The sequence below is a fragment of the Pelobates fuscus genome, chromosome 10 (genome assembly GCF_036172605.1).
Source record: "Pelobates fuscus isolate aPelFus1 chromosome 10, aPelFus1.pri, whole genome shotgun sequence".
NCBI lineage: Eukaryota > Metazoa > Chordata > Amphibia > Anura > Pelobatidae > Pelobates > Pelobates fuscus.
The window spans coordinates 44,045,329-44,189,507 of NC_086326.1; the positions used below are offsets into that span (position 1 = coordinate 44,045,329).

A 144,179-nucleotide genomic window follows, 5' to 3' on the forward strand; every position below is an offset into this window, starting at 1 on the left:
CTGCTGAAGGGATCAATGGCACAAGGACACGAGCGCCTACAAAGGCCTGAGGCCGAAGGCTGGTGGCATCCGGACGCAGTACCGCCACAACACCGGGGAAATCTGGGGAAGAGCGACATCCAATCTGAGCCGCAACAGTACCCGGTGGAGTATAAAGACGAGCAGGGGGAAACTATCATGTAACCTGGACTTGGGCCAGAAACCTGTGCAACAACCGGATGCAACATCAATTCCTCCACGTTACAGCCGCAAAGCAAGGCGCCGCAAAGCAAGGAGCCGCAAAGCTGCACTCTACAGTAAACGGGGGGAGCTGAATCCCGGTCCAGAGGTGCCCCAGGGACAAACACCGCAGGCAAGAACCAGCCACTGCAAAGGGCTTAGGTTAGAGAGACTGCCTTTGTATCCCATGAGCGAGCATGTCCCAATGGGGACAGCCAGCAGCCACCTGTCTACCCTGACGACCCCCATCCTGATGGACTTATACTTGCCTTTCTGTTTTATAATTGCATACTGTAAACCACCTGTCCACTTTAGTAACCTGATACTGGCATGCTTAACAATGCAGTGCTCCCCATCTGTGTCTCTCCTCTGATTTTTCTTGCCTGTCAGGCTCCTCCTGATGCCTAACTAAAATGAGAATCTACACAGTAGTAGGCATGGTATAAATGTACCCAATGGCTCTAACACGTGATTATAGCACATTTTGGATAAACAGTCTGTTTAAATCACACGTACACTATTACCAGCTCATGCAACCACACTAGCCTGTTTCTGCTTCTAACATGTTATAATCACTTTTGCAAGCAGCTCATCACTTATTGTGTTCGCGTGTTCCTATTATTTGAGTTAAACTTCCACAACAGGGAAATATTGAACCTGCACATTTATTTTACACAAAGCTTGCGCACTTACTCCCTTACAACTAGCTAATGTTAAGCGAATTAAACTACATACTGACTAATCCTGATTACAAAAGCAACGTTAAACCATAATATATAAAAAAGAGGTATAAATATTAAGGAAATGTTAGATACCATTGTTATTGAATCCTATACTGTATCCTAAATGTACATTTCCCTCTCTCTATTCTGTATCCCCTCTAATATGCCTCAATAAAATACAGATTGACAAAAAAAAACAGTGAAATAACAAATACACTGAAAAAAAATCACAACTTACTGTTTAGTGAATAAAAATTCGTTGCTTAGCAAAAGTGTTAGTTATTAGTGTCAGTTCAGCTTTACCATTCCAGTGACGTATGACATAAAATGAATCATACTTATGCCTCATAATAATTATTATTGCGATATATAGTTATGGATGTTATCACCTCAAAAAAAAAAAAAGGCATTTTTTTTTCCCCATTGCAGTCAGTGTGGAAGGAACAAAGCAACGTGATTTGCTAAAACTCTTCCACTAATCAAACTGGCTCCTCAAAGATGACTTGTGTGTAAATCACCTGTGTTATGGAGAAATATGTCATTTTTCACACAGCAGTTGGGTTTTAAAGCTTTCTTTTTCTTTTTGCAGCCAAATATTTTTTCTAGTTGCTCTGAGCATGTCATTTAAAAAGTAAATGTTTAATCGTGGTGGGTGCCATCCTCAGTGGGCAGAAAATGCCAATGGGCATCTGTTGGCAATGTAGTAAATTGTTCAATTAGGAGGGGTAATATGACTGCTGGTGCCTTAAGAGCTGTACAACCACTAGCACATGACTTTGGTCACAGAAACAATAACGGTGCGACCGTGGTGGGTATCTACACAAAACTCTAAGGGGTAAAGGGAAGGAGTATTGGCATTGGGGACTGTTTTCTTTATGGGTGCTTGGGTACTGCATATTCCCCTGGCTCTTTACTTTTTGGGACATGGGTACATAATTTGGATAATATTAGAGTACTGTTGGTGGCTGGAAGTCTGCGCATGCCCTAGTACTAATTGTGCCAGAGGCATAGAAACCTAAGTAAATTGAGGTACCCAACATGACCAACTACCCAGACTCAATAGTAAGTAATCTACAAATTGGGATTTTGTGAATGACCTATATGCTATGCTTGTAAATCTGGTTGGCTGAGTTGTAGCTTTAGTTGATTTTAAAGGGGGACTGTAATTTGCCAAGAGTTTAACTGTTATGCTTACTTATTCCTATATTTAACAAATATGTAGTTGTAAATAGTGAAAAATTCACAACTCTTTATCCTGCAAGTGGGCACCGCCATCTTAGCTGCCTGTCAAACATTGTTATAGGCTCTGAATTTTGCACCTGGCAGTCAGTACAGAGAAATACAGGGAGTGCAGAATTATTAGGCAAGTTGTATTTTTGAGGATTCATTTTATTATTGAACAACAACCATGTTCTCAATGAACCCAAAAAACTCATTAATATCAAAGCTGAATATTTTTGGAAGTAGTTTTTAGTTTGTTTTTAGTTTTAGCTATTTTAGGGGGATATCTGTGTGTGCAGGTGACTATTACTGTGCATAATTATTAGGCAACTTAACAAAAAACAAATATATACCCATTTCAATTATTTATTTTACCAGTGAAACCAATATAACATCTCAACATTCACAAATATACATTTCTGACATTCAAAAACAAAACAAAAACAAATCAGTGACCAATATAGCCACCTTTCTTTGCAAGGACACTCAAAAGCCTGCCATCCATGGATTCTGTCAGTGTTTTGATCTGTTCACCATCAACATTGCGTGCAGAAGCAACCACAGCCTCCCAGACACTGTTCAGAGCGGTGTACTGTTTTCCCTCCTTGTAAAACTCACATTTGATGATGGACCACAGGTTCTCAATGGGGTTCAGTTCAGGTGAACAAGGAGGCCATGTAATTAGATTTTCTTCTTTTATACCCTTTCTTGCCAGCCACGCTGTGGAGTACTTGGACGCGTGTGATGGAGCATTGTCCTGCATGAAAATCATGTTTTTCTTGAAGGATGCAGACTTCTTCCTGTACCACTGCTTGAAGAAGGTGTCTTCCAGAAACTGGCAGTAGGACTGGGAGTTGAGCTTGACTCCATCCTCAACCCGAAAAGGCCCCACAAGCTCATCTTTGATGATACCAGCCAAAACCAGTACTCCACCTCCACCTTGCTGGCGTCTGAGTCGGACTGGAGCTCTCTGCCCTTTACCAATCCAACCACAGGCCCATCCATCTGGCCCATCAAGACTCATTCTCATTTCATCAGCCCATAAAACCTTAGAAAAATCAGTCTTGAGATATTTCTTGGCCCAGTCTTGACGTTTCAGCTTGTGTGTCTTGTTCAGTGGTGGTCGTCTTTCAGCCTTTCTTACCTTGGCCATGTCTCTGAGTATTGCACACCTTGTGCTTTTGGGCACTCCAGTGATGTTGCAGCTCTGAAATATGGCCAAACTGGTGGCAAGTGGCATCTTGGCAGCTGCACGCTTGACTTTTCTCAGTTCATGGGCAGTTATTTTGAGCCTTGGTTTTTCCACACGCTTCTTGCGACCCTGTTGACTATTTTGAATGAAACGCTTGATTGTTCGATGATCACGCTTCAGAAGCTTTGCAATTTTAAGAGTGCTGCATCCCTCTGCAAGATATCTCACTATTTTTGACTTTTCTGAGCCTGTCAAGTCCTTCTTTTGACCCATTTTGCCAAAGGAAAGGAAGTTGCCTAATAATTATGCACACCTGATATAGGGTGTTGATGTCATTAGACCACACCCCTTCTCATTACAGAGATGCACATCACCTAATATGCTTAATTGGTAGTAGGCTTTCGAGCCTATACAGCTTGGAGTAAGACAACATGCATAAAGAGGATGATGTGGTCAAAATACTCATTTGCCTAATAATTCTGCACTCCCTGTATACAAAGAAGAGTAGAAATGAAACAATGTTTCTATTTGGCTTTCTCAACTGTAATGATAAATTTTGAAGAAATCTTTTTTTCATGAAAACATTTTTTTTCATTGAAAAATTAGTAGCCCAATTTATAGGTGATTTATAAAGTTGTTGTCACGATTCGGGGAACCCAACACGCTAACACACACACACACACACACACACACACACACAGAAAAGGTGCAGTACCGGACCTTAGAGTGGCCGGGCTAAGCACACACAGAATAGTCAGGAGACAAGCCAAGTAAGGGGAACCAGAAGACAGGATAACGAGAAACAAGCCGAGGTCAAAGGGTAGGAGAAAGTCACAAAGTCAGATTAACAAGCCAGAGAGTACGTAACCAGAAAACACAAGTTCAGTATCAATACTAGCAAGCAAAGACCACAACAGGGCAGGGAGGAACAGGAAAGGTAAGTATTTAAACCATCAGGTTAATTCTGATTGGATAATTTCCAATCAGAATTAACAATCACACGTGGGAGATATCTAAACCTCCCACTGTGATTGAGGCACTGTGCCATTAACGCCGGGTCAGGTGACTGACCCCGGCGTGTCATATCTTGGGCGGTCTCCCAGCGTGCAGCGCCATGCATGCTGCCGCTGGGGGACTTGGAGGAAGACGCGGGTGGCATCCGAGGCTGGAGGGATGCCGCTCGCCGAGCCCACGTGGAGGAGGGGACCGCGGACGGCTGGAGGGTGAGTACTGCGAGCGGAGTGCAGCCTCCCCTCGCAGCCGCCCGCGGGATCCCGACAGTTGTATTCAATTGAATAAATTCAATTTTATTCAATAGTATAAAGTCTTCCCTTTAACTGAACAAGTCTAATGGAAAATTTGAATATTTCCTCCCAATGTGGCTCTTTCACTAAGGATTGGGCAAGTCAGTTCCAAAATTGCTCAACTCTAGGCACAGAGGCACGGATAAAATTTATTCAATTCTTCCCCCCTATCGAAGGAGTGCAGCAAATGTAAGTATTAGAAATACTTACCTCCACAACACTTCTGAGTTTGGAGACATCATCGGTATATGATGTCCTGGGTGTGCTCTTGTATGCTCACCATCTGCTTTGAAAGATCTATTGAGTTTGGTTCTAAGGATTAAGATGGGACAAATAGCAGAATGTTATAGAATGAAACACTAAAACAGTCATAGTTCCCAAGTGTCTTGTATCTGCTGAAAGAACATATTTCTGAATGAATAAAGGATACATCTCATGCGCCAAATAACTTCTGCTCATTAGATTCAGCATCAGATTCTATTTAAACATTGTGTTAGTGGGTTTTCTAGCAAATTAATAAATAAGGAGAAAAATCTATTTAAAAATAGTTTTTTTTTCTCTTAGCTGTCAATCAATGCTTCGACGTGCTGAGGCATTGACTAATAAGGGAGACAGATAAGATCTTCTATAGGAGGTCCCTCTGCTCTTCACCCATAACAACCACAGCGCGTACGCTGTGGTTGCTATGGAAACTTCCTAGCTAGCGCATCTAACGCCAACTAGGGAGAATAGGAATGGAGTGACATTACTTCACTCTATTCCGATGCTGACCATGAAGCCAATGTTTGCCAATGTCACTGAGGAGATTTGTCCTGCTTGGGGGTGCAGGAGGAGTGTAGGCAGAGCAGAGCACGGCCAGGAGGTGGTTGTTACACCAAGAGTAGCACCAACAAAGTCGGGCTAGAAGCGAGGTAAGGTGAATAAATCTCTATTTATACATTGAATACACCATGTATCTTTGTGATATATGATGAATTTAATGTGTAGGGGTGAGGGATATTTTTTATTCCAGGTTCACTTTAAGCCTACACATCTATTTGTCAGTCTCTCTCGTCCATCTGACCATCTCTCTATCTCTAGCTGCCCATCTTGCCAGCCCCATAACTTTCAGCTCCTCTCTCTCACTAATCACAAACTCGGGAAACCTCCCTCCTCAGGACTCCACTCTGCTCCTTCACTTCTTACTTGCAGGCATCAGAGTTTGCAGGAATCTATGATCTGCAAACTTTCTTTGTCTTAGGGATGAGCATAACCACCTAGCAAAGCTAGTGGGTATGCGGCAGCCTCCCGGAGTCAAATGCCAGAGCTGAAAAGGCTTGCGCTGTGCATCTGCACAGCAACAGCCTTTCAGCCAATCAGGTAATCAGGAGAGCCGTGCTGAGCGCGGGAATCCTGATTACCTCAGATTTTAAAAATTGGGAAACTGCAGATGGTTAGCACATCCTACGAAATACTAAGGATAAATATTTCCCACAGTGTACAGGAATATAATTAAACGTCTAAACACAAAATAAAACAATTCAAGATGCCAATAGTACAGGGGAACAAGAAAATATTTAATAAATCATGAAGACATACATACATACTTGAAACTTTGTATAAAACAGCTGAACTGAAAAACAAGGCAACAATGTATGCCAAAGGAAAGTATCAAATGAACACTGGAAACATTCAACATAAATTGCAACAAAATAAGTTCAATAAAAGAGAAAAGAAATGTTGAAACAAGTCCCAGCAAACATATTCTTTATGCAGGGAGTCCATGAGAATATTAAACCGACGAGACTACTTGCATCCAATCCTCCTACTTAGGTGGATCCTTGGTTTGTTGGTCTTGTCTTGGAGTACGGCTATAGTCTGTAAAAAACAAAACAGAGAACAGTTATCAAAAGGTTGAATAAGCACCAGATAACCTTATGTTTTAGAAAAACAAACTACCACCAGCAGGCAAAACCCTTAACTTGGAGGAGGGTGGGACGGGCGCTATTGCTAGGTGGTTATGCTCATCCCTAAGACAAAGAAAGTTTGCAGATCATAGATTCCTGCAAACTCTGATTTGTCCTCCGGGAGGCATAACCACCCAGTAAAGCTAGTGGGTAGAATAGCACACACCTGAAGGTGGTCCTAAGAAACTGAAGGCGTTCAACTTCTGATGGCCTCCAGTAAAATCTAACAAAGGTTTTACTGGACAACCATCTTGCAGCTTTTAAGATAGTAGGGAGAGGAAGGCCCTTTCCTGCTGCTTTAGTAGCCGAGGCTCCCCTAATTGAATGGCTTTTGAACACTGAAACATCAATTCCAGCCGTAGACATGCCGGAAAGTATCCAGCCTCTAATTGTATTAACCTTGGCTGGACGAAAGGGATTCCTTGATGTAATGAATAATTGACTGATATCATTTCTAACTACAGCAGAAAGTTGAAGGTACGATTGTAACAAACTGACTAAACATAAGCCTGGTTCGGAAGGATCTTGGACCAAGTCCAATTCTACTAGACCAGGAGAAAAATTGGATGTTTTTTGTCTGCCTTTTAGTATAATATGGAAACCTCCCGGGGTCCTTGACAACCAAGGTTCTGAAATATGGATTTGAGTTAACTCAGCTCCTCTAGCTGCCAGGGCCAAGGACAGCAGAGAAGCCAACTTAATAGCAGTCCATCTTAAATCCATTTTAGCATTATCCAAAGACTTTGGGAAATTTAATAAGACATCTACATCCCAAGTAGATGTGTAGCGTGGGGTATATGGGCGGCAGACGGCTAACCCTTTTAGTAATCTCAAATACAGGGCATCCTGAGTAAGGTTGGGGATCAGGAAGTTTAAGGCCGATCCGTAGGTCTTGATTGAACTGACAGATAAACCAGAATGGAACTTAAGGGTAAGAAATTCTAACGCCAAAGGAATGGTATCAGATCCTTGTGTGTTAGACAGAAAAGAAACCTCCCATTCTTTGAATTCCTCGATCATCTTTCTATATCTTACCCTAGTTCTACGTCTTAAAGATGAGTTAATAATATCCAAGACCTGATCCGATAAAAGGGGATGTGTTAACAGCCTACCAGGGCTGCGATCCACATCAGCTGCGGGAGCTTGAGCAGAAGATCGCTGGTTCCCTGAAAGCAGTCCACTGTCATACCTAATGGGATCTTGGTTCCCTTGACTAACTGATGGATCAAGGGATACCAGGGTCTGGAGGTCCATACTGGATAAACGAGAACTAAGCTCTGCACCCTGTCCCTGCGGATCTTCTCCAGCACTTTCATCAGTAAAGATGGAGGGGGGAAAGCATAAGGGGCTGGAACATCTGTCCATTGGAAAGACATTGCATCCATTTTCCAAGCTCCCTTTGTCCAGGTCCGGGAGACGAACCTGGGAGTTTGAGCAGATGTTTGGGATGCAAACAGATCTACCTGTCTCTGGCCAAAATTGCTTTCTATCCGTTGGAAAAGAGCAATCTTTAATTGAATCGTTGCCAGGGACAAACTTTGGCGAGAGAGAGAGTCTGCAAGCTCGTTCGCCTCTCCCGGAACATATTCTGCGAAAACCGGAACATTGCTTGCTAAGGCCCAGGACCAAAGATCTAGAGCCTCTAAGCAAAGACCCCTTGATCTTGTACCCCCTCTGTGGTTTATATAAGCCACCGCTGTCCTGTTGTCCAAATGAACTTTTACCAACGTCAGTGACTGGTTTAGAGGAACTAGGCCCTTGAGAGCTAATTTTATAGCTCATAACTCCAAAATGTTTATATGGAGGTGACTCTCTTGGTCTGACCAGATTCCTCTTATGGCGTTCTGGGTTGTAATCGCACCCCAACCATGACTTGAGGCATCTGACGTCAGAGTGACTGTCGCAGGCTGCTCTAACAGTGGACGAGGAAGTGGAATTTCTAACTCCAGAATGGACTTCAATTCTTCTCTGACCTTCTTGGGGAGAACAAATTTTGATTCCCAATGGCCACCCTGTCTTAGTCGGTTCCCTAAAAACAGCTGACTTCTTCTGCAAAGTAAGGGGGAATTGTTGTATGCTGGTGTTAAAGCTATTAATTTCCCGATAATCTTTGCTAGGTCTCTCAAGGACCAACTCTGGTGCTTGGGAGATGAGTTCAGATGTACCAGTAATTTGTCCCATTTGTCTTGAAGGATTCCAAGAGACATAGTCCTGGTGTTCAGTATGAAACCCAGAAAGAGGATGCTTTGAGTGGGAATTAGGACTGATTTCTGTAGATTTACTACAAATCCTAGGTCTTGTAAAAGGGAAGCAAGGTAATCCCTTTGAGAAGCAAGGGCTTCCCCATCTGGATGCATGAGCAGGATGTCGTCTAGATAGTATAGACACATGAAACCTTTTAGTCTGACATGAGCTATCACTGATAATTCTGGAGAATGTGTATGGTGCGTTGGATAGGCCAAACACCATAACGGTCCACTGCCACACTTTTCCTTTCCACTGAAACCTGAGAAAGCGCCTGTGTTTCTTGGCTATGGGGACTGAATGGAAGGCATCTTTTAGGTCTAACTTTATGCAGAAAAAGGCTTTCTGTACTAAGCCTGGAAGATCTGATAAACCCTCCATCCTGAACCTTTTCCTTTTGATGAAAGCGTACAGAGGCCTCACGTTTAGGACCGATCTCCAGGAACCGTCTGACTTTGGGATTGGGAACAATGGGCTGACCCATCCTGTAATAGACGTGTCTGCCAACTCTATTTTCCCTTGACTTAAAGCTAAGGAAAGGGAGGCATCTAGCACTGGGTTCACCTCTCTGTGGGGTGCAAATTTCTGGACTGGGAACCTTAAAAGGGGGATTTGTGCCCCGGAACGCCTCATAAAAGAAACCCAGACGCAAACAGCCTCCCAAGGCAAAACAATTGAAAATCTGACGGACAGGGTACACTTTCTGGAAGAGGGCCTAGAAGATTTAAATAACAGATCCCGCAGGCAAAATATCCGCATAAGGGGCCTACCAGAAACAGTCTTACCAGACGCAATACTGCCGACCGTTACTGCGGTATTCCACTCCCTATTACCGGATACCCCAGAGCAGGACATCTACATAGAGAGGGCACACCGGGCGCTGAGGCCACCGATGTTCAACACAAACATCCCCAGAGATATAATCGTGAAGCTCCTACACTTCCCGATAAAAGAAAAACTAATGAATGCGGCCAGAAGTCACCCACCACTATACCAAGGGCAACAGCTACACTTTTATCAAGACCTGGCACCCTCCACATTGCGGAAACGCCGAGAGCTGAAACCCCTCACCACCGCACTACTAGAAACTGGATGGCGCTACATGTGGGGGCACCCCTTTAGACTGACCGTAAAGAAAGGAGAACAAACCTTTACCCTCCATCAGGTCACGGACATGCAAGACTTCGCAGCACATCTGGGAATTCCCCTGCGATATCCTCCGACAGACCCCATCCGCCCTACCCCCGGAGATAACAGCCGTAAAGACAGATCCCGCATTACCGCGAACCGCACGCAAGCAAGGCGCAATCCGACACCTGCCTCACAGGACTCTACCCAAACGGACACTTGAACGGCTCCACAAGCAGCCGCCAGTACTACCCTGGCAGACCCACTCAAGGCGGACAGACCCACTCCGCGAACACGGTCCAAGGACACTGTTCCTCTGGTAGTATATTCTACGACAGGTTACACCCCAGTTAATGTTTTTGATTGTTATGATGGTTTATCACAAATGTTGTAGTTAACCGCCAGACCTTGGCACCTCAGGGCTCTATGCCCGCTCCTCACAAGGCCTAGGCCTGCTAAGCCCAAACCCCAAACATATAGCAAAACTTACGAGCGCAGGGGGCAATGCATAAATCCCACAAACCCCAGACCCTGACCGGGAAGGGAAGAGGCCTCCCAACCGCACTAACCACTCGCCTCGGGTCATAACAGGCCGCGAGGCTAAGTAGAAGGCCTCCCCGGTCTCCTTAAGTCCAATTACATCAACCCGACCCCTGCGCAACCCAAACCAGCACTTCGAGAGACGAATCACATTAAGGCCACAAACCGGTGCCACCGGACGGTCTCTCTTCCCCACTCCCAGCACTAAAAGCAGAAGGCTGAGGGCCCCCCCGGTCCCCTTCAGACCAACTTCATCAGACCGACCCATACGCAACCCAACCCGGTACACTAAGAATCGAGACACACTAAGATCACAAACCGGAGTCAATGGCCAGCTCCTCTCCCTCAGCCCCTGCTACCCTTCTCCCTTTATCTCCCTCTTGCAATAAACGGTTTGGGGGGGGACGGGGGGGGGGAAGGTATATACGGTAGAGGCCCACAGAATTCGCAAGGCCTCATAACCGGATCGAACCGGTCTGACACGATCACAGAGACCTAAGGGGAATCGCTGGTTCCCACACCCGGATGCTACTCTAAAAACGTTATGACTGTATTGTAAAATTTGTCTCACCCTGAAGCACTTCTTATGTATATATTTATGTTTGCAAAAGTCCAACATAATCTACTGTTTCTATTATGTATTGTATATATAGGAATGTTTTGAGTTATTCTGCACATGGGGGCACTACCAGTTGGCTCTATATATAGCACCCCACTGGATGACACACCACCCATTACCCCTTAGACAACATGGAGCCGCTCCACTTATGTTTATACATCTCTCAGAATGCGCCCCGACACCTGACATGAAGGCCTCCCTAACTCCGTTAGTATCACCCCCACCCGATGACACTACAACAACGACGCACCACTGCAAAACCCACCAGAGAATAACATGGGGTGAAGGGGGATAGACACAGAACACCACCCCCTAGTGCCTTGAGAATAGAACACAATTTGACACACCGGACCGGATTCCCATACGGGTTCATCGACCCACATAACCGCCCCACCGAGCTCATACAACCCCAGAGAAGCCAGTAATCCCCTGGAATCAACAAGCATCCCACCAATCCCATATGGACACCATATCCTGACTAACAGACAATTAGAGACATGCAACTGAGACTGTACACCCCGCCTCCACACGCACCCCTGCCCTCCAGCAAAACCATCCCTAACACCCGAACCGTTGAGATGAGACTGCAAGCCTTGCCTGAGCAACCAAGACTGCCCACTCAACGATAAGCAAACAATTACATACCTTGCACCCACTGAAACCCGCACGTATTCAGACCCATGAACCACAGCCACTATACCACCAAACTAACATCAACCCCTGCATCACCCTCCTAAGACACCGCGATAAGCACGCGCAACCAAGGAACCACTCCCACACCCAACTGGGAAAAGAACCACACACACCATAACCACGAAAAATACCCTCACAACCCCACCACTCACTAGACAAATATCAGCCACCCACAACCTCATAACACAACAACCGAACAGCTGAACCCCCAACATACCCACGCTCACGCAATACAAGACAAAACACTGGAACATTAGACACCCTCACTTAAACCACCTTACTCGAGATGCACCATTGGAACCAATACAAAAAACCCGGGGACAGAGAGGGAGAGGCGAAGCACCGACCCACCTCCTGCCTCAAAACCCCAACCAACCGTATACCACCGGAACCACCCGACCACTGAGCCACAACAAGAACACCCGAACCCTCCATAGCACACAACCGACAAATACCCACCCGCGCAAACCCAACCGCCCACACGACGCCTGGCAACTCGACAGTAAGACCAGGATTCAACAAACCCCCCTAGTCTCAGTCCCACCCGGGACACCCGACACCCACACCCCCCCCCCCCATACCGCCACCCCTCACCAATTCCCCCCCCCCGAACTCTCGCCCCCCCCCCAGTTTACCAAGAACCACGCACGTACCCATAACGCGAACAAAAGAAACCAGACAACACACACAACAAACACAACACAGCGACTCCCAGCATGCCAGCCACACTGACCTGCCTATCAATAAATTGCAAAGGGCTAAACAACCCGGCCAAACGACATCAACTAATGAGATGGGCAAACAGATCTAAGGCGGACGTCCTCCTCCTCCAGGAGACGCACTATACCGAAGCCAAACAGTTCCCTCTCCTAAGCCGACATTACCGAATCAATCATTTCGCCAGCTCCCCTCACGACAAACACAACGGAGTAGCTATCGTCATACGAAAATCGTGCCCACTCGCCATCCAACGCACAATAGCAGACCCACAAGGCCGATACCTCACAGTCACAGGCAAAATAGGCACACACTCGTATGCCTTCACCTCCGTATATGCCCCAAACATACCCTCTAGCTCATTCTGGCAAACGTTACAAGCGCACTTAGCCCTTTTTCCTTCCCACCACTCCATACTCGGCGGGGACTTCAACGCCACCCCATCACCCTCAGTAGACAGACACCGCACGCGCACGCACACCCAACACAAACAACCAACGGCCAAAGCCGACAAACTGCTCTCATCATTCATCTCACGCACCCACCTACTAGACGCTTGGAGATCACAACACCCAACATCTCTGGACTACACCTTCTTTTCACACCCACACCACTCATACTCCCGTATCGATCTCTTTCTCATCTCCCCAGCACTAGCACCGCAAGTCAACGCCACATCCATAGGCCCCATTACATGGTCCGACCACACAGAAATAACACTCACAATCAGCCTGCCATGCACAGTCAGACCGTGGTCTTGGAGACTAAATCCCCACCTGCTGCACAACCCACGAATCAGACAAGAGGTAGACAGAGCCCTCACAGAATACTTTCAATTAAACACAGACGCGGACACTTCGGAAGGGACACTATGGGCAGCCCATAAGGCAGTAATCAGGGGAGTCCTAATAAACCAGGCAACAATCCACAAAAAACAACAGATTGCACATCTAGAATGCGCACTCAAAACCCTCAGAACCCTCGAAGCAAAACACAAAATCGACCCAACGCAGGAGCTAACCGAACAAATTAAAAAATGCCAAATAGATATCAAAACACATATGGCAAAAGACTCCACAAAAGCCTTGCTCTGGTCAAAGCAACTCTTTTACGATAAAGCCAACAAAGCCGACACCCTACTCGCACGAAAACTCAAACAGAGATCCGAAAACAAACAGATACACAAGATACGCACCCCAGACGGGTCAGTCACAGAGGCCCCAAACGAAATCGCCAGCGTCTTTCAAAAATACTACGAGGCTCTATACGACCACTCACCAGAAGCACGCCACAACCCAACCCCTATCGAAACACTCACAGAACACTACCTCAACCACGTAACATTACCCACCCTTAATGGAGAAACAGCACAATCGCTGGCCAACCCCATATTGACAGTAGAAATTGCAAGGGCCATAAAAGCCCTGAAACCCAACAAGAGCCCGGGCCCAGACGGATTCACCGGGCTCTACTACAAAACGTACGCCCCCACCCTGATCCCACACCTATGCAACCTGTACAACGCTATATTAAACGGCGACCCCCTACCAAAAGACATGCTACAAGCCAACATATGCCTCCTCCCAAAACCCAACAAATCTCACCTAGAACCAGGACACTACCGACCGATCTCCCTCCTCAACGTTGACATAAAACTGTTCACCAAAATCCTCGCCGACCGACTGAATCCCCTCATACCCAAACTAATAAATCCAGACCAAGTAGGCTTCATACCGGCACGACAGGCCAGTGACAACACGAGACGGACATACGACCTCATCTGGACGGCACAAACTAGACACATACCGACCCTCTTTCTATCACTTGACGCAGAAAAAGCCTTTGACAGACTGTTATGGCCCTTCCTATTCGCTACCCTACTCAAATTCGGATTCCCACAAACATTCATAACCGCTCTACAAGTATTATACGCTACCCCGCAAGCCCATCTCCTACTACCATTAACACACCCCCCTTCCTTCACAATATATAACGGCACACGTCAGGGATGTCCTTTATCCCCACTCCTCTTTGCGCTCTCCCTAGAGCCACTCCTGCAATCACTTAGAACAGACGAAAACATACAAGGCCTGAGAATCCGCGATGAGGAATATAAAACGGCTGCATATGCAGACGACCTACTCATTACAATAACAGAACCAATAACATCCCTCCCACCGCTCCTTCAAGCCCTAGAGACCTACGCCAAAGTATCCGGATACAAACTAAACATCGACAAGACCGAAGTCCTTGCCATCCATATAGACACCCCCACTAAAACAGCCATACGCCTAACTTACCCCTTTGACTTCACACCCACATATATCAAATACCTAGGTATTGCCATACCAGCGGACCTCTCCCGCAGCTATGAACTAAACTACACCCCCACGATCCAAAAAATCAAACAAGACATAGACAAATGGCAAAACATGCCGATATCATGGCTGGGCAGGCTGACGTCGATTAAGATGAACGTCCTACCAAGACTTTTATACTTATTCCAAACCCTACCAATCCCGATCAATCACGCAGATTTCAAACAACTACAAACTACCATCGATAAATTCATCTGGGCTAACAGACGTACCAGGATCAAAAGACAGACCCTATACGTCCCCAACAAAGCAGGGGGTCTAGGCCTCCCACATCTCATCCATTATTATCAGGCAGCCCAGCTAACGCAAGCACAACACTGGCACGCCCCCAGCGGTACCAAGCGATGGGTAGACCTAGAGCACGATATCTTTGGTAGAGACTTCCCCTCACTGTATATTTGGCTCCCCAGAGCAGCGAGACCCCACCTACCCCAAACATCACCTGCAATCCTCAACACAATCAACATTTGGGACAAAGTAACCCCAAAAAGCGGCTTGACTTCGCAACCCTCACCACTAACGCCGATACTTCGCAACACACACTTCCCACCCGGCATGACACCGAAAGACTTCGCCCGCTTCGAAGAAAACGACCTCACACGACTACACCACTTCTACAGAAACCGACAACCGATACCATTCGCAGATCTTCCACAAACCACACCATTCCGCACCTTTGACATGTTCCGCCACCTACAACTTAGAAGCTTCCTAGAAACACCAACAATTACACAGGCCGGCACAAAACCACTCACGCCCTTTGAAAAACACTGCCTACAAAACCCAACGCATAAAGGACAAATCTCCCAGCTATACACCCACATAATCCAAAATGTTAAGGACGGTGCACTCACATACGTGTCGGCTTGGGAGAGGACCCATCAGACTGGGCAGACATATGGGAGGCCACGGCCTCCATATCCATATGTGTAAATCACAAGGAACAAGCGTACAAGACGTTATTGAGATGGTACGTCACCCCTCTAAAACTTAAACAGATGGGCAGGTCAAATACTGACCTATGCTGGAAAGGCTGTGGACACAGAGGCACTTACATACACATGTGGTGGGATTGTGTCCACACCACACAAGTATGGAACCAAATAGAAATGATGGTTTCACAGATTCTCCACACTGACATCCCACATGACCCATGGATATGGCTCCTATCCAAACCCATGGCCAACACACCAAGATCCCACAACAAACTGATAGCCAAAATCGCGCTCGCCACCAGAAGAGCCATCGCCGAAAAATGGGGTAGCCCAGACACACCCACACTGGACACAGTGAAGAGAAAAATTAAGGACACAATTAAAATGGACGAATTGTCCGCACTGATCCACGACACAACTAAACATTTCAAAAAAATTTGGGACCCGTGGTTCTATGCATTCCCATTAACAACCTAGCCACCAGTCAGCACCAACATAACACAACACCTCACAAACACAATAACCACACACACCCTAAGACCATAACCCTAACCCTCCCATCCCCCCTCCCCCCTGAACCTGAAGACCATCCACACACCCCCCCTAACCCTCCCCACACTCCCCCACTGCCCAAACCGCTGCGCGGACCAAAACCAAATGCCAACCCAAGGATAAAGGTCCCACATAACCAGGAGACAGCACCACATTGGACACCTAGGGCACACACGAACACCTACCAATGCTCAATTAAACACCAACACACCTGAGATACGCACTCCACACCACATTGCAAACAACACCGAAAGGTTACCCAAACTGCACCCAAACCGACGTCATATGACAGACAACGAACTGCATAGAGCACGAAGAACGTCTGACATAGACCAGAACGACACGGACAAACACCCACCCCGACCCCCCCTCACACTAGGGGAGCCCGAACCCCAACGAACCGACCCGACTACCTCAGTAAGCAAACACGAGGGGCACAACAGAACCCCCAAGAAACCATAACATAAAATGAAGCCTCTTCTCTGCCGCAAACCAGCAGCAGGACAGGGCATCCTCTCCCATACCCCTCAGTCTCAAATACGCTACCCAGACCACCAGAACAAGTTGCATCACATGAGACTTGAATATTTACTCGGACAAAATTGCCGACAACGAACAAAACTGAGCTACTGTCCATATGTATAAACCAACGAAATGCCTATATGTAAACGTATTGTATATCTTCTACTCCTATTTAACCAATCGCTTACCCCCCCGCTTCCATTCTGTACCCTTGAAACCCCATCAAAACACACAAAGCTGCTCAAAATGTACACCGAAATGATATATAGGTTTGCTCTGTTTGCATACTGTAAAAAACACTCGTTTGTTATGTGCAATGTGTATTTTAAACCTTGACCTCCCGTTTTCTTTTCTGTACCCCCACCCCATAAAACAAAAAATCTTTCAAAATAAAGAATTTATAAAAAAAAAAAAAGGGGGGGATTTGTAAACCCCTTTGAAAAATCTTTAGAACCCATTTGTCTGAGGAAATATCCTTCCAATTTAGTGGCATATGAGGAGGCACACTTACTTGAATGCATGGGTTTTCGTTTGGAAGCTAAACCGCCTCTGGAATGCGCTCCTCTGCCACCGCCTGGGAGCTTATGTCTTCCACTGTAGTGGCGGTACTGGGCCTGGTGAGAGGCTTCTCGGGATGCTCCTGCAGCCCTATAGGGGCGACCCTCTGTCCGAAAGGGCTTTTTGTAGCCAGGGACGGTCTTCTTGAGTTCTGAAAAGGATCTCCTTGCCTTGTAATGGCCTTTAACCTCCTGAATGAACGAGGGACCGAATAGGTAAGAATCCTCCAAATTTGGGAACTCATGCGATTTGGGGGCTAGGTCGGACAGACCAGCTGCATGGAGCCAGCGGGATCTGCGGATGTTTGATATATAATTAAAGGATTGGCCAATAATTAGCACTGCCCTGCCAGACGCTTTTAAAAGGGCCATCTTAGATGCTAACAGAGATGAAGTGGAAGGTTTCTGAGCATTGCATTCTTTTTCTGCCTTATCCAGCATCAGTAATAGTGGGCCCACAGCATCAGCAATTTTAAACTGTATATTGTGAAAAGTCTGGTCTGTGGGATCAGAGGATACGCTGCTCCCTGTGATGGATAACAGCGCAGGGTCTACCTCTGGGGCCATTAAAGCCTGAATGTCCGGGATACCGATGTGGTTCCTGAGGAGAAGGTTATCCTCCTTAACCAAGGGGGATCTGAAGGCTAGTTTAGCAAAATCTCTAACCTCAGAATCGTGCTCCATAGCCCATCTGGAGTGAAATAATTTTGATGGGAGAGTCTTTCCTAGGAGACTTACTCTGGCCATCTGAACATTGCTTAGCTTCCCTTGCTCAGTGGAAGCTGCTGAACGAACCACTTCCTCGGATTCCCAGTCTATTTCTGGAGAGCCGTATCTGGAACTGGGACGGCTTTGGGAGGAAGAGTGAGGAAACGCTCTAGAAGAGGAAGGAGAGGGACTATCTAACCTCCCACGAGATTTGCCCTTTTCCTCTGGAAGGTGTTTCTGGTGCTCAAACGATGGAAACACACTATTCCTTTTTTGGGGTCCTGTCCCCTTAAATTTTCGCTTACTCAAACGAGTATGAGGGGAAGGAGAAGCGGAGAAGTTTTCCTCAGACGAGGAACTGGCGGAAGAGACCAGCCGTCTTCCTTTAAGCTTTTTATTTAAAACTGGGACCAAATCCTCCTCAGATGATGAAGAGGATAAATCCCTGGCAAGCAAAGCTCTCTTATGGAGCTTTCTAACATTGATGGGGCTGCCTTTAAGAGAGGCATCCACTGAATCTGTGGCAGACACAGAAATAGAGTCCTCCATCAATGATGCCATTTTAAAAATCTGAGGTAATCAGGATTCTCGCGCTCTCCTGATTACCTGATTGGCTGAAAGGCTGTTGCTGTGCAGATGCACAGCGCGAGCCTTTTCAGCTCTGGCATTTGACTCCGGGAGGCTGCCGCATACCCACTAGCTTTGCTAGGTGGTTATGCCTCCCGGAGGACAAAGAATATTGTTCATGGTACGGAGAAAGAGGTGGATGTGGTGAATGTAAGCTCATTAAGCAGGGCCCTCCACCTCTCTGTTCCTGGACGTCCAATTGTCTGATTTAAAACTACATGTCTGTTAGTCCACCCAATGTACAGCGCTACGGAATGTGATGGCGCTATATAAATAATAAAATAATAATAATAATAATAATAATAATAATAATAATAATAATGTAGCAGGGATAGAAACAGCACAGGTATTTGCACAGTGCACAAATTCAGCTTTAAATTTATCATTTTAAAAGCAGACTGTCAACAAAAGTTTTGTTCCCCTGCATTCCTCTTCAATCCCATTCTCTGTTCTGCCTGCACAACATTTTAGAGCAAAAGTATGCAAGTAGCGTGAAAAAAAAAAAAAAAATCATATATATATATATATATATATTTTTTTTTTAAATGATTAAAGGCCTGTTTCATGAGCATGCTGTAGCCGAATGGAGAACTCAAAAATACTTTTATTCCCTTTTGTTCGGCTGTCCATATTCCCCCGTCCGTTTACCGAACCCCCTTGCTGTGTGGCCCCTTGTTCACACCTTCATAATCACCGACCGCCCCTGGCTGTTAACCACAATCTGGTTGATAGTTCAAGTGCTTTCCCTGTATGGCCGCCGTTCGTATAACCGAATGCACGTTTTCAAACAATTAGCAGACATTTTGTCTCCCGAACGATGGCAGCGGTACATGGTCATCAACGGGGTGGAACTATTTTCGGATACGCGTCCCTGCGAACTCCTGGAAAACTGGTACCGCTGCCCATCCAACTTCCCGAACAGTTAGGAGAATGGCGTATGGGAGGCATAAACTACTGAATGGGGGAGCATTCATACCCTAACAGCCAGGGGGAGCATTCATCGTATTCGTGCGAGAACCCCCCGAAAGATGGCCGGTCGTTGTCTTGTTCTCTCTGGAACTGTTTTGGGGCATCACCTCGGGGCCGGTCAAAATTTCATTTGAATGCCGTTCCCGAACCACCAAATGGATCTGAGTGATATTTTGGCAAAGTGTGCACTCAGATCCAAGCTATTCAGTGATGTGACTTTCATGGGGTTCTGAAATTCTTAAAATTGATTTTTGGGGTGTTTTAAAATATTGTAGATTTTTCTGTGCCTGAGAGATAATTAAGTTATAGCTTTTTCTCACACAATTATCTCTCAGGCACAGAGGATCCTGGGAAGAAAAGCCCTGTAATTGAGACTATAAACCCCAGGCAATGTATAAAAGCTGTGGGTGGCAGAAATAAGTGGGCTATTTACTTGGCTAATTCTTGTTCCTGAGTTCCTGAATTCCTGTTTATAGCAGAGAGAGAGTCCTGGTCAGGACTAAGGCTCAGCTTAACTTTGGTTATTTAGGTGATTATTTAATTGTGGGGAACTGGTCCTTATACAAATGACAAACCATGGGCAAACATTTTTTAAATGGAATAATGATCAAATCCTCCTATGTTTTCCAACTTGAACATACTGTGGTGAATTAGAAATTCTGTTTTCATGTTCCCACCAGGTTTATGGATAAATCTTGCCACTGTATCTTTTAAGGAAGCTGATGTGATAGACCAAGGAGAGAAAAATAGCGATGTTTTAAAACGCAGCTCCCTATTTTGTACAGCAGAGGGCGCCCAAACGCCTTTTACCAACATCACAAGCCCCACTAAAATGTACAAATTCATAGCTGTTATTTTTGATTTTTATGACTTATTTATGTAGTGCCTATATTTAACAATACTGTTAGCATTTGAAAATTCGTTTTAGAGAACAGATTTTGCTACATAGCATCCATAAAAATGTAAAGGACTGCTACACCCATACAGGAGTTATTTTTGTGGTTTGTTTTTAATATAATTCGTCTGTAAAACGAAGCATTTTGTTCCAGAGGAAGATTAAATATTGCAGACATTCTCATACTGTACAATGAAATGGAACAAGCATTTTAAAAAGGCGGCTGTCATTTTTTCTTTTTTTTTTTTCCTTCTTCCAAATAGTCAGAGAGACTTTAAAATACAATACGTTCAATAATAATCACATGCCACAAAAAAAAAAAAACGATTTATTCAGAAAAAAAATAACCATTTGTCAGGCTGAAATGATGCAGCTACCGTTTCTAATTCACAATCGCTTTGTCCTCTTAGATTTGCAGCGATAAATAATCTTGTCACAGGCGAAAGGGGATTTTTAACCCTCTCAGGAAAGATTCTGTTTTATTGATATGGTCACAAAATGCTGAATTCTCCCTGAAAGTTTAAACTGTGTGTGTATAGACGAGGATATCAGTACAAAAAACTGTCAGAGCATCATGGGACTTGATATATGTAAATGTACTCAAAATAAATCAAAATAAAATGTATGTATATTTATATCTACATATATATAACATACATATATATATACACAACACACACACACACACACACACACCACACACACACACACACACACACACATACATATATATATACACAACACACACACACACACACACACACCACACACACACACACACACACACATACATATATATATATACACAACACACACACACACACACACACACACCACACACACACACACACACACACACACACACATATTTATACTCAATACAGACAGATACATATTTGCAAAGGGGTTAATCTGTCCTAGTAACAATTACGTTTTTTTTTTTAATAATTTCTAAAAATGTCAAAATGATTAAGTAAGAAGTGCCCATAACACATGTCTTTTTTAGAAACGTGTCTGCTGTATATGTACTCTTTAGGATTTTGGGGTTCCCAATCCCAGTACCCTCATGCCCCCCCCCCCCTACATTGTCACTGCAGTGTAGCCCAGAAGGATACTATAACTGCAACATTGTGATATGAATATAGTGTTAGCATTAACCCTTTCCGTGCTGGGATAGGGAATATCTACATTGACTTACCTTGAAGGACGCTTTCATAACAGACCTGTTTGTTGGAGGCTATTGCTTAAAATTCCTGATTCTTCAAACGTTTCTCAGGAATACTAAGCAAACCGTGTATGTTCCAATTTTTGTACCTTTTTTTTTATATAATTAAAATATTTTATTGAATCTCTTTCACTTCAATTTAACGCAGGTCTCAAGCTGTAATGAATTGCATTCTGTTGGTTTATATTAGGCTGTTTCGTTGTTTTTTTTTTTGTTTTGTGTTTTTTATTTTTTTGCTCCCACGTACTTTGATTTTTATATTATTTAATTGTATTAAAGGACACAAGTCTTAAATCGTTTTGGGCCTCGGGTTCTAAAGTGCTTGTCTTGATGATCTCATTCTCATGAAAAATAATGAATTTTAATCCATTAAAATCCATTACAATTAAGATAAATACACAAATAAATAAATGTGAGGAATGGGATAGGAAGAGGAGAATTAAAGATTCAACATATCTAACATTGTATCTACTGTATAACTGCTGTTTAACAGTATTGGGGTCCCAGACCCCTGTTTCTGTTTTGGTTTTGGGGTGAGGGGGGCTACCGAGTTTAAATCATGAAATAAATGCTGACCCTCTCACCCCTCCCTCTATTTTATTTTATTTTTTGTATTTTTTGCAGGTAACAGGGGAACAGTATGTTCTAAGAGCACTTTCTCTGCCCCCTTTTTTATTGTTTGATAAGATTTGTGGCTGAGATATATTTCTCAGAAAACCTGACAATAGGTTAATCACTGAAAGGTCAGACTGAGCATTGCAATGAGCTACCAGTGTGTTCACTCAATACCAGGTCCACATCGAAAACAGACCCCAACCAAATATACCTTCCCTCTAATACAGGTAGACACTAGAAATAGCTCCCATCATAGAGACATGGAACTGGATAAAGGTGGGATCACTGCCATTCAAATCCACCATGTATGTGAGTTACAGAAAAAAATAAAAAATAAATAACATATGAAATGGAAATATCTTATTATCTATGCAAATCTATAGTATTACATATCACAGCTCTGGTGGGAAACAAACAGCAATTAGACTTATTACACAATGTAACATAGAATAACATTACCCTGACCTTTCTTAAATAAAGAGGGGGCTTCACGCCCTGTATCATTGAGGTAGAAATATGACGGATTTACTAAAAAGGTGAGAATATTTATTTACCAACTGGAGTTTTTTTTTTTTTTTTTAATAAGATCAAAATTATGAAAAATTACATTTCTAAATATAGACTGATTTAACTGAGTTTAAAAAAAAAGGCAATAACAATTCAGGTAGGTTTGGGTACATTTTTGAATGTGGAATTTCAATTAGCAGTAGATCATTATTCAGTGATTAAACTTTTATGGATTGAATGGATCATTGAGAGAGTAAATAGAAAGAGAGATGGATACATTGTATTCTTTGCTCATCACATCGATGAGAGGCTGGTTCTGTTTGGCTCTGTTTGGTACCGATTCTAAATATATTGCTATTATTTAATGACCCATCTTGTCACAGTGATTTGTTATAAAGTATTACAATCCGCTTGTTACAAGACAATTATAGAGATTTAAAGATCCAACCCATTCCCTCACACCCCTACCACTACCCTACTCCACTCACTCCCCTCCTCCCCCCCCCCCCCCCAAAAAAAATAAATATATATATTATTGCCAACTAATCTGGCTGCAATTTAACCCTTTTGCTCATGGCTCATGGCAAGCTTGCACACATTGTTTAGTGTTAGTCAAGTGAAAAGAAAATGTGTCAGTAAACATAAATAATAATAACCATTGTATAATAATCACCATGCAATATTTAGTGATTGATCTAATGACACTATTATAAGTACAGGTTCCCCTTTTAGTGGATGGAGTGAACTCAAAGCTGTGTGTTTTAATGATACTTTTTAGTATTAGTAAAAACTTAATTAAAAATGAGCTTTTTTTATGTTTTGTGTAATTTTTTTTCCACTTTTTTTTTCTATAAATGTTTCCCCCTGTTTCCTCTTCAGACCATGCTGTGGATGAAGGTTCTGAGCTGTACATTGTGTCCCTTGAGTTTTCAATGCTCCTTTTTGTTTAACCCTTTATCTCTTGGCTTCTCTCTGTCCCTCTTTTTAAATAATGATCCACCCCATCCCTGCCTGCTACAGAAAGCATTAGGGTCCCAGCTCACTGAGAACTGGCTGCACTTTGTGCCAATAGTCAGATCTGTGTCATTTGCTGCTGCACTTGTAGTTGTGCTAAGTAGAGCCAATATCCCTTTGTACTAATAGTCTTGTCCTCATTTGCTGCCTAATTGCACTATATAAAGCCAATAAGAGGCGAGGTCTTCTTGCCCAGAGCCAAAGCACAGAGTGTGGGAGTTGGGTCTGGTACTCAACCCTTCCTCCTCCTCCTCCCCCCCCCCCCTTTAGCTCCTCTCCCCTCTCTCCCTCCCCCCTCCTCTCTTTGGCTCTCCCTTCTCTTGTCTTTTTCCCAGTTTGCTGTCAGCTTTCCCAGTCTGCAGTTGTTGGTGGCTGCCCTGGATGTCTCTTTAGCTTTTTTTAGTTTGTCCTGGTATTTTATTTACATTTGTGGCCTTCTAGATGTTGCGCTGAGACTCCTAGCAAAGGTCGTCTTCTGTCTCCTTCCCACCACCTGCAATCTCCTGGATTTAAAGGGGACCCCCACACCCCCCTTTTTTGGGAAAGGTTTTTGGCTTCTTGATTTTTGGTGGATGGTCAGAACTCACCTAAACCATGCCTGAAAATGGACAAGAAACCAGCAGCACCCCTGCCAAGGAGTCACCATTCTCCATCAAAAGTCTCCTGACCTGCGAACCAACTAGGGCTGTCCGCCCCCCAAAGGCTCTATTCACCCCAATCAAGGGGACCCTGGAGGGGACGACCTTTGCCCTCTCCCCACTGACTGACCTCTCTTTCCCTCGATTAGAGATCCCAACCCAGAGATTCACCTTACCTGCTCATTACCTGGAGAGATCCCCAGCCTGGTGGTACTCCTACACCCTGACACATGGGGGCCACACACCCAGGACTGAAGGTACATGGTGCAACTTAACTGAGATCTCTCTTTTTTGGAGGGTGGGGTGATGTAAGGTAGAGGTGTAGAAGTAAAAAAAATACCATAGAGCACTTAAAAAAAAAGGTCATATTTTAAGCTATTTAAGAAGATATGTGTGGAATGACACAGAGTGTATAATCTAAACTGTACAAACTCCACTAATTCAGGATCTAAATATAGAAGCAAATATAATAAGACAGAAAGGGGGCCATTTCAATTAGCAAGTGCTGCTGTGAATAGTCCAATATCAATGCTACAAACAGGTGTATTCACAGGGAACTGGGGGCAGGCTTTGATGTGCTATGAAACAGGATCTGTGGCTGCAGTTAAATGAACAGTTTCATTGATGCAAAGGTACATAATTAGATACATAGATAGCACCAGTGAGTGAAATCTAGTCTGGCTATTCACATACCGTTTACTGCCCACCTTCATATTATTCTGAATTAAATCAGCTTGTGACAGTTTTTGACACATTTACAATAAAATGTGTTCAAACTAAGAGTAATACACATAGAAACAATAACAATACAATGTTGTCAGCATGTGCCTTATGGAAATTTGTCAACCTTTCTCTATGATATTTTTTATTGTTTTTGTTTAATATAACCCTCTATAGTCCAGGTATATTTTTGAGAGCAGGATACATTGTATATTGTTTTCTGCGTGTACTGGAATTCTTTGGTCATTTCAATGAGATACACAGAGGTTCTAAAGTGGTGATGTCATTGATCTGGTGTTGTGGCTTTGGGGACCATTGTCCTGATAATGTCTTTTTGATGAGACTGATGATGATGGTGGTAATGAGGAAAGTGATGCTTGATATTGTGACAGTGACTAACGACTCTTGTTTTGGGTTTCTTTTTTAGTGTCAGAGAAAAGCCTTCTTCTCGGCCCTTCCTCTCCTGTCTCTGGGGGTGAGAGGGACTCTCCAGAATCCATCAAACCAGACCTTGACGCCAAGGAGAGCGATTCAAAGAGTCCAGAAGAGATCATTTTGGAAGAGAGTGAGCCTGAGGATGGTAAGAAGGAGGAGAGTGGAGAGGACTGGAAGAAGCGAGAGGACAGTCCAGAAAAGAAGCCCTGCAGGAAGAAGAAGACCAGAACAGTGTTCTCCAGAAGCCAGGTCTTCCAGCTAGAGTCCACTTTTGACATGAAGAGATATCTGAGCAGCTCAGAAAGGGCAGGACTGGCAGCCTCTCTCCATCTGACAGAGACTCAGGTCAAGATCTGGTTCCAGAACAGGAGGAACAAGTGGAAGAGGCAACTGGCAGCAGAACTAGAAGCTGCCAACTTGAGCCATGCAGCTGCTCAGAGAATTGTGAGGGTCCCCATCTTGTACCACGAAAACTCCTCCAGCGCAGAAAGTGGCAACTCTGCGCCCAATGTGCCAGTCAGCCAACCCCTTCTGACTTTTCCTCACCCAGTGTATTATTCCCATCCTGTGGTCACATCAGTCCCCCTGCTCAGACCTATCTGAGAGTGCCCCATCCCCATGATCATTGCCACTGGGTCAAAAATGAACTTGATAGCCCTGATCCAGAGGAGAAGGGACAAAATGACCAAGTGACAAAGCTGCAGGACTCCTCCAAAGAGTATGTAAGTACTAAAGGTGGATGGACATGAGCCTCAAACAGCACACTCCGGGCAAGGAATCAGCATGGTTGTTTAAGAAAAACAAAAAGATTACAATAAAATACATTTTTAAAAATATATATATTGAAAAGGACTCCTGGCACATCAGATTCTAGGCTCACATTTGAAAAAGTGAACAACACCATACAAATCAGACTCGCTGATATTTGAGAATCTTTTTTTTATTTTTTTTTATTTTTTAGAGAAACCAATAAAATGAAATAAATAATATATATTATTATTTTTTTTTTTTTAAAAAGCAGACAGCCCCATTTGGTGACTTGTTCAATTTGCCAAAAATATCCAGTCCCAAAAGAACTTCTTTTAATACAAACCTCATCACTTCTCCTGCAAAAAGGGTAACTTTGAACACTGTAATTTATTTTTTAAATTAAAGTAAAAAAAAACACACAAAACGAACTATTTCTATACATATTTTATCCACAATTTTGTAACAGTTGTTTCTTGTTAGTTTTTTGTGCATTTTAACCATTTGCACCCTGTTATTTATTTATTTTAAATCCTTATCCATTCCTAATACCCAAGACTTATTTTCAAATACTCCTTTCCCATGAGATTGTTTAACTTGAAACTAACTGTTCAATTCTTTTTTTTTTTCAATCGTGTTTTTAATATTTCTGTTTTGTAATATAATTATTGGACTGTGCAATACGACATTGTTTAATTCTCTCTGAAATCTTTCACAGAAAAAAAAACAAAACAAAAATAACAAAAAAAAAAAAACAACAACTTTATTTTTGCTTATTCAATATTAAATGGAAAAAAAATAAAGGGAAGAGAATTAAAAAAAATGGAAGTGAAATAATGAAATATGTTTCTGCATCACCATAAAAAATAAAAAAAATAATAAAAAAAAATGGTGATATAATAAGCAAAAATGAATTAAGCTGAACCAGATAGGCTTGAAAACCGGTTGTGTATGAAGTGAAATGTAAATGAAAGCAGATGAATGTTTAAATATATTGGGTCTGCTGTGAGGAAGCTGGGCTTGGTAATAAGGGACAATCAATAATATAATTTAAGTTATTTTGTAAATGTAAAGTCTAGGAGAATTGAAGAGACTCTTGTAGCTATGAGTCCATGAATTCTTTTTCAGTCACTTGTTGGAAAAGATAGTTATATGGACAGAGGCAGGGCATATTCCCCAATCTGTATCCTGAACATGCTACTGTCTTTTTTTTTTTTTTTTTATTAATAAAATATATTTGTTAAATGAATGTTTGTTGTGAAAATTAAATAAAAAAAATACACTTTCCTTAACCTGTCTTTGTGTCGTTTGCCTTAACACCTGAACATCGTTCTTTGTTTTTTTCAAATGCGTAATTATCAGACCAGAGTTTTTTTAGGGGGGGTGAGAAAAAATAGCCATTTAATATTTTTCTTTTTATAACTGTAATTGCAAGCAGATACGTCTAAAATTATCACGATCATGCCATTATTTGTTATTTCATTATTTTTTTATTAGGTCAGTCATTCTGCAAGTTTTATCTTCAACAGATAGGACAAATAGAAATATTTGTGTGCGTACAGAAGAAAAATAAAAACAAAAACTAAATTAGTTTTAAATATGTGAGAGAGATGGATTCTGTTGATTCTATTTTCTATTTTGTGTGTGTTTTTTAACCGTGTAGAATTTCTGAGAATATTACATTTTCTCTTTATATTACCTGTCTTTGGACCATTGTCTAAGCGCAAGCTGTGGGATTCCAAATGCGTTTAAGTCTCTTTATTGCACGTATAACGGTTTGAAATAAAAATATATATGAATACTTCTATACAGTTTCACATTCCACCGAGTAGAACCGGTTTAACAACCTGTCTCAGCCATTCTCTAAGTGTGGATGTAGCTGTTAATTTTTGGCACTTTGTCTCAAGAGATAACATGGTAAGTAATCCAGCCTACTAGTGGTACTGTATATAAACCAGTTTATTTCTTGGAATTAAAGCGATTTGCTTATTAAAGAATAAATAATAATTGAATACACTTTTCATTAAATTAGAAAATACTGGGTACAGTGAGACTGTTAATAGAAAATATTTTAAACCATGTATTAAGTTTTGGCACCTCACCTCTCTATCCAAAGCCTGCGCACCAGTGCCACTTTATAAACCAGTTAATTTATATAAATAATGATTATTATTTTTAATATCCCCATTTTATTATCACGGATTTGGAGCTAGTTTTCCTTAAATCTATCAATCAAATGCTGCATCAAATCAGAAGCTCTATAATATATTTGGATTCACATTGCAGAAAATGTATTCTAAATTAAGACAACTTTCAGGGGTTACAGTATAAACCAGTTTATTTCTCAGAATTAAAATGATATGATTGTCACATACCTGATCACAAGTCCAGTAGTCAATTCTTATTAAATAAACACAATGTAGCATACCATTGCACTTTCCCCCTGTCTTTGTCAAGCCTATTTCATCCTCACTTCTTTCTCAATCCCAGTAGAACCATATTATTTTAAATTGGCACCAGGATTGCTATTCTCTCTCTATCGTATGTTAACACAAATAGTGTGTACGTGGGTATTTTGTGTTTATATATTTATTTTAGTAATATGCCTGTTTGGTTTTGGAATGACTTAGACCATTCTTGAATTCGTGAGGTTTTGTTTTAAGCTCTTAACCAGTTCTTTTTGATTCATTGATTCATAATGTCTGGTTATTTGCAGTAATTACACAGGCAGCCAGTTCTTGTTGTGATGTTAAAAAGATAATATCGTTTTTGGTTGATAGAAACTAACCCTTCAAACAATTCGTGTGTACTTTTTTTTTATTTTTTTTTCTTAAATGTATTTAAAGGACACAAAGAAAAGCAGAAACGTTTATTTTGAGTTAGTTGGGAATAAAAACTTTGGCATGTGACCTAACTGAAAAAAATAAACAGAAATTCTAAGTCAAAATATGCTGTCTCTTGTGTATGCTAAAAACATAGGGATGCTTCTTCTGTTTGCAATACTAACTTTTAAAGAACTCAAAAGCAGGTCATTAAATTGTTTCAATAGCAAACATGATCCAGATTTTACAGAGATAGTGACATGTTACCAAATCAGAAGAAAATACTTCTTTATTTGGGGTTAGTGCCTGCAAATTTCTTCTTGATGTATCCAGAGTGTACCAGCACAAGGGGTGGCTAGATTGTATTCAGTACAGACTGGATTTGTTTCTTTGTATCAAAATGTATCACTCCTAGTTCAAAGGAAGCTCTTCTATAATGGTAGACTCCTAAAACCATTGATCTCTGACCTTTGGTGTAGAGGTGTCTCCAATGGGGCACATACAGTCAGGCTCAAGGACTCAAGTGTGGCTAAGCATTGTAGGAAATGTAGTCCAGGAATATCTGCAGTGCCAACATTGGTTTTCTTTGACCTGGATAATCCTCTGTTCCCAGGTAACATCTCACACTCACTCACTGCACACAGTTGACTTAATCTCTTAGAAAATAGGAAATATATACATATATAAATATATATTTTTTTGTTTTTTCTTTGGCTGATAAAAAAAAATGATTGAATTTGTGCTAGGTTTAGAAAATTGGCTGTTTGAATTAACAGTAGGTACCACATTTTGCTAGTGATGTTGCTTCTATAAACAAGGAGAAAGATGCTTTCTTGTGGAGTCCTATCATAGCTTGATGCAACACTAGATACACATCTGATTGACTTTTACTGAATAAAGAAGGCTTGTTTTTGTCATCCTTCCAAGTATGTCTTGCTGTGGCATTCTGCAACATGAAAGAGTGCTATAAAAGTAGGAGATAGTCGATTAATTTCAATATTTTTTATACTGCTGCTTTCTTTCTCTCTCTAAATATTCCATGAACAGAACTTAGCAACTTCCAGCAGATTATTAGAGATGCCAGACTCTCATTATTTCCAGTGGAATTCCCCATGCAAATACATGATAACAAAATTAAACTATATTTTAAATCTACCTAGGATAAAAATGGATATTCATTTTTTTTCTATGGTTAAAAAATAGGTAATAGGTAAATAGGTAATAGGTAAATAGGTAGATAAGTAAAAAAAATATATATAATATTCTGATAGTATTTTATTTCATTGTGCATGCTTTAAAAATAAAAAAAAGGATTGGATAGGATTTTATAAATAGAAAATTGAAGATTTGAAACATGTTGACTGTCAATTTGCAGAGAGATGCTAAAATATATTCTGGATTTAAAATCCTGCATTTTTATTAAAGGTGTTCAGTACAGATTTTTGTAAAGAAGCAGTTGCTGAAAGAAAAACACACACAAAAAAAACAACAACAACAAAAATAATAACAAGATAGAAATGAGAAAATTGAAGAGATCAATGATAAAAATAGAAAAAACATTTTTTTTTTTACAGACAATTATTTAAGTATAAAAAGTGCAGGACTTGACTCAGATCCACAGATATAGCATAGCCACCTGTGTGTGTTTTTCAAGCAAATGGCACGCTTTCCTAGGAAGCAAATTAAACAATTAGAGAGACAAAGAGGTGCATTTTTTTTTCTAAAATAAATAAGGTTCTCTGTGGTCCAAATAGACATAAAAGATGGAGAACAAATGCTGAATGTTGGTTAAAGTAAACAGCTGGCTACTTCTCAGCAAATGCAATTATATGAAGAGGACAAGATAAAAACCAATCGTTCCCCCTGCCTGTCCCTAAAATATCCCCACTACACTGTAAAATGTGGAAAGTGGAGAGGGCCCTGGGAATATCATTTTAAGACTGAGATGCATTCAGTGGTAATTAGCCAAGTGATGGCGCAACTGCCTTTGGCACAAAGACCTTGTACAATGCGCAGGGCACGGTTGGCACAGATCCCTCTATATTCCAGTAATCAGACCTCTTACAAATCAGGGGTGTTTTAAACTACCAAGGCATGGAAGCTGGGTTGGAGATACTAGAAACTGGAATTTATTCTCTAGCTTTTGATAATCTGATTTATTGAGGAGGGCGCCTTGTGGAACAAGGGATGGCTGGCACAATGTGTGCCACATGGCACAGAGGATGGCGGGTTTTACTATGAAGCAGATATAATCAGCAAAGCCAGGGGACAGTTTATAGGAATGTCTTGCAGGGTGGGGGGTGAGCTTGTTAGCAATGTATGGTGCCCATTTTGCCCTGTGAGAGCCAGCCCTGGCACAACGTGTTTGGATATAGCTGGGTGCAACTGTGTACCTCCCTCTGTGCCTATGCCCTCCTTCTTCTCCCTGTGCAGAGGGCACCAGGCTACTGTGCTCCTGATCACTTTGATTTGGGTAATTCAGCTTAAAGTGCCCCAGTTTTCTCTCCAATCTAGTAATAAATCCTGGGCCACTTGTGTTGATCCCTCTGACTTTGGTTACTAAATCTGTGCGTTTGTTTGCAATTAAAAAGAAATGTATTTGTACAAGTCCAGTGTTTTGAGACTGGCTGAACAGATCTCGCTTTGCTATTTGTATTAAAAACACACTTGTATTTCTTTTATTTGATAGTAAATATTCAGTCTTTGTGTACAGCAAAACACTGGGGAGAAATATATAAACTTCAAGACACTGCAGTCCCTTTATTCAGAATCAGGAGCAGTCTGCTGCCAACTCCTATGTAACACTGAGCCATCCCAGGATCACGCACTGCAGGCTACACTCTCATCACACCTCCCTCCTTCTTCAGAAGATAACACAATCCTAAAAAGAGGTGAGTGGCCACTCAGTTTAACCCTTCCACCACCAATGAAATCTCAATGAAAACCCATTACTGCAAAGGGTTCTTACTAAAATCCACGCTGTTGAAAGGGTTAAAGCCCCATGCCATCGTGATCCCACCTGCTAACTCCAAACTTAACCCTTTGAGTGCGAGAGAACCAGCAGCCCCGTGGCACCCAAAGGGTTATTCGCCCAGGCGCCACATTCCAATTGCCATTTTGTATTGGAAGGTCATATGGCGTTTGTTGGTATTATCCAGAGTATTAACCCTTTGCATCTCAGATGGAAAAGTGAAGGTGAAAAAAAAAAAAATCACGACCCAAACAGTTAATTTAATTAATATCTGTTTGATGTCTCTCTGTGAGCGTATGCATTAGACAGCAAATGTTAAAGAATCAGTTTTATTGGAGGGCAGTTTTTTTTTTTAACTTTATGGGGTACAATCTATTTTACTCAGTACAGTTATAAAAAGGGGGAGGTCTTGTATTGCATTAACCCTATAAAAAGCAGATTATCAAGAAACTAGCCACTTCAGTCATCATTTAGGCTAATCATTAAAATAATGGGAATTATTCCCTTTGGATCGAAGTGTCAGTAGTGATATTTCTCTGTGTAAACATCAGATTCAGAATGTGAATTTTTTTTTGTGTGCACTTTGTGTATATGTTAAAATGGTTCCTCTATGTACATACAAATGTGTTTCAAGCGTCTTGCAATAATCACTTTAGCCTATCGACTTGTAGCAGTGTTCAAACAGAATGAGGAGCCCATTAAGTTACATTAACAGATTGCTGCAGCATAATGCTCCGCTCTGTATTGATCGCAAAATGTCTGTAAAATATTGTTTCAAATGTATCTATTGTTCTATTGCTACTCTGTCACTTTAGTGACCTTGATGTGTTCCCAAACAGCCAAATGAGCTTTTGATGTCTGTTATTAAATTAACAAGTTTTTACCAAATATCACTGGGGGGGTAGGCAGCATAATAAAAGGGGTCAATAGGGACCATAATGCACTGTATTTTTATTTTCTGGTTCCATGGTTTAAAGGACCAGCTCTAAAAATGCAAACAGAAAAAACAAACAAACAAACAGGCAGAGGGCTGTATAGATTAGACAAAGAGGGCTATATGCACAGACAATGAGACATTAAACTGGCAATCTGAAATCAGCAAAGGGTGGTCCATGTGTTTAAAGTTTAGTGTTTTATATTTGTACTTCAATATCCCTTATTTTAATTCATCCTTATGTGACCTTTCAAAGCTGAACAGACACAGTACAATTTTACAGATAATCTCATTAACAAGATAAAATATTTTAACTTATAAAGAGTATGGCAGAGACATACCCTGCCCCTAAAATAGAAGTTTATTAATATATTCTGTGTAATCTTATGAGATCATAGAACACTCAGAAAACCCTTAAATTAACCAAAAATATGTAATGTTACTGGTCCCAGGAGCAGTACACTTGGAAAATCCTCATATCTCTCCACGCACATATACAGAATTAATATACATGGATACACAGTAAAGGTATAAGGTATACTTGAATGAGGCTAGAAATTAACTTTAGTGCAGGAGAAATAAATGCACAATTGGGCCTATATCAGCCAGTTCTGTGCTTTGAATCTAAGTGGAACATTAATAGTGAATTCTCCATACGTATCCACATATATGTGTTAATTTTCCTCCCAATTATCAGTGTATCCCATACATTATAACGTGGCCTCTCTGATAGTGGGGTGAAGCATGAAGCACACTAATGCTTTTAAATAGGAATATACTATGAGTTAACATCACCAACATGGCCACCACTTCTAGAACCTCTTTGTAACATAATACAGGTTGTAGGGAGTGCTTTGTCATACACCTGTAGGCAGAATGACCAAGTCACTTTGCATGCCTGTCCTGTTAACCCTTCTAATCCCAAATGTCTAGAAACTATCATCTCTTAAAAAATTGAAAGGGTTAACCCTGGCTGTTACAGACGCAAGATGACACTGCCAACTCAAAGCATGCTTAACCCCCGGAAAGCAGGCTGCCTGAGAATGCTGATAGTTGCAGTCCAAAGCACTTAGAGTCCATAGGCTTGTCTATTAGCTAAGTGGAAATTCAAACAATTAGTGCTTTATTGCAATTCATCAATGGCCAATGTTATCAATATAGTTTTGAGATATAATTCCCTGTCTTGTGCTGAAGTTGGCCTCTCCAGCACATAAAGGGTGTTCTTAGCTAGCCAACACACCTCTCCCCCCATTCATCCCAACTGGCCTTGCAGTGTCCCATATCATCATTATTAGAAAACGAATGGGGCCATTAATTATTATTATTTTTATTACCCAAGTCATTATTGAGTGGGTTAACCTCTTACCTCCCACATGGAACTGACACTGCTGTGTTCCAACATATAACCTTTCCAGGAGACAGTGGGATTTTCTAAAAAATGGGTCTGCCCCAGGAGCTGTAATCTTTGAGTCTGTTCCTGCTTTTGAGCTTCTTGTTGATAAAAGAGTAAGGATCAGATTTTCATCAAAGTTCTATTAAGTGAAACATAGGTTGTAGGCAGACCCTGATTGAAACAGTTTAAATTTTAATTGTGTTTTTAATTTGACATATAGTTGAAGAAAGGAATGACACTACAACGCCAAAGGCCGGTCGATTTTCTTAATTTCTCCCAGAGGAATTGATGGGTTTATCAGGCAACTAGATTGGAAAGCCATTAAAGTCTTCTCTGCCTGGGCTGTTAATTGGAACTTGATGGATGAGGTTAGTCAGGGTACTAGGCAATGCTGATCCAATCTTTAGGACTTTCTGTTTTCCAATAAATTATCCAATTCATTTTCCAAGCACAGATTACATAAATTCTACACCTCTAGGGCTCTGGGTTTAAAAAAAATAAAATAAATAAATAAAAAAAATGACCCCCCTCCCTACCCCCTCCTTGTAGCATTGTGCCACATACCATTTGCACCAAAATATGTTCTGAATGAAAATCGAAATATAATCAACGTTTATACTTAGAAAATTTATTGCAATCATTTTCTCTGGTAATTTCCTTATTTTAAAGTTTGGACATGTCATACATCATCATATCCTCAGCCCCTGTACAGGGAAAAAAAAGATTCTGTGTTTAATATTTAGTAAAGCTTGAATTCAAGATCAAACACATTTATGACTTCATCTGTCATTTACTCACATAGACTTCTTCCAATATCAGATTCGAGCAACAAGCCTATTTTCTAACTGCTGCAGAAAAAAAAAGAAGGCAAAAGATCAATTTTTATTACAGCTTTGTGAAGGCTCACAGCTACCTTGATAGCAGGCTGCATTGCTGATCTGATACTATCTAGCCTTTAACCCCTTCTAGTACATCATTGAATTTGCTCTAAACACCACCAATACTACACAGAATCTGTCATTAACCCCTTAAGGACACATGACATGTGTGACATGTCATGATTCCCTTTTATTCCAGAAGTTTGGTCCTTAAGGGGTTAAACAAGCTCTTTGTCACAAGTGGGTTTAAAGCACTGGCAACAAAAAATAGAACATTTAATTTTTTTAGTATAAAAAATATTGTAAAAAAAAAAGTAATTCAAATTATTACGGATGGCTGCACTGCGAAACAGGCTTTGCTAGACATAGCACATATTTAAATTCAGCTAACTCAAACACATTTATAAGACTTTTTTAATCAGGTTAAAATGAATCTCCATCACCCTATTTATAGCACCATTTGCACCAAAGAAGTTGTGGTGTAAAGGAACTCCTGTCTAGGTGGTTATGGTTTTTATTTTTCTTTATTATTGACCAAACATGGCTATTTTAGCTTGTAGTTTGCAAATAGGTTGTAAACTCATCACAACTCACTGTTTAGTGCAGGGGTGCCAAAAAGGTAGATCCCCACATGTTTTAAAACTACAGATTCCATGATGCTTTGACATTCTACAGGTATGCAAAGCATCATGGGAGTTGTAGTTCTACGACAATAGGAGAACTGCCTTTTGGGCACCCCTGGTTCAGTGAATCTACCAAATATTTTATCTTATATTTTTAATATTATAACTTTGCTATTTTGCCTCAAATTGGCAGTAAGCGGAGGACAACTCACTGTTTAGTAAAAAATACCCCAATATCTAGAATCTCTAGGGGCTATAATGTGGGTTCATGGTAGGCCCAACCTATGCTGATAGTTTTGGTCTGGGGCAAGGGTAGGCAACTTTCAGCATTCCAGATGTTATGGACTACATCTCCCCTGATGCTTTGCCAGCATTACAGCTCTATGAGGATTATGGGAGATGTAGTCCACAACTTTTGGAGTGCCAAACATTGCCTACCCCTGGTCCTGGGGTTTCTAGGCCGAAATAGCAAAGCTTGAAATGTGTCTGAGTTGGATAACTTTTCCTAAATCGTTGTCAATTTGGATAATTTGGATTACGTCTTTACAATTTCTGCTTATTGAGTGCATAACATAGGGTTAACATGGTAAGGTGATTTATTTTCATTGCACAGCTGTCAAAATGTGCCTGAAAATGTTGTTACACCTTGTTGCCATTTCTACATTTTTTACACATTTATTCTTGAGTAGCACATGAAATTAACTTGGGAGCCATACAGTTTATAAGGCCGGATTCATTTTGAATTGCAACCTACTCTGGCGGCCTTTAAATGGTTAAGGCCGGAAGTTGTGCTCCTAAGCTCTCCTTGAGAAATAGCTGTGTGATCAGACTCAGCCTTAGTCTTGGATCAGCTTGCAAACTGAGATGCAAAAAGGATTCAACAATCATCTTGAGTTACAATTGCTACACTCTCCTCTCCACCATTCCCGCCCCAGTTTCTTGCACATCTAAATATTTCATCACACCTGCAAGAATATGTGCAGATGCCACAGTGTACAGCTTGCAGGTTTTATGGGTCCTTGCTGACACAGCAGTCTGCCATTGGAGTACATCTGGATTATGTAAAATACTAGAATTGCAAAATGATGGCACCGATCAAACCATGCGCGGTTATTCTCTAAAAAGTGAGAAATTTCAAAGTTTCACATTTAAGCTCAAAATAGTCGCTATATTGCACATTATGGTGAGTTAAAAAAAAACCTAATCTTAAAGGGACACTACAGGCACCCAGACCAATTCATCTTATTGAAGTGGTCTGGGTGCAGTGTCCCAGTCCCCTTAACCCTGTAATTGTAATTACTGCAGTTTTTGATAAACTACAATATTTACAATCCAGGGTTAACTCCACCTCTAGTAGCTGTCTACCAGACAGCCACAAGAGGCACTTCAAGGTCCTTAGCAGACTTTTGGTCCACTAAATGACACTGGATGTCCCCGCACGCTTTGCATGAGGTCATGCAGTGTCAGCTAAAACCCAATAGGAAAGCATTAATTCAATGCTTTCCTATGGGGTAGTCCTAATGCGAGTGTGGCCCTTGCCGCACATACGCATTAGGTCGTCCTTGTGTCTGAAGCCGACCGAGGAGCTGAGCCTGACCCAGCACTGCGATACAACGACTCTGGAATCAGATAAGTGACAGAAGGGTTTTTAAACCTTCCAGCACCACAGTGGAAGGGACATTATAGGTTACTATAGTGCTAGGAAAACAATTTTGTCTTCCTAACACTATAGTTTCCCTTTAAGTAAGACAGGTGGGAGCTTACATGGAGAACGCCCAGTCATCATTATGGTTTTGAAATTCCATGCCTGTATTCAGTGGTGTATTTTGGATTTGTGGTGCCCTAGGCACGACTAAATTCGGGCACCCCCAAAATTAAAATTTGCCCCCCCAATTCGTGTCTAGGCCATTTTTTTTTGACTGACAGATACATGCCCTCATTGATACATGCACTGATATACACTCACTGGCAGATACACAGTCTTTGGCACACACTGTTTAACCAACACACACTTTCACTGACAGACACACACTGACACACCTACTCACTGACAGGCACACACTCTCAGATACACATAAAATGACATACACACACTGACACAAACTCACAGGCACACCCATTCTCACTCACAGACACACACTGACAGCTACACTCACTTACTCACAGTAAGGTGGACAGCCCCAGAACACAAGGCAAACAAAGCATTTGTCTGGGAGCTTGGGGTGGCAAGTGCCGCCCTAGGCAAATGCCTTGTTTGCCTTGTGGTAAATACATCCCTGCTTGTATTCCATAACTGTACCCAAACAACATAGAGAGATCAAATGTACCACAGTGTGTAATATGTTGGTGTTTTATACACGATAGTAACACATTACATGACACGCTGTTTGCATCAGTCCTGGTGGCGTAGGCTAGATGGGTTGCAGATGTAAGAAAGGAATAATACAGGGAAATATGCAAACAACAACGCTTTTCTCTGTAAAAGCTAACGATTTATTTCGCAAACGGTGAATTGTGGTGAATCAACAATTGAGTTGCAAAATGCAGGCCACAAATAGCAGTGCTGAGTCTAGCTTTGGTCCAGTTTTGGAATTCTGTCGTTAATTCTCTGTTTACTAAATAAATTCTGCTTTTCTTCAGTTGATATTTTATAACGTATTGTTCTCGTTAGACACTATTGCCATAGTTTCACGAGCTCTCAGTAATTCACGGTGCTAACTTAATATTGTATAGGAATGCTGAGATGATTTGTATCATTAGTACAGCAAAGGCTTCTGTAATTAAATTGCAATCTTTCTTCTGTTCAGAGTTAAGAGCTGAACTACAATTCCTAAAAAAAAATAATGATGGCGTCATGCATAGTGGTATTTTGGGGAAAAAAGGGGAATAATTGCAGACTGAGAGATATGGGAAAAAAATGTTGGGCCAATTATTATTCTAAAAAAAAATGTGAAAATTAATAAAATACCGACAACGAGGTCACTTAAAGTAATCTGTAACCCTACGCTACACATTACAACTAATGTTTGGGTGCTTGTAGTGTCCCTTCCATAACTGGTAAGCAATGCAAACTGGCTATCCCTCTTTCACGTTTCTGTGATACTTTATTTTAATCCTGTACAGTTTGGATGGATGGAAATTTTGTTCTTGAAGAAAGAGGTGATGTGACCATCCTTCTTACTTCTCAATATAACAAACTAAATATAGAAGTAGCTCCTTTGAGACACCTCTTTATAAGGAGAATACCTACTCATTCATAAATATAAAACAATCTCAAATAGGAGCAGAAAGAAAAACAAACAAACAATTTTAAAACACTTTTTTGTTTTGGTTTGTTATTAGTTTAATTTTATGGAGGAAAAAAATATCAAATGGCATCTGTTCACAATCTTTTTTTTTTTTTTTTAACGAGCTGGAGTATAACATTGAAGGGACACTATAGTCACCAGAACCACTACAACTTAATATAGTTGTTCTGGTGTCCGTAGCCTATCCCTGCAGGCTTAGCACTGTAAACGCTGCTTTTTCATAGTAACACCTCTAGAGGCAGTCACTTAGATGGCCACTAGTGGTGCTTCCTAGTCCAGTACTGCGCATTGTGCAGCACTGCCACTCAGTGTCTCCACGCTCTGCATGGAGGAGCTGAACGTTCCTCTATGAGCAGATGGTGATTGGCACTTCCTATGGAAAAAGCATTGAATTGGCTGAGATCATCAAGATTGATCATCTCAGTTATGGATGCAGTACCAGGCGGGGCAAGCCACAGCAAATCCGGCAAATCCAAAAGAAAATGTAAGTTTTAACCCTTTAATCTCCACGGAGACGTTTGTATTCTTGATACTATAGTGTTCCTTCAATGTTATATCTATATATACAGCAGAACATTTAACACTGAAGAATGCATAGCAGATGGAGGCAGTGCTTCTTGTTGCCTCCCAGCAGAATTAAACTTTTATAAGCTTCCTGGATGGAAGGAGAGATCTAATCACTTTAACTGTTCTCCGTTCTTCGTATTAAACAAGGCACGCATTGGAAGGGAATCCACTTCTGGAGTGTGTGTCTCAGTGACTCTAAATATGATGTGTCTGAAAGATGAATAAGACATTGATTTGTAGAGTATGCTTAGTTACAATGTTGGAAAACCAGCCTGAAAGGCCTTTGAGCTTCTCTCTTCAGCTGACAGATGTGCTCATTTAACAAGCTGAAACTGAAATGGGTGAATAAAACCTGCCCATTTAGCTCTGACAGGGGAGATTTCACGGCCTGTCTAAAGAGGTTGTAAATTCTTTCCCCAATGTTGCAGCAGCAAACTTGCTCAGTTTGAGTCGCTGCGGGCGAAGACCTCCTGCTCCCAGCATATGCCTCTTTCTAATGGCCGTACTAGATGCTATTGACTGGCAAGCAGATCACAAACCGTAGTCAGTCTATGACCTTTACTGATCCCTAAACACATCTCTTTGCCCCAGGATAGGGGGATGTACAGCATTGGTGTTGCTGTTCTATAAACGACAATGATTCCTAATGTATTTGCAATTAATTGTTTGCTAATATCTTTTTGTTCGTGCATGAATACATCAGAAGGATGGGTATTGATGGGGGGTCAGTGCTCTCAGCGTATTCACTGAAGAATGGATTGTCGAGAATTCAGAGTGAATTTCAAATTTCGTGCCACAATAGCCAAGTCAGCTATGCTTTTAGTTTGGCTATTCGCCATTGAATTTGAAATTCGCTGTAAGGATTAATAACAAAATTAGTAACGAATTGCATGAGCTTAATTAAACAGAGATTCTATATGTTTATTTTAGTTCGCTGTACTACCAATGAGCCCTGATGACTCTCTGGCTATTTAGTTTTATTCAAATAATTTTGGGAGTTGTAAGACATCAACATTTGGGAAGGGGCCGAAGTTGTGTCACCAAATCACATAATTCTTAACTGGTGACTTTAAAACGTTATTGGATCTCGGTTCTGTGTTGACGCAACCATCAAGCTTGTGTTTTCATTTCAACTGACATTAATTGGTGTATACAAATGCACAGACACTAACTTTCCTTGCTATGTATACTTTTCTCATCAGAACACTTTGGTAAAACCTTGGAAAACGGCATTGCCTATCACTGGCTTTAAGATTGGTGTTTAGTATTTGTAGGGCGTGAGCACAAACCATTTTTGAAAAGACAAATCTGAACACACCCTCTCATTCATGCAGTGCTTGTCTGTATAAAAATACCACTTACAATATCAATCCAACAAAGACTGAAAAGGGCTTTTTGAATCTTTTTTTGCAAGTCCGCATGGCAGCAGATCTGTCATCAAAGTCTATTTTATTTTTAATTACGGTACACACCATTGTTCCATATTGCAATATAAATAAGTTGCAGAAAGAGCAGTTTTGGGCTAGTTATCGACCCTTTTAATTTTAAGCTACTGCTGAACATGTGTGCATGCTCATTTTACATAATAAAATACAGGTTGTGCCTAGTGGTAACGGGAGAAAATACAAGACTGACGATTTATAAAATAATTAAATATAATTCTAAAAAATATATTGCCTGATTGTTTGTAATAGTCCCAAATAGGTCATTATGATGGTTCTGTTATATTAGGCAATTTTACATGCCATTTCCATTTGTGTTATACAATCAGTTGATTTCAGCCATTGCTCAAATTATTAAAAGATGGATGATAATAAAGAGAACAGAAGAAGTTTGTTATTTTTATGACGCACATTTCTGTGTCTTGGGGGTAGTCCTGCAAGATGTTATGTAGCCCATAGTTTAGGTAATTATTATTATTATTATTTTATTATTTATAAAGTGCCAACAAGTTCCGTAGTGCTGTACATTGGGTGGACTAACAGTCATGTATTTGTAACAAGACAAGTTGGACACACAGGAATAGAGGGAATAGAGGCCCTGCTCAATGAGCTTACTTGCCAGATGGAGTGGGGTATAGTGACACAAAAGCTAAGGGTAGGGTAAAAAAGTAGGTTGCTAGGATAGTGTTCATTGAGGGCTTAGTTTTTTGTTTTGATAACAGTTTCAGGAGAGGCCTATAACGTTATAACAAGATAACAAAATAATAAAAGATAAGTACAAAAAACATGCAAGTATTTTTTAATGACAAATTTGAAGATGCAGGATGGCATGGATCTCAGCTCTCTTGAAGTCCAACAGTAGGGTGGTTGCGACTGAGTAGATGATCTTCTCGCATTTCACGAGTTACGGCACCATGTCCTGCTTTACTACTCTTAGTGGTAGTTCTGGGGTGACGGCTGACATCCACAGATTACATAGTTACCTAGTCCTGTTGAAAAACAAAATTAGATGGTCAACATTTCCAAACTCAGAGTCCCCCAACCCCATTTCTAATAATCTTGGGCAAAAAACTAATTTTGACCATTAGATTAATCCACCATGTTTCTTCCATTGTCTTTGAGGTTTTAAACACGCTTAAGTGGTAAATTTTGTTTTTTTTCCCCAGAGTGTCTCCTTTTCTTTATGATTAATCACTTTGTTATATGTAAGTGTAAGCCAGTGCATTGAAATGTTATTAATCAAACCTTCAAGGGTAAAGGATGCATTTTTTTCAAATCAACACATTAATTAATAGGTGCAAACTCTGAATCCCTCCTCTCAAATGATGCTTGAGCCTTTAGGATATTCTCGATGCCCCTTTCTCTTTATTCATCCCTTTGTGCATTTTAATGGTTTGCAGCAAGATTGACAAGTAATTGATACAAAGACTTTATCACACATTTAATTAGTTTAACGCCTTACCCTGACAATTGAAAATCAAGGCCTGGACGTTTCCTGTGCTCGATTTATTTTGTTACTGATCAAGGGCTGGCCATTTAATTAACTGCTACAATATGACATGTCAGAGAGCAACCAATTAGGTAAAAGAGATCATCTAGTTTGAATAACCATTTGTATATATAAAGTAGAATTATATTGTATTATATATATATATATATATATATATATTGGCCCTCATTACTTAAAGGAACACTGTAGCATTAGAATACATATTTATATTCCTAACGCTACAGCCCTGATGCCCCTTGCTAATTAGCCCACCCCAACTGTGTAAAAAAACAAAACAACGAATAACGCACCTCCTCCTCAGGTTTCTCCATCCAATGCTCCTTCGAGAGGAGTGTAGGCGCATTGGTGAATGTAGGTACATGCATGGTGTTCACCTCATATACAATTCCTCCATAGAGAATCATTGTACTCAGTGATTCTCTATGGCTGTATGTTACAGTAGGGCGGTATGGTACGGTATGAGAGCCAGGAAGTAAGAATCCCAGTTGTAATACCCAGAGGGCTTAGAGGCGTGGCTTGAAGTCCCACTTCCAAGCATTCTATTTAGTTTAACATTGGGTTTCGGGGGCTAGGACAGGGTGACCGGCACTGAAGGCACTATAACAACTTAAAATGCCTCCAGTGTTTCTTTAAATACTTTGAATCATTTTCGTTCAACATGACAATACTGACTTACAGTTGTATTATGTGTAGCGTGTAGATCCAACTTACATGCCACATGTGGCGCTCAAATGTTTTTGCACATGATAGCCATAAGAACAAAAACCAAAAATGCTTTAGCAATATTGATACATATAATCATTTCGACTCCTGATCTAGACTATCCTCTAGAAAAATGTTGACCAATAATAATCTAAACATACCCTACCTATGAAGATATATATATATTTAATTCCTGCTGTAAGTAGCTCTATGAAGTGAATTGATGCGTGCAGGTTAGAAGGAAGCTGATTGAAGACCCTCTGTAGAGCCTTATAAAGTATATATATAAAATCAGAAACCAGAATATTACACAGCCTTCACTCTCCTTGTAGCCAGTGATTAGTATTCATTCTCTTAGGGAGAGATTTTACATCCTCCCATTCACACGCAATATGTAACCATACAGTCTGACATCCTTCTACCTTTCAAGACTTGAAAACCTCTTATTTCATCCAAAGTCCATTTAGATCCCTTCAAGGTTTAACCGATTATCGCTGGGAGGCTATTCTATGAATCTACGTCTCTTTTATTCAAAGTAGACCTGTCTTGAATATGTATAAATCTTGCAGTACTCACAGGGTCCTCTTAATCTCAAAATAAGTGCCACTCTGTTAGTCAATACCTTCATCAAAAGGCAGTCCTGACTTGTCAAGCATAGAGAGGAGGCCTGCTTAGTGCATTTTACCATGTAAATTAGAAGAAGATGCACTATCTGGCCTCAACTCAAGTTTCTGACTGAGCAGATTCCTTGGGTTGAATAACAATTGGTATCTGACTCCTTTAACCATTTGAGTAGAAGAGACACACCGCATATCTCCTAGCACCTGAAGGGTTAATCATTAAAGTAAAACAAGGACACACATTTTATTCTCAAGATTGTCGGAAAGGTACAGGTCATTATCTTTTGTTTTGTTGTCCGCCTTTTATTTAAAAAAAAAAAAAAAAGACTTTTAAGTATGACATTTTAAAGACAGATAATGAGTAGGTGACTAGCGATCTTCACCACTGGGCAATTACTTCTCATGGTTTTGTAAATTTCTAAAGAGGAATTCTGCCAGTTTGTTTGATGGCTGAAAAACAAACAAAAAAACAAAAAAACATTTTCCCATTGTTTTTATCATCGACATGGAGAACTTGGAGTAGCTCTGTTAATCAAAAAATGTCTTCGCACCATCATATAGCAAAGTAAGTAAAATGGGCTTTTTTCATGGAAAATGGGGAGAGACCTATTTGTGACTAGAGACAGGGACACTATAACATTAGGAATACAGGTTTGTTTAATTCTTGCTAATAGTCTTAATCAGACATAAAGGAAGAAAAATACTGAAAACATACCAAAGACATGTAAAACGTCACCATTAAAAAGACATGTTTTAAAGGTTCCCATTATAGAGGGTAATGTTATAATTACACTGCCTTCATATGACTGCAGCATCATTAAAGGGACACTATTGTCATCAGAACCACTAAAGCTTAATGTAGTGTTTCTGGTGTCTATAGCCTGTCCCAGCAGGCTGAGCACTGTAAATGCTGCTTTCTCAGAGAAACGGCAGTGTGTGCATTACTGCCTAGTAACACCTCTGGTGGCAGTCACTCAGACAGCCTCTAGAGGTGCTTCCTAGTCCAGTGCTGCACTGGTGTTCAGTGTCTCCACGCACTGCATGGAGGCGCTGAACGCTCTCCATAGTGATGCATTGATTCAGAAGATGCTGATTGGTCAGAGCAGTGTTTTGCCGTGCATGCGCAGTAGTCTCCCAATGCTTTCCTATGGGAAGATTGATGTTCTCAGCCAAGGAGGCAGGTCCCGGCGAGGCCATGCGCGACAAGACTGGCACGGCTGGTAAAAAAAGGTGAGTAAAATCACCTTTTTACCAGCACAGAGAGGAGGGCGGTAACCTAAATAGCCACTTCAGCATTATAGTGTTAAATACATGTTTGTAGAACAGATCCTTCATTGACAATGCCTGAATCCTATAGTCGGCACTTGTGACAGTTGCTGGGATTTGACAAAAGCTGACAGTCAACCTAAGTCTTGTCCAGAAGACAAAGTAGTTGTAACATTGACCTATGATATCTTTGGATTACGGTGGAGTTTAAGTGAATTTCCAACACAGTCTTGATCAGTTTTTCATTATATCTTCATGAAATACTGCAAAGTGATAGATCCACTTTAAGAAGGGAAAATTGTTGGTTTTACCTATCTGTATTTACTATTCTTCAGGTTTGCTTTATTTTTTTAATTTTGCTATTTTTGCCGAAACTGTGAAATTCTATTGTCAATTTTCCAATTTAAAGTAGAGTCAAAGCTCATTTGAAATTTTAGGTGAACTGAAAACAAAGAAGTAGAAATTCAGCTTTGTTTTGCTTTGAATTTGCAACAAATTTACACGTCAATAAATAATTCTGCTGATATTAATGATTTGTAGGTGTTTATTTGTTCAACAGTAAAATTAGAGTGAATACACAGGTAAATTGTACTAATAATTGTGATGTAAAAATGTGAAAGATTGGCTATTTTACCCTATATTTTGAAATTTGAGTTATCAATTTACAAGTCATTGATTGTAAGTGTAGTACTCTTCATCAACCAATTTGCTTATTTTCTTAAAGGAACAATACTAAAATACTATAGCTTCCTGAAAAGCTTTATGTGTGAAGTGTGTGTGCTAGTATTTTTCATTTTGCAAAAAGTGCAGCTTTCAATAGAAATCGAATCTTTTCTAAATGAATCTTGTTACATCCCCAGTGGCTGTCAATCAGACAACAGGTCCTGTTACTTCCTGGTACAGTTAGCTCAGTGGAGCTAAACTTAAGATGCAGAAATTGCTCAGAGCACCTGCCTTGCAAATTCTTATTTGGAAGTCTGTGATTGGACAGCCACAGAAACTCTTGGCGGGGGTTAGAAGGGGAGTGCAGCGGACAAGAGACCTTCAGGTTTTGCAAGTTGTTTTTAGATCTACCCCCATTTAAATGCATGCAAATTTCTATTCCGGCTATATCTACTAAACAGGAATTTTTATTATTTTGTACAGTATTTGGGCAGTAACGTGTCTCTTTAATGTCACAATGCTGCAAAATATATAACAGCATTTTAAATTAAGTATTTTGTTAAGCAGTCACTTCTACTGAGCTATTAAAGGAATACTCCAAGCACCATAACCACTACAGTGCACTGTTGTGATTATGGTGCCATGCCAGGGGTGCCTTGGCACCAGTTTAGGAGCTTCCATTAGCTCTCCTGAGCTAAGCCCTCCAGGGCAGTGCAGGGCTAGCTCATTGGCTGAGAGCATCAGCTAATTGATCTCAGACCGTAAGCAAAGCCTTGCAGCTCCATTCATAATTATTAATAATTCAGGGAGTTACAGTGCATTGTCAGAAGTAGTGGAAGAGGGAAGCAGCGACGAGCAGAGTGCAAGGGCACCATAACCACTTCAGCACAATGCAGTGGTTATGGTTTTTGAAGTGCTCCTTTAATATTACTAATAAAACTCCATCTTGTTCCACAGTGCTGCACAGTTGAGAGCGGATTTGTAAGTTGCAATTTACAGTTCAGACATGGTGAAGAGCAATTCAGCATGGTACAGCCCGTAAAGGCAGTATACAATATACTCACAGATTCCACATGGTGCTGTCATTGAAGGAATGAAGGATTGTCCATTAGTTTATCATAATATATACCCTGATTGAACCAGTCTGTTCATTCAGTTCACAATAACCCCTCTTATGAATAAGCCCAATGTCAATAACCCATAAACTCCTGCTGGCTATGATAACCTATAAACCCCTGCTGGCTATGATAACCCATAAACCCCTGCTGACTATGATAACCCATAAACTCCTGCTGGCTATGATAACCCATAAACACCTGCTGGCTATGATGACCCATAAACTCCTGCTGGCTATGATAACCCATAAACTCCTGTTGGCTATGATAACCCATAAACCCCTGCTGGCTATGATAACCTATAAACCCCTGGTGACTATGATAACCCATAAACTCCTGCTGACTATGATAACCCATAATCTCCTGCTGACTATGATAACCCATAAACTCCTGCTGGCTATGATAACCCATAAACTCCTGCTGACTATGATAACCCATAACCCCTGCTGACTATGATAACCTATAAACCCCTGCTGGCTATGATAACCCATAAACCTCTGCTGACTATGATAACCCATACACTCCTGCTGGCTATGATAACCCATAAACACCTGCTGGCTATGATAACCTATAAACCCCTGCTGACTATGATAACCCATAAACTCCTGCTGACTATGATAACTCATAATCTCCTGCTGACTATGATAACCCATAAACTCCTGCTGGCTATGATAACCCATAAACTCCTGCTGACTATGATAACCCATAATCTCCTGCTGACTATGATAACCCATAAACTCCTGCTGGCTATGATAATCCATAAACTCCTGCTGACTATGATAACCCATAATCTCCTGCTGACTATGATAACCCATAAACTCCTGCTGGCTATGATAACCCATAAACTCCTGCTGACTATGATAACCCATAACCCCTGCTGACTATGATAACCTATAAACCCCTGCTGACTATGAGAGACCATGTACGTTTTTGTAACTTTTATGGCATGTTTGCACTGTACAAGTTCTTGTATGGTCAGTGAGAAGCAGATATTCCCTCTGTAATATCAGACTGTAGGGGGTGGTAAATAGCTGCAATCACTTTATAGATTAGTGCAGATATAATGAATAAAATACTATTTTACCCCATAACCAATGCAATGCACAGAGGTGGTTGTGGTCTTTAGTGTGTCCTTTCAACTATAAATTAAGATAGGCACTTGATGCACACTCATGGGTCAGGCAGGAAAAAGTTTGGTCTGAAGGGTAAGAAAAAAAAGGATTTCAAAAATTGTTGGCACTGTAATTGCTTTGTTTATTGAAGTTGCTATGGTGTCTGGAGTGCCCTGGTGCCATCTTTCCATTCAGCATTATACTGTTTTTAATGTTTTAATGCTAAACGAAAGTCCCTAGCAGTCCGTCTTTGCTGCTTGGGTTAATGAGGAAGGACATTCCTGATCAGCAATTGGCGATCGGCTGAGAGTGTCAGCCGACTGCTTCGAGCCTATTGCAGAGCATGTTGCTGGTTTTTATTGGTGTGGTTAGAAGGAAGTGTGTAATCTCTGCCTTAGTCCTACTTGCAATATGGTCCAGGCTGTGAGCAGCCAGAGACCCTTATTTAGCGTTAAACTGCTGAAAAATGGTTTAACACTGAATGAAAAGACAGTGGCAGGGGACTCCACGCACTAAAATCAATTCAACGAGATGAAATGTTTATAGTGCCTACAGCGTCCCTTTAAATCAGTTGCAAAGCCCACTAGGTGAACTATCCATATGTGCCACTTTCACCTCCCTCTCTTCCTAGAAACCTCTATGCCCTCTTACCCTGCACAACAGACATTTTAGCCAATATGCTTCAATATGCTTCTGTCTGACTCCCCTCTTCCCTACTAGTCACTGTGGCTGTCACGACTGGAAACGCGACCTAGTCAGACATGAACGGACACCATATGCTAACACACTTGCTAATTATAAATGAATATTTTAATACATGATGGAGGGAGATGGGGTTTGTTACCGTGTGGACATTGGATTGCATCAAATATCTCCCTTTGTATCACAGCGCTTAAATTGGTCAGGGTCTAATGCTGACATTATTTGTACAGATTGATACAGGAGTGGGACCAGTTTGAACCTGTGACACAAAAGCAGTCATCCACATTCCTACTGCAAACAAAGTATTATTCATTAATATTTCAATCTACCTGAGCTTTTCTACTTACTGTAGGTGTCATTTCACCATCTGAAAATAGCCATTAACAGGAGACACCTGGACAAAAACTGTTAGATATTTTAGAGGAGAATAGAAGGATAAGAACTGGTATGAAGCAGCTTTGGTGGGTGATAAGAGAGATCAGGTTTAAAAAAAGAAGCATTTTGTATTTTGGGTTTATACACTGTACCTGCCTTAAAGTGTGGATGTGTCAGTGTGTCCTTATTTACGCATACACATCCCCTCATTATCTGTGAGATATTTGTGTCTGTGTGATGGGACCTGTTCTATTGCATGTACACTATCTGATTCAAAATACACTTGATATCATATAAACAAAGACAATGTATCCTACAAATGGTCGTGTCAGCTTTCAAGGTGGAAATAACTTTTTTTTTTTGTTTTTTAAAAGAGCATTATTAAAAATAATAATTAAAAAAGTAAAACAATGCGGGGATGTATTTTAGAAAGACTATCCTTCAAATGTTGGGCTAATCTCTTAAAGCAACACTCTACTATTATGAGTGCAGGGATAGGGTATTTAAGCACCAAAACCATGTAATCTAAATGTAGCGGTTTTGGTGCAGTTTTACTTAAATACATACATATAGATATCAACATACATGGGCGTAGGAACCCAAAAAAATCTGGGGGGATATCATTTTTACTCGCCGGGTATATTCTTATTCCGTAAACTAGGAGTTGTTTATCCCATTGTACAGCGCTACGGAATTTGCAGTCGCTATATAAATGATTAAATAATAACATTAAAGGGTCACTACAGGGAAGGGGTTTTACTTACCCGGATACAGCGCCGGGATCCTCCTGATTAGAACCACCCTTACCCTTTCCATGAATATTAGAACCACACCTACCCCTTCCATGCACAAAAGAACCCTACCTACCCCTTCCATGCATATTAACCCCCCTACCCCTTCCATGCATATTAGTACCCCCCTAACCCCTTCCATGCATATTAGAACCCACCCTACCTCTTCCTTTCATATTAGTACTCCCCTAACCCCCTCCAATAATTTTTCTACCTACCCCTTCTCCCATCCATATTAGTAGCCCCCCTAAACCCTTCCAATTATTTTTCTCCCTACCCCTCTCCCCCTATCCTTATTAGTAGCCCCCCTAACCCTTTCCAATTATTTTTCTGCCATGTTAACTAACGCCAGTGCTGGAGTGCCGCCGTGTTTACATTAAAAGGCCTGCAGGGACAGGCTATAGACACCAGAACCACTACATTAAGCTGCAGTGGTTCTGGGAACTATAGTGTTTCTTTAATGTGAGGTAAATTAGAGATTAGTGCTACGAATAATATGCTAGATTGCCTACTTACAACCATATGAGGATGATGATGGGCTGTAGCTGCAGTCTGGCTCCACTGGTCTGGTGTAGAACAGGCTCTCTGGAGGCTGTTTGTAACTGTGGTCACAAAAATCAATGTTCTGGGAGAACGGGAAGCAGCTCCATTTTTTTGGGGCCCTTTACACAGCTCAAGGTCTGGGTCCCAGGGTCCACCTTCATGTTCCACCAATGAGTTTGTTCACCGGGGGTGGAGTGTGTAGGGGATGTCCTGATATGTGTGTAAGGAATGCATTGTGTGAATCTGTGTTTGTATGTGTAAGGGCTGCAAGGTTTTTTTTCTGTGTATGTACGGGATGCATTGTGTGCGTCTGTAAGGGGTGCATTGAGTGTGTGTACAGGGTGCATTGAGTGTGTGTAAGGAATACATTGTGTGTTTCTGTGTGTGTAAGGGTTGCATGATTGTGTGATTGTGTGTGTGTGTGTGTGTGCACGGGGTGCATTGAGTGTGTGTAAGGAATGCATTGTGTGTTTCTGTGTGTGTAAGGGTTGCATGATTGTGTGATTGTGTGTGTGTGTGTGTGATGGATGTCAATCTCTCTCCCTCCCTTGTCACTCTCTTTCTCCCCCTCCCTCCCTTGTCACTCTCTTTCTCCCCCTCCCTCCCTCGTCACTCTCTTTCTCCCCCTCCCTCCCTCCCTTGTCACTTTCTTTCTCCCCCTCCCTCCCTCCCTTGTCACTTTCTTTTTCCCCCTCCCTCCCTTGTCACTCTCTTTCTCCCCCTCCCTCCCTTGTGACTCTCTTTTTTCTCCCCTCCCTCCCTCCCTTGTGACTCTCTTTTTTCTCCCCCTCCCTCCCTCGTCACTCTCTTTTTTCTCCCCCTCCCTCCCTCGTCACTCTCTTTTTTCTCCCCCTCCCTCCCTTGTCACTCTTTCTCCCCCTTCCTCCCTCCCTCCCTCCATCCCTCCCTTGTGACTCTCTTTTTTCTCCCCCTCCCTTGTCACTCTCTTTTTTCTCCCTCTCCCTCCCTTGTCACTCTCTTTTTTCTCCCCCTCCCTCGTCACTCTTTCTCCCCCTCCCTCCCTCCCTTGTGACTCTCTTTTTTCTCCCCCTCCCTCCCTTGTCACTCTCTTTTTTCTCCCCCTCCCTCCCTTGTCACTCTCTTACTTCTCCCCCCTCCCTTGTCACTCTCTTTTTTCTCCCCCCCCCCCTCCCTCCCTCCCTACTCTCTTCCTCCCCCCTCCCCACCTCTTTTGTAGCGTGGCCGAGCCCTGTATGGTCCGCGGGTACAGGGAGCTTTTGTTTCCTGTACCCGGCCGGACTAAAAGGAAGTGCACACTCAGTGTCTGTGTGGCTATGTATCTATGTATCTATGTATGCATGTATGTATCTATCTATGTCTGTCTATCTATCTATCTATCTATCTAATCTATCTCTGTCTGTCTATCTATCTGCCTGATCGACGGATGGACTATCTATCTATCTATCTATCTATCTAATCTATCTCTGTCTGTGTGTCTATCTATCTATCTATCTATCTCTGCCTGTGTGTCTATCTATCTGTCTATCTATCTATCTATTTATCTATCGATCTATTAATCTAAGTTTGTCTCTCTTTCTGTCCATCCAGTCACAGCTCCATCTATTTAGTACATATAACTTACCTATACACTCCATATGACCATAGGAGCTGAATGAAGGACAGATCCCCATATAGTTTTTAATTGTAGGGTCCCTCAGGGTTAATGAACTGACATCATGATTAAAGCTGACCATTTGTAATGTGTCTAATACGGTGCAGGGCTCTGAAAAGGTTAATGTGCTGAAAGAGGAGACCTTTTAAACCACACCTGCCCCTCATCCGGACAAGGATTCAGAGAGAAGGGGGCTTAGGAAGAGAGGCAAACGGAAAAAAAAATTGCAATAAATGCAACAGAGACAAAAAAGAAGGGGATGGAAGACAAATGCACCACTTCAGTATATAATACTGAGAAATAAACAATAAAACCTATGAAAGACAGACAGGTTGAGTAGAAAAAGCAGAATAGAATACAGAACAATGATAGGAACATCAGAAGAAGGTGGCAGAATCGAATAAGAAACTGGGTGTTTTTATCCTAAATCAATTAATCTATTAGCTTATGTTATCAAGTGAATATTTAAATATTAGCCTTCTGGTCAAAGAACAGATGTCACGTGACAGCTATTTAATGACCAATACAAGCAGCCACGGTATTCTATATAACATGAGTTATCAGGAGCTAATGAAAATATTATTTTAAATTAAGCAGACATTAGTCTCTATTTCTTCCTGCATTGCCATTTGCTTCTTTCTAATACAAATGAGAACTTCTGACCTGTTAGTTTGGTAGCACATTACGAGATCATTGGTCAATGTTGGTATGTTCCATAGATGTCTATTTACACCCTGGATGTGTGTAAACTACATTTCCCAAAGTGCTATCTGACAGCCTAATGTTACTTCACGAAAAAATCTCAGAGTTTTGAAAAAATGTAACAAAAGTGGGGAGACTCTGAGAAAAAAAACTAATACGAAGTTGTTCGCTAATGTCATCCACTCCGGGGAGGTATTGGTGGCGTTCCCTTTGCACAAACACTTTGACATTTATGGGTGGGAGTTATTGGCTAATTTTTTAGAAAAACGGTTTCTGTGGCTTAGAAAGTATTTTTGAATTTGATAAGTATCTGATGGTACAGTTATTATGTCTTTGACTTTTCTTGCTTGACAAAGACCCATTTGTGGGTCGAAACGTTGCAGTGTACCTTCTGTTCTAACAAATTTGCCTGAAGCTGCTGGAGTGCCTGGACCTCTTTTCTATTTTTGGTATCTGCATTTATGTGTTAATGCTGGGCCATGGTCCACTTTAGCACCCTTGGCTTTTTTGTGGATTGAGTGTGGTTCCTATGGGTATATTTCAACTCATCTTCAGCACCATTGTGATAGCTGAAGCATAAATATTCAATATATGATATAGTGTCTTTTTTCACCGAACCAACACCAGTGTTGTTAAAAAGTATCAGAATGATGAGATTGTATTGTACCCCTTTTTGTCTTAAACTGAGTCATGTATTCATGTACGATTTTTACCAAGAAGTATTAGTAAGAGAGGAACTTACGGTGTCCTTAAGTTGGTATACAACTGGTAAGAAGAATTGCTAACATAGCCACATAGAGAGCATCATTACAAAAAAATTACATCTTTGATAATAGTGTTTTTTAAATTTATCTTCTTCCTGAACCTCGTATGAGTGTTTGTTAAATGTTATTTGTCACAGTGTGAATTTGCAAACATATTCTTTGGGGCTGGATCTATAAGGGTTGAAAATGTATACATATTCACATAAAACCTCCTACCATATATAGATTACCATTAATAAATAAATGATTATGAAAAGCTGGGTAAGCATGCTGGGAATTGTAGTTTACAGCGAGACAAGCCTAGCCTCCGATCTGCATTGCAGCGGCTGACATTGCTGGGAGTTGTAGAATGGATTAAAATGTGCCTTAGAGAAAAATTTTAAAAAAAAAGTGTTAAACACAAACATAGCATAATAAAAAAATACAAAATGAAATGATTTCATTAATACCTTTTACTTCAAAAGCCTCTAGAGTAGGCCTAAAAATAGTTTAACACTGTGACCAGATAGGGGCATTACGTTTAGATCAATAAACCATTTCCACCAAATGCAACATTATTTCACAAATCTTCTCTTTTTCTCCCCAATAAACAGGCCAGGTAACCTGATGAGCTGGGGAGGGGGCTGGGTGACAATGTATCACTGCTAGGTTTGGGTGATACTGTATGAGTATATCTGGTATGAAATGATGTGGGTTCGAATTCCAGGCGCCAGACACTTGTCTCTCATCTCCCACCATCCAGCAATCATATACACAAATCAGCAAAGAGGGGGTGTGAAAGCAGTGGGGGCTCTGGAAAGGCAGTAATACATTAAAGTGACAGTAAAACCTCATGACAACCCCACATCATATTACTACATTAAAGGCAATATTTATTACAATATGTATGTTGTTACATTAAACCGAACCAATATATCTTCGCTATGCAGCTTGCTTTTATACTAACAAGGGTTATTTACTAATGTCAGAATCTAAAGTGAATTCCAAATGTAAGGCCAGACTAGTCGACCTAGAAGCATAGCTGACTTAGAGGATTTTTCCAGCTCGGCTATTTTGACCTTAAATTTGAAATTCACTTGGATTTCTCACTTTATTGAATAGCCCTGTCAGTGTTACCTCTAAGAAAATCAGACTGCATGTTTAGACTGACAGCCTTAAAGAAAATCGTAAAGACATCCCAGAACACCATCAGTGGTGGGCTGCCCAGGGTGTGTCGGTAGCTGACGTTTTCTCATTGCTACAGTAAGCAAACTTTTTTTTTATTTTTTTATTAGATAAGTCAGTGGAAAGAGTCTAGTTAGGATTCCCTCTGTTGATTTTGTAGTTAAAATTAGTATATTTCACTTCTTTAAGAGAAAGACACTTAAAGCTCGGAGCTGAGCAGAAAGGCTTTGCTATGGACTTCCGGTTGAAATATTAGCCTAACATTGAAAAATTATTACACTTGTGCAGTGCAAGAATATTTGACCCGGCCGATCCATTTTTGCAGAAAACAGTTTTTTGGGGGGGCGATGGCAGAATTTCAGTTTGGCCCAGCAGTATTTTGGTACCTGAAAAACTGATTCGGGAACTGAATTATCCGAACTAAAAGGATACGAAAATGGACCAATAGGTGTACTGGAAAATGTATAAATAATATCTTAAACACAACACAAACATGTATTCCTGACACTATAATCCTGAAGTAGCTGTTTAGGTGATTGCCCCCCTCCAATTCTACTTACCTTTTCTCCCATGCCGCACCTGTCTCACCGTGGATCTATGGTTGAGCAATCAATGCTTTCCATTGGAAATTATTGGGAGGGTACAGCGCATGTGCTGAGCCATTCAATTTCTCCTCATAGAGGTGCATTGAATAAATCCATCTCTACTTGGAACGTTCAGCATCTCCATGCAGAGCGTGGAGATGCTGAACGCCAGTGACATACACTTCACAGCACAGTACATGGAAGCACCTCTAGAAGCCATCTGAGTGACTGCTACTACAGGTGTTGCTAGGCAGTAATGTAAACACTTTACATTGCTCAGCCTGTAGGACCAGGGTATAGACACTAGAAAAGTTACTTTAATCTGTAGTGGTTTTGGTGACTATAGTGTCCCTTTAGTGAGAAAAAGTAGCCAACAGCAGGAAAAAGAAGAGTAGCTGTAATAAAAATAAAGTCTATATTTATATAATGTATATTTATTAAATGTAACTTATACATATATAGATATAGATTTTTTCACTTTTCCTACTGTTTCCCCTCTACTTCTCACTTGATCTGTGAATAAGTTCAATATTTAGTTACTGTCCCCTAGCCGTCAATCACCTGTTCTTCCCCATAAATCATCCTTGTTTTGACACCACGCGCTGAGATCAGAATCACGAATGAAAACATGCTCGGCCACTGCATGTTTCGGTTGATTTGCGATTCGGGTACATTTCGGCTCAGAGTTCGGTAATTCGACCGATCATCCGATTGTCCCAAATTCAGAGTAATTGCAGTTCGGAACAAAACTAATCTCCAAGTTTAGAAATTACATTTTAGTTCAGGTTGTGCTGGTTATACTGCCAGTATTTGATAAACTTGAAATTTTGGATGAAATATAGTGACTTAAAGTACTTTGACGTAAAGCTAGTTTAGACCATGCTGTCAAGCATTTTAACCAATTAATGTAATAACATTTGTCTGTTCAGCATCACTCTGGTAGTGTATTTAGTTGGATCATATAATTGGACACTGGGACCTTGCTCAATTCTGTTGAGGCACCACGTTAGCCCTGACATTAACCATTGAGAAGATACTGGGGCTCTCTCTTGTTAATAGGGAGCCCTGCTGACCTTATAGTGAATGAAAGTCCTCATCTCACCACCCAGGAGATGTGGCATTGCTGGAGGACCATCTGTTCCCCTGCTCCATGTGCTAGACCACTTCCTACTGCACATGGATTTTGAAGTTAGAAGGCCATTGAGAAGGGACCCCTCTAGTTAAGTGAGGTTTTAGGGGCCCCACTATTTTCCAGCCCTCACCATCAATTATGGTGTCAAGAATAGAGAGTAAACTGTAAGTTGTCTCCCACCCTCTCCAAGCAAATGTGAGGAACATCAAGATTAGACCAGATGTTCAAACTTTGATTAACCAACCATTTTAGTTTCAGGAGCCTCTTACATTCTGGTATTTAATAAATTGTTGACTTACCATGCTAGTACAGCATATTGTTGTTTTTCAAGCAGTGCTTAACTTCAGCTGACCCGTAGAGTGACTCTTGCAACCCTTTTGGTTTACCTGATAGGAAAACATAAAGATGATTATTTTACAGTATAAAGTATAAATTATTATAGGGGTAGGCAACCTTCGGCACTCCAGATTTTGTGGACTTCATCTCCCATAATGCTTTTACAACCATAAAGCTGGCAAAGCATGAGGTGAGATGTAGTCCACAACATCTGACCTGATGAAGGTCACCTACACCAGTGATTTTTGTATTGTGCGGCAGCAATCAAATCTAAGGTCCAGTACTGTATATGTAATAAAATAAATGAATTATGTGATGAATACATATACAAAAAAAAGCTGTTTATATGATCTTATAAACCGGATTAAATTCTAGTAATTACAATACAGTGAGTATTCTCTTTGCCTCTCCCCTATAGTAAAAACATATATAAAAATAATTAGAGAACCCTATGTAGCAGTTTAATGCATAACCAATTTTGGGGCAAATTGTCCCACTTAGAGAATTCACAATAAAAACCAGATGACGGTTCTTGCTACAGTCTCTAGATTTGGACTTGGCAAATAAGTTGTAAAAGTGGTTTGCCAGGATGAATACACTGATATTTGCACTTCTTATAAATGTATTCTCTGACACAAAGTTTATGTCTACTGTAAATATCAATAAAAAATGTATTCTCACCTTTATCCATAATTCTACTGTGACATCCATATTTAATAAAAGCATCTAATATCAATCCTTAATTTCCAGTCCTGTCTAAAGTAAATTTATCGAACTAGTATACACAGATTTATTTAGTTCCCCAGAGCAGATTCATGGGAATATGGTAGAGGTTTTTATTTTGTATTTTTTTTATAAACAATATTCCTTCCATTTCCTTATGTTCTTCAAACTGCCATTAATAAGTGGGATATAAATTCAGTGTATTTCCTTAATGTTGATTATCTTCACATTCATTGTGAGCTGACAATATCTAACAAACTAATAATGTGAGTTAGATGGGAAATTATTATTTTCCTTTGATTTTTTTATTTTTTTTATTAAACTGACAGATGATGGATAGTTGGATAGATAAACAGAGAGAAAGAAAGGCAGTGAGGGTTAAAGACAGAAAGAGAGAAATATACCCAGAAAAAAAGAGATATATCTGTGAATTGTTGAGTGCAGGGTTGTAGAGTCTCAGTATAAAGTAAAGGTATTTTGAGAGTTGCCCAGAAAGCCTTTCCTTGCTGTTACCTGCAGGGGATACAAGGTATCTATCCCATCCATTTGACGGAAGGCAGGCGCTCCCATCATATGGCAGGAGCACTCATTCAGTCAGTGTCCCAAGTCTCTGTCCCTTACTTTGTGAAGGCAGAAGCATGGGGAGATGGGATACCAGAGGAATTTCATTTTTTGTCCGGGATGGCAGCATTCTGTGATTGGTTCTGTTTAGCTGAGTTTTTCATGCAAATATAACCACGCCAGCAGGCTGTCTGGAGAGCAGTGGGGACTGCTGTTGTAGAGGGGAGGGCTGCAGTCTGTGTGTGTGTATGTGTGTGTGTGTGCAAACTGGAAGCAGAGACCCCCTGATAAAAAAAAAAATCATCACCCCCTCCTCCTCCACCCCACCCCCACACCTTTCACTCAAGCTTCATCCTCCTCATCCTCTCCTGTTCCTTCCTATGCTACCAGGATGAGCAGTAAAGAAGAGGCCAGTAAGTGTGTCCCAGCCACTCTGTCAACCTTCACCATCCAGTCCATCCTGCAGGGCACCACGTCTGACCGAGGGAGAGCCAGTGCCAGGGTTTATACCAGGGAGCCAGTCTCATGCCAGGAGACAAGCCCTGCATCATCCTCAGATGAAGAGGAGGCAGAGGAAGAATGGAGAGGGCATGGGTGCTGTTGCCCTGACAATGGGACCAAGGATTCTAAGGGACTAACTACCCACACCTGCCTACCCCACAGGTGCCCCAGTAAGTACCTACTTCCTCCTCATCCTGTTCTGTCTAATGAATCCTCTCTCTAGGGACTCATTCACTGCCTATTGTTTGGTGCTTAGAACAGAGAACTGAACACTTGTTTTTTAATGTAAGATCTAAAAAATGTGTATAAATAATTCTGCAACTCCAGGTATTCATCAGAAATAAAGAAGGGAATAAAAAAAAATACTAGAAAATTAATTAAAGGGCTATTTCTCCGCCTCGTTTACTTTAGAACCAGCAGAATTCAATAAAATAGGTGTATTTATATTTATAGTTGTGTTTTTTGTTTGTTTTGTTTTTTTGTATTTGACAACAGAGAGAAACATTAGATCAAATAGTATCTGTTCTAGAACGGAAAGAGAAATATTGAGAGTGGAGATCAGTGATCTCTGTCTAGCCTTGCGAATAATTTCACAAATATTAACATTACTTGGTAATGTCTTGCACCCAGTGCAATTATTTAACATTAAAATATGATTTATTATTATTATTATTATTATTATTATTTTGTATAGTTGCTTTGGTGTATAGTATACAAATCAAATTATTTTCATTCTGTGATTTTATTTTGTTACCCAGAATGTTATATAAAATATTATATATATAAATATGTAATGTGTTATATGTGACATGCTGGGTACATGTGTGTGTGTAAAATGATTCAGTGTTAGCAAAGTACATATGAAAATAAATATGTAGAGCATAGACTACAATCCTCACTAGTCACATATAATAAAAATGTATTAATGCTTGCTCAAGTCAGATTTCAATAAATACTTTTACTGACTCCAGTATCATTCAATAGATCCTGAGTCTCTCCAGAAACGGGGTTTACTTAAAAGAGCACCCCCTGGTGAGACACTGGGGCAAAAGCAGTAAGAAATTTTAGCATCTGATTCGTGAACTAGAAAACCCTTTTTCTCTGAATGCAGTAATACTTGGCATCATTTGCACAGATTTTTCTGAAATTCTGGAGGTTTAACGCTTTGACTACCAGAGTTTAATTATAAAGTACTTTGTTATTGTATTAGATAGGTTTAATTTTTTATCATAGAGTGCAATTTGTCATTTTTAGAAAAAAAACAAAAAAAAACCTAGCCCAGTTTTCAAAGGCTATATGATGTATTTTCATTCTTTCATTTGAAATAGGTGTAAAAAAAAAAAAAGTAATATTTAATTCCAAACCCAGAGACTGAAACGTACAATCCGAGGAGAATTTGAATCTATTACTTCTGTAGTGTCATTAATTAAAAATGGTAAAATGCAGTATAAATAACGAAGCTGTTAGTACTTAATGAGAACCTTAGGGGTGCTAGCTTTAAATAAATCACACCCATTGCAATGGGGAGCTGTTTTGTTTAGTTAGACTCATTAGTCTCACACATATTATTCACGTTTTTAAGCCTATAAAATAAATGATGCTACTGGCTTCATGCTTAATACAGAGTGCATTGCATAGTCTCTGGTAGCAGAGGGGTCAGTAATAAATATGTGCTGATAATAAAAGTGCTTTCTTGCATCTCTTGCAGACACTACTCAAGGTCCACACAGTACAGAGAGACTTCAGGTCCCATCTCCAACCCAACAGGACTTCCCAGGGGACAAAAACAGACGTTTCACCCCAAACACCCCTTCCTCAGCAGAGAGGCACAGGGATGGAGGGGACAGGCAAGTGAATTCTAAGAAGAAGACTAGGACAGTGTTTTCCAGAAGTCAGGTATACCAACTGGAGTCCACCTTTGATATGAAGAGATACCTGAGCAGCTCTGAGAGGGCTTGCTTGGCATCAAGTCTTCAGCTGACAGAAACCCAAGTCAAAACCTGGTTCCAAAACCGAAGAAACAAGTGGAAAAGACAGTTATCAGCCGAGTTAGAGGCTGCTAACATGGCCCATGCATCTGCACAGACTTTGGTGGGAATGCCCTTGGTCCTCAGAGACAACTCCATTCTGAGAGTCCCTGTACCCAGATCTATTACCTTCCCAGCTCCCATCTATTACCCAGGCAGTAACATGTCCATACCTCTTTATAATATATACAACAAACTGGAATATTAACTGTACCCCTACAGAAACTGGGAGGAACCGAGATACCTTAAGCTGCTGATACAAAAACATTCCCCCCCAAAAACTCACCTTCTCATCTGTGAATGATCAAATTAAACATGTTTTGTTTTCCCACAAAGGATAGTACATACACCATGTGTATACTCCAACTTGTCTGCTTTATGTTTGAGATAATTTGCTGCATATATTTTGTATGTTTTATTTAAACAGGTACATATGAATTATTATTATTATTATTTTTTTTTTATTACAGACATCAACATTCCCCCCCCCCTACAATTTTCTAAACTAAAAATGCCTGTAAATGTATATATATATATATATATATATATATATATATATATATATATATATATATATATATATATATATATATATATATATATATATATATAAATCATTAAGCCAATAGTTCTTTCCCTGGGACAGGAAAACCGCTATTGCTAAAAGAATGGGTTAATATATGTAAATATCATTTTTTTTTAAATAAACAATTTTAAATCCAATTAGTAACTTTAAATGGTTCTTGTTACAAGCAACTGGTCATTTTTTCACTTTTATGTTTTATTTTTTATTGGTATCTTATCTGCAAAAGGATTGCTCAAAACACAATGGCTTTTAGATGTGTGTAGATGTGTTGCTTGACTTGTGTCTAACAGCAGATTTAAAAAAAAAAAGAAATAGTCTGATAAATCGCATATTCAATTCTTAATTGTATTTCTAAAAGCATTTGGCTAAAGGCTACAATTTTTTTATTTTTTTATTTTTTGAGCTATTCAGCATGTACATTACAATATAAACTATATAGCACTGTTATTTGCTTAACACGGTACAGTTAAATCAAATGGATTTTTTTTTTTTTTTTTAAACGCAACGCACACATTCGTAGATAATATGTCCTCTGGTGTAATAACAGCGATATCACATAAATAATGGTATATTTTTTAATTAAAAGCAAATTAGAATAATATAGTGACTGTTGTAAATGTAATTAAATCTCTATTTATCAAGTGCTACAGTCACATTTTTCGACTAAGATAATAATTTCTTTCTAAATTTATATTAAAAAACAAACAAACAAACAAATATTTTTAGTAAATAAAAGTAAAACAGGTTTAACTCAATAAAGACTATATATTTAAGAAAGCATTAACCTATAAAAGTCCCCTATCAAATGTGTGTTTTTTTTTTTTGTTTTGTTTTTTTTTAAGAATACGCACAGTCAAACGGCCCTTTTGTATTAACTATCCAACATTCACAGAATGTTTGGTGTTTTTTTTTCCAACATTATTATGGTTTCGTTTATAATATAACGCATGCTACCATTCCCCTATTATACCACTTACATAAGAATCCGTTTACATAAGATCACCATACGATTACATAATTGTATGTATATCAGCTCAATATGCCCTGGACACTACAATTCCTACTTAATGAACGCTGAATACTACCAGTAAAAGATCATCAATTTATTAGACTCTGTCCATTTTGTAACCTACTTTCTGATTTTAAGACTACCCATGGATTTCCTTTATGATGAGTTTTATCTTTGCCTTCAAGCTTATAAAATACTACACACCTGCAATCCCTGGCATTTTCCAATAAGCCTTAACAAAACAAGCAAAATAAAAAAAAATAAAATACTTTTTTTTCCCCCTTTTCTTTTTTTTTTTTTTTAAATTGAACTATAAATAAATGGCTGGCAGTGGAGTGTCAAGTATAAGACCACCTGTTTCAGTCAATGGCTCAGTATTGCTGGGTATAAAAGCCCAGCGATAAAGCAATGATCCTGAGAGATGTGTCTGATAATTAAATGTGTCATTCTCTCTCCCCAAATACACATTGTCAGGGTAATGAGTTCTGTCAATGAAACAATCTGCATGTTTACCTTCCAGGGTGATCGGCAGATTTTAATATGTAACTAACCGGTTAGTCGCAGCGTTTATAAAAAAAAATTAAAAAGCAGACTGGCGAACAGGCGATAGATTTCGCTGGAGAAATAAGGAGTAATATTTATTATTCTGTACCAAGCAGTAAAACAGGATTTAGATTTTCCAGAGAGAGAGAGAAGAGGGGATCCTAAATAGATCTCTCACTTGACAGCTTGGCCTATACATTATATCTAATGCTAAACATCCACAAATACATATACACATATTATGTTGTGTTGTGTGTGTGTATTTACATGCATGTGTTTATACACATTTGCAAATGTATTAAAATAAAATATAGAATTTATTTAGATTTGCAAGTATGTATGTATTTACCTTGTACACATTGGTAAATGCACTGAAAGACAACATAATATATGCATGCATGTTTGTAAATATATGTACCTTGTGTACAGTGGTAAATTTGTATATCTGTAGCTGATATACATTGGTAAGTTTGTATATTTGTAGCTGGCATAGTTTGTGTATCTGTACCTTGTATACAGTGTTAAGAGTGTTAAAAGAACACATTTTAAACACATCTATTTGAATAGGATGTATTTGTATCTCACTCCCGAAATGCATTGCAGCAATATGCAAATCGATACACATTAGCAGAATGTTTTGAGGCTTTAATGTAAGAGAGACATACACACATTACCATTTCAATAATCCCTGGGATTTCGTGAATTGTGTTCTTGTGTAATGGATGTCAAGGTTTTCTAAAATTGAGCAAATGCTGTGATACAAAATAATATACAGGGAATAAATCTCAATAAAAACTTACAGGAATGAGGGTAACTCTCAATAGAAAATGACAGTAGAGGTAAAATTCAGTGCGGTATTAGAGGTGGCACTGTTGGCTTCTCATATTTACTAAAAAAGCACATAGTATTGTGATAAAAATGGTCTTAGTAAAGAGTCACTGCTTCAAGCACAGCAGTGTTTCTGTGGGTTAATTGAATGGGCTCTCAATAACAAAGGATTAGTGGGCCCCTAACTGCAGAACATACCATATTTACTGAATGTAGGGCGGTTTTAGAAGTTTTGAGCTTCTAATTTTTGAATATAATTCCTTAATTTATGAAAGCATATCTGGGTTATATATCCTGTGAGGCCTAGTGCTCTCTCTGAGTTCCATAGATTCGTTTTTTTTTTTCTTCAACAGCCTCAACTACCTCAGATAATATATATCAATAGATTTTATTAAAGACGACTCTTTCTTTAATTCCCTCAGCAGCAAAGATAGAGAGGAATATAAATATATCAAAATGAGAAAAAAAAAACCTGTACAGTAACACAAGCAATCAATCACATAACAGAGGAAGTGACTATAAAAGGCTTGTGTCTCCCAAGATCCACCTCTTTCTTTGCTGCTCCCTCAGACCAGATAAGTACTCTCACTTGCTTATTATTATAGATTTTACATTGTATTCTGTTTTATTGCTTTTTGTGTGTCTGTGTGGTGCGCCCCCTGCCTGGGGTTTCTCCCGGTCGATTGGGTCCCCCGCCGGACCCCCCCTCCTAAGTACCCTGGGTGGCTGCCTGGTGGACTACCAAGCATGTCCCTGCTCGTGGGCACCAGCGGGCCTCCGCTCATGTCGACTGCTGCTCCCTCGTGCAGGCAGGGTGGACCGCGAGGGTATTGGTGCACGCGGCCCCCTCCCCTTGCTGCTAGCATGCCGCGGCTGATTCTTACTAACAAATATGGCCTCTGATGAGTTTCAGGCCCTGCTGGACTCCACTATGGCTTCATATATTCAGAGAGCCTTTGCCTCTGCCATGGGAGCGGTGTTGTCATCGCTATCTCAGACGTTAGTGCAGGCCCTTTTGCTGCCCTCGGCAGCTGCCCCTGCCCTCCTGGGTATTGGGCCTCCTTCTGCCCATGCCACGCCTGGGGCCTGTAAGGCTCCAGCGAAACACCTCACTTCCCACTCTTCGATACAGGTACTGTCTGCCATGACGGACACGCTTGAGGCGGTCAAAGATGGCGTGCTCCCAACACACAAAAAAGCCCCTGCCAGGCAAAAACTACCAGATTGTGGAAATGGGCCTGATCACGTGAAGAGAGGTTGGATACCGACCGGAGGAGGAGTATGCCTCTTGTGACGAGGCTGATACTGAGAAAGATGTTCCCCCTACCACGGCAACCGTTACTGGGGCTACCACCCAGGATAGTTTCGCTCGGGCGGTGGGTGGAAGCGCGACTCTTTTGGACCCTCAGGGTAAACACCTGTTCGATACGGATGACCTGCATCACCCCCGGTCGGCTGAGTGGGAATCCCCTGGGCATATTGCCCAGTATATAGCGCATCTTATGCACACCCGCCTCTCTAAAGAGGGGTGCAGTAAGCTGCGCGCAGAATGCCCCAGGCCTTCGGTCCCAGGCTCTGCTTGTAAGACCCCTGAAGTGGACCCACAAATTGCCCAGTTCCTGAACAAGTCAGGCTGGAAGCCCAAGTAGGGCCTTGACTTCATTCTCTAAAGAGCTGTCAGAATAAGATCATGGACACACTGGGGCCCTTGTCCAAGATATATGAGCTGCTTGACTCCGCTAAGGCGGGTGAATCGGAGTTGGACCTGGACGTAGCCATTGGCTGGGTTCAGTGAGCTATCTGCCTTCTGGCCAATGCCAATACGGCTATGTCGGCCGAACCCAGGAAGGCGATCCTCTTAAAGATTGACCCTAATTAGCGACTATGGCCATATCAGAGCCCGGTCCCTCTGCTGAAGGGACAATTTTGTCAAGGACCTGGGGTCCTACATGAAGACGTTCACGGCGATCAATAAGGTCCAGGCAAATATGAAAAGAGTATTTTCTCCAAAGGTTTTTGTAGCGGAGCTGCAATATTAAAATCAATATCTCCGCTGGTAGACTGTAGAACATCAAAGAGAAGCGCAGGGTAGCAATATAATCCCAATTCCCCAGTAACCGAACGATACACAGTTCTGGGAGTCAACTGATTTTTATTCAACCACAGATGGCTTTTACGCAACTCCCCATGCAAGTGGTTTCTTAATTACATTCCAGGGGTTTCCCCCTGGTGGACCTTGTTGGAGACAAGGGACAAACCAACATTTCACAGACTCCTCCTTTGTGCCTGGGAGATAATTGAGCAAGAACAACTCTTTAACCCCTTAACGCCGTTACGGCGTTCCATGCCGTCGCGCTTTAAATGGGCTTTAAAGCCGTTGCGGCAGCATGGAACGCCGTAACGGCTGCAGCCCCCAGGAGCCAGCAACTACTCACCTCCGCCGCGATCCTCTTCTGGGGGGCTGCCTGACAGCCCAGGCAGCCCCCCTCCGGCAAATGAGGCCCCCGGGGGCCATGTGATCGCTCTCAAAGAGCGATCACATGGCCCCCTATAGCTGGCTATGGATCTGCCAGCAGGGGGACTGTCTAAAATATCAGACAGTCCCCCTGCTGGTAGGTAGTGTAAAAAAAAAAATATTAAACATATTATAAAATAAATTAAATGCATTTTTATATATATATAATATATGTATATATATATTATATATATAATATATATACATATTATATATATGTAACGTCATACAAAGTGTATTTTAATACTAATATAAGTATATATATTAGTATTAAAATACACTTAGAATGATGTTACATATATATAATATGTATATATTATATATATAATAGATCTACATATATATATTATATATATACATATAATTAAAATAATAAATTAATAAAATAATAAAATAAATAAATAAAATATTGAAATTTTTTTAATATAAATTATATATCCATATGTAATTTCATTCTAACTGTATTTTGTTATTAATATATATATTGGTAACATAGAATTACATTCTATATATATAGAATGATAGATATACATAGAATGACATTCTATATATATCTATCTATATATAAAATACAAATAACCGCAAATATATATATATATATATATATATATATATATAGATAAATACATATAATTACATAAAAGATTACATTAGTATACACGTAGAATTTAAATACATATATATGTATATATATTAAAATTCTACATGTATATTTAAGTAATCTTTTAACATAATTATGTGATTTGATTAATTAAAATTTGATTGACATGCCTGACAACACAGGGAGAAAGTGCAGAGAATTTAATTCGCAAGCACTATATTTGACCCTGTAACTCTCCAAGACACCATAAAACCTGTACATAGGGGGTACTGTTTTACTCGGGAGACTTCGCTGAACTCAAATATTAGTATTTCAATCTGGTAAATTGTATTACAACGATGATATTTTAAGTAAAAGTGAAGTTTTTTGCATTTTTTTACAAACGAACGGCACTTTTATGGACTATATTATTGTTGTAATATGTTTTACTGTTTTAACCCCTTAACGACGAGTGACAGACGAGGTCCGTCACTCAGGGGAATGCGTTAATGACGAGTGATGGACCTCATCCGTCACCCGTTAAAATTAACCCCAGATCGACGCAATCGCGGCGATCATGGGGTTAATGGTGCTCCGGTCTGCCTCTGCATTAGAGGCAGACCGGGAGCACCGGGTCCGGCTGTCCCAGTACATGTGCCCGCTCTGACAGCATGTCAGAGCGGGCACAAGTGCTGTGTATACTCACCTCCGCCTCCCTGCACTTCCGGGTTCAGTGTGAAGTGCAGGGAGACGGATCAGTGTTGATCCTGCCCCCTGGTGACAAAAAAATAAAGTGTATTTAAAATCCCACTCCCCTTTACCCCCCCTTTACCCATTTTAATAAAAAATTAACCCCTTCCCTGCCAATTGATCACTGACTACAGTGATCAATTGGCAGGGATTAAATTTTACTATGATCTGATTTTTTTTTAACCCCTGAGGGTTAATTCTTTTTTTTTTAACCCTCAGGGGTTAAATTTATTTTATTAATTAATTTAAATATTTTAAAATTATAAATTTAGCTAGCTGGGGAGGGTGGAAGTTAGTGGGGAATTGGGGGATTTAGTATTAGGCTAACTAGGGGTTAATGTTAACAAAAGTTCAAAAATAAGCTTTAAAAAGTTAAAAAATTAAGTTAAAAAAAAGTTTTAATAACGTTTAAGTAAAAAATAAAAAAAAAATAAACCCTTTACCCAGTCCAAATAAAAATGAACCCCTTCCCTGCCAGTCGATCACTGCCTACAGTGATCAAAATACAGATCACAGTATTATACTGTGATCTAATTTTTTTTTAACCCCTGACGATTAACTTTTATTTATTTTTAACCCTCAGGGGTTAAATTTATTTAATTAACTAATTTAAATATTGTATAATTAAATATTTTGCTAGCTGGGGTGGGTGGGAGTTATGGGAAAATGGGGAATTTACTGTTAGTGCTGCTTACTGCTAGTTAGGGGTTAACGTAAAAAAAAAAGCTTAGAAAAATGTTAAATCTGTAAAAAAAAGTTTTACGAAAGTTTAGGAAACTTTAAAAAAATTAATAAGCAAAACAAAAGTTAAAAAAATAGTTTTAAAACGTAAAAAAAGTTTTAAAAAGTAAAAAAATACATTTAATAACGCTCATTACCACTACACCTGGTACAAGCTAGCGGAAAAATGATCCCACGCTAAGGTTCAAATATGCCTTTTGAAATACCCTGGGATGTCTTCTTTAAGAAATGGTATGGCTTTATGGGCTATTTGATTTATATAGCCTGGTAAAATACTCTAAAATGGGACATGGGCACAGCATAAAAATGTAAAGTTTGAAAAAAAATGGAATGGCTGTGTCCCAAATGTGCCCCTCCGATGTCCACATATACCTTGCAAAGGTACATACGGGGGTATTTTTGTATTCCGCAGACATAGCTGAGCAACATATGAAGTATTATACAGTGGTAGTACACATAAGGTTTGCAAAATATACTGTGCAAACTCACTTTGTGTCAAAAAGGCAGAAAAAACGCTTATTACCACTACACCTGGTACCATTGGCGGATCCAGGGGGGGGGCAACGGGGCAATTGCCCCCCCCGAGATTCTCCCCTGCCGGCTAGTGCAGGGCTGGCATTGCCCAAGTGCCAGCCCTGCATTGTGCCTGCAGACCGGGAGGGAGATCAGTGATCAGTGATCTCCCTCCCCGGTCCGCAGGCACTGTGCTGACAGCCGGCAGGGGAGGGAGAGAGGACCCGGGAGCTGTTACCAGCAGCTCCTCCGGGTCCTCCTCTCGCGAGATTTGGAGCGTTGCCGCGGTTACCACGGCAACGCTCCAAATCTCGCGAGAGTGAACTCTAGCCCTGGAGCGCGGGCTAGAGTTCACTGGAACCACTGGACCACCAGGGATTCAGAAATGTCCCCCCTCCTCCTCAATAAAGGTAAGAAGGGAGGGGGGACATAAATATATTTTATTAAATACATTTTTTGTTTTTTAAATTTTTTTAATTAAAAAGCCTCCCTTCCCTCCTCCCCTCCCCCCATACACACTGCCTCCATACACACTGCCCCACATACACTGCCCCACATACACACTGCCCCCATACACACTGCCCAACATACACTGCCCCCATACACACTGCCCAACATACACTGCCCCCATACACACTGCCCAACATACACTGCCCCCATACACACACTGACCCCATACACACACTACACACACTGACCCCATACACACACTACACACACTGACCCCATACACACACTACACACACTGACCCCATACACACACTACACACACTGACCCCATACACACACTGACCCCATACACACACTACACACACTGACCCCATACACACACTACACACACTGACCCCACACACACACACACTGCCCCCATACACACAACACTGCCCCCATACACACAAACACTGCCCCCATACACACAAACACTGCCCCCATATACACACTGTCCCCATATACACACTGTCCCCATATACACACTGTCCCCATACACACACTGCCCCACAAACACTGCCCCATACACACACTTCCCCCTTACACACACTGACCCACAAACACTGCCCCACATACAAACACTACACACACTTACCCCATACACACACTGCCCCCATACACACACTGCCCCACAAACACTGCCCCACAAACACTGTCCCCATACAACACTGTCCCACAAACACTGTCCCCATACAACACTGTCTCCATACACACTGCCCCACACACATACTGCCCCGCACACACTGCACACCTATACACACACAGTGCCCTACACACCCTGCTGCCCCCCCATACACACATTGCCCCAAACACACACACACACGACCCCCCCATACACACAGTGCCCCCCATACACACACTGCCCCACACATACATACAGTGCCCCCCATACACACACTGCCCCACACAGACATACAGTGCCCCCATACACACACTGCCCCCTAACACACACACTGCCACCCTTACGCACTCACACTCACTTCACCGCTCACACACACACTGCACCTTTCACACACACTTCACCCCTAACACACACCACTTCTCCTATGCCCTATATCCCAGCAGACCCCAGGTAAGTTGTCAAACTGTTCTTAAACGGTATGACTACTTACTCCGGGGTGGGATCCTGGCACTACTGGCACCATAACTACTACACTGAGCTGTAGTGGTTATTGTGCTAGGATTATTTTTTTTAAATAATCTACAAGTGCCCCTCCCGAGATCAGGCTCTGGATCCGCCACTGCCTGGTACAAGCTAGCGGAAAAATGATCCCACGCTAAGGTTCAAAATATGCCTTTTGAAATACCCTGGGGTGTCTTCTTTAAGAAATGGTATGACTTTATGGGGTATTTGGATTATATAGCCTGGTAAAATACTCTAAAATGGGACATGGGCACAGCGTAAAAATTAAAAGTTTGAAAAAAATGGAATGGCTGTGTCCCAAATGTGCCCCTCCGATGTCCACATATACCTGGCAAAGGTACATACGGGGGTATTTTTGTACTCAGCAGACATAGCTGAGCAACATATGAAGTTTTATACAGTGGTAGTACACATATGGTTTGCAAAATATACTGTGCAAACTCACTTTGTGTGTCAAAAAGGCAGAAAAAACGCTTATTACCACTACACCTGGTACACGCTAGCGGAAAAATGATCCCACGCTAAGGTTCAAAATATGCCTTTTGAAATACGCTGGGGTGTCTACTTTAAGAAATGGTAGGCCTTTGTGGGGTAGTTTGAATTTAAAACCTGCGAAGATGCTTGGAAATTGCCCATAGGCCCAGCGTCAAAATTCAAAGTTTGGTAAAAACTGATATGGCTTGGTCTCCTATATGGCACTGTAGCTTCACAAAATAGTGCCATAGACATACAATGGGGGTGTCCTTTTACTCAGAAGACTTAGCTGAGCATAATTTGGGGGGTTTGAACTTCGTGGCACACATGAAATATACAAAATGCCCAGCAAAAATGCAATCCGTATGTAAAAAATGCACAAAATAATTTTTTACCACATACTTTGGCATGTAATGGTAAAAAAATGGGGGCATGTTAAGGCACAATATGCACCTTATGAGATACCCTGGAGTGTCTACTTTTACAAATGGTAGGCCTTTGTGGTTTTTTTTTTGAACAGTCAAACTGTTATAATACCCCAAATGGAAGCATAGGCTCATTAAATCCGTCTCTCAAAATTCTACTGTGAATACTGAAAAGGACAGGTCTCCTGTATGGCACTGTAGCTTCACGAAATAGTTCCATAGACATACAATGGGGGTGTCCTTTTACTCAGAAGACTTAGCTGAGCATAATTTGGGGGGTTTGAACTTAGTGGTACACATGAAATATACAAAATGCCCAGCAAAAATGCAATCCGTATGTAAAAAATGCACAAAATAATTTTTTACCACATACTTTGGCATGTAATGGTAAAAAAATGGGGGCATGTTAAGGCACAATATGCACCTTATGAGATACCCTGGAGTGTCTACTTTTACAAATGGTAGGCCTTTGTGGGGTGTTTTTGAACAGTCAAACTGTTATAATACCCCAAATGGAAGCATAGGCTCATTAAATCCGTCTCTCAAAATTCTACTGTGAATACTGAAAAGGACAGTTCTCCTATATGGCACTGTAGCTTCACGAAATAGTGCCAAAGACATACAATGGGGGTACCGTTGTACTCAGCAGAAGTAACTGAACACATAATAAAACTTTGTACAGGAATAGCACACACCAACTTTACAAAATACACATGAGAAGTTCTTTGTTATAAGTTTGTGTGCGAAAACCCCCCAAAAACACAATTTGACTCCAATATTTAGCAGTGGTTGGCGGTAAAATGGTTACGTAGAAAGTGTCAAAACAACCTTAGGTAAATAGCCTGTGGTGTCTACTTTATATAAATATATACTTTTGTGTGGCAATTTTGTTTTCTTTTATGGCTATTAAGCTTACAAGACAAACATACCAAATTCTAAAATCGCTCCAAATTAAAAGTTTATTTTACTCCTTGTGCTTTGTGACCTGTAACTACCAACAAAAACTTAAAATCCCAGACACATTATATATTCTGTAAATCAGAACAACTAAATGAATTTATTTTTAATTACTTTCCTTAACCTGCACTAATTGTGCACACATTATTATTGCAAAAACTGTAAAAAAAACACAAACTTTTTCATTTTTTTTGCATTTTTCTGTATTTTTTTTATAATAAATAAGCATGTATATATATATATATATGTGTGTTACCTCAAATTAAAGCCCTTTCTGTCCTTTAAAAAACGGTATATAATATGCGTCGGTGCAATAAATTAGTCAAATGCAAATTGCAGTTGAACGCAAACAGCAAAAAATGCAAAAAATACCGTTGTCATAAAGTGAAAGACAAGCTTCCGAAGCTCTGTCCTTAAGGTGTTAAAACACTAATATTTGTGTTTAGTGAAGTCTCCCGAGAATAACAGTACCCCCAATGTACAGGTTTTATGGTGTTTTGGAAAGTTAGAGAGTCACATATAAGGCTTGCATTTCCTTTTTTTCATATTGAAATTTGCCAGATTAGTTATGTTGCATTTGAGAGCGTATGGTAGCCCAGGAAGGAGAATTATCCCCATGCTGGCATACCATTTGCAAAAGTAGACAACCCGAGGTATTGCAAGTGGGGTAAGTCCAGTCTTTCTTAGTAGCCACTTAGTCACAAACACTGGCCAAATATTCGTTTTTTGCTTTTTTCACACAAAAACAAATATGAACGCTAACTTCGGCCAGTGTTTGTGACTAAGTGGCTAATAAAAAAGACTAAACATACCCCACTTTCAATACCTTGGCTTGTCTTCTTTTTCAAATGGTATGCCATTATGGGGGTAATTCTCTTTCCTGGGCTACCAAACCGTCTCAAAGGTAACATTACTAATCTGGCAAATTTCAATTTGAAAATGGAACGTTCTATATTTGACCCTGTAACTTTCCAAAACACCATAAAACCTGTTAATGGGGGGTACTGTTGTACTCGTGAGACATCACTGATTACAAATATGTGCATTTTTGTGCAGTAAAACCTAACAGTATTATGACATTCACAGCTAAAATGGCAGACGGAAATACAAATTTAAAAAAAAATCTTATTTTCTCACATTTTTTTAAATTTTATTCATAATAAATTATGTTCCATATATGAATAGTTATTGATAAATTAAAGCCTTGTATCTCCTGAACAAAATGATATATAATAAGTGTGGGTGCACTTAATGTGACAGCGGTGAATTACGGTTGAACAGACATATAGCGCAGTTTTTGTTTACGTTTTGTTTTGATCAGAACGTGCACTATTGACTCCGTCCTGAAGGGGTTAATTACATTATTTCCCAGGTACAGAAAATATACAATATTATGAAACCTCGTAAAACATATTTAAATAGTTCAGAACGCCACGAAAGTTACTTCACCGAATAGCAGGGATGTGAGCACCCACTTTGTCGAAATATTACTCAGATCCATTTGGTAGATTAGGAACGCCATTCGAGTGAAGTTTAGACCAGTCACCAACAAGGTGAAGCCCCAAAATAGTTGCAGGGGGTTTTAGGCTTTGACTGGTCTTCTTTTGGGAGCATAAAACATAGAAAATAACGAATGAAACCATTCGTATAACAGGGGGTCGTGTGCCCCGTGTTCGGTACTTTATTTCATACGAATGCCATTCTTTCTAGGTGAACTGAACAGAACACACGAAGGAGTGGTAGTTCAGCGGTGCTCGCGCTGTCGAGTGTCTGATTATAGTTCCATGCACTCGACGACCACTCGAGTACACCGCTGTCTGTGTTCGTGGACAAAGATGGCAGCCGCCACGTCTTCGGTCATACAAACGACGGCCACCCAGCCGATCACCTAGAACTTTGCGGTTTCTCAGTGTGCATAAAGTCAATTGGAGGCACACGACTCCCCTGGGTGGTCCAACTGTTCGGTTGATGGTTCGGCATTTGAACAATATAGCTCTAGTCTGTTCGGGAACCCCAATTGTCGAACCAGCTAAGTCTTTGACATGAACCTAACCATCTTTACTACATATAGGTGGCTGGTTCTGCCACAGTTTTTGGAGGGGTGGGGCATAGTAGGAGGTGTCCACCTGTCCGTGGTTTCCGGGACTCATTCCGAGCCAATCGAGGTTCCTTCTTCCCTACGCGGGAATTCCACAACGCCAAGGCTTCGACCATCTTCCCATCCAGAGGGAAACCATGGAACTCTTGCAACCATTGAGGTGCCACATCGGGCAGATGCCCTTATGGTGAGTACCCATTTTTCCCCTCACTCTCACGTGCGGGTGGCAGAGAGGTTGGCCCAGTTTTACCGCAGGTCGGCTGCCTTCACATCGGACGCTTGGGTTCTCCAAACTGTACTGGGTTATCACCTCGATTTGCTGTCTGTGCCTGTTCAGTTTTGTGTCCCCAGGGAACTCAGCCTGTCGACGGAACATGAGTCGTTGATCTCCTTGGAGATTCGAGACTTGCTTGCAAAAGGAGCGATCCAGGAATTGCCGTACACCTACCCGGGCTTCACAAGCAACCTTTTCCTGGTTACGAAAAAGAGAGGAGGGGTTTGCCCCGTGATAAACCTCTGTCCTCTCAATGCTTTCCTCCGGTACCAACACTTCCAGATGGAAGGCATCCATTGCCTCCGAGATCTCCTCCAGGAGTTGGACTGGTTGGCCAAACTGGACTTATGGGACGCGTATTTCACGGTTCCCATCGCCATGGAACACAGAGACTTTCTCCACTTTACCTGGCTAGGAAATGTTGGAGGTTTACATATCTACCGTTCGGTCTCTCATCGGCTCTTTGGTGCTTCACCAAGGTCATGAAACCAGTAGTGTCATTCCTCCACACACGGGGTGTTTGATTATCTATTTGGACGAATCATGTCCCAGTCATGGGATCAGCTCCAATTGTATGTGACTTGGATGACCAATTCAGAACTTTTCCTGATCAATTGGGAGAAAGCGGTCCTCAACCCCGCGCAATCCGTGGAATTCTTGGGTTTTACGGTGGACTCTATCGAGCAGTTTCTGTATCTCTCAGAATCCGGGACAAAAGCCATAAAGAAGGAACTCAGGCGAGCCCTTCAGGCATCGGACCTGCCGATCAGACAGTTGGCAAGGATCTTCACCTTGCTTGCAGCTTCCATCCAGGCTATTTTTCCGGGGCCACTTCACTATTGTGCCCTTCAACTTTTCAAAGGCTCCTATCTCTGATTGGGACACTCTTACGAGGCGACACTGAAGTTGGACAACAAGTCCAGGGACAAGCTGATGTGGTAGCTCGCTCACATGGAGGCATGGAACGGCAGGGCCATCTTCGGGTCAGTTCTGGACGTGGTGATCAAATCCGACCGGAGGCAGGTGGTCCGAGATCGAGAAGTCGTTGCACATCAACTGTCTGGAGCTCTTATCAGGGGCCTTTGCTATTCACAGCCTTACCCACGGTCACACGAACTGCTTCGTTGTGCTTAAGATGGACAACGTGTCAGTGGTGCATTGCATCAGCCACCTGGGGTTCACAAAGTTAAGGATGCTAGCAATCATAGCATAGGATTTCTGGCAATTCTGTCTTCACAACAACGTCTCGATGACGGCGGGGCACATCCCAGGCCTGGACAATTCGCGGGCCGATTGGAATTCAAGATATTTGAAAGACTCTGGGGATTGGCGCTTACACACTTCGGTGTTTCAAGATATAGAGCGATTATGGGGACCGTTCGAAGTAGATCTGTTTGTGTCCCAGCTGAACGCCCAGTTCCCAAAGTTTTACAGCTGGAGGCTGGATCCAGCGGCCGTGGCAATGGACACCTTCATTCAGACTTGACCGGATGCTTGGCTGTATGCCTTCCCTCCGTTCAACTTGATTGCGTGCACGCTCCCAAAATTGGTCTATCACAACTGTACAATGGTGTTGGTCACTCCTCTGTGGAGATCTCAGCCGTGGTTCCCTTTGTTACTGGAAATGGCGATAGATTACCCACGCTTGATTCCAAACTCCCAGAATCTTCTTCTGGATCCGGATGGGAACTCACACGGATTAGTGGATCAGGACCTCCTACACCTGATGGCGTGGTTCCTTTCCGAGGACCTTGGACTCTCCTGGGTGTTCCGCAGACAACTCTCCATCTCCTCGACAATGCATGGGCACCAGGTACTCGATTTGCCTATCGCTCATTGTGGCGTCTGTGGTCTGGTTGGTGCGTGGGGCAAGCACGGGATCACGTATCTGCCCCTTTACATGTGATTTTGGAGTTTCTCACAGGCATGTTTGAGTCGGGGAAGGCGTATCGCACCATCAATTTGTTCCGTTTGGCTATCTTGGCGAGACATGTCGTCTACTCAAAGGGATTCGCCTTACTCGACCACCTAAAGCTAGGTTCTATGCTTTTTGGGACGTCAATGTGGTGTTACAGTTCTTGACATCTTGGTATGCGAATCGGGATTTGACGCTTAAGCAACTGTCTGCTAAGTTGGTGATGTTGTTCTGCCTGATTTCCTGCAAGCGAGTGTCAGATGTCAGGGCACTTGATTGGGATGCCGTTACATTTACCCCGGAGGGTATCTCCTTTAATATCTCCAGGAGGACGAAGTCGGCCTCTAAATCCTTTGTTTACCCTAGGTTCCAGGGCATTCTGGAATTCTGAATATCTGAAGACGTATCTGGATGCTACTCGATCCCTGCGCTCACCGGATCTTCACCCTCTATTCATTTCCTTCCGCACTCTTCATCTCCCGGTCTCGACTCCTACTTGGCGCGTTGGGTACGTTGGCTGTTAGCTTTTGCTGGAATTGACATGTTGATTTGTACGCCCCATGCGGTGCGGGGAGCCATGGCATCTAAGGCTTCAGTGGTTGGTTGTCATCTAGGGGATATTTTACGAGTTGCTGATTGGTCGCGAGAATAAACTTTCTGTGATTTCTACTTCAGACCGATTGAGCACATTGCATCTCAAGTGGTGGCTCAGCTTTGGACCTGCATAATAGGAGCCTCCGTGCCTTTAATAAAATTCCCAGATTTTACTGTTAACATGACATAGAGTCATGATTTTATTAAAGATACAGAGGCGAGTATCCGGTTTGGAGTTTGTTAATTACCTTATTTTTCTCTGTCCCCCTTTTAGCTTGAAGTTATCGCTCTGATCTGGTTTCCTGTTGGTTCCGGTGGATGAGTTCAGTTTGTGGTTACTGGTCTTTGGTTTTCACAAGAAAGAGTGGGGTCTTGGGAGACACAAGCCTTTTATAGTCACTTCCTCTGTTATGTGATTGGTTGCTTGTGTTGCTAAACAGTTTTTTTTCTTATTTTTATATCTTTATATTCCTCTCTATCTTTGCTGCTGAGGGAATTAAAGAAAGAGTTATGCATAATACTCTCCTTCGTGTCTTTAATAAAATCATGACTTTACGTCATGTTAATAGTAAAATTTTAGCTTGAATAGGCAGTTATTTTTCATTTGATATTAAATAAAATGCATAATTTGAATTAATTGACCAATATTAAAGCTTGAAGATTTAGCAACAACTCTTGAACCAACACAATTTTAATCAATACACTTAAAACTAAACCAACAGAGACAGATATTTATAGACTTTATCAGAAAACATCTGAGATAAGCATATTTTGAGATTTTTATTCAGCTTTGATATTTTGGCCTACAATTTGCAATTCCTTCTCAGTTCTTCACATTTCTGAGTTTAGCAAATAATTCCTAGATTTTACTATTAACATGACGTAAAGTCATGATTTTATTAAAGACACGAAGGCGAGTATTATGCTTCTCTTTCTTTAATTCTCCCTCAGCAGCAAAGAGAGATATATGCAGAAGAGAGAAAAAACAAACAACATTAGCATATTGACAGTGCTATTATTGGTATCCACCCCCTTAGTATATAAGGTGTAGCACTCCATGCTTCTTTCTCTTTCTGTAGCGATCCGAAGACCAGATCAATAACCGAACGATAAACTTGGCCCGAACAGGAACAGTGGGCGATAGTCAAATGTCCATTCTTTATGGGTGGACTGTAGAGCCTTGTATCCGAACTTCAACACCTTGATAGCATAATTCAGGCTAAAATGAGAGGAGAAAATATGGTAATATTTGGTTGGTAGCTGGTTGTATCATATACCCCAACATAGGCTTTTTACTTATTGTGGACAGAATTGTTGTCATGTCGTCATAACATATGATATTTTAGTTAAGATTATGTCTACTTGCATCACATTACAGTCACTTACCTGAGTGACGTACGGAAACATTCTAATAAGGTAATCTGATCGTAAGGACACACCTGATCCGTGGTCGATATCCGTGTGAAATCCAATCCCTCCACCCAGGGAGGGCGGGAGGGAATTATACTCGCCTCCGTGTCTTTAATAAAATCATGACTTTACGTCATGTTAATTGTAAAATCTAGGAATTTTATTAAAGACACGGAGGCTCCTATTATGCTTTTTCAAAGCTGAGCAATAACTCTTTCCGAGAAATGTTGGATTAGTTTAAAATAAAAATTCCGGAATGTGGATTCCGTAGACCAGTCTGCGGCCTTCAGGATGTCTTCCAATCGACATCCTATTGTCGATGCTTTAGAAGCCATAGCACCTCTGACCGAGTGGGCTGAAAAGACTGTGATGTCTATCCCGGCCGAAGATAATAACCATTTGGCCCAATGGGCGAGGGTAGGTGTAGTTACTGGGAGGTGCGGTTTATTCAGTGAAATAAACAAAGGACAGTCGTTGGATGGTTGCAGGGGAGAAGTACGGGATTCGTATTCTTTTAAGCACAGTATTGGGCACATATTTGGTTGATTTGGAAGACGTGGATAGAAGACTTGCTTAGTTGCCGATTTCGTTCTCCATGAAATATCAAATGACACTCCTTCTGGAGTGAACATGCCGGCTTGCCAGTCCAAAGCCCTCACGTCTGACACTCGTTTACAAGATAGTAAACATAATATCTTGAGTAATTTTGCCGACAATTGTTTAATTGACAGTGCCGTGTTGTCGGGCCATCCTCTAAGAATTTGAACACTATGTTGACATCCCAAAAGGATCCGTATCTGGATTTTGGTGGGCGTGAGAAACGCACACCTTTGAGTAGGCGACAGACCAGGGGGTTCTGTCCGAGAAGAATTCCGTCCACAGTATCATGACCTGCCGAGATAGCTGATCTGTAGATGTTGACTGTACGGAATGCTTTGCCCGCTTCGAATAGTTGAGTGAGGAAGTCTAGTACCGTCTTTACAGAAGCTGATACGGGATCCACTGATTTTTCCAGGCACCAATCGGACCAAGCTCTCCATGCCGTAGCATATGTGCGCTGTGTTCCTGGTGCCCAGGCGTTCGCCAAGAGTTGGGTAGTTGTTCTCGAAACTTCTGTGATTTCCCAGGGTCCCCGGAAAGGAGCCATGCCATGAGCCGGAGGATTCCCCGTTCTATCAGGTCGTGGTTCTCCCCATCCGGATTGGTTAACAGGGACGTATGATCCAGTAGTAACTGTGGGAAATCGATCGCCATTTCCAGAAGGTGAGGGAACCAGGGTTGAGATCTCCAGCATGGTGTTATCAAGACCAATGTGGTCCTGTAGCGTCGAATGTGCGCCAGAGTCCGGGCAATCAGGTTGAACGGGGGAAAGGCGTATGCTCGTCCCCCGGTCCAGTCCTGAAGAAAAGCATCTGTTGCCAAGGCTTCCGGGTCCGGTCGCCAGCTGAAAAATTGAGGAAGTTGTGTGTTCAGTCTGGACGCAAAGAGATCCACACTCAAGGGACCCCATAGTCGTGCGATCTTGGAGAATACCTTTGGTTGGAGTCTCCAATCCCCTAAATCCCTCAGGTATCGGGAGTTCCAGTCCGCGTTGTAATTGTCTAGGCCTGGTATGTGTTCCGCGGTCACCGACACATTGTTTCACAAACAGTAATGCCAGAAGTCTCGAGCCAAAACCGCCAGGATGCGTGATTTGGTACCTCCTAGATGGTTTATGTACCTGACTGCCGAGATGTTGTCCAATTTGAGGAGGATTGAGCAAGAGATGCCCCTGGGTGTGAGGCTGCGGATGGCATTTCGTCCAAAGTGATGTTGGTCTCGTACGACTGACCGTTCCTTAGGCAAGATGCTTTCAGGCGTTGTAACGCCCGATAGTGAAGTGGTCCCGGGAAGATCGCCTGTATGGAGGCCGCTAGTAAGCCGATTACTCGAGCCAGTTGTCTCAGAGAAATGTCTGGACGGTTCATTAGCCTCCTTATCTCCTTTTTGATGTTGGATATCTTGCCTGTTGGGAGGCACAGGATTTGTTGGACGGAGTCGACTCGGAATCCTAGGAATTCCATCTGTTGAGAGGGTTGTAGCACCGATTTCTCCCAGTTCACCAGGAAACCGAGGTTCTGTAGGAGGTGAAGGGTCCATGACAGGTGCGACAACAGAAGGGATCGTGTCCCTGACAGTATGAGGATATCATCCAGGTAGATAATGAGACGAATTCCGTGTAATCTGAGGAACTCAACCATCGGTTTCAACACTTTCATGAAGCACCAGGGAGCGGAGGATAGACCGAAAGGAAGACAGCGGAAGCGCCATTTCTTTGTGCCCCACTGGAATTGTAGAAGATTCCTGTGCGTCGGTGTTATCGGGATCGTGAGATACGCATCTTGTAGATCGAGTTTCACCATCCAGTCTCCCGGGAGGAGGAGGTCTCGGAGGCAGTGTATGCCCTCCATTTTGAAATGCCGATATTGGATGAAGGCATTGAGGGGTCTTAGGTTGATAACCGGGCGGACACCCCCGCCTTTCTTCGGTACCAAAAATAGGTTGCTCACAAAACCTGGGGTATCTAGAGGGATTTCCTCTATGGCATTTTTGTTGCGTAGGACCTCGACCTCCGTGGAGATGAGGACGCGGTGAGACTGTGGCATGTGTGGCACCCGTGGAAGGGAATCCTGAAAGGGAAGACCCGTCAGTTCTAGGTGGTAACCCTCTACAGTCTGTAACACCGAGCTGTCGGATGTGATCGTGGCCCAAGTCTGAGAGAATAAAGCTAATCTGCCACCCACATTTATATGGGAAAAATAGTACTCACCATAAGGGCGTTTTCCTGGGGTTGTTCCTCTGCCGCCACGGGCATTCCAAGATCTTCCTCGAGAGGGGAAGAATGGAGTGTAGGAACGTTCCTGGTTTTGCCTCTGAGTGTTGAAGGAGCCTCTGCCCGGTCTGGAGAAACCTCGGGGATTGTGGCCGGGTAGACGGCCCCTACCTCTACCAGCCCCACCGAAAACCTTTTGGTGGAAGACTCTTTTAATGGACGATTGGGCTTTGTCCAGATCCGTGAAGGTTTTAACATAGGAACCCAGATCTTTGATGAAGGATTCGCCGAATAACAGACCCTTAGCCGAGGCCCCTGGTTCAGAGGAGGCCATGCTAGCCAGTTTGGGTTCAATCTTCAGCAGGATAGCTTTCCTGCGTTCCGTTGACATGGCAGTATTGGCAGTATTGGCGTTGCCGATTATGCAGACCAGGCGTTGGAGCCAGCCAAACGCCACGTCAAAGTCCAAAGGTGCCTCACCCGACTGAGCTGCTTCCAGCTGTTCGTACAGCTTAGTGACGGGACCCAGGGTGTCTTGGAACTTGTCCTGACAGTTTCGGAGGGAATAGTCTAGTCCCCTCTTAGGTTTCCAGACGGTTTTGCCTAGAAACTGGGTTATCTGAGGGTCCACCTCTGGGGTTTTTGCCACAGCATCAGGTACTATGGGTCGGGGGCATTCCGCTCTCAACTTATTCCGGCCCTCTTGGGAGAGGGACTTACGTACCCTGAGGGCCAGGTATTGGGCGATGTGTTCGGAGGGTTCCCACTCCGCAGAGTGGGTGCCTTAAGTTGTCAGGGTCAAATAGAGGAACATCTTTAGGGTCGCGGGTAGCTTCTGCCCGGGACCCCTGATTGTGCCGAGGCACGTGTCGGTGCTAAGGGGAATTGTTTTCCTTGGAGGCTTTCGCCCTCTGAGAGCTCGTCCTCGTACAGGTCAGAGTACGGGACGTCCGACCCCTCATCCCCCGCCTCGTCTGAATCAGACAGTACATCTTGGGCTCTTGCCCGTTTCCAGTCTCTGGTAGCCGTAGCTCGCCCAGAAGCTCTATTGCGCGGTTGTTGCGCGCCATCATGGACAGCCTGAGGCGTGTCAATCAGAGCAGGGTCAACCTGCATGGGGGGGGGGGGTCTTGTGAGCGCTTGCCTAGCGCTTTGCGCCCTGGTAGTGTCCCTTCAGGAGGGGTATGGGTCAAGGCAGGGGTAGCGTGAGGTTGGACTTGCCTGAGCGCCTGTGTAATGGAGTTCGAGATGGTAGAGGACATAGCGCCCATGGCTGATGATTTAGCCTTTGAAATAGAGTTGGACATGGTGGTGTCCAGAAGGGATTGGAATTCTTCCGATCCCATAAGTCCAGGGACAGCCTGGGGGTCAGGGTTATTAGTGGCCATTGATGGGCTAAGTTTGCCAGAAAAATTATCACCAGATTGCATGGTAGATAACTGAGTGCGAGTAAGAAAACAACAAATTGGAAATAAAGTGAAAAGACAGTACTAGGATTGATTAACCCAGGTACAGGATGGGAAAAAAAGGTACAGGGTAGCTCCAAAGTATAAAAGTGCTATAAATAGACTGTACCCGTCTGGAGAGGGAAAGGATCGATTCTCAGAGCGTGTGAGAGGGAAAAACCCACGATGCACGGTTCTTAAAATGGCCGCCGCCTTGAGCGGCGAAAACAAAAGTAACCTGAAAACGCTGTGCGGACAAAAGTAGGTCCGCCCGGCGGTGCAGAAATGAGTGCTGGGGAACGCCGCGGGGGTATCGGCGAAACCCGGCAGAGTGTGACCGGGGAAGAGAGCCCCAACCCGAGGGGGGGAGGGAGGGAAAACAGAAAAAGCCCAAATGAGGAACTGAGGGTACAACGGTCACACAATAAAACAGCAATGAAACAGATAATTGAGCAAATGTAGTGGGAAGGGATTAAACAGTAAAGAGTATCCCAATAAGCAGAGTAAATAAACAGAGCAAATTGCAAATACAATATAACATAATCCCACCAGAGCACACTATAGGTATTAGAGGAGAGTGTACTTATCTGGTCTGAGGGAGCAGCGAAGAAAGAGGAAGAAGCATGGAGTGCTACACCTTATATACTAAGGGAGTGGATACCAATGATAGCACTGTCAATATGCTAATCTTATTTGTTTTTTCTCTCTTCTGCATATATCTCTCTTCGCTGCTGAGGGAGAATTAAAGAAAGAGAAGCATAATAGGAGCCTCCGTATCTTTAATAAAATCCCAACAATGTTTTAAATTCCAAGCAAAAGTCCTATAATGAATTATAACATGTTCCTCCACTTATTTTGATCATGTCTCCTAATTGTCTATTAAATATATTATCTATGTTTAATTTAGGACAAACAAGGGATTATAACTGAGTTGGAGAAGTTACCTAACTGTACGGTTATGGCCTCTGTATGACTCCACGATATTCAAAGCAGATATGCTACTTGGAATTAAAGAAGCCAAATGTCAATTCACATATACTGTTATCTTATATTAATATCATTATTATTAACATGAAATTATATAGCAGTAGTGTATTCCTTAGCACATTACATTTGTACATTATATCTCCCATTAGAGTAATTGATAGGGAACATAAAGTTGACAGATCCAAAAGGTAGTCCAAGCTAACTCTTAATCCCCAAATTTCCACAAGCAATTCCATAAACCTACCTTAAACTTATGAGATGTTATGGCCTGTAAATCCCATCACTCTCAGATGCCCTGGTACAGAATTATAGCAGATATACTCCGCATTACTCTGGGTCAGTCATAACCTTAGTCCCCAAGCCCTGGACACTGGAGATTCTGTAGACCAACCACCAATCAACTCTGGCCCCACAGATGTTGCTAAACTACAATTTTCATGATTATTTGGCCATCTAAAGCATTCAAAGAATCATGGGAGTTGCAGGCCATCAATATCTGGAGGACCAGAGCTTTAAATTCATACTGCAGTCAGACCAGCTTCTCAACCCCTGTTATATATTCCCCAGGGGCAAGTGCTGTAGGATGTACCCCACTACTGTCTTACTTTAGTGAGAACCCATGTGGTTAATGAATGGATGAATGAATCAAAGCACAGACGTAGAGTTACCACGGCAATGCTCTAACTTATTCACAGGGTCCTAGACATGAGGGAGTCCTTACAGGGTACCTTTCATGCCTGGTAAAATGTTTGCAGGGCCGGTGCAAGGATTTTTGCCGCCCTAGGCAAAAAAATTTTTGCCGTCCCCCCATATGTCCAGCTGTCAGGATCGGGACAGGGATCCAACACGCAGAGTACAAACAGTAGCCAGATACGTATACCGGACCTTAGAATGGCCGGACTAACGTAAGTAGTACAGTATAGAATGGTCAAAGACAAGCCGAGGTCGAGGGTAACAGAAGACAGGTAAGCGAGAGACAAGCCGAATCAAGGGTAACAGAGATAAGCAGAGTAAGGTAAACAAGCCGGGTCAAAACCAAAAGGGATAATAGAATACACAAGCACTGAGTGACTAGAACAAGCTAGAACCACGACAGGGCAATGAGCTAATGAAAGAAGCTCTGTTAAATACCCTGTTCAGAGCAGTAACCACGCCTCCGAGGCGTCCTGATTGGTCCTGCAGCAATTGACTGACAGGTCGTTCCGGGGGAGTGTCCTGATGACTACTTCCTGCCTAGATGCTGTAAAAGGCAGTCACTCCCTCGCGGCCGGCCTAGCATGACCGGATAGACCGCGGGGAAGGGAGCCATCAGACCGTCTGCATGGAGGAACAGCTAAGTCTCTACCTCTTTCGGAGGTAGAGACCACAGGTACCCTGACAGTACCCCCCCTCTCAGATACGCCCACCGGGCGGAATGAACCGGGACGAGATGGGAAGCGAGAGTGATACGCCCTGCGGAGACGGGGAGCATGAACATCCTCCTGAGGTACCCAACTCCTCTCCTCAGGACCATATCCCTTCCAATCAACCAGATATTGTACTCTCCCCCGGGAGATTCGAGAATCAATAATAGAGTTAACCTCATACTCCTCCTGACCCTCCACCTGAACGGAGCGAGGAGGGGCTATTGTGGAGGAAAATCTGTTACATATGAGTGGTTTCAGCAATGAAACGTGAAACGAGTTCGGGATGCGTAAGGTATCAGGAAGAGCTAAACGATACGCAACTGGATTGATACGGGTCAGCACCCTGTAGGGTCCAATATAACGAGGAGCGAACTTCATGGAGGGCACTTTTAAACGGATGTTCCTCGTGCTCAGCCATACCCTATCACCAGGAACAAAGACCGGAGCCGCCCTTCTACGTTTATCAGCGTGTTTCTTGACCAACATAGAGTTGTGCACAAGGATTTGTCGAGTTTGATCCCACAACTTCCTCAAATTGGCAACATGAACATCAACCGACGGTACCCCCTGGGAAGGAGAATCCGAAGGAAGAATAGACGGATGAAAACCATAATTCATGAAGAAGGGGCTTGAATGAGTAGAATCGCAAACGAGATTGTTGTGTGCAAACTCCGCCCAAGGAATCAAACCGACCCAATCATCCTGGTGTTCAGAAACAAAGCATCGTAAATATTGTTCAATTTTCTGGTTGGTACGTTCAGCAGCTCCGTTAGACTGAGGATGATAGGCAGAAGAAAAGTTTAATTTAATACCAAGTTGAGAGCAGAAGGACCTCCAAAAGCGGGAAACAAATTGGGAGCCTCTGTCCGATACAATTTGAGAGGGTATCCCATGTAGGCGAAAAATCTCCTTAGCGAATATCTCTGCCAATTCGGAAGAAGACGGGAGTTTAGGCAGGGGAATGAAGTGTGCCATCTTAGTAAACCTGTCAACCACGGTGAGGATAACAGTCTGTCTTTTAGAGATAGGTAGATCGACAATAAAGTCCATGGCCAAACAGGACCATGGTCTTTCTGGAACCTCCAAGGGTTGCAGGAATCCACATGGAAGCGTATGGGGTTGTTTGGTTTTAGTACAAACTTCACATGCAGCGATGAACTCCTCAATATCCCTCCGTAAAGCAGGCCACCAGAAGTCCTTAGAGATCAACGCGTAAGTCTTGCGAATACCAGGATGTCCCGCCATCTTGCTATTATGTAAACACTGTAAAAGTTCCAGTTGAAGAGCAGGAGGAACGAAATGACGGCCCGCAGGAGTCTGTTTAGGTGCTAGATGTTGCAACTTAATGATCTCGGCCAATAATGGAGAATGAATCCTGAGATTCGTATTAGCAATGATATTGCATTTCGGAACTATAGAAGAAAGAACTGGTTCAGGTACAGTAGAAGGTTCATATTGGCGAGATAATGCATCGGCTTTAGAGTTTTTAGAACCAGGTCTGTAAGTCAGTACATAATTGAAGTGAGTCAGGAATAAGGACCAACGAGCTTGTCTAGAGGATAAGCGCTTAGCCTCCCCAATATAGGACAAGTTTTTGTGGTCCGTCAAAATCGTAATAGGGTGTAGGGTCCCCTCCAACAAATGTCTCCACTCCTTTAAGGCTTTAATGACTGCTAACAGTTCCCTTTCCCCGATGTCATATCTGCTCTCAGGCCCAGAAAATTTCTTAGAGAAGAAACCACAAGGGTGTAACGGTTTATCCACCCCTAACCTTTGAGACAGAACAGCCCCAACTGCTGTCTCAGAGGCATCGACCTCGAGCAAGAAAGGCAGAGTCGTATCAGGATGGACTAGAATGGGAGCCGAGGCAAAAAGTTCCTTGAGAGTCTTGAAAGCACCCAGAGCCTCCTTAGACCAGAACTTAGTATCAGCCCCTTGTTTGGTCATATTGGTAATAGGCGCAATGATAGAGGAGTATCCTTTAATGAAGCGCCTATAGTAGTTGGAAAAACCAATAAACCTTTGGATAGCCTTGAGTCCTTTGGGCAAGGGCCAGTCTAAAATAGATTGAAGTTTTACAGGATCCATTTTAAAACCTTCCCCAGAAATCACGTATCCAAGAAAGTCTACCTGAGACTGATCAAAACTGCACTTCTCCAATTTGCAATATAGACCATGTTGCAGCAGCTTGTGTAATACCTTTCTGACCTGTCTATGGTGAGTCTCAATCTCCTTAGAGTGTATTAGTATGTCGTCCAGGTAAACGATAACACAATCATGCTGAAACTCCCTAAGTACCTCATTAATCAAATCTTGAAATACTGCAGGAGCATTGCATAGTCCAAATGGCATCACAGTGTATTCGTAATGGCCATACCGGGTATTGAATGCCGTCATCCACTCGTGACCTTGCTGGATTCTCACCAAATTGTAAGCCCCTCTGAGATCTAACTTGGTGAAGATTTTGGAGCCCTTAAGACGATCAAATAACTCGGTAATCAGTGGGATAGGATAGGCATTTCTGACAGTTATTTTATTCAAGCCTCGGTAATCGATACAAGGTCTCAGCGTGCCATCCTTCTTCTTAATGAAAAAGAACCCAGCCCCGGCCGGAGAAGAAGACCTCCTGATGAATCCCTTTTCTAAATTCTCCCGAATATACTCCTCTAGAACCGAGTTTTCCTGAACAGACAAAGGATATACATGGCCCCTCGGAGGCATAGTGCCGGGTAGAAGCTTAATCTTACAGTCAAATGACCTGTGTGGAGGCAAAGAATCGGCATTCTTCTTGTCAAACACTGCCCTTAAGTCTAGGTAAAGGTCTGGTATTTGTCTTTCTGTGGACTGAGTAGGATTCTCCGGTATGTTAATATTAGCTAATGGAGAAACCTTGCACAAACACCGATCCTGGCAGCCCTGGCCCCACGAGAGTATCTCTCCTAACTCCCAATCGATAATAGGGTTATGTTTTTTCAACCATGGGTACCCCAGAACTATGGGAACGGAAGGAGACGAAATGAGCAGAAGAGATAAATTCTCCACGTGTAGGATACCAACATTTAAATTAATGGGTATGGTCTCACGAAAGATAACAGGGTCTAGTAGTGGTCTACCATCTATGGCCTCAACGGCCAAAGGTGTCTCCCTTAGCTGGGATGGGAAATTGTTCTTACTAGCAAAGGCTTGGTCGATAAAATTCTCAGCAGCACCGGAATCTATCAATGCCATAGCCCTTACTACTTCCTTCCCCCAAGTTAAGGAAACTGGTAGCAGAAGCCTGTGATCATTATAATCAGGAGTAGAGGACAAAATAGAAACACCCAAGGCCTGTCCTCTAGAGAGACTTAGGTGCGAGCGTTTCCCGGGCGGTTAGAACAGTTCGAGAGTAAATGACCCTTGGCTCCACAATACATACACAAACCCTCTCTTCTCCTGTGCTGTCTTTCCTCCTCAGAGAGGCGGGTATACCCTATCTGCATAGGTTCAGTAAGCAAAGATATCGTGGAGTCAGGACTTGGAACAGCGGGAGCTAACCTAAAAGAAGGTCTCTGGTTCCTCTCTCGAGTGTTCTGTCTCTCTCTTAGACGTTCATCTATACGAGAGATGAACGAAATTAAATCCTCTAAATTCTCAGGGAGTTCTCTGGTAGCAACCTCATCAAGGATTACATCAGATAGGCCATTCAAAAATACATCCATATACGCCTGCTCATTCCACTTGATTTCTGCCGCCAGAGACCTGAACTCTAGTGCATAATCCACCAGTGTTTGGTTCTCCTGTCTCAGGCGCAACAGTAATCTGGCTGCATTAACCTTTCTACCTGGAGGGTCAAATGTTCTTCTAAAAGCAGCTACAAATGCGTTATAGTTATAAACTAATGGATTATCGTTCTCCCATAGTGGGTTGGCCCATCTCAGAGCTTTCTCAATGAGTAGGGTGATAATAAATCCTACTTTTGCCCTATCTGTAGGATAAGAGCGAGGTTGCAATTCAAAGTGGATACTAATTTGGTTTAAAAAACCACGACACTTCTCAGGAGCCCCACCATAGCGTACTGGGGGGGTAATGTGAGAAGAAGCACCCACTGTGGCTACCTCTAGACCTGAACCGACAGGAGAAACAGGGGTATTACGTATCTCCTCTGGTGGGTTATTGGCACCAGCTAATAGAGCCTGTAGCGCAAGCGCCATCTGATCCATTCTGTGATCCATGGCTTCAAACCTAGGATCAGGAGCAGCCAGCTGACTGTTTGTACTTGCAGGATCCATTGGCCCTGTCGTAATGTCAGGATCGGGACAGGGATCCAACACGCAGAGTACAAACAGTAGCCAGATACGTATACCGGACCTTAGAATGGCCGGACTAACGTAAGTAGTACAGTATAGAATGGTCAAAGACAAGCCGAGGTCGAGGGTAACAGATGACAGGTAAGCGAGAGACAAGCCGAATCAAGGGTAACAGAGATAAGCAGAGTAAGGTAAACAAGCCGGGTCAAAACCAAAAGGGATAATAGAATACACAAGCACTGAGTGACTAGAACAAGCTAGAACCACGACAGGGCAATGAGCTAATGAAAGAAGCTCTGTTAAATACCCTGTTCAGAGCAGTAACCACGCCTCCGAGGCGTCCTGATTGGTCCTGCAGCAATTGACTGACAGGTCGTTCCGGGGGAGTGTCCTGATGACTACTTCCTGCCTAGATGCTGTAAAAGGCAGTCACTCCCTCGCGGCCGGCCTAGCATGACCGGATAGACCGCGGGGAAGGGAGCCATCAGACCGTCTGCATGGAGGAACAGCTAAGTCTCTACCTCTTTCGGAGGTAGAGACCACAGGTACCCTGACACCAGCCCACCATGTGACATCACAATGCCCCGCCCATATGCTCTGCCATATGGGCCAACGCCAGTCTTCACAAAGTGTCTTATCTGAAAAGACAGTGTGTTTACATTAAAAAGCCTACAGGCACAGGCTATAGACACCAGAACCACTACATTATGCTGTAGTGCTTCTGGTGACTATAGTATCCATTTAATGTGAGGTAAATTAGAGATTAGTGCCACTAATAATATATTGGATTGCCTACTTACCACCAGATGAGGACAAGAGGCTGATGATGGGCTCAGTCTGGCTCCACAGGTCTGGTGTAGAAGAGGCTCTCTGGAGACTGTTTTTAACAGTGCTCACAACAATTAACGAACAGGAAGCAGCTCCATTTTTTAGGGCCCCTTACACAGCTCAAGGTCTGGGCCCCCAGGGGGCATACGCCTACAATGCCCACCCATAAATCCACCTACATGGCCCATCCATGAGTTGGGGATGTTTTATGTGTGCACTTTGTGTAAGGGATGTAGTGTGTTTATAGGGGATGTAGTGTGTGTTTGCGTGTAAGGAATGCATTGTGTGTGTGTGTGTGTGTAAGGGGTGCAAGGTTTGTTTCTGTGTATGTAATTGAATGCAGTGTGTGTCTGTAAGGGGTGCATTAAATATGTAAGAGAACGTAAGGGATGAATTGTGTGTTTCGGGTGTGTCTGTGTGTGAGTAGGAATGCATTGTATGTTTCTGTGTGTGTGTGGTGGGGATGCATTGTGTATGTGTGTAGTGTAAAAGAGAGGGTTTGTGGGGTAGGATAGGGACTGAGATGCGAACAGCTTTCTTTTTTTTTAAAAAAATTCATAGTGCTCTCCCCTCAATTATTGATTTCCCCTTCCCTTCTGTCCCTCCGTGTTCTCCCCTTCTGTCACTTAGTGCTCTCCCTTGGCCCCCTGGCCCTCTGCAGTCCCCCTTGGTGGTCTTCTCACTCCCCCCTCCCCCTTAGTGGTCCTCCCTCTCCCAAACCCCTTAGTGGTCCTCCCTCTCCCAAACCCCTTAGTAGACCTTCCCCTACTCCCCCCACCCCCTTAGTGGTAATCACCCTCCTCCCCTCTCCTTAGTAGTCCTCCCTCCTTACCCCCCTTTGGTGGTCCTTATCCCCCTCCCCTAGTGGTCCTTATCCCCCCCTCCCCTAGTGGTCCTTATCCCCCCTCCCTCCCCTAGTGGTCCTTATCCCCCTCCCCTAGTGGTCCTTATCCCCCCTCCGCTAGTGGTCCTTATCCCCCCCCAACCTCCCATAGTGGTCCTTACCCCCCTGCCCCCTCCCTCCCATAGTGGTCCTTATCCCCCCTCCCTCCCATAGTGGTCCTTACCCCCCCTCCCTCCCATAGTGGTCCTTATCCCCCTCCCTCCCTTAGTGGTCCTTATACCCCCCCTCCCTCCCTTAGTGGTCCTTATACCCCCCCTCCCTTAGTGGTCCTTATACCCCCTCCCTTAGTGGTCCTTATACCCCCCTCCCTTAGTGGTCCTTAAACCCCCCCTCCCTTAGTGGTCCTTATACCCCCTTCCTCCCTTAGTGGTCCTTATACCACCCCCCTTTAGTGGTCCTTATACCCCCCCCCTTTAGTGGTCCTTATACCCCCCCTCCTCCCTTAGTGGTCCTTATACCCCCCCTCCCTTAGTGGTCCTTATACCCCCCCTCTCCCTTAGTGGTCCTTATACCCCCCCCTCTCCCTTAGTGGTCCTTATACCCCCCCCTCTCCCTTAGTGGTCCTTATACCCCCCCCCTCCCTTAGTGGTCCTTATACCCCCCTCTCCCTTAGTGGTCCTTAATCCCCCCCCTCCCTCCCTCCCTTAGTGGTCCTTAAACCCCCTCCCCCCCCCCTTAGTGGTCCTTACCCTCCCCTCCTGCCCATGTAGCGTGGCCGGGCGGCGCGGAACGCGGGACAGGAACCTTTGTTTCCTGTACCCGGCCGCCGGCGGAATGACAGGAAATGCTCACTGAGTGAGCATTTCCTGTCATTCCGCTGGCGGCGGGGTACAGGAAACAAAGGTTCCTGTTCCGCGTTCCGCGCCGCCCGGCCATGCTACATGGAGAGACCGGCAGGAGGGAGCGCTCTGCGCTTCCCTCCTGCCGGTCATAAACCCGGCCGCCCTCCATGCAGCAGTGCTGCGCCGCCTGGGGCTTGCTAAAGCGCTCAGGCGGCGCAGCATGAGGAGGCGCAGCGGGGACAGGGATCCGGCGCCCCCTGGTAAGTTGCGCCCTAGGCGGCTGCCTAGGTCGCCTTACAGGTGGCGCCGGCCCTGAATGTTTGCTCTTTTTTTAAAGGACACTGAATTTGTATTCTACATGTGCAGAGGCTGCTTTGATACCTCCCTAGGCCCACACTGCCAGTGCTGGCTAGAGAATATAGCAGGGATAGGCAGCCTTTGACACTTCAGATGTTGTGGACTACATGTCCTTTGCCAGCATTATGGATGTAAGAGCATTTTGGGAGATGTCTGAAGTGCCGTAGATTGCCTACCCCTGGAGTATTGGAACGGAATGACTGATGCCCCTTCTGTTACAGTGGCAATGAAGCCACTGTGTGTTGGTATCACAGGGATTTGCCCTGCAAATCAAAGAAGAATGTGGGAGGAGCAAGATCAAACATTGCGTGGATTTCCTCTGAGTGGACATGGTGGGATGGAAACAGAGGGAGAGGTGAGTCATGGCACTAGGTTTGATAAAGGCTTTATGTGGTTAAAACATCACCTTTTCACCTTTGCACCTTAAATAAAAGATCATTGTATTTCAGTTTCCTGCTGGAGACTTTGTTGTTTTGTCTTGCACAAGGATACGTCTGCTGACAAAAGTTTACTCAAGAAACACCAAATTCTAAATAGAATTGCATAATTAAGGTAAAAAGTGACAATTAGAAAAGTCTCCAATTCCCAAAGTCACACCTTTGAAAGTGTAGCCTCAATTTTGCAATTTATTTTTCGAAGCACAACAATTTAGTGTTTAATCAATAATCCCACTGTTAGCAATAATCGCTTGTGCCTAATCTGATTGTGTTGGAGGAATTGCTGTTGCAGGTAACATTCAACTGTCTGTCCTCTCTGGTCATTATGTTGCTAGAGAGGAAGTATGCTATGATCTTGTCTTGACTCACTTCGTCTCTCTTGCAAGGCAGCCATTTTTGTCTTTGAGATGTAACAACGTTTTTTCTTGTCCTATTAAATCAGTCTGTTACTGTTTAATCAAACCACTGACTAAGGATTTAGAAAAACAAAGCTCAGACCCTAGTTTTTTAAACTTTTTTGCTATAGATAAAATTGATTCCCACTGGAGAGGAGGAGATCTTCACAAAAAATTAAGTACCCAAGAAGTAAAGTGGATTTTTGAAATGCGCACCTTATCTCCTCTGGGTCTCAACATTGATTTTGAGATTAATAGCATTTAATGAAAGGAAGTATACACACACATATATTTTATTTATTTTTTATATATATCTTTTTAGAAATTGGTACTTTTAGATAGAGGGTGTAGTATTCTATTAATGGTGGCATTTTTTACTATTCAGAATCTATTTGGGATATGCTTATCCATCCTGGTGTTTATTTATTTAATGTTTCACTGATGCCCAACATGAATATCGGTTTTTCAATCCTAATATCTTTTTCCCCTTCCTTTTGACATTTGTCCTTTCATTTTTGTGCAATATGAACTATTGGCAAATTGCCCTTCTTAATGATGGACATTCATATGCCGAAATTAACTGAGAAACCACGATAGACCGGAAAAACATTACAACCGGAATTGACGTATCGGACTGCACCACGACGTCATTAAAGGAAATGACGCGACGACAAGAGGACCGAAGAGATGATCAATCGGAACTACACGAACTGATATGGCTAAATGTAATGTCGGACATGTTGGGGGGGCTGAAGATAGAGGTACATAGTCGGAAGTGTAGCCATATTGAGTGTGGCATAACACTTCCGGCTATGACCATATTTGGACATGGGTGGGAGCATATGCACAGATGTATATTATTATTAATTAAACTATTTGATTGTTTGGTATATATTAGGGCTTTTGAGCCCATTGTAAAACCATATGCACTTGAGAAAGACCTATTGAAAGCTTGAAACGCGTTGTGCTGCTTATATATATATTTTATTGTGTATATATATATATTTTGTATTTTAAAATACTTTTGGAATAAAAACACTTCTTAACCACATACCTGCTTTGGATTTTTGGAGCACTACTGCAAGCTACCAGTTCCAAGTTCCTGTGGATGTACACATTTTACCAACACTGGATATCTCAAGAGTGAGATGAAAAGCGCTATAAGTCTAAAGCCAACTTTAAATGGGCTCCGAAAATTGTGAGTTTGATGATATACACTGCTTTTAAAACATAATTTGTCTTTTACAGTTTACACTATGTGTATTTTATTTACCAGTATATAGGTGAGACATACTATTTGTAGTGTGAACATACACGAATACCCTGTGTATAAGGTAAAACTCACATTTGTTTTTCTGTGTGCGCAAATCACCCTATTTCTCAGATTTTATCACATTTTAGTGTAAGTGGTGACATTACACTTCGGTGGTTTTTAGCTGCACCGGATTCATTTAGATTAGCGCCATTTGTGTCCTTTTTCTGTTTTAAGGATTTTTAATTACGGTACCTAGCTTCATATGTGTGCTCTGATTTCTAATTACTGTGGCTGTGCTGATCCCTCTAGCCATTTGTTGACTACTTTTTGTGGGTATTGTGGTTTGTAACACCAAGAATTTATCATGGTTGCTTCACATTTTATAATTACAAATTGGATATTTAAAAGTTTACACTTTGTTATTGCACATTTGCACTTAGCACTGCAGAACTTATTTAGATTAGCACCTGTACATAACCTTTGGTTTATATTTTTACACAAGGAATTAAAGAGGTTTGGCAAGGTTATTGTAACAATTATTAGACTGATATTTGCAATATCCTTGTAAATTGAATATACCATTGCTGTGCATAGCAAACCATTGCAGTTACCCAACAGAAAACTAATGTCTACTTAAAGGAATACAATAGGGTCAGGAACACAAACATGTATTCCTGACCCTATAGTTTTAAAACCACTCTCTAGTCCCCCTGGGCCTTGCCCACTGAATATGGTAAAATCTTAGTTTTGTTCAAGTCTGCAGCTCAGGGCCGGTGCAAGGATTTCTGCAGCCCTAGGCAAAGATACATTGTGGTCGGCGCCCCCAGCATGCCTAGTTCGCCTAATGGTTGCATGGGCCTTGCTGCAGCTGCTGGATGTGGTACGTGCAGTATAGGAGAATTGATGGGTGCAGTGGATATTGGGGCTGAGGTGGGTGGGGCTAATAAGGGATTTAGTGGCTTTATATAAACACAAAAAAATAAAATAAATCCCTTTAAACCTTTTCATTCTCTTTGGATTCGCTGCAGTTGAGTTTTCACTTTATTGAATAACCCTGTCAGTGAATAACTCTGTAGGTTGGTTAGAATACAAAATAACAATTTTAAAAAGAAGTAAAGCAATGTATTACAAGCATTAAGCCAAACTAGCCAAGTTGAAATAGCAGAGATTTTTTGTTTCCCACCAACTGCGTTATTTCGGCTTAAAATGTGCACTTGCCCTGAATTCCCAATTTAACGTCCACCACGGCTCATATTTCCCTAGCTTTTACTGAATTCCAGCGTCGTACACCCATTGCCATCCACAACATGGCCGCCTCAGACCTGTGTCCTAGCGCGCATCCAACCAGCGGACGACGCAAGACGCAAGCGTAAGGTCACGCCGTCCCACTCGACCAATGAGCGGACTCGATGTAGTTTCAAACCGACCTGTGAGCGAGCTTGTTGTTGGAAAGTGTAGTAGAGCGGTTGAATGGTGTCTGGATTTGAAGCGCTTCTAGGGAAGGGAGCTATCGGCAGAGCGCCGGCCGGTGATACAGTGAGTACAGTGTCGGGAGGGGGGCGGTGTTTATAATGCGCCATGGGAAGCTCAGGGCTGTACTTCTGGGGGATGTGGCCGAGCAGCATCCCACGAGCCTGGGCTGGTATCCCACGAGCCTGGGCTGGTATCCCACGAGCCTGGGCTGGTATCCCACGAGCCTGGGCTGGTATCCCACGAGCCTGGGCTGGTATCCCACGAGCCTGGGCTGGTATCCCACGAGCCTGGGCTGGTATCCCACGAGCCTGGGCTGGTTTCCCACGAGCCTGGGCTGGTTTCCCACGAGCCTGGGCTGGTTTCCCACGAGCCTGGGCTGGTGCATGGCCTGGGCTGGTGCATGGCCTGGGCTGGTTTCTGGGCTGGTGCATGGCCTGGGCTGGTATCCCAGTATCCAACACTGTGACTGCACGGTATCCGGCCTGACACTGCTCTCACCATGGGAGGAAGGGAACAGCTTCATTGCATTACACATTACATAAGGCGAATCAATTACACACAACCCAAGTGTCCCTATATTGGAGGGACAGTCCCTATTTTATCCAGACATACCCCTCTGTCCCTCTTTTCTAGGAGCCCCGTATTGTTGGTGTGTCTGAGTGTATAACAGAGATCCACTGCAATAATACTTCAGTAAACAACAATAAATGTGCTTAGAAATCAGTCTGTGTAAATAACATACATTATGTTCTTGTTATAGATTGCATTTTAGTGGTGTAAATTGTTATTAAGAAGTTAACTAAAGTTTCTCAGAACAGGCATGGCCAAACTACCACTTACACCCCTAAAATTAAAGGAATACTATAGTCACCAAAACAACTTTTAGGAACACTAGTGGTCGGACTGCAAGCGTGTATTCCTGAGTCTATAGAGGTAAAATAACTTTAGGTCACTAGCCCCCCTCTTTTTGCATTAAAGGGACACTGTAGGCACCCAGACCATTTCAGCTCTTTGAAATAGTCTGGGTGCTGTCCCTTTTGCACTTAGTGCTGCAATGTAAAACAGTGCAGTTCCCGGGAACTTCAATGTTAACATTGCAGCTCTGAGTCTGCCCTCTGTGGCTGTATAACAGACAGTCACTAGAGGGCTTCCGGAATCCAAACCGACCTTTGGTTGGTTATCTGACGCTGGACGTCCTCACGGACCTCCAACGTCAGATTTTTTCCCCATAGAAAAGCATTGATAAATGCTTTCCTATGGGGATGCCTAATGCGCATTATGTCTCCCCCGCCAGTTGACATCAGTGGGGGAGGAGCATGGGCAGAGCCTGACACAGCGCCGAGGGACAGGCGCTGGATTTAGCTAAGTGGCTGAAGAGGCTTTAACCCCTTCAGCTCCGCGGGAGGGGGTGACCTAATAACCCTATAGTGCCAGGATCCCTTTTAAAAAGGTGAGTCTCACCACTACTGGCTTCGCTTTCATGACAGAGAATATCAAACTTGATTATCTCAACCAATCCAGTGTTTACCATAGAAAAACAATGAAAGGCTATTCTGCAGGGACATATTGTAGATGCCAGGGACAACTACATTAAGCTGTGACTATAGTGTCCCTTTTATGAATCAGGTTTTGAGTATAAATCATGCACCTACCGGCTCAATTCTCTGCCATTAAGGTGTTAAATCACTTTTCTTTCTGTTTATGCAACGCTGACCACACCTCCACTGGCTGTAAATCTCACAGCCTCCAAGAAAATAAGAGAATTGTTTAGTTTTCAATCAGATCTTGCCTTACTTTAGATGTTAGTTTTATCTCCTGCTTTGTAATTTGAAGATTAAACAGAATCTATAGTGCTAGGAAAACATAGTTGCCCTCTGTGGCTGTATAACAGACAGTCACTAGAGGGCTTCCGGAATCCAAACCGACCTTTGGTTGGTTATCTGACGCTCCTCCAACGTCAGATTTTCCCCATAGGAAAGCATTGAAAAATGCTTTCCTATGGGGATGCCTAATGCGCATTATGTAACCGTTGTCTAGTTATTTCCAGCGCTAATTCAGGCTTTGACGTCAGCCTGCGAGGGAGTCCTAATGCGCATGTGCGGTGAGTGCCCCACTCCCTAGGACTCTTTCCCTTCTCCTCCCCCCCCATAGGAAAGCATTGTATAATGCTTTCCTTTTGGAGTTTTGGGTAATGCTGGATCTGCTCATGTATAGCATAAGGAGGTAATGCGTCAGTTAAGTGACCAAACGTCACCTTACTACCCGAAAGTCCCCCTAGTGGTTGTCTGGTAGACATCCACTAGAGAAGCAGTTAACCCTGCAATGTAACTATTGCAGGATTTTAAAAAACGGAAATAATTGCAATTGCAGAGTTATGGGATCTGGGACACTGCACCCAGACCACTTCAATGAGCTAAAGTGGTCTGGTGCCTTACAGTTTCTCGTTAAGCACCCACAGGATGCTCCTGCAAGGTCTAGAAAGCTATACACCGTGCAGGAGTTAAGAAATTCTAAATTAAACAGAATGCGAAATAAAGGAAGTGTAAACATTAGATCTCACTTTACAGGATGTGTTTAGGAAGACTAAACGCATTACTTGCAGGGAGATGTGATTTAACTCCTAAATGGTAATGTTTTCCTAGGAGGAGGTCCTAAAATGATTGCGGCATCTTTCTTGGTTGAGATGATCCCAGCCTATTCAATGCTTTCCCATAGGACAGCCACAAGAGGCATTTAAACCCTGCTATGAAAACAATGCCAATTTGCATAAGAGCAATGTTTTCATTTACAGGATTAAAGGAGGGCAGACAAGAAACCCTGACCATTTCATTGAGATGAAGTAGTCTGAATGCCTGTAGTGTCCCTATAACTGGATCACTGTGATCACTGTCCATTATCAGTCGTGGCTATTCTCCAACTCTATTTTGTTGTCCTTGTTGTGGTTCTTATTATGTATGTTTGTAAGTTTTGCAATTTTGTTGCATTATTATTAATACATCAAAACATTTAAATATTTATACAATGTTAACATGAGAAAATATGCACTAATAGATATTGTTGCGCATCACTTTTTTGGTTTATTAATTACAATCTGTAATTCTTATATTGGCATATTATCATTTTTGGTATTTGCTTGTTAAAACTGTCTATACCATGTTTAGTGCGTCCAATATATAAGCAAAAAAAGATCCAGGATGCACTCGCAGGACTTTGTCAAAAAAATATTGTGATTTATTTAAATAATGTGCGTACAGCAAAGAAAACAGACGTTTCGAACCTTGAAAAAGACCCGCAGGGGTCGAAATGTCGGTTTTCTTTGCTGTATGCACATTATTTAAATAAATCAAATTTTTTTTTTTTTCTTTTTTTTTTTTACAAAGTCCTGCAAGTGCATCCTGGATCTTTCTATATCTTTATATTCCCTAAAAGTAAATTTGGGCTTGAGAGGAAACTATAAATGATCAAGAATTGCTCTATGTCCCTTTCGGAAATCTTTGCACATCTAGAAGACAGACTCCTGAATATAGCTTGGAGTCTGGTAGCCATGGGGTGCAGAGGCAGGTTGGTCTACTTTTCAGAAGTTGTCCCTTGTGGCTTCCATCATCTTCCTGAGGACTGTCTTGAGCATTTGGAGCTTCACCTACCAGGAGCTGCATCAGTGTTGTACTCTTGCACATGCGCGAGGGTATTTGAAAGGTCTGTGGAGGATTCTGTGAGACCCACCATCGATCACGTCTTGTGATGAGCAAGATGATGCCTGATTCTCACAGTTATCGCTTGTGATGGCTTCACAGATATCCAATACAGGTTTTTCTTCCACAATGCCTTATGCACACATGCCCCTGGAGACTAAGGGGCTCTCTCTATGCAGCATAACTTGTTGTACAGTGTGTCCTGGCACCATCCCCTGGTTCAACAAATTTCCATTGTCATAAAGGTAATGGTGCATAGTGCATCCTAAGCCTACTTTGCTTAGAGACTGGTTTAGAATTCAGTGATTTGTGTAAATCTTAGAGCTGTCATGGAGCCAAAATGTATTAAAGGACCACTCTAGTGCCAGGAAAGCATACTCGTTTTCCTGGCACTAGAGTGCCCTGAGGGTGTCCCCACCCTCAGGGACCCCCTCCCGCCCGGCTCTGGAAAGGGTAAAAGGGGTTAAACTTACTTTTTTCCAGCGCTGGGCGGGGAGCTCTCCTCCTCCGATCCGCCTCCGATCCTCCCCGTCGGCTGAATGCGCACGCGCGGCAAGAGCTGCGCGCGCATTCAGCCGGTCACATAGGAAAGCATTCATAATGCTTTCCTATGGACGCTTGCGTGCTCTCACTGTGATTTTTCACAGTGAGAATCACGCAAGCGCCTCTAGCGGCTGTCAGTGAGACAGCCACTAGAGGATTAGGGGGAAGGCTTAACTAATTGATAAACATAGCAGTTTCTCTGAAACTGCTATGTTTATAAAACAATTAGTTAACCCTAGCTGGACCTGGCACCCAGACCACTTCATTAAGCTGAAGTGGTCTGGGTGCCTAGAGTGGTCCTTTAATTTCAACTGCCCAATTTCAGTTTAGTCCATGCTTTAGGTGTGTGGTCTGAACTTGGGTATGAGTTATTGCATGCACATGCTTGGACTGTTTTTTTTTTTTTTTGTTTTTTTTTGTCTTTTAGATAAATAATAATTAGGTGGTCATTTTGTACAAATGGTTTAACTTACAGTGGATCTTCCTAATACACAATAATCTCATGTTGAATTAACATTTTTGTATTATCTGTTCCAATTTCGTTTAAACAATGATTGGCTGAGGATGCTAGCAGTAGGTGATATAGTTGGGCGTTAAACTAGGGAAGCACCAGGAAATGCCAAGGCGGTGATTGACTATTTTTGGACAAAAATATTCTTAAAGGGGCACCTTAGTGTCAGGAACATAAGTCTATTCCTGACACTATAGTTCTAAAACAACTGTTTAGGTGGTTGGACCCTCTTGCCTTGGGTTAGGAAGGTGATTTACTCGCTTTTTTCCAGCGCTGTGTGAGGTGCTAATGCCTGGTCCGTCCCAGATCCGCCTCATCAGATTTGATCATTTCAGCCAATCCAATGCTTTCCCATAGGAAAACATTGGGTGGGAGGCTATGGAGCATGAGTGGCAAATTGCCTTCCTGTGCCAATCAGCATCTCCTCATAGAGATACATTAATATGTATCTCTATGGGGAACGTTCAGCGCGTCCCAGCGCGGACTGGCATACAATAAAAATTAAAGTATTAATTAAAGTATTAAATAACAGCATAACCATGCATTAACTCTTTCTAAATATGAACATTTACATTAACCTAGAACATAAAAAATTGTCAGGTAAAATAAATAGCCCTACTTGTGAACTATATCACAATGGGACGTTTTACACTAGTATATTCTAGTTTTTATTTTTAATAAATGCACCCCAGACTAAAGGATCACTCTAAGCACCTAAAGCACTTTAGCTTACTCACAGCCAGAGAGATTTTCAATTTTGTGCCAGGGGCTAGTTATAACCCCGCCACATTGGTTAGCATGCTCCCTGAGATTTCGGTCCAATGACACTCTATGGTTCTGGGAGCTTCACCTGACACTTTTAAAATGATTTTCAAGCTTGTTTCAGACTTTCACAGCCTCCCATTGCTGTTATCAATTGGTATTGCTAATGAAGAGTGTAATCTTTGCCTTAGCTGTACCTCCAGAGGGCAGCAGGGTGTGGGCATCCAGGGACCACCCTCATTCAGTCTTTAACCCCTTAAGGACACATGACATGTCTGACACGTCATGATTCCCTTTTATTCCAGAAGTTTGGTCCTTAAGGGGTTAAACTGCCCAATAATTGAGACAATTACTGGTATGTTTAGGCACTATCACCAGTTCAATTAGATGAAATGGTTATAGTGCCTAGAGCAAGGATTAGATGGCGTTCGGCACTCCAGATCTTGTGGACTATATCTCCCCTAATGCTTTAGCGTTGTAAGAACATTATGGGCAACATAATCCACAACATCTGGAGTGACTAAGTTTGCCTACCCCTGGCCTAGATTGTCCCTTAAAATGGTACAACTGTATTAAATGTGGCCAAGGCATGTGTTGTGCAAAATACCATGGCATGCAAAAAAATTATAAATACAGGTATATAATATAAAAAAATGTGGTGTGTGTGTGTGTGTGATATATATATATATATATATATATATATATATATATATATATATATATATATATATATATATATATATATAAAAAAAAAAACATTTTTGGAACTTGTATTCTAATTTTACATATTCTACATTATCATTTTGGGATTTTATGTAGGTATTGGATTTTTTACAAAATCTTTTGCGGGGGTCGCAAATCACTTATGCATATTACACTGTATCTCAGCATAATACATAATCTATATTTATGACAACTGGCTAAATCCTTTGATATAATGAAGCCTTGCTGTACACTGCAATTACCAGCAGATCCTCTGTAACACAGCAGGGTTAATTGAGATAGGCCTGTTTATGCAGGCTGTTTTGTAGAGGAGAATCTGTGAAATTAAATTTGCTTGAAGGCACTGGCATATTTTTATTTAAACGTCTGTAGTATATAATTACTTTATTGATCCGAGAGGAAATGAGTTGCGTTAGTGGGCCTTTTTTATTTTATTAGTGGCTTCATAGAGGCCTCTGTTTAGTAAAGACATATGTCTTGTTTAAACCAATCTTAGTCTCTGGTAATTTAGGAGGTTAAAATACTTAGTAATTAGTGACAGATCTTGTTACAGAGAAGACATTCCTTATTCATTTATTAATATAGTTGCCACCAGAACAGGCCTCATTAGAAAAAAAAAAAAAAACCACTACGATTACTTGCTTATTTCTGAGAAGGCAATCTGGTGATTTGGATATCTTGATTATTTGCATGTCTATGTATTTTAAGAGTGTTTTTATTTTTTATTTTCTCATATAAGTTTCATGTGATTTAAAGAAATAGACCCATGGTCATCTGAATAGGATATTGAATATGTGACAAAGAATTTACTTGCGCATTCTCTAGCTGTGACAGTTCTTTATATTATTTTTCCCTTTACTCCAGTAAACACTAGTAGTTCAAGTGTTTTTTTTTTCTGGTGAGGGTATGTCAGTGGGTGTAAGGCTGAACCAAACCTTCACAGCAATTCCAGGCACTGCTCTCGTTGCCTTCTGTAATAGAGTATTAGTAATGCGGTGTGTCCTCTCGAACCATGATCATTGCATCATGTGGCAGACTATACCTTGATAGACTTGTATACGGTATACATATAGCCTACAACATTTTTTTTTTCCTTTTCTTTCAATATATTCCAATTGGGATATATTGTTAGCAAATTAGATGAGGGCCCTAGAAATTTACACTGTTCCACCAATATAGCAAATACAGTTATGCAATGCTTCATTCATTGTTGGGTCATAGGAAGCACCAACTTTGTACAATTGACTCTGTCTACTCTCATATTTGAAAGCCCTGTTACATTTTGTTCAAGCTGTGCTTGTTCACACTGCATGTCCAACTCTGACTGAGCGCTCTCTCTCTCCAAGAAGAGAGCCAAGCTGCAAACCTTCAGGAATTTATAAGATATCACTTGGTTTTTCTTTGTCCTTGTTTTAGCAGATATTTATTTAATGGATATCTATGTAAATATAATGGTTCAGCTCCAGCCTGGAGTGTCATTTTGAAAACTCAGAATGGCTGTGTTTATGGAGTTTTCTCAAAGGCATTAGCTATTCTTCCTATGTACTATTAGAACTCACACACAATTTTTTAAATTTTTTTTTTTCATTTTTACTGAGAGCTGGAATAGTAAATACAGTTGTGATATATTTCAACCTTTTTTTTCTTTTGCCATAATGAATCGGGGGGGAAAAACATGTATTGATGTATGCTGCAATGTATCAATATTTTAAATTTTTTTTTTTTAATTAAAAATCTTCTTCTTAGCATTTGCAGTAAGTGCAAGATGGCTTTCCTTTGGAACCTTATTTTTGACATATGGGCAGACTGCACATTTTCTTTAATGGCAATTAAGTACCAATTACTATATTGTTCTAATTCCCTTTAATGTTTGCAATAACTTGGAATGGTGAATTTGCAAATATACGGGATAATTTTAATAATTGCCTAATTGGGTTACATTCAAATATATTTACATTCTTTTTTGTCTCCTCTAATGGGCACGGAGCCTTTTAAACCTATTTGAATAATTGTTGTGAGATTAGCACAGTAATGTCAGTGATTAAAATTAAAAGGAATCTATTATTTCAAGTGCACCTGTCGTGCCAAAATGACACAGTGGCACTTTATAAATAATACTATTTCATCTATGTATTGTGCTAGCCAAATTGTTATCAAATGTATGTGTACAGCTTTAGTTAGGATCTAAGATTTAATATTATAATTTGCTGTCAGCAAAGTGGCATAAACTACAAATATTTTGGTGCATTGAGATGCACCTGCATGTTCTGCGTTAACTATGAGTAATCCAAAATTTATATGTGGTCTATCTCCCTTTACAGTGAATGGTGGTACATTTTGTTCTTTAGTGACTAAACCCTTTTTGAGTTATCACGTGTGTGTGGAACTCTGGGATAGAGATCGAAGTTCCACTGTATTGACCAGGAAGTAGACGCCAGTTAGTCTTGTAGTCTGTGCATGTGATTGTGTTTTAGCTTGCAGTTTTTGTGTTGTAAAAGGTAATTCAGAAAACTCACGGTTTTGCAAGGGGCTAATAGTATTCCATAAAGATCCTGCTCACTGCATCCATTGCAAAAACTCTAGCCTTGCATTCACCATACTTAATCTTAGTATTGACACCTGAATACGCAAGGCAAGGATATCTGGTAGCTCTCAAACTGGTATAGAACTACGTGTTCCTTGATGCTCTGCCAACCATGACAATCATAATAACCACACAGATATTTTATTATCCCTGCCACATATTGCTTTGTGGGTTTCACAAAAATATGGATCATTTTGGCAGAACAACATTTACAAATTCACTATGGTGCCTTCTCGTTTATCAGCAGCAACGCTTTCATCCTGTAACCAGGTGAGTAGAACTCCTCTGTTTATAATGACCTAATGATTCTGACTGTGTAAAATATCAAGTTCATATGGGGTAAATATCCTTGCTATTTTTACACAGTTGCAGAACGGTGATACTTAATGAGTCAGCTCCATTAATGAACAGTTTGACACCTGGTATATGTCAGGTCCTCCTGTTCAGCAGTGATTTGCTATAGCGAAGTTCATACGTCTGCATTGGCACACCTTCTTTTGACATTATTCATTGGCTTACCGTGGGGCCGACTTTATAGCCACTGCAGTATGTTGCTTAGAGTATCACTTTAAAGGACCACTAAAGGTGGCTCTCGGTGATGATGTCCTTTGTATTAACCATGTAATGTAAAACATTGCTGTTTAGTATGTACAGGATTGCTTACATTGCACTGTTAAATACATCTTTTATGGCTTTGTAACTGCCTGTAGAGGCGCTTCTGCTGTGAGAACTGAATGTAACCGTGTTCTTACAGCTAACCTCCATTTTATTAGAGGAGCACAGCAGTGGGAGCGCATGCTTTTCTTCATCCCCAGTGCCTTTCTTTCATAAGAATTGGATGAATGAAAAAAGTCAACTTGACGTCACTGGATGCGGATTGAGCAGCTGCAACTGGATTTTGGAGCTGGGAATTTTTTTCTTTTTTTTTTTTTCAAAATCCAAAATTTTATTTCAATTTGGCGGAGGGGGGGAGCTTAAACTAAATGCAGAGAAGAAAACTACATTGTTAAGAATACAGATTTGTATTCCTGAGGCTATAGTAGTGTTTTAAATTTGAGAAAATGAAAGGTATCAAGTCTGTGGGCTGCCTCTATGTGGAAGATCCCTTAGCCTTTCAGGATTTTCCATAGGTCCCCATTTATACACTCACTCACGCTCTAGAAAACAAAAGTGGCATGACGACTGGCATTCCTAGTGGGAGGGGAAAAAAATGGCAGCGATTTATGGGGGGGAGAACTTGAGGCGAGTAGAACTCTTGTTTCCATGTGCCACCGTCCAGCAGACCTATAACCAGGGGTTCTTTGCAATGAAAGCAAAATTACCACAAATGGCAAGTCTGTTTTTAGTCTTGAGTTGTACTCATCCTAGCACCTTACTGTTGAAGTTAAAATGTAACAACTATATTGATTCATATCAGAGGCTACTTTATAAAAATAAAATACTCTTTAAGAACATTTCCTTACTGGCAAATATTCTTGTTTCCTGCAGATGACTGGATCCAACGAGTTCAAATTAAACCAGGCTCCAGAAGATGGAATATCTGCAGTTAAATTCAGCCCAAACACCTCTCAGTTTTTGCTTGCTTCTTCCTGGGACACCTCTGTGCGGCTCTATGATGTACCTTCAAACACCATGAGACTGAAGTACCAGCATGCAGGCCCTGTCTTGGATTGTGCATTCTATGTAAGTAATCATCTAATGTATTATGTAAAATAAGTGCTGGATTTTAGATCGTTACACACATCAGTTATTTATTGGGAGAATTATTTGTAAATTATATGGCTTCTAGGTACGTCAGGGCTGTATACATTATCTAGTATCTTTTGTGTTCAGTTTCTATCTGACCGTTATGAGCAAATCGTTCAGAGGAGCCAAATATCACTAGTAGTGACTTACTAAACCCTTTTTAACAACAAGTACTGATATTTGGAAATTCAGGTTCTTAGTCTAGAACAGTGGTTCTCAACGCTGATCTTGAAGCTAAATGTGAGAATGAAGTTTGACTATATGCTGTGCATGTTTAATTATAAGTAGAGCTGAAGTTAACGTGCAAGTTGCTGTGAAATCTGGTGCAAGCCTCTGCTTACTACAGTAAAAATCGTTATTACAGTTTTCTTCTCTCCTGCAATCTTGCAAAAGTAGCTCCTGTAAAGAGAGCAATGAAATTTGGCCTGTTGAGACTATTTCGCTGTAAGAATTCTAGAATGAAGGGAAGCATTGGGGTTGTGTTCTTGCACAAAAGTAAACATGTTCTTTTACATTTTAAAGGGACAGCATCTATGCACTAAAACATCATTCAGATGTAGTTGTTTTAATGCTTTAGTGTTTAAAATTTTATGCAAAGTTGACGTTTGCACCTGGGTCTCTGCTGTGGCCTGTAAATGCCTTCCTGTGATATTACATTGGTAGGCTTTCCTTTCATTAGTTGTCTCTGCACTCTACATTGTAGGAGCAAATTAACATGCTCACACTGCAACACCATATATCTTAGAGCTTTCACATATTTCATTAATTTATCTGTTCTCTTTAACCCCTTAAGGACACATAACATGTGTGACATGTCATGATTCCCTTTTATTCCAGAAGTTTGGTCCCTAAGGGGTTAAGGGCCTTTTCTTTGAACGACTTCAATTTTATCTACACCCCCTACAGTTACAAAAGAGCCATATCCTGCTCATTTAAAGGGCACTATAGTGTCAGGAACACAAATGTGTATTCCTGACACTATAGTTCTAAAACCACCGTTAAGGTGGTCGGCTCACCTTACCTGGTCTAGAAGGTGATTTACACGCATTATTCTAGTGCTGTCTGCTGCTCCTTTAGTCTTACCCGGCCCCCAATTTGCCGCCTTGGCTGACATTAGAGTTGATGTTTGCAGCCAATCACAATGCTTTCCCACAGGAAAGCATTGGTTTGGCTGAGATCTGCAATTCTGATGATCTCTGCCAAGGAGGCGGGGGTGGAGCCCTGGCCAGTCGGCATCCCCTCATAGAGCTTCATCTCTATAGGAAAAGTTCAGTATCTCCTTGCAGAGTGTGGCCACTAGAGGTGTTCCTAGGCTGTAATGTAAACACTGCCTTTTCTCTGACTTTACTCACCACAACAACTACATTAAGCTGTAGTTGTTCTGGTGACTATAGTGTTCCTTTTAAATACAGCAGTACTGTTTAAAACCCTCCAAAATTCTGTAATGTGAATAACTTCTCAGTAATGTCTCTCCACAGGATCCCACACATGCTTGGAGTGGTGGATTGGATCATCAGTTAAAAATGCATGATCTGAACACAGATGCAGGTAAGAATGTGCATTGTACGATGTGAATGTGTGCTTTGTGGTGTCTGTCAAGATAATGATATATCTGCTCCGTGAACTGTGATTAGCTTTAACCTAGTGAATAGTAGTGGAAATTTACTCAAGACAATACATCATTGGCAGCTAACCTGAAGGCATCTGTGAGCTATATTTCCCATGATGCCTGTCAAGGAATTTTTTTTTTTTTAATATAACACAAACCTCTGTAAGTTAACCATCACTGCCCTATAGGAACTATAATGGCTTAACTTAATAGAGCACGGCACCTCTTTATATATTAAAACAATGCTGTCAACAGGCTCTGTACATTTTAAGTTCAAAAAGGTTTTCAGTGTGGCGATGACAATCCTCAAACTTCAAATACCGGTACTACTTTTACTTTTGCTGCAGATTTAAAAAAAAAAAAAAAAAGATACCTAATCATGCCACCTGCTTCCAGGAAAAGCAAGCGTTGGTGTTTTTTTATTTATTTATATATATATATATATATATATATATATATATATATATATATATATATATAATTGGAATGAAGTTGAAACTGCACTACGTACAAATCCTCTTTGCTTTTGTTGTAATATTTATTTGCACCCCATTCTATTCTACAACTTTACTAACAGCTTGTTAACTTTCATCTATTTTAGAGTCTATGGTTGGAAATCATGATGCTCCCATTCGATGTGTGGAATTTTGTCCAGAGGTGAATGTCATGGTGACAGGGAGTTGGGACCAAACTGTGAAGCTGTGGGACCCTCGCACTCCATGTAATGCAGGAACGTTCTCTCAGCCAGATAAGGTTTGCATCTAATGTTGTTCCCAATTGGGTGTTGGTAACATAATTACATAGCACCGTCTAGTCTAGTTTGTAGTGATTAGCATTTTGCTCAGTTACAAGGTCGAACTGAATACTTTTCACACAGTACCTCATAATTCTTTAGTACATTGTGCTAACTGATATTACAATCTAAAGGACATAATGGGTTTCTTAACAAAATCCTGTAATAGGAACGCTTTAAATGATTGTTGGAGAATTTGAGCCATTTCCTCTCAATCCACAAGACAAACGTCTACATCTCAAATTTCCAGTTCCTGTTTTCCTGGCAAGTCTTTATTTGTCACTCCTACCAGTGGTATCTTCTTTTCTGCAATTAATGGTTTTCGTTCAGTCTCATCTAAAGGGTTGATAATGTAACATCCATACATCTAGGCTTTGTTTGTACATTTCTTCAAACTTATTGTCGTGGACATATAAGCAAAGACCTTTTAGTTGTCTAGTAAGTCCCATTTAGCAACAAAGCTCCTCTATAGTTCACCTGTCTGGGTGCATGGTGCACCTTACCCCCCTTACCACCTCCTTGTTTCTCATTTTTTTAATTTGGTTATTTACCCTATGAAAAGTTGATGCCTGATATTATAAAAGCTGAGGAAACCTGGTCCTTTTTTATTTCAGGAGGTCCCAACTATTTATCCTGCATAGGTCTGCTGTATATTGTACATGATCAAACCACTTATAATAGATTAATATCAATGTCTATATGCATGATTTATGCTTTAGTTGATGATCTCTAAAAAAAAAAAATTGGTCTACACAGTAAGAAACGATCTTTGTAGACTCAGACAAAATTTTTTTGTGAAAGTCTTGAGAGGACGACATAAGAGAAAATGTTGATACTTTGTACCATAGTGTGAAGTACGATTGTACTTTACGGCAGGCACTGCCTGAGATTCAGTCTAAAGCCACCTAGAATATGCATCATTTAATAAAGCAGTTAAAGGGGCACTGGGGTGTCAGGAACACAAACTTGCTTTAAAACCACTGTTTAGGTGGTCGACCCCCTTATCTGGGATTAGACAGGCATTAATGCACCTTTTTCCCCGCACCGCGCGGGGCTCCTCATGTCTGGCCCTGCTTTTGCCCCCGATCTGCCTCTTGGGCTGACATCATCAGAATTGATGATCTTTCACATAGAAAAGCATAGGATTGGCTGATCTCATATGATCTCAGCCGCAGGGACGGTGCCAAAACTCCACCCTGGCCAATCAGCATCTCTCCATAGAGATGCATTTAATCAAGCACCTGTAGTGGCAGTCTGAGGAATGGCCACTTGAGGTGTTCCTAGGCCAGTGATGGCGAACATTTTTGAGTCCGATTGCCCAAATCGCCAACACAGCAATAAAGCCTGAATACTGAGGTTTAAGTTTAGAAAAAACTCATACAGTGTTCTGAACTAATTAACATCTTTTGTTTTAAAAGAACACAATTGAGGAGGGGTACAGGGGCTGAGGGAGGGGGGGACAAGGACTGAGTAAAGGGGACAGCTAGATTTGTAAGCCAAAACATTATCTTCACAACAACAATTTTTTTTTTCAAGTACCACCCATGGGTGTCTGCTATTCTGCAAAGTGTGTTTAAGATATTTTGATATTTGTATGATGTATCATATAGTTTGGCTTTGTACATTCAATCATACAGATATGAGTAAGTTTATATGATTTTTTTTTTTTTTTTAATATAGTGTTACATTTATTATTTTAGAAATTACATTCTAATAAAATTTTAAACCGTCTAAATGGCGGTAATTAGTGATAAAATTAACCCTTTTTTTTTTTTTTTAAAATAGAATACTTATCACATTTGAGGAAATGTTCTCCTTCAAAGGATATGCCAAACTACTTGGCTGTATTTGAGACAACTATTACATGACAATGTCTGCACTATTGTACTATTCCCACTAAGCTGACATTGAAATATTATTGTAGATTAAGGGGGACAAAAAAAAAACCTAAAATGTATTCCCTCCCTGAGGCTTACCTTGGTCCAGGGAGGGGTGGGACAGGTTCTGGAGTCTGTCTGCAGTCAGTGAAGTCGGCCGGCCTCTCCTGATGATGTCAGGAGGAACAGGCGTGACCTTCTCTGCTCTTCTCAAAGACTCCCCAACGGTTCTGAGAGAAGAGCAGTGTAAGTCATGCCTCCTCCTGACATCATCCGGAGAAGCCAGCCGACTCCACTGGCTGCAGGGAGAGTGAGGCGAGTTTAAAAATCAGATTCCCCGGCATAAGGTTGCTGCTTGTGCTGCCTTATGGACACCCCCCACCCCCCCCAGGGGACCTATGGCTGCGTGCCCACAGAGAGAGGGCTCTGTGTGCCATAGGTTTGCCATTGCTGTCCTAGGCTGTAATGTAAAACACTACCTTTCCTCTGAAAAGACAGTGTTTACATTCGATTCCTGCATGGACTGACTAAGCTGTAGTTATTCTTCAAATGTCATCTCTGGCTGGTTTTGTCTATCTGGGGTTTATGGGTCTGTCTTTCAGGGATTTTTCACTTGTTTTAAGCACAGCTTTTATGGACCGTCTCTTTCATTCAAAGTTTACTCTTTAAGAGCACTAGTAGCACAACAGGTATATTCTCAAAGGTCAAGCTATCAAAATATGCTTTGTCTTCAGACATATTCTTTGTTGTGCCTAATTGCACTATAGCTGGACTGCAGTCCTCGATACCCACAGATTACAATTTATTTAACTTGTAGTGGCCAAATACCAAAGTCTCTCTCTAGTTGTAGTCTTTGAGGACTGGTATTTTCTGCTGTAAAATGCCTTGCCTCTAATCTCTGCAGAGTGTAATATCTACAGCACTGATACATATGACAAACCGCCCTGTTTGGAGTCATTATTTTTGTGTTCAGTTAGAGATTTTGTTCTGCTTTGAAGTGTAGTTCAGTGCTCACCTAAAACCAATTGTTTCTTCCACAGACCTCACATAAGATTATAGTGTCTTGCATTTAAGTTATTACGTCTTTTTCTCCTTCATATTGTCCACTAAGTTACTGTGTCAAGATGAAGCAGGGAAGGTTTTCCTTCTAGTAAATCAAGAAAACATGTTTGTGCCTGTGCTTCTCCTTAAATATACTGGCCAGTTTTGAGCCATCATTACAGCTCTTGCACTCCATCTAAATGGCCATCATTTCAACCCCATCATGACTGAATCTACTTCTGGCGAGACCTTTGTGCAGAGCAGAATAATTGCATTGTTTCTTGGTTTGATTTATAGATGTATCTGGCCAGTAAAAGACAGTGATGAATAGCTGACAGGACAGCACATAATAGACAGCCACTGGGAAGCCGCCTACCCATTGGTTTAGACTGTTCGGTCATATTTTTTTTTTTCTTTTTTTCTTTTCTTCTTTTTCTACCTTCTCCCCTCCCATACGACTGATAAATGTGTCCACCCAGTCAGCTATGCGTTACGCTGGTTTGGTGTGATTGATGAGAGTGCTGGATAGAAAGACTACTTCCAATCCAGGTGTGACACCAGTTTGTAAAGAAGATTTAGGATTTTTAGCGCTGCTGACGAGATTGTTTCATTAGGATTTTTTCTTCTCTCCTTGCGTGCTATATAGTTGCACTATCTCTTGGTAATCTGGCAGGTGCTGCTCTGTGTGTGTGTGTGTGTGTATGTATGTATGTATGTATGTTTTTTTTTTTTGTGTGAACACAATGCCATTTATTTGTCGATTGTCTGATTTTTTTTTTTTTTTTTTTTTTTAAGGAAGGGTTGTCACATGTTTCTTTTTTGTTTTTTAGTTTAAGTTGGCTCTGTCCGCATACACCAGCCACCCAATTAAACTAAAATTAGTACTTCATAAAGATAAAATATTAATGAAATAATCAGATTGACCTGCTATACTAAGACAGGGACTAGTAGGGACTACTTTGTCTTAGTATTTTTGTTTGATAAAAACAGAGCTGCCTTTTATCCAACCCTCAGCCATTAACCGCGATGGCTGGTGGAGAAAAAGGCTCTGTCTATGGAGGATTCTGTGTTAGTCTCCTGGCTGCAGAAGTGGTAGTAACTGCAGATGAACAGCATGAAGAAGATTGCGGCTGTGAGGGACAGGTAAGTAAAACTCATGTACCCCTGCACCCTTCGGTCACAGTCAGGGGTCTTTGCAGACCCTATACAGTAAGTAACCGGAATAGACAATCAATGAATGTTTGTTACTTAAAGGGACTCTATGGTCACCAGAATAACTACAGCTTTCAGAGCAAAGTCAGTGTTTACATTACAGCCTAGGGACACCTCCAGTGGCCACTCGAGGTGCTTCCTGGGGCAGTGCTACACAGTGTACAGCAATGATGTTGAGTGTCTCCACACTCTGCAAGGAGATGCTGAACTTTCCCTATAGTAATGCATTGATTCAATGCTTCCCTATATGGGGAGATGCTGATTGGCCAGGGTGGCGTTTGGCTTCAATGGTAAGTATTAACGTATCTCTTCTAGACCTCTTTAAAGTGGCAGCTTTGTTTGTAGCCAAGTTCTGACAATGTTGTGTGTATGTCATAAATAGAAAATGGTACGTTCAGTTGGATGTTTGTTTAGCTAATAAGGAACTCTAAAGGGCCTCGGACAGTGGAGAGTACATTCTTGATCCAACATCATCAGCTGACAAAGTACAATTATGATGAAGGAAGCAGGAGACTAGTCCAATTAAATATTCCCATCTCCACACTGACAGGCATAATGCAATTAAAAAAAACAAACAAAGTTAAACTTTTGCACTTTCCATTCATAAAATACTTTCAGACAACCATAGTTTTAGATGTTTGCGATATAATGCAGGAAACCAGACTAACGTAACATCACTAGACTAAAAAGAAAAAAAATACACAAGATCTGAGTTTTTGAAAACCTGCTCATTTTTTTTCCACAAAAAGGTCTACACGCTATCTGTATCTGGAGATAGATTGATTGTCGGTACAGCCGGTCGGAGGGTGCTTGTTTGGGATCTTCGGAACATGGGATACGTGCAGCAGAGACGAGAGTCCAGTCTTAAATACCAAACACGATGCATCAGAGCCTTCCCCAACAAGCAGGTAATGCCGCTAATAACATGGCTGTCTTTTTTTTTTTTCTTTTTTATAATTTTTTTTTTTTTGTGTGTGTGTATGGCAAATGTAGGTTTGAATAACTGATGCATTTAAATGGGCACCATAACCACTACTGCTAATTGCAGTGGTTACAGTAATATATTTGTAACCTGGTGCAATCCCTGTTTTTTTGGTTGTTTTTTTTTTTTTTCTTCCCGGTTGCAAATACGTACTGATAATGCAGAATCTAGACCAGGCATAGGCAACCTTCGGCACTCCAGATGTTTCGGACTACACCTTCCATAATGCTTTGCCAGCATTATGGGGGATGTGTAGTCCACAACATCTGGACTGCCGGAGGTTGCCTATCCCTGGTCTAGACAATATTAAAGGAAACATGTCCACAATGTTTATATTTTATACCATTTTCCTGACATTCCCCCACTTTTCCCTGTGACAAAAGAACACTCTTGCTACCACAGCCGATGTTTGTTCGCAGTGTAATGTCACCTGTCATCGTTTAGCACAGCCTGGCCGCTTTGATGGCCATTTGCAGTTTGCATCTCTGCTGAGCTGTTGTATTATCCTCAACTTGACTGTGTTTCTGCAAGGATCTGAGCAACCTGTGCTCAGCTTTCCAATAGATGACCGGTAAATGAGTTTGTCTGGCCATTGAGTGATCTTGAGTCCAATAACTGCTAAGTCAAAGTTAACTCAACTTAGTTCTGCATACAATGGAAAGGGGAGGAGTTTATGAAAACATAAGTGTCCAAAATAAATAATTGGGTTTTGATTGCAATAATAAGGACTCTGTCCTAATCTGTCCCCTGCACTCTCAGCCTATAATTGCTGGGCACATTTGCATTTGTTAAGGCAGAAATAACACTTATCCGTTTTACTGCATAGGGCTGTGAGTGCCTGAATAAACCTTTTTTTTTTTTTCCAATCAGATTTCTCAAGAATGGTTTTGCATAGTGTCCGTAGATCCATAGCACAATAATGCCCTTTCCATAGTTTGTCCTATGTATATCCTTTGACAATAATTACCACACACTGTTTTTTTTTTTTTGTATATCCTTTGATTGCACTAGGATTTTTTTTTTTATAGTGCGCCTGCCTTAAAAAAAAAAAAGAGAGAGAACCAAAACAGAAATGATAGACATGCATTTATTCTTTTAAAGCGTACTTATCACTTCTGTTTTGGTTTTCATTAAAGACGACTCCACAGGTACATCCCAGACAGATTAATTAGTTCAGGTGTGGCTCAAACGGACTGTGATTCAGACGAACCAGTCAACGCTTTGCACAAGACTTATTTCTAGCTCTGTAGGATCAGTTATCTTTTTCTTAGAACAGTTTGATGTGGATGTTCTAACTTGTTCCTGTCTTCCCTTCATCTAGGGCTATGTCCTGAGTTCTATTGAAGGCAGAGTTGCTGTTGAGTATTTAGATCCAAGTTTGGAATTCCAGAAAAAGAAATATGCTTTCAAGTGCCACCGACTGAAGGAGAACAACATTGAGCAGATCTATCCTGTAAATGCGGTGTCCTTCCATTATGTACACAACACCTTTGCAACAGGTCAGTCTTTCGTACAGATAATTTCTTCAAGGTGTCCATTTCATTGTACGTTTCCTTCTTGTAATTGTTACTGAGCTGGATTTAATAAATAAAGGAAAAGGGGAAAACAAATACTTGTTCTTTAGGTTCCAGCTTGTTGTACTGTTAAATGAAAGAAACACCCCCTATAAACCAGTAAAACATTTATTCCAAATTCATTCTGTTTAGATATTCTGTCTGTCGAAATATCTTTCTGACAGAAATAAAAAGATTAAGTGCCTCTTTGCCATTAAATACCCCCAAATACCAAAGTTGTCTTCCAGTATGGCTCACTACATGTTCCTGGCATAGTGAGGCGGCTGTGGCCAGCGAGGGTTCTGCCGGATCAGAGAACAACTCTTGAGTGTGCTGCTCCTATTAAACCGCATTAATGGCACTGGAGATCTATAAAATACTGCTAAGGGGTGAATTTCCACTTGCCAATGGTTGGAGAGCAAGTTCAAATTTTAAGGTGACCGCTAAGTTGCAAATGCAAGTGTGTCTCGCTAAGCTCCCTCTGTAAACTTGCAAGGATTGCTGGTGTTCAAGAACGATAAGCAATGGCACAAAATTAGTAGCTCACACACATTAGGCTTGCTGATATGCCTGCAGTCTATTTTCTTAGCAATTTATAAAATTACTTTTTTTTTTTTTTTTAAAGGCAACTGGCACTTTTATAGCTGGGGTCTGTGAGACAGCCAGAAAGGAAACAGCAGGTGTGCAGTGTTAGAAAAGACATGCAGAAAGAAATGCGTGCATGTTTTCTTTGTGTTTATATCTTCTAAATTGTAAAAATTTATCAAATTGGCACTGTAATGTTCCTTTTTACATGAACACTAAAACATTGGAAATTCAAACCAGTGTTCCTAACACTTTACTGTCCCTGTCTTTAGATTTATTTAGATAGGGACCTTTCTACCCACCTGTGTGAAATAAATGATTTAATTACCTTTTTTTCAGGAGGCATTGCATTCTTCATTTTTGCAGCATTGGGGAGCTGATGCACATACGCGGCGAATGCCTCGCTCGCATCCAAGCTGCCCCACAGGAAAGCATTAAATCAATGCTTTCCTATGAGGCCTTCTGCGTCGCCTGACAGAGGTTGACTTGGTCAGTTCTGCGGAAGCCCCTCTTGTATGTCAACAAGATGTCCACTAGTGGTGGATTTAACCCTGCAATGTAAACATTAAGATGAAGTGGCCTGTGTGAGTTTAATGGTTAAGACTTTTCTTTCCCTATTATCTTCTTTCCCCATCTTCCCTCCCACAAAGCAGTCATTGTGATAGGAGTCCTCCGCACTGCAAAGGTTAAACAAAATTTAAATTTGTTGAACTTGTCAGTTCTCAACCTGTATTATTATGTAACAGACAGCTTAAAGCAGAGTGCAGAAATTTAAATAGTGTAGAAATCGGTATTTAAAAATCAGCCATCACCTGACCCAGGGGACAATTTAGGGAACTTTAAAAAACAAAACAAAAACTCTGATCGCAAGAAATATCTTGATAAGGATGAAAGAACACATGGTTGTTTTTCAACTACACATGCAAGTTTATTTTGTGAAGGGGTATTTAAAAAAAAGATAACAGTGAAGTTAATAACAGAGTCCCCTAACTATAGTGTGACTAAGTTTTACTGCATGATTACAATTGTACCTGTACATCAAGCATTTCAAACTCAAAGGCTAACGAACTTCCATTTCATACAATTTAAAAAAGTTGCCCAAGCGACACTGGACGTTCTCACACTCGTAGGGCTTCAAAGTAAACAAAAGAGAAAATTGTATTTTAAGAAGATGTGCATTTGCATATATAGCCAATGTTTTAGTCCAAATACCTTGACATATTAAAAGTTTGATAATGAGACTGAAATGGTGAATGTATGCTGTTATACAGCATACATATTTGTTAAAAAAACAAATTACGTTATCTTGCTGATTTTGAAGTTATGAGTGTGTTCTTCACTTTGGCTGAGATCATCAAACTTGACAATCTCTGCCAATCCAATGCTTTCCCATAGGAAAGCACTGGGAGGCTATTGTGCATGTGTGCAAAATGCTGCACAGCCAATCGGCATCTCCATGGCGGGTGTTCGGCACTTTCATGCAGATCCAATACAATGTCCCCTGCCCCCCATTCAATTCACTGCCCACAAATCCAGTTCACTGCCCACCCTTCCACTTTTATACACTGCCATGTCCCTCCCCACCCTTCAAACGAATACACTGCCTCCCCCAATCTAATACACAGCCTCCTGCGGCTCCACCCCCTCTCTGAGATGCTGCTCCTACCCCAATCTAACACATTGCCCCCTTCCCTCCATACTAATTGAATACACTGCCCTCCCTTCTCCAATTTAATGCACTTCCCCCTCCACCCCAAATTAACACACTACACAGGTAGGTTCCTCAAGCCCCATTTCCCCCATCTTAAGATGAGCCACCTGTCCTCCAGTTCCAGCCATGCTCTTCTCTGCTCTAGCAGGCCAGACACTCCTCTGGGACTGCGAGCAGGAGGGAAGGGGGAGTGGCTGGCATGCTCTGCAGAAAGAGAGCCACTCTGTGCACTCTAGTGTTGCTGCGCAGCTGCTGGATATGACTTCACACTGTGCATATCTGGCAGCCGGCATGGACTAATGCTTGGTGCTCTTGTGGCCGCCAGAGCATGCGATCGACCGTGACAGGGCAGACAGGATCTTTCCAGTCTTGCAGCTGGTTGCAGCCACAGCACAATGCTGCCCCAGGACAGGCGGGCCGCAAATATAGTCATTGTGGGCTGCATGCAGCCCATGGGCTGCAAGTTTGACATGCTTGCTGTACTTTGTGCTTGCCAAGTTTTTTGCAAATGTAATTTTCTAGCATAGTTGTAAAGAATACAATCACAAATATGAATTACATTGTACATCATTTTAACATAATTCTGCTGTTTGCTGAAACCTTAGTCTAACTTTGTAACCATTGTTAATAATTTTATACAGGTGGCTCGGATGGTTTTGTCAATATCTGGGATCCCTTCAACAAAAAACGTCTCTGCCAGTTCCACCGCTACCCCACAAGTATTGCATCGCTGGCCTTCAGTAACGATGGCAGTATCTTGGCAATTGCTGCGTCGTACATGTACGAAATGGATGACATTGAGCACCCCGAAGATGCTATCTACATACGACAAGTGACAGACGCCGAGACAAAGCCCAAGTGAGGCAGCTTCACCTGCTTCTCCTCCCCCAGCAAGGAGAATTTATTAATTTTCCCTTGGCTCATGAATAGCGTTATTGATGTTGAGCGAAGATAACCATGGCTGACTGTAGGCCTGGGGGAGATTTTATCACATCCTCCCAAGCTTTCAATATCCGTCAGTTGATAGACGTCTGACAGATAAAATTATGCTCAGTTGTTTTATACAGAAGCGTGTCGACCTCCTCTGCATTTTTTGCCCTTCATTATTTCACCTGAAGGACTTGTGATTTTTGACTTTGCTTTAAAATGCAGTTATGGGATTGCCAATCTGACCTTTTTTTATAATTGCTCTGGTCCTGCTGGGCTCTATTGCCCCATCACTTTTCCCTCTAATTCCTGTATGTTAAAAACTTTTAACTGTTGCTTGTGTATTGGTTTTCTTGTCCTTTTAGGTAAGCACTTTCCAAAACACCAATAAATGTTATTTCAGTGTCTGTTCTGTGTGCTTGCTTCTAACCATTGTTTTAAATTCTGTGCTCCCTCAAAAAGTCTAATTTACTCTTACTGAAGAGCCAGTGTTTCAATTAGACTTCATTTACCTGCCTAAAAACATGCTTGGGGTATTTTAACATTTTGCCTCGATCATATACCTGTAGGATAACTGGTATATGTGAAAAATGCATCCTGTCTTTTGTAGATGTGCTCAGGGTTTAAATTTTTTATTTTTATTTTATTGCCATTTTTCTTTATGTGGAATATTTTTTTCATTTGTGCTTTACCACCAGATCAGTTTGCACTTCCATATCATATAGATGCAATGTAAGGAAACTTTTGCACTAAATTGGCCAGATCTAATAGTTAATGAACCGTTCCTGTCGTCTGATTTATTGAAATGACGGCTATAGTTTCTCTGCACCTGGTGTGCTATCATAGATCGCATATATGGTGGATAGTATATATTTATATATTTCCTATATGGTAGCATACCAGACAGTGGATTTTTTTTCTTCTACAGAGCATAGTAGGTGTATGGAAAATAGGATTGGCTGGTGTTGTGTGGCTTTTTTTTTTTTGAGTGGTTACAGGCGTTTTTAAACTGTTTGCTTTCTATCCTCCTGAACAAAGATACTGTACATCAGTTGTAGACATTGCATTTATCAAGAATTTTAGAATTGTCTATTTTTATTTATTTGAATTCCTATAGAGTCAAGCTGATGTATATTTTTTTTCTCTTTTTTTTTTCTTCATCATTTAGATAATGTGGTCTGCAACTCTTGGATATGGTATTACTATATCAAAGCAAACTTCAAGCCACCTTGTGGCACTTAATCTTACTGTATATTTAGCACAAAGTTAGCTGGTTAATTACAGACTAGCTCTTTAAACTACACAGTGCTCTAATAAATTAGGCACATAAGACTAGGGGGTAAACAGCAATTTATATATGATTGCCCTTTGGGAATATTTGATTAAACACCTTGGATCCTGTACACTTAAGGGAGAAGAATTGTGTTTTTTATTTTTATTTTAAATTAGGGATGCGCTGACATTTGGGACGGGGAGAAAAGAACAGTATAGGACAGGGGAGGGGGGTGGGGGGAAAGAACAGTATGGGACAGGGGAGGGAGGGGAGAAGAGAAAAGAACACTATGGGAGGGGAGAGGAGAAAAGAACACTATGGGATGGGGAGGGGAGAGGAGAAAAGAACACTATGGGACAGGGGAGGGGGGGGAGAGAAAAGAACACTATGGGACAGGGGAGGGGGGGGAGAGAAAAGAACACTACGGGACAGGGGAGGGGTGGGGAGAGAAAAGAACACTATGGGATGGGGGAGAGAAAAGAACACTATGGGACAGGGGAGGGAGGGAGAGAGAAGAACGCCATGGGACAGGGGAGGGGGGGGAGAGAGAAAAGAACACTATGGGACAGGGGAGTGGGGGGGGGGGGAGAAAGGAACAGGGACCAACTAAAAGAGAAGGGAAGTTTTTCATATTAGATTAATTAAAATCATTATTAATAATAAAATTATAGGGAATCATAACGCATTAACTTCTGTTCGCTTGGTTTTATTTTGAACTCGGCGGCATTGTATACAATTACATATTAATAGAATGTAAGCATTTCAGGCTAGGATGCAGATTTCCAAGGAAGTGGGTAAAAATGCAAACTTGAGGCCAATAACTGCTCTTCTGGAAATAGAGAGGATTTGTATTTGGCTTTATAAAGCACTACTAGAACATTATGCCGCACGGTACCGTGGGAAATTGCAAAGTTTAGCAAACATTGTGCAGTGTACACAAAAAGAGAGGTTCAGCTTGAACAATCTATATACAGTTTTCATATAAGCTATGATCTACAGTATGGCAGATTTAAATCTTTTTCATTCATCGATCCATAAAAAAACAACCTGAAACACAGAGGCCTTGACTGGCCTTTAAACAATCAATCTTGTCACTGCTATTAAACCGGACCTGTCACCTGAAAATCACCAGAATGTAGAAAATGGTCTGTGTTCTTTTTTTTTTTTTTTTTTAAACTGCACTAGCTTAAAGGGCATTTTAAAAAAAAAAACAAAAAAACTCTTCGTTTATTTAAAGCCATTTTAATTTCTGTGTAGTGTTTTCTTTTTTTCACATTATTCAAGTTTGCTGAATTAATGGTAAAATGAAAAGTTAGAGGGCATGTGTTAGGAATGCAATGTGACTGGGTGAACCTGCAGGGAATTGGCTGTGTCTATGGAGGATCCTGCTGAATCATCGTTGGGTCTGAATGATTTGCATGCATGAGCGTACAGTAGTGAAGTCTGCTGGTGGCTCTTCAGCTCTGGGACTTGAAGAGGAACAGTGTGAACAAGATGGCAACGCCCGTGAGGGACCGGTTCAGGTAAGTAATTTCACCCTTGACCACTGGACCTCCAGCGGTGATGTCACCAATGGGGGACTTTGCAAATTCGGCAAAGTTGCCCAACGATGGCAGTGCGGCTTTAACCCCTTAAGGACACATGACATGTGTGACGTCATGATTCCCTTTTATTCCAGAAGTTTGGTCCTTAAGGGGTTAAGATGGGCAGGGTTGTGTAAACAAACCAAAAAACACCATATATATATATATATATATATATATATATATATATATATATATATATATATCCATTTTAGTACCATGGCTAACAGAACAATACAGCTGTCTGTATTAGTTATGGTGCGAGGATTACACTGGAGCATCTATCTAAGGAGTCAAACCAGGGGTCCGATGGGTGTACTCCCAGCCTCCTTGATTGTAGCTGGAGAAATAGAAGTTTATCAGCAAGAACTTCAGTTAGGTTACCTCTGGCTGAGAGCGAATAGATGAGAAGTGGTAGTGAAGACTGAGCAGTGCAAACCATTTTTGTTTTGCGGTAGCAAAAACTGCAATACAGTACCATACGCTGTGCACTGAATACCTTACTAATACTAGACAATAACTAAGCAATGTCTCGTCTGATTTGTATGTATGCTGTATGCCACCTGTGTTGTAAATGTCACTGGAAATCTACCTTTTTAAATAAAGAATTAAAAAAAAAAGTCAAACTATTTGAAAACTGTTTGACTCCTTACAATTATTACATTTAGAGAAATCCTAGGCTGGGGTGCTATGCATCATGAAATAATCCATCCGAATTCCTCCTGCTGTGTTTTGATGAAGGTTTACATGCATGTTAAAGTCATGTGTGGCCGAAACGTCACTTATCTGAATCCATAAAGGATTGCCAAGATTTGTATTGTGCTGGACTCCTCTTCCTGCTGTTGGCTGTTTGTAGAGCCTTTTGCCTGTGCTCCCCAGGTGGACCTGGATCATAATTTGGTATTAATTGTTGTCCAATTACAGACTTTCCAATGCAGCTCAATGAGATGTCTTTGTGAAGGCTGGAATTCTGCGTAATTTGCCTGCCTCTTAAGTTTAGCTTCACGTAATAAAGCAGGAAATAACCTGGTTGGATGTCTGACAGTTAAGGGTGTATAATAGGGTTGATTTATAAATGTGAAATATGTACTTTTTGTAAAATGTGGGCACAGCAAAAAAATAAATAAATAGGTGCATGAAAGTACTGAGAACTGACAACAGCTCAAATAGCCTGCCCTTCGGTGAGTCCCATCTCAGATCTCAGGCTGGTTTTAGCTCATCTTGAGCCATTACAAAAGAACCAAGGCAATTTGCATATCAGACTGATCCCACCCAGAATTGCTGTCCAGATCCAAAATGCAGGCCAGTTATCTCTGCATGAGAGATACAATTCTGAATAATCGCAGGGATCATCTGTGAGGTATAGCCAATATCCCTCTAGGCACCATGAGCAAGAGGTCCACATCTGGATTACCCTTTAAATTTGGGGAGAGCAAAAAAAAAAAAACTTAGGAGCAAGAGAGTCCTGAGGACAGACAATAGCTCAGATCTCAAGCTGATTTTAGCTCCTCTTGTACCATTAATAAAAGAACCACGGCTATTTGCATATAAAACCGATCCCACTCAAAAGAGCGGTTCTGATCCAAAATACATACCTGCACGAGATACAGCAACTCCAGGTGATCATTTTGGCCTTATTAGGTCTCATCAGTGAGGTATAGCCAATATCCCTCTAAGCAGTGTGAGCAAGTGGTCCTCTACTAGCTTGAGTTCTGAGCGGGGACCTACCAAAGGGCAAGCTACTTGAGCTGTTGTCCTTTCTCAGTATTCTATTGAACCCTGTTTTTTTTTTTTTTTTTTAATGCTCTTGTTAAATTTAAAGGGTAATCCAAACATGTACACCTTGCTCACCGTGCATAGAGAGATATCCGCTTTACCTCACTGGCAAGGCCTAAGAAGGCCGAAACTGTCTGTGGTTGCTGTATCTCTCGTGCGGAGTCTCCCTTTATATAGTGTTTTCCTGGTTGTCCCTGCGTTGAAAGAACAGAGGGCATCAGGAATAAAACTGTAAAATAGCTAAAGAACACTATCTACTACTATGACCTATTGTCACATTCACCGACGGTACTCACCTGTCCCAGCGCATCCACACAGCCCTGGAAGTCAGTCTGCATTGGTTATAATAGTGCCTGTGGCTGCTGCACCCCAGTCTGCATACTCTGTACCTTGATTCACAGCCAGAAAACGCAGAGTGATTGCCCCAGTATTCCAAGATGACAGCCGCTGCATAAGGAGGCAGGTCAGAGGTTAAAGGAGATGTGGCTGAGGGCGGAGCCAGGACAATGATGCATCGAAGATGGGGCTGAGTACCACAGTCAGTCACATTGACCTCAGGTAACCCCCTCCTACAGGTGAGGCCAGGTTATGTGATTGAGCCACTCCTTTATAAGCAGAGCACACCTTTCAATCAGTGCTTGGTTGTTTTGTTGCCTGCCTCAGAACTCCCTGTCTTTCCTGTCCTTGCTGGTTTCCTGACTTTGCCTGCTCACTGGATTTTGCTGATTGCTGCCTGCCCTGACCTCTGGACCGTCTGACACTGATTTCTGCCTGACCCTTTGGATACCTTGCCTTGGATTTTTCTGTTATTTTATTAAAGGGACACTCCAGGCACCCAGACCACTTCTGTCCATTGGAGTGGTCTGGGTGCCAACTCCCACTACTCTTAACCCTGCAACTGTAATTACTGCAGTTTTTTATAAACTGCAATGATTACATCGCAGGGTTAACTCCTCCTCGAGTGGCTGTCTACTAGATAGCACTTCCTTGTCCACAGCACAGAAAACCTGTGCTAGAGCGTCGCTGGCATAGGCGTGCGCACGGGGTGTGCCGGGTGTGCCTGGGCACACCCTAATCCCCGCGGCACGCCTATGGATTGAGTCCTGCAGGAACGGAGTTCCTGCACTTTTTTGTGCAGGAACACCGTTCCTGCAGGCACTCAGCGCCCCCCTTCCTCCCCCCATGCCCCCCCTGTCATGGATGGGAGGGGGGGGGGCAAGAGGCTCCCCCCATGTCCCCCCCCCCCCCGGGTCGGCTCTCTCAATATCAGCCGCGGCGAGGGAGCTGTGAGCTTTCTGCTCCCTCTCTGCTCCCTCTCGCCGCGTCATATTCCGACTCCCAGCTACAGCAGACAGCCCGCGCGGCGAGAGGAAGCAGAGAGCACACAGCTCCCTCGCCGCGGCTGATATTGAGAGAGCCGACCGACCCACTGGACCCCAGGGACAAGTCCACGCCAGCACTCCAGGTAGGGAGGCTGGGTGGACATTTTTTTAATTAAAAAAATAATAATTTGTGTATGTGAATGTGTGTGTATGTGTATCTGTGAATGTGTGTCTGTGAATGTGTATGTGTGTCTGTGTATGTGAATGTGTGTGTCTATGAATGTATGAGTGTGTGTGTGTTTGAGTATGCATGTCAGTGTGTGTGTGTGTGTGTGTGTGTGTATATATATATATATATATATATATATATATATATATATATATATATATACACACACACACATATACATACACACACTGGAGTGTATATTATTTTTTTGGGGGGGGTGGGAATCTTGGTTCCCACACTTTATTCCCCAGGACTTTATTCTCCCCTGTCAGCTCACGCAGAACCGGCGCTGAGTGTCGGCTCTGCTCTAAGCCTCCATGGGCCGGCGGGGAGATCAAAGATCCACCTCACCGGCCCACAGCAGCATGAAGGGAGGCAGGAGAGGACCCGGGGAGCTCTAGACAGCAGCTCCGCCAGGTTCCTCTGACGAGATCTGAGCGTTGCCGCGGCAACGCTCAGATCTCACGAGAGTTAACTCTAGCCCCGCAGGCTAGATCTTCACTCTCCACTGGACCACTCTTCACTCTCCACTCTCTAGGGATGGCACATGGCAGCAAGGATCCCCCCTCCCTACATAAGGTAAGAAGGGAGGGGGGATATTTACTAATCTGCCCCCACCTCCACAATCTGTCCAAACATACAGCACACACACATACAGCACCCACACACAAAAAGCACCTACAGACATACAGCACTCTCACACAAACAGCACACACACAGCACCCTCACACACACAGCACCCACACACATACAGTACACATACAGCACCCTCACACACACAGTACACTAACCGCACCCTCACAAACACACACAGCACCTTTACAAACACACAACACCCTCACACACAGCCCACTAACAACACCCTCGCAAACACACACACACAAACAGCACCCTCAGAAATACATGACACCCACACACATCACACAAACAGCACCCTCACACACACAGCACCCTCACACATACAGCACCCTCACACAGCACACTAACAGGACCCTAACACACACACACACAAACACCCTCACACACAAACAGCACACACACACACACACAAACACCCTCACCCACATAGCACACTACCAGCACCCTCACACATACACACACACAGCAGCACCCTTACACACACCACCCTCACACAGCACACTAACAGCACACACACACACACACACACAGCAGTGTATGTATATATATGTGTGTGTATATATATATATATATATATATATATATACATATACATGCGGCGTGTGTTTGTGCTTTAGGGTGCACACCCTAATGCAATAGGCTGCGCACGCCTATGGTCGCTGGACGTCCTCACGCTGTGTGAGGACCTCGAGAGTCGCTCATTTCCCAATAGGAAAGCATTTTCAATGCTTTCCTATGGGGAGCGCTAATGCGCATGCGTGACATTAGGTCTCCCCTGGTAAGTTACTGATGGAGTTTTCACCCCTTCAGCAACCGGGGATTGGGGGGTGGGAGGGAGAGGGGACCTGCAATGCCATGAAAACGGATTGTTTTCCTGGCACTGGAGTTTCCCTTTAAAGCCCCTGTGCCTTCACTGACCGAACAAAATCCTGTTCTCAACCTCAGGATCACTGTGGACCATGCTTGTAATGGAGAGCTGATACTGCACCTGAGTTCCAGGACTGAACACGACTCCAGTGGTTTGTTACACCTATCCTGTTTCTTCTCTGCTAACTGCTTCACAATGTGGTGTTGATAATCAGATTTATTGAGCACTAAGACAGACATATGGGAGGTGTCAGTGTGGCAATCTTGTTAATAAACCTGATACCCCTGAACCTGACCTTATTTGTGATGATAGTAGTACTAGTAATTCTTACTATTCCTTATATTGCTGTCCTGCAGACGTATTGAGACATTCTATTGGTTTCTATGGTGATTGCTTCATATTTAGCACTTTGTCCCATAATAGCCCTTTTAGCCTCCATAAATCTTTATCTGACTAAAGTGAGACTTCAAAGTGGATTTCAAAATTAAGGCCACAGTAGCCGAATTGGAAACATGGCTGATGTAGAGTATAGTTCCAGTTCTTCTACTTTGGCTTTCAGTTAGAAATTTCACTTTAGATTCTCACTTTAGTGAATAACTTTGTAATGTTTGATCTTTACATCTTCTATTAATATCAGTATAACTATTAATATCTACATACCTCGCTACCTAACCAAATAAAATCTCCTATTAGGAGAAAGTGTGTTACTACAAAAGTGCTTTAGTGAAACAGTATCAAAGAAGCCAGCAGCTCTATACAGTAGTGTACCCTTCTCTCCACACAAGAAATACACAACAAAGCAACAAGTGGTACAAGTGAAACCTATACCTTATGTTTGCGCTGTAAGCTAAAAGAGGTAGCTTACCCCTCATGGTTTTGATAAGGGTGTGTGTGTCAAGTATATATAAAAAGATACAAAAAATAAAATGTAGTGTAGATGGTAATAAAATTGTGACAATTCCGATTATGAGAAATATGGGTCACTCACATTTAAAAGAGCCTATTAAATTGTCTCTGTAAATAAGGATTGAATGCTCTTAGGGCAGCATCCCACCACTCTGGCAAGAGAAAAGGGAGAGACATCCAATGTGTGGTATAATCAATGAAATACCATAAAAGCAGGGGTGGACTGAGAACCCTCAGGGCCCCCGGGCAAAATAAATCAAGGGCCCCCTTACAGGCCCCACCCATACTCCGCAGCAAGCGCCACCCATGTCCCGCCTCCATGCACCGCCTCCAGCCACACCCTACACAATCTTTAGACACAAGGAACAAAAGTGCAATAATCCCTTCAAGGCCCCAGTAGAGACTACAATTGAGGGCTAATGGGCCATGGAGGGGGGGTCTTTCGAGCAGAGGCTATCTCAGTGTCCTTTAGAGAGTGTGTTAGAAAGAATCCCCTCCAGGCCCTATTAGAGACTACAATGGAGTCTAATAGGCTTGGAAGGGGGTCTTTCTAACAGAGGCCATCTCAGTGTCCCTGCTGGAAACAGTCGCCTCCAGGCCCCAGTAGAGACTACAATTGAGGGCTAATGGGCCATGGAGGGGGGGGGGGGAGCATTCTAGCAGAGGCTAACTCAGTGTCCTTTAGAGAGTGTGTTAGAAAGAATTTCCTCCAGGTCCCATTAGAGACTACAATGGAGTCTAATGGGGCCTGGAGGGGGGTCTCTCCAACACTCTGGTTCCTATTCACAATATAGCAACACAACATAGCTCGCTGATACCTAGGCCAAGTTGGCTCCTCTTACCTTAATTACTGTTGCTGGCTGGCAGTCTGTGGGCTTGCTGGAAGGCTGTGGGCTTACTGGCTGCGGCTGGCAGGCTGTGGGCTTGCTGGCTACTGCCGGCAGGCTGTGGGCTTGCTGGCTATGGCTGGCAGGCTGTTGGCTTGCTGGCTGCGGCTGGCAGGCTGTGGCTTGCTGGCTGGCAGGCTGTGGCTTGCTGGCTGCGGTTGGCAGGCTGTGGGCTTTCTGGCTGTAAGCCTAACTGGTGGCCTGTGGGCTGGCTGGTTGGCTGGCTGGCTACTGGCCAGCCTGTGGGCTGGCTGGCCGGCCTGTGGGCTGGCTGGCTTGCTGGCTACTGGGGCACTTGTAGATTATTTAAAGAAATAATCCATGCACAATAACCACTACTGCTCTGTGTAGTCGTTATGGTGCCAGGAGGGCCGGGCCCCCCTCCCAGAGTAAGTAGTCAAACCGGGCCGGGCCCTCGGACCATGTCCGAAGTGCCCGACCGGTCAGTCCGCCCCTGCATAAAAGTATCAAATATTAAGCTCACCTTTTTCAGAGTCTTAGAATCCTGCCTCTGAGGGTAACAGAGATGAAGATTTTTGAGGCTTCAGAGGACTTTTAAAGTGCTAATAAATGTATTGTGCAAGAAAATATTAAAACATATAAAATAGAGGGGGCGGAGCCTGACCACTGCGCAGATCGGTTGCACTTCATGAGAGCTCTGCTGGGAAACTCAAAATAGTATTTGTATCTAATGATTTGTGGTCCACTATTGCAGTTCCTCAGCAGTTAAAGTCAGTTGGCAACCAAGAGGAATCCCCAGGGGTTGACATCACTGATATACTGAACAAATCTGGTGTCTCCGGCTGGGGGCAGCCCTGTGGCCTACAAGAGGCCGACTCACTGTTGGTGGGGAAAGGTGGCCGATTACTCTACCTGCTGCAAGCCAACACTCACAAGATCTCCCTCACTCTCTGACCCCCCAGCCCCCCACTGGTGAGGGATATCCCGGTAATCCCAAGCCACCTGCAGCCACCAGTTCCAGTCATCTTCTCATACAAAATGGCAGATGCCTCGTGTAACCTTGCACTTCAACAGCTGCAAACCTCCATTCTGGATTGGTTAGATGAACTGTTTACTGAGTTCTGGTCTAAACTCATCTGTTGCATGAGAGCTCCTGCGGAAGTTCAGCTGGCACCTAACTTGCCTTCGACTACTCGGGGGGATGCCTCTCCTGCCCAGAGTGGGAAGACTTACAAGGGGGTTCCTATCTTGCATACCCCCAAGCAACAGGAGCTGTGGATGCCGCAAAATTGTCAGTGGTGGCGAAATAGGAAGCGCTCCACCCGTATTGGTCGGAGTGCACAGGGGCACTGACCCTCTCGGGTGCTATTACAATGCTACAGACACCGAGGCAGCTGACCGTTAACTCCCTCAACTACTCATTGCAATCTGGCATCTTCAGACTGCTCGCACTCTGGCTCAAATGGTAGACCACCATCATACTGGACTGTGAGTTAAAACCGATGGGCATAGGTTAATGGGAGAAGGATCTGTGAGCCTCTTTATCTTGTGTTCTGTAACCACATTTCTCTTTACCGGGAACATTGTCACCGTTATGACTTACCTACACGCAGCCTATGCTTTATCTTGTATATGTTCATATTACTTTTGTTCCAATCTAGTTGCCAATTATCACATGTAGCCAAAACACATTTCACTCCCCTTGGAGCTTCCTCAGTCAGTTGTGATCTGATCCCATGAATCTTCCATCTATCTGTAATTTAGACCCTCCTTTAGGGTCACATGTTCAGTCAAATTATCCAATCCTGATACTGCATGTTTTTTTTTCCTCTTTTACCTATAATATTAAAGTATTTCCCACCAATAATCCTTGAATTTTGGTGGCGGTTGGCAGAAGTGCATGCCGTGTCACTCGTGGTTGGCGGAAGTGGCATCGCAGGATTCCACGCTCACCGTCACCTCCATACCACTCAGATGTCAGCCTTTCCCCCACCTACATTGCGTTCCGATGTCTTCACGTCGGAAAGGGGAGGTTGGCGGTGGCATCGTACCTCGCTGCCAACCTACATAACTGCTATTTAAAAAACAAAACATAAAGGTGTTTTTCTTTCACTGTTGATCATTTTGTGATAATGCGATAATGACTCCAGTACACATGTCTGTTCCACAGGCGAGAGCAGGTTAATTGTGCAAAGCCAAGTATAGAAACTGACTTTTTTGGACATGACTTACTTTTATTGGGTCCTAATAAAAATAATTATTTACTTTTGTTTTCTTCTAACAAAACAAACAAACAAAAACGGCACACAAATGAATAAAAGGGCTAGGCTTAGCCTATAGGACAGAAATCCTTCTATCTACTCTCTTGATTGATCTTCTTTAACTGTAAATCATAAAAAAATAGTAATATTTGGATGAGCACTGCAGGTTCACTGGGCAGTAAGGAGAACCTGCACTCGCTGTACCGGACAGTACAATGGCGTAGAATCTGTTTTTCCAGTGCGAAGAGAGAGAAAGGAAAGAAATTTACATTATAATTGATACACACTCTGACTACTTTGTGTTTTGAATAATTCAGGATACTTCTAGAATTTAAATCACAGTTGCTCACCATAAAATACATGTTTGATAATGGTTAAGGCAGCACTGAGCTCGACTTACTGGTATAACAAAATTGGCACGTTAGATAACTTTAACATAATCATTTCAATTTCTCCACACATGCACTTTAATAAAATGCATTCATTTTTTTTTCATCAAACTCTCTCCAGGGGAATTGTTAGGAGGGGGAACCTAGGCCTTACTCATTGTAAGCCCTGAGTCCCCTGTAATATTAATATTAAAGATATTCTCCAAACACCATAGCATGCAGTAGAATAGTTTGAGATCTTACTTTGGGTGTACCAGGGACCGCTCCTCGCCTTCCTGGAGGTCCTGCCTAGGAGCTTCCAACAGCTCTTCTGAGCTAAGGCCTATAGTGCTCAGAAAGCTTCCAATTAGACAGGGGGCTATAGTGGATTCAGGGAACAGCACCTGGCGAGCCACAGGTCATAAGTCAAAACATTCTAAAATTGTTTGACTACTTAACCGTGGAAGCTCCAGGGTAGCTCAGGCACCATAATTCCTGCAGCATGCTGTGATGGGCATGGTGCTAGGATTGTTCGTTAAAGAAGTAACACCTCTAGTTACATCATTTGTGACAGTGTCCTTTTAAGGCTCCATATGTTAGTAATTACACAGCACAATTTGGGGATTTTGCTGGAAGTTGAGGGTTTCAAAGCTGAGGGTGTGGGTTTAAACATCATGTATGGTGTTTATAAATATCAGTTTATATAACACTCTTAATTTATACTAAAATTTGGTGTATAATCTGATTCATAGGGTTTAGGTTTGAATATGGGGTGGAGTTCAAGAGGGACTTTAGTCAATATATGTGGGATGGGTCAATAAGAGGTTTAATAAATACAATTCTAGAACTCATTACTTATGATGACTGAGTTCCAAATTCAACATATATTTTATATTTTGATGAGATCCATAAATATTAGATATATAGAATCAGGGTTATTCACGAAAGTATGAGTTGTTGGGGAAGTGAGATGAAGAAAGTTGAGAACGTTTAGGCCAGAATAGCTGAATTTAAAATATAGATGCTTTAGATAATTTTTCCAACTTAGACCTCAACTTTTTTTTTTTTTGGATAAGCTTTTGAAATGATTTACTATTTTTGGATACCCTTTTAAAGCGATTTAATATTTTATAGACATTTAAGATTTTAAGATTTTTATATTTTGAAAATATATTGGCATATTTATTTATATATGATATATTTTAATATTTAGAACAAACCATTTGCAAAGTTTATCAAAAAATAGGAAATTATTTGAAAAGCTTATCCATATATATTAAACCCGAGGTTGAAATTCTTTTTGATTTCCCACTTTGGGGAATAACCCTGTAAATATATTTATATATATATATATATATATGAATGTATTTCATTCTAAATTTAAGTGTCAGTGTCACTTCTTCACAATTCACTCTTGAGTGAATAGGATAGATGGATGGATAGATGGATAAATATTGATTTGTCTATTGGTTTATAATAGGCCTTCCAGTAAGCTAAAATTTCACAAGCAATAATCATCCCTCCCTAATAATCTCTTATTATTCATAGTCTAAATTACCTTGGATGAACATTCTAATGATTTTATTAAAAAATGTAATGCTCTGTCTTTTTCAATTAATGTTTAGATAACCCAGGTCAGAAAATCATCATTTCACCCTGGCTTTCCTAAACCAACCCCCCCACCCCCCCAAAAAAAAACTAAAATAAAAAAATGAGGAGCACACCAGTGCGCATTTGTCCTTTGCCCTTTTGACCCAACATAGCGATAACCATCATAAAGACATCAGAGGATCAACGGTAACATCGGAAGTGCCGATAAAGGTGAGGATATAGCCAGGTAATTACCTCATAAGCTAGGCCATGCAGTGAAGCAGTAAAACAAGATGGCATTGTCCTAAAGTCCTCAGTCTGGGGAGGGGTCCAGGGGGGAAGAGAGAAAATATCAGGGAATTGTATTTGCTAGGTTAAAGTCTCGAGTTACATAGAAACATTTTGTGGCTGCTGATCTGGAGCAAGTCTGTCTATCGACTTGAAGAGGTCCTTTGTAGGAGTTTAAAGACTTGCTGACAGGCTGGAGGTGGGGGAAGAGAACTTCATGAAGATTTTGGATTTTCTACATTTCTTACATATTTGAATTAGAAATTACTTCCATTAACAGTAAAAAGCATTTTGAACCTGACCACAGCTTGAGAATGTCATCTCTACTCTGTTGCATGCAATTAAGGCTTTTCTGCGACTTGCAACAGGCTATGCGCTATTGTTGCAATTTCTCGTACAACACACTTCTTACACCCAAGCGACTTCCTGCACATGCAGAGGGACAATATCTTCTTTTGTGGTGGAATTTGCCTATAGGTAGCTGGATACGATGAACCATTCAGTAGCAAAGGTTGGACTAATTGCTACTGATTTGCTCTCTCCACATCGATATGAAGGGGACATTTTTAAGTTAAGACTGTGTTTTTTCACTTCTTATAGCTATTTAGTTCCCCCTAACACTTGAACATATATTTAGTTCAAACACATTTTTATTGGGCATGGGACCACATAGACTTTAGGTGCATAGATAGCTGCTCAGCTCATCACATAGTGTACCTCAGGGACAAAGATGCTTACTTTGTTCTGGAAACTCAACAAAACCCAGGTTTTAAGGTTTTTCCTGATTGGATACAATAAAAACAATTAAAATTAGTTACTAGACATCATTGATTTGTATATATCATTTGTACTCTCCTGGCATTAGCACAAGTTCTGTGGCATCTGTGATCTAGACCACGAGGGCTGTAGTTAGTTGGGATCATGGAGCCCCCAAATCTGGGTTCCCTCACCCTTGGATTGTTTTGTCCCTACCTGCTCTGCTTTCCATGCCTGCTCATTGTCTCCTCAGTGAGTCTAGGAGTTGGCCAAGAGGGTAAGCAGCACTGCACTTCTTCCACCCCAGGCTGAGCCTTACTCAGGAGATTGGTATTGGGAGTTAGAGCAGAGCATCATGGCAGCAAAGGAGATCAACGCTGCTTTCCCCCAACTTTGAATGAAATTCTGAGTGCCACAGTCTAATTCAGAGAGATACAGGGGTACAATCCATTTCATTGTTATTGCACTCTGTAAGGTGGACATTAATAAGTGAGCAATGGGTAGGAAGAAAATGCATTTGATATATATGGTTGTTTGCAGGACCGGCCTGTGTGTGCTTGTCTTTTTTGGTTGTCTGTGTGTGTGCCTGTGTGCACCTTTCTGTGCCTGTGTGTGCTTGCATTTATTTGGTTGTCTGTGTGTACATGTCTGTGACTGTGTGTGTTTGTCTGTGTGTCCCTATCTGTGTCTGTGTGTGCTTGCCTGTGTCTGACGTACTTGCCTGTGTGTAGCTGCCTGTGCTTACCTATCAGTGTCTCTGTGTGCCTGTCTGTGTATGCATGTGTTGCTGTCTGTCTGTGCCTGTGTGTGCTTATGCATGTCTGTGTGTGTTTCTGTCTGTGTGTGTCCATGTGTGTATGTGTATCTGTGTGTGTGTCTGTAACAGTGAGTGTGCCAAGAGATGTGATAAATGGTGGAATTGTGAAGGGACAAAGTGGGGCTTTAAAATTAGGTCACCAAATAATTTTTGGTCACAAGTCCTGAATGTTGTTTGACCCTAGTAACACCCATGTAGGCTTCAGTCTTGTCCACTGACCTTAGAGTAGTAGAATTGTGTTTCCTGGTATAGACACAATTAATGTGATCAACACTACAGTCTTGGTTATTGGCCTAAATTTTCTGGAATTGTTTTGTTTTTGTATAGGCTCAGTTACTACAACCCAAAACAAAGACTTAGTCACACTGGCATTAGAGTACTACAGTTGTCCTCTGATGGTATAGCCCAGGTGTAGGTAACCTTTGGCAATGACAATTTCAGTCACACCAACCATACGTATACTAGGATAGCATCTCTCTATTGATGGACTGGGTGTTCAACCAACTTTTTAAAAGTAATGACCTAGAATTTACAAATTGTGTCATTAAACTCTCTGTAAATTGTTACAGTTACTGGTCCTGTCTGATTTGAGACCAGTTGGTTCTAGAGTGGAAGTTTGCATTTATTATTGCCCAATGGGTTGTGTTTATAAATAAATTAACCAAAGTAGCTTTAAAGACAATTATCAAGACTTTGCCCAAGTTCTGCACAGTAGAGAACTGGTCAAATGTCAGGATGTAGTGTTTTTAACTTCGTTACGGTGTTATTGCCATTGTAACAAGGGCAAAAGCACTTTCCACATTCTGATTTATGAGGCAGATATAACCTCTGACTCTCAGCTTCATCTTCCCATCCAACTCCTACACAGCCTCCGGAGCGCATTCTTCATTGAACAAGCCCAATATTCATAATAATGATAATAAAACGCGCTTGCATTTTTTTTTCTTCTTTTTTTCCCTTCTTACAGCCCTTAGCTTAATTTGGCTCATTATGCTGTCTGACGAGCTCTTTATAATCCCACTCTCCTGCTGAGATGGCTTTTACATGTCAGCTCCTTTTAGTCTCTCTCTGACTGCAGTTTCAGTTTTTCTGAAAGCTGTGCAGACGAGAAAAAGGGAATTATTCCATTAAAGAGGAGCAATTTTTGTAATGCGACTTAGAGTGTTCTGCAGAAGTGTACCAAGTTTCCTTCAATCTCCACAGTATTATTCACTCATTTAGTTAAATGATGTTTCTAATTTCTGTGTAATTACCTGTAATGAGGACCTCTTTCTCTTCTGATGAGACTTTAGCTTAATATGAGATGTCGTTTCTTTTTCCTTTTTTTTTTTAAGGGGCTAATTACCTTTTGAGAAGAAAATCGTAGTTTGTTGTCCAGAGTCCACAAATTATTATTTTATTTCCTGCCATCTCGGCTGCCAGTAAATTATGAAATTAGGTTTCAGAAGAGCATTAGCGTATTTGGAAAGGAATTGAACGTTGTATGTCGGTGACTCCCACCTTTGCCCCTGCACTCTCCTGCTTTCTCCATTCAAGACAACAATTGCAAACCAATATGGAATTAAGGGGCACTTATGTAATATGTGTGTGTGTAAATACACAAAATTATTTGTACATATATATTTGTGTGTGTTGATTTTATTATTTTCATTATTATTTTTTTTTATTTACTATTATTTTACTATTATTTTAGCTTACCCCTGATATATAAAAAAAAAAAGCCCATTGTTTATAGGATCAAAAGGTTGTGACCAGGAACACTTTCACCCTATATTTATATATAGCATAACACTAACCGATAAAGGTCTCTCTCTCACAGTTAGATCCCACAAGTTAAATAATAAAATAGTGAGCATACTCAATATGTTATAAAGTTACCACAAGTATATATGGATACAATCCTAAAAAGTAGAAATAGAGACCATAGGGTAATACAGTTTACACATATATTAAAACCACACGTTACTGGTCCAACTCACATGTTTCTGAGCCACTTAGAAAAAGTTGTCTCAGACTAGATGCTATAACTCAGAGAATACAGCAACTCCAGTGGGTTCCTGTTATAGTCAGGATATCTCCCAGCCGTGTCATCAATGGTTACCTTCAAAAATCCAGGATGTAGGATCAAGTTAAAAAAACACAATTTATTATTTATAACATAAAGATTTAAAAATATATAAAAACAAGGTAAGTCCACTGATTGCTTGCCACTTGACGCGTAGTTCTGTTCTCCTCCACGATTCTGTTTATAAATGGAAATTTTGGCGCACTTCTTAGTGGATCCCGGTTTCCATTTCTGCTTACATCATCATTACACGTCCGGCGCTTGTGTTTTGCATTCTTGCGTTGTGACATCATGACTGTATCGGCGTAATGACGTGGTAGCTGAAAGTTTTCAAACCGCCATATTAGAAAGTCCATTGCAAACAGCAGTTGCACATATACTATGCTAATATCATAACATTAATATGCATAGAAATCATGCAAAAATGATAATAAAACATTTTGTTTATTACACAGGATATTAAGAAAAAAGGAGAAAATTGGAAGGAAAATTTATAAAATGGGGAAAAGCATTATAAAAAAAAAACTTCATCAAAAATGTCTAGGACGTAAGAATTTAAAACGGCATGAATATTTAAAAAACACATAAAATCACAGAAAACTATATAAAAAAGGAGGGGAAAAAAGTGAGATTGAATAAAACACTTCAGAAACTATTATATGCAAGAATTTATCTCAAAATCTGCATTTACTCTGCGAAGTAATAATGCGTCAATGTTAAATTACCTCATTTTGAATTTACTGAGGAGACTCTCAATATCTCCTCCCCTCCATTGTGTTTTAAGCCCTTTTATTCCCATACATTCCAATCCACTGGCATCCCTACCATGGGCTTCCAAGAAATGCTTGGATACACTATGTTGGCACAATTTCCTATTAATGTTATTAATGTGCTCCCTAATACGTATTTTAAGAGCCTGTGATGTTTTGCCAATGTATTGAAACCCACGGGGACTATTGTTTACTTTATTGTATACTTTAAACTGTTATTATATCTATCACTCCAGTTGTGAATAGTTGAAAATTACACTATGTCAATTTCAAGTTTACGTAAAAGTTGGCAGAGTGGTATGGATCAAAAATTTGGCATAATTGAAAAAGAAAAAAATAATTCTCCCATCTTGATCAGTGATGACCTAGATACGATATGTCTACATCTAGAAAGACTCATGATCAAAGAAATAATTGAAATGGGAGGTCTATACATTAGACAAATCCCCTAAATTCATAGAAGAGACAAATATATTCATGGGAATTTGGGATAAGGCCCTTAAGTCATTTGCCATGCACATGATAGGGATCATTATAGAGCAACATACACTTAACCTACACCAAATAGAGGAAGATATTAAAGATATCCAGATGAAACTTGAGCCCTTCTTAGAAATGGAAGAGTTCAAGTATCTTATGGATAAGACCATTGAGAAAGTGAGAAATATAGAAAAGACAGTTATTGAAACTAAAAAAAGAAAATTGAAACGAGATCAAGAGGATTATTTGAGAGGGAAAATAAGACCCCAGAAGGAAAATAAGAATTTTAAAAAGAGGTAAAATTCCTATGCTAAAAACAATAAAAAAAAACAAAAAACAAAAAAAAACTAATGAAACAAGAATGCCCCGAAGATATAGGAAGCTCTCTATAAGTAGATCTCCAATACCAAATAGATCCCCAAGTCGACAAATGAGGGAATACGAAAGGAAAGGTGAATGAATTGAAGTTAAATCAAAACAACAACAAAAAAAAACCCAAAGAATACCCAAAGATTGGTACACCATGATAGGGATCCTAAACCTTTTTTTTCGCCCCCAAAAAATGATATTCCTGTCCAATAGAGTTAATCAACTCCAACATCTTAATAAAAAGGATTTTTTTTAGGACAGAGGATGACCAGAGTAGCAGAGAGATCAAAGATGCATACTCCAATAAAAAGAGTAAGACAAGAAGAGGAAATAGAAAACAGAAAAGGAGGAGGAAAGAAGGAAGGAGGAGGGATTAACAGACATAAGAATTTTTCATTTTTCAGATAAAATTTTAATTGAGTCACATAAATATGTTTTAAATAAAGGATTTAAATATGCCCCAAATTTGAATAATTTTTAGACATTACCAAATTTTTTTGTAAGTTGTGTTTAAAGAATTTTTTTGACAAATTTCCAGCCAAAAATATTGATTTAAAAGTCACAGAAGATAATAATTTTAAACATACATCTTTTAAAAAGAGGTCAACATTTTATCCGAGTTATCGAAAGTCTGATGCGATGACATTTTTGAAAAGTTATGTGTAAAAGATTTGAAAATGATACAACCAATCAAAGATTAGAACAAGGAATTCTAAACAAAAGAGATTATGATTTTTTTAAATGTGAAATTTCCTAGGATTCCGGTTTTATATATTTTACCCAAGGTCCATAAGGATATTAACAATCCCCTGGGAAGACCAATCGTTTCAGGTATTGGTTTTATCTCCCCGTCCCAATTTTTAGATCAATTCTTACAAGATTCTGTAAATACATTTCCCTCCTATTTAAAAGACACAATGACTTTATTACAGATATTTTATGATTTTAAGTGGGAAGAAATCATTCTTTCGAATAACTTTTTTTGGTTTGAAAATAAATTTTACTTACATACAAATGGAACTGCCAGATTTGCCTGGGTCCTACACAATGTGTCCTACACATTTTTGTTGACATTTTTTTAGAATGCTTTTCCCCATTTTATACATTTTTCCTCCAATTTTCTCCTTTTTTCTTAATATCCTGTTGTAATACACAAAATGTTTTTATTATCAATTTTTTTAAATTATTTTTATGCAAATTTATGTTATAATATTAGCATATTACATGTGCAACTGCTGTTTACAATGGACTTTCTAAAATGGCGGTTTGAAAACTTCCGGCTACCACGTCATTACGCTGATACCGTCATGACGTCATGACGCAAGGATGCAAAACACAAGCGCCGGACGTGTAAGGATGATGTAAGCGGAAAATGAAACCGGGATCCACTAAGAAGGGGGCGCCAAAATTTCCATTTATAAACAGAATTGCGGAGGAGAACAGAACTACCACTTTTGAGAAAGGCTCTATGACGAAACACGTCAAGTGGCAAGCAATCAGTGGACTTACCTTGTTTTTATATATTTTTACATCTTTATGTTACAATTAATAAATTGTGTTTTTTACCTTGATCCTGCATCCTGGATTTTTGAAGGTAACCATTGATGACACGGCCGGGAGATATCCTGACTATAACAGGAACCCACTGCACTTGCTGTATTCTCCGCTTTTTACTTCTAGTCTGAGCCAACTTTTTCTAAGTGGTTCAGAAACATGTGAGTTGGACCAGTAATATGTGGTTTTAATATATGTGTAAACTGAATTACCCTATGGTCTCTATTTCTACTTTTTAGGATTGTTTCCATATATATTTGTAGTAACTTTTTAACTTATTGAGTGCTCTCACTATTTTATCATTTTACATTATTGCACTTTTTTGTGTGTGTTGAGTGATCCACACAGGTGATCGTAGCACCGTATTTCAGAAAGTTTCAACTATTGAATACTGTAAACTGTAGATCCCACAAGTTGATGGTTCCTAAAGGAATGTTAAATGAACAGAAGTGAGATCACTATATTATACTGTGCGTGTATTTATTAGGTGGGAAGAGTCACAGGGATCAGTATATTATATATATATATATATATATATATATATATATATATATATATATATATATACTGTCTGTACCTGTCTAATGACAACTCCCAGTTAGGGTCAATCTCGTTGGAATTTACATAGTGTTGCTTAGTCCATTTCTTTAACATGTGGTGTTTGGTCATTTGTCTAAATGCAGGACTCAAGGTCAGGGGTTGTATTGTAATTTCATTATATCACTTACATATATTATCAAGTTTTCAGAAGTTAACTACATGTTGGTCATTAGCTTTGCAATGTTAGTAGGGTAATAGTTCCTGTGAGTAGACATAGACAGTCCTACTTGTGGGAAAGAGGGCTCTCAATATAGTAATGTAATATTTGTAATTTTTTTTACCTTTCTAACATTAGGTGCATCAATTATTTCCCTCTCCGCTCCTCTATTCATTGACTATGGTGTATCTTCTCATATACACTGATCAGCCACAACATTAAAAACACCTTCCCAATAGCGTGTAGGTTTCCTCATATTGCCAAAACAGCTCTGATTCGTTGAGGCATGGACTCCAGAAGATCTCTGAACATGTCCTGTGGTATATGGCAGCAAGAAATTAGCAGCAGATCCTTTAAGTCCTACAAGTTGTCAGGTGGGACCTCCATGGATTGGTTGTACTAGCACATCCCACAGATGCTCAACTGAATTGGGATTTTGGGAATTTGGAGGCCAAAGTATGCCATGAAGGGGATTATATGGTCTGAAACAATCTCTAGGTAGGTGGTACGTGTCAAAGAAATATCCACATAAATGCCAAAACCCAAGGTTTTCCATCAGAACCTTGCCTAGAGCATAACACTGCCTCCACTGGCCTGCCTTATTCCCATAGTGCATCCTGTTATCTCTTCCACTGGTAAATTATGCATATGCACTTGATCTATCCACCTGATCTAAAAGAAATGTGATTCATCATACCAGGCAACCTTTTTCCATTGCTCTATGATTCAGTTCTGACGCTCATGTCCCCATTGAAGACGCTTTTGGTGGTGGACAGGGCTCATCATGGACGTGGTCTGCAGCTACCCAGCCACATATGCAGCAAATTTCAAATTGCAAATTGCTCTGCACTGTGTCTTCTGACATCTTTCCATCACGGCCAGCATTATGTTTTTCAGCAATTTGAGCTACTGTAGCTCTTCTGTGTACCAGACGGGTTAGCCTTTGCTCCCCAAGTGCATCAATAAGCCTTGGGTGCCCATGACCCTGACGCCAGTTCACCAGTTTTTCTTCCATGTACCACTTTTGGTAGGTACTAACCACTGCATAAGGGAATGCCTCACAAGACTTGCGTTTATGGAGATGCTGTGACCCAGTCATCTTACCATCACTATTCGACCTTTGTGAAAGTCACTCAGATCTTTTCGCTTACTCATTTTTCCTGATTCCAACACATGAAATTCCAAGAACTGACAATTCACTTGCTGCCTAATAAATCCCACCCCTTGACCCGTATCATTGTAACGATATAATCAATGCTATTCACTTCACCTGACAGTGGTTTTATTGTTGTGGCAGAATATTGTGTGATGTGAACCTTTTATGTTTCTGTTAGGAACTCCTTATTTTATCCCCTTAAACATTACCTATGATTATGAACCCCAGTTCCGCTGTTTTAGTGACCGGATACAACTTTAATGACAGTTACAATGTCTATAGTTATGCCCTGAACCATAGCCTTGAAGGGTCTATCTATGTTACGTTTAGGCCTCATCGGACTGACCATTTGTATTTATATTAAAGTTCACACTTTACTTGCAGACTTTTACTGAACTCAAAAACATTTACTTTACACATCTTCACCTACCCAATAAGTTTTTTTTTTTTGTTTTTTTTTTTACTTACCCTGGTTATTACAACCTCTCTAGCTTTGGTTACAGTACCGTACTATTCTATTGTCACGTTGTGAGATTCTTTTACCATTAGTTTTCCCCATTTGCCAAAGGTTCTTCTCCACCTGTGTTTTATAAGCTGAATAACAGAAATGCCTCCAGAAGCCGTAGCATTATCTTCAGTTTGAGAGGGTACATGTTTTTTCTTGTGTCTCCCGTGTTTATTATAATTGGTTTTCTTAACCTGAGTTGGGCCCCTTGGCCCTTTTCATACCTTTACCAGTGTCAATGTCACAATAATAACCTTTATTACATCACTAAGTCAGCTAGACACTGTCAGTATTCTATGGGTGATGGAACATTCTTCAGAACTAATGATCTTTTTTTCCAAGCTACATTAAGACAGACAAATCAGACATTCTATGCTTCTCCAGGACAGCTATACCAGAGCTTTTAATTCCTTAATGTGCTCAACCTTTACATCCAGACACATCACAGCAGTCTCTCCATAATGCCAGCCTTTGGCAAACTGTATCTCTTCACTGACACTTGTAAAGCAGGGAAACCAAAGATTAACAATGACTTAAGGTAATGGGTCATTTTTCTTATTATTTGGTTCAGGACAGAGATGTTTCTTTATACAAGACTATATGATTGCTTTAATTTCATACACATGCCTTACATAAACTATTATCAGATCTTCTCCTGTAAGCCTAACGAGGATTTATGCCACAAATAGGCAGAACACAAAGCTTAAAGGAACACGTTGCATTAGAAATACAAACCTATGTTTCTAATGCTATAGTGCCCCCACCCCTATTTAGAATAGTGCCCACCCCCAGGTGTCTAATAAAAATTAGTAAAATAAAGGTTTTACTTAGACTACCTCAGTGCTTCTCAATGTCTTCGTGGAAGAATTGCATCCCAGAAGTTGATCCAATTTAATGCTTCTCGTAGAGAAGCATTGGGGACATGATGCATATGCCCAACAAGCACTCAGGGCATCCAATCAAATTCTTCTAATAGCAAAGCATTTAATTCAATGCTTTCCTATGAGCAGCATTTGGTCATATTACCGAATTTCACTTGGTTGTTGCTCATGAAGTCCTTCTTGTCTAGTGGCTCTAGGAAGGTGTGTGTAACCCTATAATGTAAACATTGCCATTTCTACAAAACTGCAATATTTTACATTGCAGGATTAAAAAGATAGCGCCATTAATGTCATTGAGATGAAATGGTTCTGGGTGATTAAAGGGCCTTCAAAATCCCAAATTTGAGGTTATCAGAGGCTCATCCGAAGAACTGACTGATAAAATGTAATCAGACTTAAAATGATTGGTACCCAGTAAATATTTGGTAGTTTTTGTTTATAGGCAGAACCATCAACCATTGAAACACAATGCACGTTGTAATTGTAATGCAGCTGGATCTGTGAAATAATGTTTGTGTTGCTAATAATTATGTGCAATTCTTGAATGATTAATGAAGGTAAATGATGTAGGAAAATGACAGGACAAAACATTTTGCTAATTAAGAGGCTGAGGATTTCTAATGAAGCTGCCTTAGTTAATTGTCAGTTTTGGTTCACAGTAGAAAACAATTTCCTTCATCAAAACAGACACAAAGCCAGCGTGGGAGAAATACTTGCAAATAAATGCCCGGTTTAGTAAACCACAGAAAATCTCAACAAAGGCAGTTTTCCCCTATGGATTCAAACTGGCAGTAAATAACGGAGAGATTGAATTAACCCCCCAAAAAGGGCAGAAATCATCATCCTCTATTTACGGTCTGTTCGACAACGCGGGTAGAGATATCGGAAACCTTTCAAAGTCTTTACTACAACTAGTTTGGAATTGTAGAGACCTGTCAATGGTAAATTTTAGCAAAAAATGATTAATATCACCGGTTAACCAGAAGGAAGCTAGTTTGCTAA

General features: G+C 41.4%; 3 protein-coding genes across 3 annotated transcripts; all 3 read left to right on the plus strand.

The window, feature by feature from the left end:
• The first annotated feature begins 24,396 nt into the window (after positions 1 to 24,396).
• Positions 24,397 to 26,804, plus strand: HMX3 (H6 family homeobox 3). Its single transcript, XM_063433736.1, has 2 exons — positions 24,397 to 24,944; positions 25,835 to 26,804. The coding sequence occupies exons 1-2, from the start codon at positions 24,644 to 24,646 to the stop codon at positions 26,443 to 26,445; spliced, it is 912 nt and encodes a 303-aa protein (XP_063289806.1). The 5' UTR covers positions 24,397 to 24,643; the 3' UTR covers positions 26,446 to 26,804.
• A 5,385-nt stretch (positions 26,805 to 32,189) lies between these two features.
• On the plus strand, positions 32,190 to 61,511 carry HMX2 (H6 family homeobox 2). The gene is made up of 3 exons (XM_063434071.1): positions 32,190 to 32,302; positions 58,916 to 59,196; positions 60,735 to 61,511. The coding sequence occupies exons 2-3, from the start codon at positions 58,917 to 58,919 to the stop codon at positions 61,259 to 61,261; spliced, it is 807 nt and encodes a 268-aa protein (XP_063290141.1). The 5' UTR covers positions 32,190 to 32,302; position 58,916; the 3' UTR covers positions 61,262 to 61,511.
• A 34,697-nt stretch (positions 61,512 to 96,208) lies between these two features.
• BUB3 (BUB3 mitotic checkpoint protein) lies at positions 96,209 to 119,523 on the plus strand. The gene is made up of 7 exons (XM_063435058.1): positions 96,209 to 96,328; positions 106,569 to 106,763; positions 108,305 to 108,374; positions 109,037 to 109,188; positions 114,108 to 114,266; positions 115,662 to 115,839; positions 118,831 to 119,523. The coding sequence occupies exons 1-7, from the start codon at positions 96,263 to 96,265 to the stop codon at positions 119,049 to 119,051; spliced, it is 1,041 nt and encodes a 346-aa protein (XP_063291128.1). The 5' UTR covers positions 96,209 to 96,262; the 3' UTR covers positions 119,052 to 119,523.
• Positions 119,524 to 144,179: the final 24,656 nt, after the last annotated feature.

Bases quoted from the DNA above. Each gene is read 5' to 3' on its own strand.
- HMX3 (XM_063433736.1), top strand. From the start codon at position 24,644: ATGCCTGAAAATGGACAAGAAACCAGCAGCACCCCTGCCAAGGAGTCA. The intron at 24,945-25,834 runs GTACATGGTGCA...TTTCTTTTTTAG, and splicing joins CCACACACCCAGGACTGAAG to TGTCAGAGAAAAGCCTTCTT.
- HMX2 (XM_063434071.1), top strand. From the start codon at position 58,917: ATGAGCAGTAAAGAAGAGGCCAGTAAGTGTGTCCCAGCCACTCTGTCA. The intron at 59,197-60,734 runs GTAAGTACCTAC...CATCTCTTGCAG, and splicing joins CCTACCCCACAGGTGCCCCA to ACACTACTCAAGGTCCACAC.
- BUB3 (XM_063435058.1), top strand. From the start codon at position 96,263: ATGGTGTCTGGATTTGAAGCGCTTCTAGGGAAGGGAGCTATCGGCAGA. The intron at 96,329-106,568 runs GTGAGTACAGTG...TGTTTCCTGCAG, and splicing joins GAGCGCCGGCCGGTGATACA to ATGACTGGATCCAACGAGTT. The intron at 106,764-108,304 runs GTAAGTAATCAT...GTCTCTCCACAG, and splicing joins TCTTGGATTGTGCATTCTAT to GATCCCACACATGCTTGGAG.